This window comes from Cryptomeria japonica, chromosome 2 (genome assembly GCF_030272615.1).
Source record: "Cryptomeria japonica chromosome 2, Sugi_1.0, whole genome shotgun sequence".
NCBI lineage: Eukaryota > Viridiplantae > Streptophyta > Pinopsida > Cupressales > Cupressaceae > Cryptomeria > Cryptomeria japonica.
Genome location: NC_081406.1, coordinates 332,262,141 through 332,406,319, shown reverse-complemented (window position 1 = coordinate 332,406,319; position 144,179 = coordinate 332,262,141). Strand labels below are relative to the sequence as shown.

Here is a 144,179-nt window from a genome sequence, read left to right as displayed (position 1 = left end):
TTATGCAAATAAAAGGAATCTTACTAAAAACATCTCTCTAACAAAACAAACTTCTGAAAATCTCTATATATCAATGTCTGAGCTACAAATCTCTGAAATTCTCTTTAGGCAAGAGAAAAGTAAAGGCAAGAACTGAGGAAAACTGCTAACAAGCTTTCCTCTATATACAATAATAAGGCATGCAACCCTAAAAGAATGAACTGTACTCCTAAAAGGTGAACTCTAGTCTGAAATCCGAGCACAAGGAAAAAGCCTGAAAAGTAGGTGCCAAATCTGTATGAAAAGATGCAAAAATACTGCTAAAAAGCCCTCCAGTCAATATGCAACCCCAAAAGGCTCTCAAAATAGCCTCAATCTACTGATAACTGTCTCAAACTACCTCTGAAGTGTTGTTGAACTGACCCATTGTATGATGCATGTGTGTATAAGGGGAAACTAGACTAAATATTAAAGTTACTGAATAATGACTGGACTTTTAATATTTTACATATATGTAACTCACCCCTTATTTTTATATGATAAATATTATAAGTGATTTCATTGTACTATCACTTTAACATTTATTTGATTTTTCAGTTATGCACGGATGTATCAAAAAAACTTAAGTGCCACTCTTAAATTAATTATTTTATTTAAGTAAATAGAAGTTTCTAAATAAAGATTATAATAATCTTTATATTACCTTTTGTTTCACTTCTATTAATATGAATAAAATAATTAATTATTTATTATATTAATAATGGCATGTGAAGATATTTCTTTTTATTATTTTCCATTATTAATAAATTAAATATAATAATAATACAATAAAATCATGTACTTAGTAAAAACAAAGGGTTTTAAGCCCCCTACAGTCATCAAGACTTAGGACATGAAGTCCTAGTGGGAGTTTAAAACTTGACCACTATACAATTAAAAGCAGCTCTGAAATAAAACAAGCCCATAAAAATCTGGAGGATTTAGGGAATGCAGAGTAAAACGGGCGAAAAATCCTATAAACATCTTATTTTCACTTTGCATCTTTTAGTCTTCTCGAAGAAAACTCTTTGTCAACATGCGGCTAGGGTTTGAAACCGGATGCATGAGGATTTGAAGCTTTGATTTCTCAGCTTGTTACGAGATCTTCTATGAATGTCAAGGGTTGTGATGAATGATCTTCAATCACGGTATGAAGCTTCTCCTCCTTATGTCTCTATCGCCTTTCTACATGACATGCATTTTAGGGTTTTATCATATTGATGTTTTTAATTGCATGAAGAGCTCCATCTTTCAAAACCCTAATGAGTTTGCATCGTGTTGTTTTATAGTTTTTAGAGACACCATTTCTTATTCATAACTGTGGGTTGTATCATGTTGTTCTGATTAATTAAAAAATAGGTTTTCAGGAACCGAAACCTTTACAACATAGATAGAGAAAAAGAACTAAGAAGAATAGTGCTTTAAAGACCGCATACAAAAAGACTGGCCAAAAGACTAGTAGACAGAAAGAATAGCTTAACAACAAAAAACAACGAAGAAACAAAGAAGGCACTACACAGTAATTTTCTTCAGCAAATCCTCTGCCTTAATCACCAACTCGTCATAGGTGGCCCCAACAACTTTCAAGTCTTCTAGATCCTTGTTTAGTTTCTTTTCCTTCCTCTTGCCTCTAGTGCGGGTTCTGGGACCTTGAGCTTCCCCTGTTCGTTCAGCTTCCAGGTTTATGTCCTAGATTTCCTTTTCTTCATCCAGTTTGCTGATGAGGGTGTGGGTGTTGTTAGCTAAGATCTTTAGGATACTTAGGCTCTATTCAGCAATGTTCTTCAGACATTCCTCAATTTTACCAATTTTGGTAACGGTATCTGAGAGGGTTTTATCGCTAGTGTCAACAAGGCTCTTCCTTTCCAGCAAATCCTTCTCAATCTTCTCAAACCTAGGGTTAAAAGCATCTCTGATGTCTTCAGCTTTGGCAATGGTGTTTTTCAGGTCCTCAATATAGTCGGCCACAATGTTCCCTTCCCCAGTATTAATGGTTTCTAGAATCAAGACTCTGTTGCAGAGTTTTTTGTTTTCATCCTCAGCTTTCTTGTAGCCATTAATGAGTCACTCCATAGTTTCCATGAAACCATGCAAACCCTCAGGAGGAGGACCAGATGGGGGGGTAGCTTTTCCAAGGGTAACCCGTTCCTCTTTAGGGATGTGGAGGGCGGAAATTGTATCAGCAGCCCTAAGAGTCTCTTCCATGGTCTCCTTTTCCAGACTCCGATCAGCTTCCAGGGCCTTAGCTTGCTTGTCGGCTACCGGGTCCTTACCAGTCTCCTCTTTCTTCTTGTGCTTTTTCCTGGTCTGGGTATGGTCTTTTGTTTTCTTCTTCGGCAACCCTTTAGGGTTCTCCTTTTCAGAGTCATCCGAGTACTCCTCTTTCAAAGAGATGCTGATCAGGGGTCTGCTTTTTGGCTTTTTGCCCTTAGAGGAAGAGGGTCTTGTTTTACTGTATTTCCTCTTCTTCCCACTTTCATACTCCGAGACATCAGTGCTATCCTCTGTGTCAGTTGAAGAGTCACTGTCAGATTCCTCCTCCTCAGAAAAGGCAGAATCAAACATCTCTTCCTCAGAGTCCACGGAGGGCTGCATCCGAGCTATTTGGTTGGCTTTTAAATGGTCATAAATTAGGACCATTAGGCCTTGGTGCATAGTAAAATCACCCAGAGGATTCTCCTTATAGGCCTTGAGGGATGCATTAATCGAGCAAAGCAGGAAATAAGGGAAATTAACCTTATCATTGTGCCTAAAGTGGTTTAATAGAACAAAGTGATAACCATAAAATTTCGTAAACCTACCATCTAGAGTGATATAACGCATTAAAAGAAAGAGGATTTCCCTCCAGGGTTTGGCAAAAGCCCTGGGCGGGTAGTAGGTTTTGCTCAACTTTACCAGTCGGTTGTATCATGTTGTTGCTTATGAGTCTTAAAGGTTGTTTATTACCAGGTTTATTCTGGTACACCATGTCTTTATCTCTTCAGTCTTCCTGGACCGTACCATTGTATGCTCATTGCTGGGCTTTATGATGTTCTATTACTAGTGATACAAAAACTGTGACAATAATATGCTCTTTATTTGATTGTCATCACTAATACATTTGGACTAGATTTACAACTGAGGTTTCCGACGGAGAAGGTATATTGTGGCCAAATTTGATTTTTTTTTGAATTAATACCCGCATTCGTCGTAATTTCGACGGTAATTTACCATTTGGTTTCGATGAAGAAGGCATTAGCAATGAGAATTATTATTTTTTAAAGTGCTCGAGTTCGTCGTAATTCCGATGACAACGGCCATTACTTAAAAAAAGAAGAAGAGGGGAATTCATTTGTGCATTGCAATCCCGCGTAGGCGTCCGTGGTGACTTCAACCCCCAAGAACATCAAACCCGCGTCGAAGGCATTTGTGGCATTGCTTGCAATCACGCACAGGAGGTAGATTCAAATTGCCCTAGTTTTTAATTTTATGTTGCAAAAAATATACATGTGGTGGTTAATTGCCCTAGTTTAGTCTCGTAAAACCATAGAACTATGATTGAGGAGTGAGTGTTCAATTTTGTAGCAGCAATCCCTTTGTCCTGTATATGTGTGTGTTGATTGTTCACATGAGATCATATCTCTTTGCAACATCGTATCAAACAATTCACGAGCCTTGTCCATGTTTCCACATTTTGCATTCATGTCAAGCAAGGCATTTGCATGTACAACACCTAACAAAATTCATCTCTCTATTATGCTTTGATGGATTTCCATACTGTTAGTGAACAGATTTGTCTTCTGAAAACACCTGCACAAAATGACTCCTAAACACCCAAGGCTGAAAGACAAACTTGCAACACAGCAGTTGAGTCACTTGCCACAATTATATACAAGTGCTCTCTGCTTATTTTCCAAGGCGCAGCTACCTTCGAATGATTTGCAAAGAATCAAATAACTTGCTATGCCTTTAACCTGAAGACAAAGAAGGTAAACTAACATTCATCCATTAACATGAGATGACGGTGATTACAGATTTAATGAGTTTAAAGAAAACTAAATGAAAGGCACAAAGGCCATTTGTCTAATCTTCCAACTTCAAGGAAACAAAAGAAAGATTGACATTTCATTTTGGATATATGAGTAATTAAAATTCAAAGATTTTGACAAACACATACGCATTTCAAATGAACAGGACAACATCTGAAATGATTGGGACAACTCAAAGATCATCTCCAATCCAAGAAAACATACTTAAACTCAAAGATTTAACATAAGTTCTCTTATTTTTACAAATGCCAAAAACATGGCTCAAAGACCCTTCAATCCTGCAGACAATCTCCTCTTCCCCCTTGCCCTTGGCTACCATCCCTCTCTTCCTCTCGGTGAGACACTTTCAGTTACCAAAAACTAAATCCTGGCATATCATATGTTGACAGCTGGATATAAATAACTGTCTTCATTCCTTCAACACTTTCTTGGCTTCAATATAATATTTAATCATAATGTTTTAATCTGAAAACATTATAACTCAAAATACATAATATTTATGAATTAACTATGGGCTCCACCGTTACAAATATAAGTCGTGCTTAGTTAATATTTGAAAACAGTAAACTTGGTTGCTGTTGGTCACTTTGGACAGACCCGCGCTCAGTCCACCATATCTTTTGAAGGAGACATAATTCGGTTAATCTCTCTGGTGGAAACGTGAAAAACTTGTCTGTTCACAACATATCAAAAAATGAGAAACATCCAACGGTGGAATCAAAAGATATTCCCCCTGCAACATGATAGTTTTTCTATCACAAAAATCAGAACATGTTCTTTGTTCTACACTTGTATTCTGTCAAGTGTATCTTGCAGACCAGATTTAATTTCCACAATTCCTTTGGTGAGAATTTATAAAAATAGGTTTCATAAAATATATCCAAAATCCATCTTGATCCAATGATTGATGTGAGAGATATACCCCCTGCACAGAGACTGATTTTGCTATCTCAGAAAATTTGTATTTACAGGCTGCATTGAAGTTTATAAACATTCTTCGTGCTAATTCTTTCACAATCCTCTAGGAAAAATAATCAATTGCTGCCTAAGTAAATGGTGAATCAAATTCCTCTTCCAAACTTTTGTTGGTTGACCAAATTTGTCCACTGATTGCTTTGTCTCTCCATTTTGGTTGTGCATTGAACCTTTGAACTTCATTGAACATGTTGAACATCCTTGAACTGTTTGAACTTAATGAACCTGCTTGAACTAAATGAACTATTTGAACTTCCCTGAACTGTTTGAACTTCCCTAAACTGTTTGAATAGTATATGACATATCACTTGCACAACACTTAAGTGAACGTTAGCCCGAAAATGTCTTAGACACAACTTAGAACCTACGGTACCTAAATGAACACTACGAACTCTGTTCAAGATGGTTCAAGGGGTTCAAGAGGTTCAACAGACCATTGAACCTTAATGTTAAGGATCTAAAAAAATGATTTACAAGCAGATAAGGGATTGAACCAACGAATTTTTAACAAGACAAAGACTCAACTAAAATTTTTGCAAGGCGACTCACTCTTGTTATGAGGGACGAATGACAAGGTAACATTGGCTTTGACTGGGGAATGCATTTTGCGAAGAAGAATGCAAAGAACTTTGAATCTTTGGTTGAAAAGACAAGCACCTAGGACCATTGGGCAATAGAGTCACAAAGAGTGGAAGGGAAACTTCTTGCAATGTGGGTGGAGGGGAGCAGGGCTAAACTAACAAACTAAAACTGAAAACGAAGAAAGCCAAAACAGCAAACCACCCAGACAAGTGGCAGGCCCAAAGCTTGGGCATTATTTGAACTAATGTTACACACACCAAAGATATATACAATATGTACATAAGTAGGAAAAACTTCTACCACAATAACCGGAAGCAAGAACTTACACGAAGCCATTGACTGGCTGAGAGAAATAGGAGCCTTTACGGAGCAATTGACGATGCCTCTTCGGTGTAGTCCTTAAAAACTGCCATCTGACGACTCCATTAATGTTATAAATCATATTAGTAACAAGCAAAACTTTCTTGAATAACCATCCACCCCCAAAAAGCCATTCTTCATCATAAATTTCTGATTTTCCTTGGGCCTTTTGCATATCATTTCCCAAATGATTTTCAATTTCGGGCTGATTACAAATCTCAAAGTGCAAAGAATCATCCTTGTTCATCCTTTCAAAGAAACTAAAAGCCTCACACTGCTACATACTAGTTTGAAAATCTTTATTATCAGAACTACTTGAATCTAGATGACATCCCATGCCTATGGAGTTGAGAGATTCTACTTCTGGGCTGAAGAAAGGTTGTAACAAAACCTTTTCATTTGAATTCACGAGCTCTTCAGCACCATTTGCTCCTTCTTGCTTGCTGATGGGTTTTGCACAACGGATTTTCTCTTGATAAGGACAACACCATAGAAGGATTTTAGAAATCCTACTTCCCTTGCCAAGTCTTCTGTAACTTCTTTGATTGGGTTTTCTTTAAATGGTGGAATAAAGATAAAAATATCAGAGATATCTTCACTTCTTGCTGAAACCCAATATTTTAAAATTTCTAGATATCTTTGATATACCTCATGGTATTCATTTTCAATAGAGCCGCCAACCTCCATCCTCGGGGAGGTACCTTCAAATTTCTGAGAAAAGAAAACACTGAGACTGCGATTCCTTTCCCCAGCAGAGTCGCCAAAAATTTGTTAGTGAACAGATTTGTCTTCTCAAAACACCTGCACAAAATGACTCCTAAACACCCAAGGCTGAAAGACAAACTTGCAACACAACAGTTGAGTCACTTGCCACAATTATATACAAATGCTCTTTGCTTATTTTCCAAGGTGCAGCTACCTTCGAATGATTTGCAAAGAATCAAATAACTTGCTATGCCTTTAACCCGAAGACAAAGAAGGTAAACTAACATTCATCCATTAACATGAGATGAATGTGATTACAGATTTAATGAGTTTAAAGAAAACTAAATGAAAGGCACAAAGGCCATTTGTCTAATCTTCCAACTTCAAGGAAACAAAAGAAAGATTGACATTTCATTTTGAATATATGAGTAATTAAAATTCAAAGATTTTGACAAACACATACACATTTCAAATGAACAGGACAACATCTGAAATGATTGGGACAACTCAAAGACCATCTCCAATCCAAGAAAACATACTTAAACTCAAAGATTTAACATAAGTTCTCTTCTTTTTACAAATGCCAAAAACATGGCTCAAAGACCCTTCAATCCTGCAGACAATCTTCTCTTCCCCCTTGCCCTTGGCTACCATCCCTTTCTTCCTCTCAGTGAGACACTTTCAGTTACCAAAAACTGAATCCTGCCATATCATATGTTGACAGCTGGATATAAATAACTGTCTTCATTCCTTCAACACTTTCTTGGCTTCAATCTAATATTTAATCATAATGTTTTAATCTGAAAACATTATAACTCAAAATACATAATATTTATGAATTAACTATGGGCTCCACCGTTACAAATATAAGTCGTGCTTAGTTAATATTTGAAAATAGTAAACTTGGTTGTTGTTGGTCACTTTGGATAGACCCGCGCTCAGTCCACCATATCTTTTGAAGGAAACATAATTCAGTTAATCGCTCTTGTGGAAATGTGCACAACTTGTCTATGCACGACATATCAAACAATGAGAAAAATCCAATAGTGGAATAAAAAGATATGCCCCCTGCAACATGACGGTTTTTCTATCACAAAAATCAGAACATGTTCTTTGTTCTACACTTGTATTCTGTCAAGTGTATCTTGCAGACCAGATTGAATTTCCACAATTTCTTTGGTGAGAATTTATAAAAATAGGTTTCATAAAACATATCCAAAATCCAGCTTGATCCAATGATTGAAGTGAGAGATATACCCCCTGCACAGAGACTGATTTTGCTATCTCAGAAAATTTGTATTTACAGGCTGTATTGAAATCTATAAACATTCTTCGTGCTAATTCTTTCACAATCCTCTATGAAAAATAATAAATTGCTGCCTAAGTAAATGGTGAATCAAATTCCTCTTCCAAAATTTTGTTGGTTGACCAAATTTGTCCACTGATTGCTTTGTCTCTCCATTTTGGTTGTGCATTGAACCTTTGAACTTCATTGAACATGTTGAGCATCCCTGAACTATTTGAACTTAATGAACCTGCTTGAACTGGATGAACTGTTTGAACTTCCCTGAACTGTTTGAACAGTATATGACATATCACTTGCACAACACTTAAGTGAACGTTAGCCCGAAAATGTCTTAGACACAACTTAGAACCTGCGGTACCTAAATGAACACGACGAACTCTGTTCAAGATGGTTCAAGGGGTTCAAGAGGTTCAACAGACCATTGAACCTTAATGTTAAGGATCTAAAAAAATGATTTACAAGCGGATAAGGGATTGATCCAACGAATTTTTAACAAGACAAAGACTCAACTAAAATTTTTGTAAGGCGACTCACTCTTGTTATGAGGGACGAATGACAAGGTAACACATACCCTATTCCAAAGCTCCCATTTTTGCATAGGCAGGGAGCATGCTGGCAAAGGTTGTGGAATTTGGCTTTATGCCTTCCAATTTCATTTACTTGAAAGTGTCTAAAGCCTTTTTGACAAATCCATTTTGTGCATATCCAGCAATCATTGAAGTCCACGAGACAACATTTCTTTCAGGCATTCTATCAAACAGTTCACGTGTCTTGTCTATGCTTCCACATTTTGCATACATGTCTACCAGGGCAGTTGCAACTGCAACATCTGACAAAATTTCTCTATCCTTTATGCTTCGATGAATGTCCATACCCTGTTCCAAATCTCCCATTTTGGCACGGGCAGGGAGGATAGTAGCAATGGTCGTGGAATTTGGCTTTACACCTATCGATTGCATTTGCTTGAAAGTTTCTAAAGCCTTCTCAACAAATCCATTTTGTGCATATCCGGCAATCATTGCAGTCCAGGAAACCACATTTCTTTGAGGCAATCCGTCAAACAGTTCTGGTGCCTTGTCTATGCTTCCACATTTTGCATACATGCTAATAGAGTAGTTGCAACTACATCTGACAAAATTCCTCTATCTTTTATGCTTTGATGGATGTCCATACCTTGTTCCAAAGCTCCCATTTTGGCACAAGCTGGGAGTACGCTGACAAACGTAATGAAATAAATGCAATGATCAACTCCAAAGACATCAAACCACTACTAACAAAACCGAGAGTCTAAAATATGATAGGGAATAGTGTGAGTTGTCCTGAAATAAAATTTTATTTTCAATTTCAACTAAAACATAATTACTCAGCCATTTAATGTTATTAATAAGTGTTTAATTTATGAAAGAGATAAATGGTTGGCCACAAGTACATGAGTTACTAAATGCACACAAATAAGTGAATTTGATATTCAAAACTATCTACAATGAATTCAATTCTTGTCCATTAGTCATTTATGTTTGCAATAAGCATCTTTCTTAGTTTTTCTTAATCTTTATTCATAGTTATGTGCATATTTCACATTCTATAATTAGGATATCAATTGCTATGGCTGAACACTAGCATGATGTTTGTGTTGTGGTATAGATGCGTGGAAACATAATTATGAGATTGTTATATTATAGAGATCATAAATCTAGATATCGCATATTAGTTCTAGCTCTTCTTGGATTGAGTCTAAAGTTGGCATACAATCATAAAGCCATTATTAGCAGATCTATCCATTTCTAGTAAAGACAATTGAGAAAGTCATTTTTATATTGAGAGTTTCTTATCTGTTTACCTATTGATGATTATTAAGCCATAATATTTAGGTCTATTTATCTCTCTTGCAAAACCTCTGTAAGTGTCCTAGATTGTCCCTACTACTCACTCTTCAATGAAATAGTGGAGTTCTAAAGATTTGTTGGACAAGATGGTGTTGAACGTATCAACAAGGCAAGCATGGAAGGCATGTTCAAGCTTCCACTTGTACAACTTACAACAAATGATTTGTTGATAGAAGAAATTCTTGAAATAGGGATACAATCGAAAGACAAGTAAGTACATACAAACCTCCTCAGTTGAAAGTAAAATCTATGTATAAAAAGAGTACATTGAATCCCAATCCATAAACACAATAGAGATACTGATGGAGAATTAAGTGGATGTAGCATGTTGCACCAAAGTTGTTAGAGTATGCTAAGCTAGTACATAATGTTTCCTAAAGCCACATTAGTATTTTACCCAGATCATTATCTACCAAAACTAACTACAGTAATCCTTTTGAGGATTCATTTCATGGTGATAGATGTTCATTTAGTTCCACTTCTTGTTGGAGAAAAGAACAATTATTTCTTGAGGTAGATGAATATCCCATCAACAAAGGACAAGACCCTTTCTAGGATATAAAAATTTTTACTCCAACAAAAGATCATGGGGGTTTCACTAGAGATATTGAATAAGAGATAGACTTCTAGTGCTGCATTAAAAGCATTGGCATGTTCTTCATTTATTGATGTAAACTCTCTGTGACACCACCACAACCAACAAAGGTGTAAAAAGTTGTTTGCAATGCATGGATTTTTAGGATTGTCCTTTGAGAAAACAAAATTATAGTATGGAAGCAGGATCTACCAGCTCCTGAGGGAATCTTTATGAAAAATAATTGTAAAATATTTGGGCGAGCTTATATGCAAAAACTCATGCTTCCTGATGGGTTTATGTACATAAATAAGCACGAATTAAGTGGTAAAGGGGCTTTTGGAAACAAGAGGGACAAAGAGGTAGTGGAAGTGAAAACTTTTGGTGTTGTGTATGCTCCATCTCAGAATGGGAATGGTGAAGGTGTTGTAAGAGGAGCTGAGAAGGGTGTTGGAAGAAGTGGGGGTGTTTACATTCCCCCATTTAAGCTGGCTCAAATGATGAAAGATGTGGAAGACAAGAGCAGTGTGGAATACTAGCGCATGACATGGGATGTCCTTCAGAAGAGTATCAATGGGTTAGTAAAAAAGGTAAATGCATCTAACATCAAGAACATCATTTCAGAGTTGTTTGCAGAGAATCTCATTCATGGGAGGGGTCTATTTTGTAGGTCTTGTATGAAATCCCAAATGGCATCCCCTGGATTTACAGATGTTTTTGTTGTGTTGGTTGTTGTGGTAAATACACAATTTCCTGAAGTTGGCAATCTGCTTTTGCGAAGAATTATTTTGCAGCTTAAGAGGGCATACAAATGCAATGACAAGCACATGTTGATAGCAATAGCCAAATTCATAGCTCATTTAGTGAATCAACAAGTTGCACATGAGATCATTGCCTTGGAACTTCTCACCCTTTTACTAGAGAACCCCACAAATGACAGTGTAGAGGTTGCTATTGGGTTCGTGAAAGAATGTGGTTCTTTGTTGCAAGACCTTTCACCCAAAGGTCTCTATGGGATTTTTGAAAGATTTAGAGGTATTCTCCTTGAAGGGGGAAATTGACAAATGAGTACAGTTTTTAATTAAAGGCCTTTTTGCAATTCGCAAAGCTAAGTTCGAGGGTCATCTAGCTGTGCGTCCAGATCAGTTAACACATGAAGTTTTCCTAGAAGATGAACTTGATCAAGAAGCTGGTTTGGATGTTTTCAAGCCAGATCCTGATTTCTTAGAGCATGAGGCAACCTATGAAAAACTGAAGAAAGATATCCTTGGAGATGCTTCTTCAAATGAAGCAGAAGGGGAGAATGATTCAGGTGATGATTCAGATGATGATGATGATGATGATGAAGAGGAAGGTGAGGAAGCATTGAGAATACAAGATGAGACAGAGACAAACTTGGTCAATTTAAGACGTACAATTTATTTGACAATCATGTCAAGTGTTGATTTTGAGGAAGTTGGTCGTAAGCTACTAAAGATCAAGCTTGAACCTGGTCAAGAGAGAACATACCTTTGTTATTATGGTCTTCTTGGGCAAAGATTATGTATGATCAATAAAATTTATGAGGAATTTTTTGATGTGTGTTTTGTACAACAATATTCTATGATACACAGATTGGAAACAAATAAACTACGTAATGTTGAAAAGTTTTTTGCCCACTTACTTGGCACAGATGCTCTTCCATGGCATTGTCTTGCTTATATACATCTGACAGAGGAAGATACTACTTCCTCTTCCCATATTTTTATAAAGATTCTCTTGCAGGAGCTGGAAAATCAGCTTGGTATATTGTTTCTTAATGAAAGGTTGAACGATCCAACAGTGCAGGAGTCTTTTGATTCAATTTCCCCAAAGGACAATCCCAAAAATTCATGGTTTTCTATCAATTTCTTTACTTCTATTCGTGTTGGTGGTATCAATGAGAGTTTACGTGAGTATTTGAAGAATATGACATGGCTTGTAATGCAGCAACAAAAGTCTATTCCTGAGTCAGATGAATCTACCTCTAATGATGATTCTTCTAGTTCATCAGGTTCGTCAGATTCTGATACATCAGACTCAGATTCTGAGTGTGAAACTGACAGGGAGAGCAGTAAGGAGTCACCAAGAAAGAAAAATAATTCAAAGCATGACAATGAGTTTGAAAAAACAAGAAGAAAGAAAAGGGTGAGGGCATCTGACTCGGAGGATGGAAGTGACAGTGAAAAAATTAGAAGGAAAAAGAAAAGGAATTAAAAAATTTTCTAGTCAGTTATTCAAGGCTCCAGTAGACACCGTTTTCCTGGACTGTGACAAACAAAAGAATCACTCCCATGTGCTTTGGTTTTATAACAGATGATTATAAGATGCTACAATGTTATCTTATGTATTTTAATAGCCATGGGTTTTAGAGTTCTGTACTTGACAGGTAATGGATAAACAATGTTAGGAGGAGAAAATATTGAAGGCCAAGTGCAGATTGTGATAATACTAGATCAATGAATCCTGTTATTTATTGAGTATTTCTTGTTTTCCATGTTGTGTGATGTACCATAAGCAAACTACAAATCTAAATTCAATAAGATGCTTTGTTCAATGATGAAAATTTCTATTTGTTAGGCCCAATATGGAAAGCTAATGTACTGAGAGGGGAGGGGTGAATCAATACCTCAAAACCTTGCTTGAATAATAACTTTACTGTTATGCATAAATAGAATAGTGTTGTAACATAAAATAAAGTTAAAACAAATAGATAACAATCATACATGATTCACTCCATAACACATATATTTTGGTTACGTAGAAACTCTTGATTAGAGAGAAAAACTGCGATGGGGTTGGCACCCACAACTTCACTACTACAATAATAAAGAGTGCTCAATTAGAGCTACATATTAGCTATTTCTGATAGCTTACCCTATTAGGAGTAACAAGATCTGTTAGATCTACCTTGCTAAAGGATTTTACAACATTTAATCTAAATGTTGCACCTGGTTAGAGGCTTTACAATTTATAGACTTGATTAGAGTCTTTTACCGTGTTAAAGGTTTCTCTTACAACTTCATAATATTACAATAAAATCATTACAAATATCTGCAACTTTACATCTGAAATGTTATAGCAGATTCTATGTGCTCAGAATAGATTACCTTTCTTATAGCATACCTCAGTAACCCATATAGTAACTCGGTAAACCCTTCTGTTTATTTTGTTCTTCGATTGTTCTCTGAAAACCTTCTCGGTGACCTCTGTGTCTCTGTAACAGTCTTCTTACACTCATGCACACACCTTTAACTCATGCTATATAAATAGATCTCTTAAGACGGTGATCTAATTCATTGCTTCGATCTTACAAACACTATTCCTCAAATGAATAAATATACAAAATATTTCATTGGTTAGATTGATCTCAAAATCATACACAATCTTCTAGTGCAATTTCCAATGTGATAACAGTTAGATGTGCCTCGATCTTGTAACACATTTTCATATGCATGTCTAGGTTCAATGTATCTAACAACACGTTTCACTCGGTGTGTCATCTTTGCTACTCGATAGACATAAAAAGATACTCGGTAGACAGCTCAGTGTGTACTGCGTTCTGTGACTGCTTTCTTCTGTAACCGACTAGACTGTGCATATCGACTTCACTATGTATACCGACTGCATGATTCGGTAGTGTTAACTGACTAGAGTATATAGTATGTCTTTGAATATAAAAACTAATGGCAACTTGATAAGTAGTAACAATCTCCCCTTTTGACATTAGTTGAGATATTTGACAAAAACTACTTTCAGAGTCATAACTCAAAAATATATATACTTTGCAAAATGACTATACTTGATAGTATATACAATAGTCAATGAAATAGTATATTCAGATATACTCCCCTTATCATTATACTGTACATAACTCTGATTTTGCATGCTCGGTTATGTGCTTGTGTGCTTTGCTTACTGTCCTTGGATACTCTGCTCGGTATACTCCCCCTGTATACAATACTTCGAATACTATATCATTCTTAATACTGTATCAAAACTGTATCACTCCCCAAATATATCGTATCACACTCAAGACTATCATATTACTCCCCCTTTTTGACAAACATCAAAAACTTTAATTTCCATCCGGGGGCGGTAACTGGTCAAAAATGGATTTGTACTTTTTTCGGGCGTTGGTGAGAGCGACAGAGAGTGCATCCTTTACACTTTCCATTAAAGAATTTTGTGCTTGAATATCAGCCAATAGTGATATTAAGCCATCAAGAGTGCTTCCCTCTTGTGTAGTGGATAGGCGTGTGGCTCGGTTAATCTGTTCTTGGGTGGATGAAAGATGAGGAAGGAATAATGTCTGGAGTGTCATTATATCCATCCTAATCTTGTGTTCTTCATTTCTTAGTTCCAATTGTTGAGCCATGAGCTATTGAAGCTTGGTATAAAAATCCTGAACTGAATTGGGCTTTGGGGTAAACTTATTTGAGAGATCGGTGATCTCTTTCTCAATTGTATCAGTTTTATTCTTAATGTCTTTAATGAATATAGAAAATGTACAGAGTTTCTGAAATAAATAAAGAATGTGCTTGAGTTGAGGGGACAACTCAGCAATGAATTTGACAAGTTTGAGTTTGCCAATAGCTAGAGCTTTCTATACCTCTTCTATCATTTTTGCAGTAAGCTCCTTGTCTTTGAGCTTGCTCAAATACTCAGATGCATAACTCCGGATATTTTGATTTGATTAAGGAGTTCATCCAGTTGAATGTGGATGGCTACATTGGTTGACATTGTAGCTGTAGGTAGCATATCTGATAGCAGTGTCTTCACCTTCTGAAGTACTTTATTCTTCTTTTGTATGGCCATCTGTTTTTCTTGTTCGGCCTTTGCTTTGCATAGTTCACCGAAATCAATGAGTGCTTGCCCCTTTAATTTTGATATATCCACATTGGGCAACACTATCGGTTTAGATAAATCAACTTTGAAACTATTCTTTTTCACCTTCTTCTCTTTACCTTTGGTTGGTTGGACCAAGACAATAGCTTGAGAGGCTTGCTGACCCTCGATAGGTTGCTCGGTAGAGGCGACACTTTGGTCGGTTCCTGTAGCCACTGTGGTGTCTTTTGATGTCTCGGTACTGGGTGTCTCAGCTGCAACATTTTTAGTGCTCGAAGGTGCTTGAGAGGTCTTGTCTAGAGTAGTATCTTCCCTTGTTGTAGACTTGTGACCTTTAGTGCCTTGTGTTGTATTCTGAGGAGCTTCGGTAGAGACAGGTTGATTGATCAGTGGATAAGGCTGAACTTGTTCTAAAATGGATTCACTAGATACAAGTTTTGCATATGTAGTGCCTTCTATCATTTCCTGCTCTGGTTCCTCTGTATCCATGACATCTTCATCTATTTGAATAGTGTCAGCTGGGTCTTGTTCGGTAACATCAGGACCTTGTTCGGTGACATCAATGATTTCAACTATAGATTGTTCACCGGCATCTTTAGTTTTGAATATTTCCTGCCATTTTGCTTTTGTCTCATTTTCTACGTCAATATATAGCCCATTCATCAGTTTTAAGGCTCTCTGTTTGCCAAGAAATTTTGAATTGTAGGTTGTTAGATGTTCCTTTATTTCGGCTACTGACATATTAGGAAATAGATGGACTAGACTTCTTTCTCTGATTTGTTTCTTTGAGTCCATTGCATACTTCCACCTATTATCAATATGCAAGTAAAGTTCATTTAGAAGTGACTTTACTAGTTCCAATGGAGCTGTAATGCCCATACCCTAGTCGGACTTTTAAAACCCGTTTAACCTTGATTGACTTCCTATGCGGCATTCTTGAAAGGTAGATTAACCGATATGCAATGTGTAGTTTAGATAAAATAAATAAATTGTGCATACTTATTATTGTGCTTTTGCATCGATTCTCGTGTAAATGTAATTGTTTCCTAACCCTTGAGATAAATCTTGAGCTAACGCCTTCATTGAATATGAATATGTATTTGCATGCTTGTATGAATTCATGGGTGCAGGAGATTGCAAGTACAACACCGCTTAGGGCAAGGTTCATCTCCTTTGGAATTTGCAAGGTTGAGTATGCTCCTTCATCTTTTGAATTCGGATTTAGTGGTCATATAACTCTCGTCTTGCCTTAGCATGGTCAGGTGAGCATCGTGTGTGGATTCGTGGGGCTTTCTTTTCATTGGGATGCGTGTCGAGAGATTCGGAGGACTTCCTCGATTTGCGTGCCTTGCGTGAGGTAAGTGAGGTTTGTTATCCTAAGTATTAAATTCAAAATTATTGAGTAGGCGAACACAATAGTGATATAGGAATTTAAATAGGTAGCTTCTTTTATATGATTAATCATTAATTTAAGAGATTGCTTTAAATTGTTATTGTAGCGAGCTTAAGGTATTTAACTCGGGTTAGTGTGCTCATTTACGCATTTGTAACATTTATGCATTTGTAGTTGAGAAATTTGAATAAACAAGACTCTTGCATTAAATTAGTCATTTATTTAAAAAATGTCGCTTTATTATGTTATAGCGAGATTATTTAATAGTTAATTGTAAAATAACAAATTTATTGAGTTATGCGTTTTAGAAAGGAAAAATTTTAAAGTCATTTGGGAGATAGAATTAAATTACTCATTTCCGCATTTTGGAAGAAAAAAGGGGTAAATTATTATTATTAAACGAAATTATTTCTTTTTTACTTGTATAGTTGATATAGTATGAAAAGATTGATTTTTTTTGAAAACTAAATTAATCAAAATGCCTTACCCAGTCAATAGTTCCAAAATATAAATGTAGGCCTAAATCGATATTGAGAAATTAAAAATTTAAAAAGAAATAGAAGCATTATAATTTTAATAAGGAAAACAAATGAGATGTATTAAATAAGGTAAATGAATGACTTCCATTTTCATTTTCATTCATTTTATTTTAAAAATAAATGCCTAATTTCGAAATTGAAAATTAGGGCAAAATTAGGGTTCTCTTTTTAACCTAGTTTTGTAAGCATTTTGGGGGTTCTTGGCCTTTGGGGGTCTTCTTTTTGAAAAATAAGGTTCTTGCAAGGGAGATTGGGGGATTTTTGGAGAGGGATGGGGATTGAGAGTAGCTGATTTGGGAGCTCTTCTTCATCAAAAATCTCTTCCCGGAAAGCGTTTGGAGGTAGGAAATTTTAATCTACCCTTTTGTTTATTGTTATGCCCTCCATGAAATGCTGGAAAAATAGAAAGGAATGCTACCCATGAGTGTTTTTTTTTAGATTTAGTTTTCAGTTTGGTTGAAGGCTTGGTTGTTCTTGGTTTTAAGATTGGCCATGGTTTTTTTGGGGATATTTTGAGAAAGAGAAAATCTTCTCCATTCTTAGTTTAAACAATCTGGAAATTCATTTTATTACTGTAAAAATGGGGGTTTTTCTACATTTTCGTTTTTGGGTGTTTTGTTCATGTTTATTCAACAAAAAAAATATGGTACCCAGTTGGTTGTTATTATGAGAAATCTGGAAAACATGTGGGTGATGAATCCCTTTCAAAATGGGAGATTGGCTGGGATGTGAGTTTCTTTCAAAAAATAATAAACAAAACCAAGGAGGTTGCTGGAAATTGTTTTCTTTTTCCCTGTCTCTGGCTGGGTGGGTGCACAGAAGATTTGTTAATTTCTTTTTTAAAAAAACTGTGTTTTTTTGATTTGCTGTGACAAAATAAAATTTTTAAAATTTTTTTTTTAAAAAAAAGTGGTTTTTTGAATCCCCATGGTAGCTGCTACCAGCTGGTAGCAGCGCTACCAGAGGTAGCGAACTGCTACCAAATGGTAGCAGCGCTACCAAAGGTAGCGCTCTGCTACCATTTGGTTGCAGCGCTACCAATGGTAGCTGGGCTACCAGGGGGGAGGGCCCACGTGGGTGTCCGCGTGGGTACCCTCCCACTCTTTATTTTGTTTTTGTTTTTTTTAAAAAAAAAAAAGGGTTTATCATATTTTATTTTTAAATTATTTAGTTATTTTTATTTATTTTATATAATTGTTTTAAGAATAAATAAATGAATATATGCATATAAGGTATAAAAAAAATTTAAAAAAAATAGAGAAGAATCAGATTAACAAGAGAATTCAAAATTAGTAAAGGGATTTACATTCAGTTTTTTTGATATTATATAATTTTAAATTCAGTTTCTTATACTATTAATCTAGGATTATTAATTAATATATTTGGACCTTAGGGAATCAACATGAGTAAATCCATACTTGAATACAAGTTTTCTTTTAAATTTCATATTGGTTTCAGCATACTCAAGTTAACACTTATTTTTAACATGGACTAAATAGTCATGGTGGACTAATATGAATTTTTAAATAAAAGTTAAATTATCAAATCCGTAAACTTGATCGACATTAATGGTTAGACAGATATGGTAAACGAACATCTCTACCGGATAATTGCCTATGTAGGTTTAAATTTCTATAATAGAATTTGGTTACGAAATGGCAAGACTTGTTGTGATAGTGGTTGGTTATAAGTCGGTCAAGCCCCTAGTTAGGCTACCGACAAGCAAGAGAATCTAGGTTTGTTTGTTTTCTTTTGTTATGATTCAATTTGACCCGCTTTTAAAAGGGATCACTATGTAATAAACTAACGAGGTAGATGTTGACTAGTGTATGTGTTCGCCTAAAAGGCAAGATTGTAAAGACATGTAAATATGTAACCTTAACTATATTAAATGCCAAAGGGGTCTTGCAGTTGAGCAGACTCGGAGATGTAGCCCATCCGGGGTGAACTCCGAGATCATATCTGTGTTATGAGATGTTTATAGCGTGCTTTGTTTTATGTTTTAAATTATCATGAATGATTGTATTCTTGCATAAGTGTATGGTGAAAATTTAATGAATTCAAATTTAAGTGCATAACATTAATCATCTGGATAAGTGTAGTTATTTAAGTTCATAAAACATTGTGATTATGATTATGGCAAAATATCTAAGATATTGTAATTAAAGTTGTGGAAAGGAGTATTTTGATAGGGTTAATTAAACGTAGTAATAATGGAAAGAATCTTGCTAGGTTACATCAATGAATTAACTTGTTATTAAGCATGTAAATTGATCAAATGAGAAATGGGAAAACAAAGTTGAATTAATGTTATAAACCCTAAGTGAAATCTAAAGGATGAATCTCATATAGGCATTTACCTTCTTACCTTTGTAAATGAACTTCGCCATGTTAATTGTAATTCACTTTATCAGATGAATTTACTTAGTTGTTTACATTTTAATCCTAACAAATAATCTTTATCAGATTAATTTCACACAAGAGTGAACTCAGCTAGTATCTATATTTGTAACCTTAAATAAAGAATCCCTTATGGATGCTGAAATGGAACTAAAAAGGGAAGTTTTGGTATAGTTATTTAAATCTTAATCTTAATATATGTACCATCTCATATTAACTTCGTTTATAAAAAGAGATATGCAAAAAGATAATTGTATTTTAATCTTAATAGAAGAACGTCATTATGATCTTATTACTCTAACCTTGAAATGATAAATATTATCTTGCTAACTATATCTTAAAGTTAAAGGATGAACTCATGTGGCTCTAATACATTTTCAACGTAATGATTTTAGCCATCTAGTAGTATTATTAAAACTTCAAATGAATTTCCATGGCTACTCATATTTTACCTTTCATAAAAGAACTTCAATTCATTAGTTGGCTACGCATGAAATCAAATAAAGGGACCTCACTCTATTAATTGTAGATGATCCTTAAGGAACGAATTCTTCCTATTAACCATACCTTTTAATATTTAAAAAAAATATATATATCAAATGTGAGTGAATACTTTAAAATCAAATGATGGAATCCTCATTTTACTAATCGTAGCTTAACCCTAAATGAATGAATCTCATTAGGCATATTTTTAAACATTAAAGGATGAATATCAATTGTGAATGGATACCACAAACCCAAGGAATGAACCTCATTATATTAAACGCTGGGAACCTATTTGGAGGCCTCTTAATGTAATTATGAAATTAAGTGCATTGAACAAATAACCTATCAAAGGCCTCCAATCCACCCAAAGTAAATGAACGCTTCCTAAAGATATAAGGTGTTAATCCATTGAACACATATGTAATCAAGACCTATGCATTATCTCGTAATTATGATATCCTGTTTAATGGATCTAATGATGCAAGTTGAGTTAGGTGTAAGGTTATGTAATCGTGTTGGGAAACTCCTTAGGATCGTTTTAGCCTTCCGCTGTGTTATCTAGATAGAGATAACTTTGAGATAACTTCAATCTATCTTAATATTGTAACTTTTCATTAACGCTCTTAATTATTATTTTAAAAAAAAAAATTACACTCTAATTGAGTGTTTTTAACTTAAACCCTTAGGGGTTTCCTGGCGGGGCATTACAGGAGCTAACCGGAACTTTAGAAGTGTGCAGATGATAGCTTCTTCAATTTGTCTCTTCTCATCATTATTTCTAGTTTCATATTTGGCATATCTAAATGAACCAAATCCACCATATTCTTTCAGATTGGCACAAAAGTTTTCAACACTATGTATATTTACCTTCTTGCTCTTGACAATCTGGAATTTGTTGGCATCCTTAGATTCTGTATCACTAGACTCTTGCCAAAATGAGTCTCTGAGTAGATTTCTTGTATGTCTTTGTTACCTTGGGAGCAGTAACACTCTTTTGTTTCTTACTCGGTGATGCTGCAGATGCTCTTGTATTAGGTCTCTTTGTTGGAGGAGTCGGTAGGGCCTTTGAAGTGTCCTGTTTCTTTCTTTTTAACACTTTACCCTTAGGCAATTCGGTGCTCAGTGTTATAGCTGCTTCTTGAGCTTCTGATTCCTCTTCGGTGATGGCAAGAGTGCCTTTGACAAGTGTAGAGGAAGAATCTTCTTCGAATTTCTCCGTTAAAACCTTTATCATCTTTGTTGCTTTTCTTGTAGCTTTGGGTACTACAATGCTCATTTTCACTTTTCCCTTCACTTCTTCATAGGTTCCATACCTCAGCTTGGTAGCATTCCTTGGTAATGTAAGAAATGCATCAATTTGTTGTTGTGTGATGTCAAATTCAATCTCGTAACCCATAGGTGGCAAAGATTGAGTTCTTGGTTCCACAACATTCACATAACAGTAATCAGTGTCTACCTCAAAGCATATGTCATCTTTATATTTCTCCACGAGCTAGGGTGGAATTCGGTACCTGTTGTGCATTTTCTCTTGAAATTTACTAAAGTAATCATCCATTATATCATTGAAATTATCACCTAGCTTCTTGATGAAGTCATTAATCTGATGGGTGATTGGTCGATGTAGCTCCCAAACTACTTTACCGACTGATGGAAAGAATTTTTCAAAGTAGAAAAACATGCATACAAGAAGTGAGCCAAACTTTAGTGTATTTTCCAAGTTGTTCTTCTTTGGCTTCCTTATTGTGTTCAGATTCTCAAACACGTTCTTCAATAACACTTCACATAAGTCAACTTTCATTCCCTTTTTCACAATTTTATAAGCTAAGTCAACTGTTGCACAGGGTAGACTGTTTTCCCTTGCTGATTGGAAGAAACAATAACCAATTACTCTAATGGCAAACTTAAGTTCTGCATCAGTGACATTGTTCAATTTTAGTCCTCTGTAATCAGATTCTACTCCGGTTAAACTGATCAATTCCTTCTGTGATATCATCTTTTGAGCTCGTGCATGATCATAGATAGGATAACCGATGATCACATGAATGATTTCCTTGGTGATTTTAAATGGTTTCTCTTCTAGCCACATGAAATCATCATGAACTCTGCTCAGAACAAACTTGACCCATTGGGGTTTGAACACATGAGGATAGGTTAGGGCTTTAGTCAATCCTTTGATTTTGATGTGTTCATACTTTCTGTTTAATACACCATCAGTACATAGTTCATCATAGGTGTCTCTTATTTCAACATGACCGAGTTCTTCAACACGACATTTGGTGAAGAATCTCACATCTTCGACTAACAAGACTCGATCCGGGATGAGTGAAAAGGCGGTTTTGTCATCCGGTTCGAAGGCGACTTTAGGAGTCAAAGAGTATTTCAGTGAGGGCTTCTCTACATTTTTGACAACTATGGGATCTTGGATCTTGGGCGCCATTTAAGATTTCAGGTAAAAACTAGTAAAGAGTCCTTAGAGTTTCAGAATTTCAAACGTCAGACGCTTCACACTCAGCAGATAATGGCAACTTGATAAGATCAGTAAACTAGCTTAACAATGCGATGAGATTTGATGTAAATACCTTGGATTTGCTTTGAATGAGGTTTTGATTGCCTTGGAATCGCTCTGCTCCGCTCTTTCGAAAACTTGGTGAATGAAAATGACCGCGAAAATACTTTTAAGTACACAAAATACCTTATTGGGCTCCGTGCGGGTTAGGTTAAAAACATTAAATGCACTCAGTTCACCTTTAACCGATTTATTCTCCTTTTTTTTTTTTAACCGAGCAACCAAATTTCCTTCATTTACCAACTTGACAGGCTTCCTGTATACACCGACTTGATAGGTTTCCTGTAAAGTACTTTTGATAGAATTTCAAACTTACTAATGCATCTTAACTATGCAGATTTTGAATTTAGTACATAATAGTATAGGAACTGTTATGATTTTAACCTTCAGAAAATGTAGTCCCTTAATACCTTTACTGATTAATTTGGACTAGGTGCACCTAACTTGGTAGGTAAGGTGCTTTCTTCATTTGACACAATTTCCTTCTTTTTCCAAATCTTCTGTAATTTGCCTTTTATTTCTTCAGTGTCTCCTCTAGGTTGATCTTTGCAATCTCCAGCCAAATGTCCAACTTTGTGACAATGAAAACATGCCATACCAGGATTTCTCCATGATCTTCGGTTGATCATTCCAAACCTTATAAAATAGTTAGCACTAATATGTCCATATCTTCCACAACATTCACACCATATCCTTGTATTGTAATCCCATGGTACTGTTGCATATTGTCGGTAAGGATCTGTGTGAGTTCGGTAACCTTTAGTGTTTGCTCGGTGTGCAGACCACATGTAGTTCTTTTGCTTAAGCCAACACTTCTCAGTACTATGTCCATATCTATTGCAGTTTCTACAAAACCCTTTGTATTTTGCCTTCTGATAGTTGTTAACAGACTTTGTCCTACATTGGTTAAATGTGTGACCATATTTATTGCAATTGTAACAATAACCATTGGACTTAGTGATATTCAGTTGCTTACCTTTTCTAATTTGACACATGTTGGCAGTGTGACCTTGTTTTCCATAGTAGTAGCAAATAGGCTTCTTTCTTTTGATGTTATTCCTTTTTCCAGCTTGCTTTGGTGATTCTCCTCTCTTGGTGGTATGAATTCCTTTCTCGGTAGAGTCTTTTCCTTTGTAACTGAGTCCTGCATCTCTTTTGGGTCTTCTTGTATTCAATTGCTCATCCAACATCTTTGATGCTTCATAAATCTTCTTCAGTGTTTCTTTGGATTTCTTCTCTGATTCAACTTCATCAGTCAACCTTGATACTTCAAGTTTCAATGCTTGATTTTCATCATTCTTCATAATTGTTTCATGATGTGCATAACCTAGTTGATCTGTCATATTTTGTTGAATCCCAGTCAACCTTATGATTTCATCATTTTTATCAGATACTAAGACTTCAAGTTGTTGTTTCTCTCTTTCTAGATCTCTTGTTTTATCCTCAGCTATCCTTAATGCATCTAGATTTTCAGTCATTTGTGTGCTGAAATGTTGATGTTCTCTTTTCATTGCTTTTAGTTGATCAGCCAGTGCTTTGTTCTTTTCTTTCAATACTCCAATCATTTCTTCAGTCTCTTCAGATATACTATTCTCAGATGATGTCTCAATTTGCTCCACTAACTCTTGAGAGTCCTGCAAATCATTAGATAATCTTCTTCTTACTTTCAGAGATTTTTGCATTTGCCTTTGCATGTCTGCAATCACTTGATTAGCATGATCCATCTCTTCTTGCAGATACACAATCCTCCGAGATTGTTTGTAGCCTTCCATTGATAAGATCTTTCTCTTTAGGTAGTTAAACCCTTTTCCAAGATTCAAGCTCTGATACCAATTGTTACGCCCAATATGGAAAGCTAATGTACTGAGAGGGGAGGGGTGAATCAGTACCTCAAAACCTTGCTTGAATAATAACTTTACTATTATGCATAAAAATAATAGTGTTGTAACATAAAATAAAGTTAAAACAAATAGATAACAATCATACATGATTCACTCCATAACACATATATTTTTGTTATGCAAAAACTCTTGATTAGAGAGAAAAACTGTGGTGGGGATGGCACCCACAACTTCACTACTGCAATAATAAAGAGTGCTCGGTTAGAGCTACATATTAGCTATTTCTGATAGCTTACCCTGTTAGGAGTAACAAGATCTGTTAGATCTACCTTGCTAAAGGATTTTACAACATTTAATCTAAATGTTGCACCTGGTTAGAGGCTTTACAATTTATAGACTTGATTAGAGTCTTTTACCCTGTTAAAGGTTTCTCTTACAACTTCATAATATTACAATAAAATCATTACAAATATCTGCAACTTTACATCTAAAATGTTATAGCAGATTCTATGTGATCATAATATATTACCTTGCTTATAGCATACCTCGGTAACCCATACAGTAACTCGGTAAACCCTTCTGTTTACTTTGTTCTTCGACTGTTCTCTGAAAACCTTCTCGGTGACCTTTGTGTCTCTGTAACAGTCTTCTTACACTCATGCACACACCTTTAACTCATGCTGTATAAATAGATCTCTTAAGACGGTGATCTAATTCATTACTTTGATCTTACAAACACTATTCCTCGAATGCATAACTATACAAAATATTTCATTGGTTAGATTGATCTCAAAATCATACACAATCTTCTAGTGCAATTTCCAATGTGATAACGGTTAGATGTGCCTTGATCTTGTAACACGTTTTCATATGCATGTCCAAGTTCAATGTATCTGGCAACACGTTTCACTCGGTGTATATCAACTCGGTGTGTCATTGTTGCTGCTCAGTAGACATAAAAAGATACTCGGTAGATAGCTCGGTGTGTACTGCGTTGTGTGACTGCTTTCTTCTATAACCGACTAGACTGTGCATACCGACTTCTCTGTGTATACCAACTGCATGATTCAGTAGTGTTAACTGACTAGAGTATATAGTATGTCTTTGAATATAAAAACTAATGGCAACTTGATAAGTAGTAACACTATTTTCTTGCCTGTGAAGAAAGACCATGTCAGACAATATCAACGAACAACAAAATAAGGAGACAATTGCTAGATTGTGGTCTAACTTGAAAAGAAAAGGTGATGGAAAATGTTATTGTCTATGCAAAATTTGTAAAGGGTTAAAGACTAGAAGACTTCTAATCAAAACAACGAAGAAACATTGTAGGCTGCATGGTCACATTGAAGGTGGACATGATTATCATCCATTGGTAAGTTTTTCGTTATATCGTTTTGACAATTTATATACATAATAAATCACGTGATGATGAGATCATGATCACGACTTATTTATGTTTATCAATTTTACATAGGTCAAGCACCCTGGAGCACATGGTATGGATCAACACAACCCTAAGAATATGGTTTTCAAAGTGGATGAAGATGGAGGTGTGAATATCGAAGCTGGAGATAATGATCCCATGGAAGATGATGATCATGAGCCAGAAAACACAATTGAAGATGATGGTACAAATACATTGATCCATGACTCATTTAGTACTCGCACAACTGATCATGATGATGAAGATGACCTTGATGTTGTTCATGATGTCCCTCTACTTGAGAAGGCATCTGAGGCCCTTTACGAAGGCTTGCAGGCAACTCTTCTCGCTGTTGTATTGTTGTTGGTGAACTTGAAGGTTATGAATGGTTCAACATAACAATGTCACGTATGTTACCTTATGTCATATATGTCATAATAAACTATGAATCATGTTGTACCATTAATATTCTTTATTATAACAAATTATATTTTTTTGCTATAGATTGATAGGTGAGTTTTTGTTACCACCATCAAATATTCTACCTCGCATACCGAGAATTATCTATCATTATGAAAGATATTGGAATGGAGTATCAAGCAATAGATGCTTGTCCCAATGATCATATTATATATCACAAACAACATGAATTTCAAACTGAATTCCATGAATGTCATATCAGTAGATATCAAACAGATCAAATAACAAAAGGGTTCCTCGCAAGGTTCTTCGCTATATTCCCATTATTCCACGTATGCAACGATTATTCAAGTGCACTAGCTTGGCACAATTTATGGATTACCATGCACACAATAGAAGTTGAGATGACATTATTCAAATGCCTGCAGATGGTTCAACATTTATGGACATAGAGGAAAAGTGGCCACACTTTAAGGAAGAACCTTGTAATCTCAGGCTTTCATTGGCAGCAAACGGTGTCAATCCATTTGGAGAGATGAGATCTGTTTACTCAGTGTGGCCTATTTTTGTTATCAACAATAACATTCCCCCATGGATGTCAATAAAGAGGGAGCACGTAATGTTGGCAATGATTGTTCCAGGTATTTTATCATTTAAATATAGTCGTCTAAATTTAATTATAAACATTGCTGTAAAATGGTCATAATAATTATGTAATGTTTTTGTTCATTCGATTAGGTAAGTACCAAGTTAAATATATGAATGTATATATCGAGCCTCTTATAGACGAGTTGCTGGAGTTATGGAATGGTGTCACTATGTATGGAATCTCTAGACCAATAGGACAAAGACAATTTCAATTCCATGCGATGCTTCTATGGACAATACATGATGCCTCGGGGCTAACACATTTTTGTGGTATGTTATAGTGTTTAAGTTGTGCATGAACATTATAATTCAAAAAATTATCATATTTAATCCAATTATACATTATCTTGTAAGTCTTCAAACAAAGAGAAAATTTGCATGTCCTGTTTGTGGTCCAAGGATGAAATCTCGTCATTCAAAAAGTTTACGAAAGCAAGTGTTTGATGAGTATAGGGACTTTCTCCACAAAAATCATAAGTATCGAAATACTGAAAAACATCTTTTCAATGGGAAAGAAGAGAATACATCAAAGCCACGAACAATGGCACCTCACCTGTGGAAGTTGGAATATAATAGAATTAATCGTCAAGGTAATACCATTCCATCTATTGGTTTGTCATAAAACATATTTTCTATTTTGTTTTGTTTACTGATGATGTGATTGATGATCATGAAGGTCGTGAAGGCATAAATGACCACCTTCCTAAGGGACTAAAAATTTATCCCCGATAATTTAGTAGGTTTCCCTACTACGAGCAGTTACAAATTGTTCATTTGTTTGATAGTATGCATATTGGAAAGAATATAACATAGACAGTATGGAAAATATTGGATGGAAGGCATGATAAAGAAAAAATTGTCAAAATATGTAGTGACATTCAGGATTCCAATCATGCAATGATAAATGTCATTCAATCAAATAGCCATGGAGACCATATTAATATAAGTGAGCTTCCTTGGTTATTAACGGACCAGCAAAGCAATGCTATAAAAGAAGTCATACGAAAAATTTGATTTCCCACAGGATTTGCTGTGAACATAAACAATCTCATATCAAAGAAAAGTGAATTTGGGCCAGGGATGAAAACGCATGATTGGCATACCTTCATTAAGGTAAATCATGCTCTTGTGTTTTTAGTATGTATTTAAGTACTACGAGTACGTGTACTTTTCATTATGTTATAAAAAAATGAAAAGATAATTTTATAATTGTTGCAGTATGTTCTACCTCTATCTCTCCCAGACGACTTCGACAATAATGTCAAGCAAGTCATATATGATCTTGGAAAATACATGAGGTAAGTAGTGATATTTGTTTAGTTCGTTGTATAGATATTATATTTGTGATTTGTTTTACTTGTTATGTAATATATTTTTTTGCATCTTGAATACCTTGTAGGTGGTTGTCATGTAAAGAAATCCATAAAGATGATATTAAATATTGGAAGAGAAAAATTCCTCATTTAATGTGTGAAATGCAAAAGTGTCTACCTCCAGCTTTTTTCAATGCACAAGAACACTACCTCATACACCAAGTTGAGGAGATAGAATTGTGTGGACCTGTACATACTAGGTCAATGTGGATGGTTGAGAGGCACTTGAAATTTTTGAAGGCTTTGGTTCGACAAAGAGCACATCCTGAGGGTTCTATGGTGGAGGGATATATGGTATACCAAACTATGGTGTACATTTATGAATATCTTCCTAAGTTTGCAGCAAAGATCCACGTGGATCACATTTGGGATCCCAACACCATTAACAAATTTGAAGGGGGTACTTGACGGGGAAAGGTAGATTGAGGAAAGTGAGAGGTAATTATAAGATGTTATTTTAGTTAATTAATTCTTAATCTTCAAAATAAATCGATTGTAAGACATCTATTTATTTTTTGTACAGTTGGTCGAGAGTGGGATGCACTACATTTGTATATTGCAAACAATCTTGATTGGATGACGGTATGGATTGAACGTTGTCAACATTCTGGACGCACGTTAACATGGGAAGGTGTGGCTTCATTGGTTAAAGAAGCACATCGTAATGGAGATTCCAATGTTATGCAAAGGGAAATTGATTTAGCATATGGTTTAAGAGATAAACAGGTACGTATAAATTTATTAATCACCCATATGTTTTTCAACTCACAATGCAATAAATTTTACATGTTTGACATATCGCAGGTCAAACACCACAACGCTATGTGCTGCAATGGTCATAAATTTCATATAAAAAAGTTGGATGACATGAAGAAAACTTGTGATTCTGGCATCACTACAGTCTTTGAGGTGACAAATATTTCATCGAGAAATGACATACATCCTCAATAGTCTCAAAATCGATACTGTGGCATTTTGGATGATATACTTGAGTGTGACTTTAATTCCTTCAAATTAGTTTTGTTCATCGTCAAATGGTACAGGCTACGATTGAATAAAAATGATCCTAATAGAATTGTTATTGAACATGATAATGGTTTTATAATGCTAAATACAAGGTCATTTGAACCAGTTAGGGATGAGCCCTATATTCTTCCAAGCCAATGTGAGCAAGTATTTTACTCAGAGGTTCCACATAAACCAGGTTGGTCATTTGTTGTTAGACATGATCCAAGAGGAAGGCCGATAAAGTATAATGTGATGGAAGAAGAAGATACCGAAGAAGTAGAAGATGAAGTGGATGATGATCACGATCGGCATTTTCTCAATGGCAATGAAGAAGAAGAAGAAGAAGAAGAAGAAGAAGAAGAAGATGATGATGATGATGATGATGATGATGACGACAACGATGACGATGATGACGACGACGACGATGATGATGATGATGATGATGATGATGATGACGACGACAATGACGACGATGACAACGATGATGACGAGGATGATGATGATGATGATGATGATGATGATGATGATGATGATGATGATGATGTTGGCAATGATGACCTTGATGTTCATGATGATGAAGAATGAAATGTATGAGGTATGCGATTAGTATATTATCTATTTAATATTGACTTCTTGATAGAATTTTTTTTACATAATTAATTCATTATGTTTTGAATTATAATGCCATTACATAATAAATTCATGATGCACCTTTTAATATGGAGATGGAGATAGGGAGAGTGACTATTTATGTGACAATTTTTAAACTGTGTTTATTTATGGAAATTGGATTGTTTATTAGCTATGTGATGGATGTTGATTTAAAATACATATGTGATGGATCACATGTTTATGATGATGCATGTGACATTTTTTGAACTTTGTGTTTATTTATAGAATGTGTATTGTTTATTACCTATGTGATGGATGGTGATTTATGATACATATGTGATGGATTACATGTTTATGATGACACATGACATGTGATGCTAATTGTGATGCTCAATTACATATATGATGACACATCATGTGATGCTTCTGAGGCTTATGATACGTATGTATTTATTGTTTATCAACTTACAAATGTAGTAATGCTTATGATGCTCAATTGATGGTGTTGAGTTCGGGTATAGTCCCTGTGTGATGTTGTCACCCTTGGTGGGAACAGGTCATTGACTACAGACATCGTCAACCATTTAGTTGAGGATCCTGCATAGTCTACATAAAGTAAAGGTAAGGAATTAAAAAATTTACAATGATTTTGATGACACATCTTTTTATTATTTAATACTCTTTTTGTGTACAAAGCTCACGTTGTTCATGTTGTTCATGTTGTGTACTATGTAATTTTTAGCTAACATAAGATACTATTAGGATATATTTAATGTGTTATTCTTTAGGTGTTGTCAATGTTACTATGCAAATGCCGTCATTGCCTCATCATAGGTTACCCTCACCTGTATTGCTGACTGCAATGTCGGCAACATGTAGCATGCAGACATCCTCTAGTGCACATCATATTGGCCTGCCCACTGTTGTTTCTCTATCTTTTGTCATGTGTTTATTTCCCTTCAAGCGTTCTTTCTTGAATTCTAATGCCATTTTATAGTGGATTCATTTTTTGCAGGAGGAGATGCACATGAGGATGTGCCAGAGGTGACTATTGTTGATAACATACCATAATTTCTTGGATCTTCTCGTATTGCTAGTACAGGAACGTTGCAGGCCACATTGGTGGTGAGCGACGAAGAAATGATTCCCTTAAAGATACAAAAGGTTCCAGGTACTTTAAAATTATTATTATATATACTCTAATTGTAATTTACTTTATGATCACTCATTTTGGAATAATGATCCCATGAATTTTTTGCAGGCAATGATATTTTCTATAAACATCTTAGTGACATTGCATTGAAGATATTTGGGCCCACCATACATAAAAGGTGGTACATCATATGTGAAATAACCCTAATCCACTTTTGATTTCATATCATTGCTAGAATAGTTTTCCTTTGATCCATTTCTCGAAGTGTAATAAATGTAGCTTCAGTTTATTTCTGAATCTAACAGGTTTGTTTTTGCTTTAAAAGGTGGAATGACCAAGAAAAAAGGTTAAAAGATGAATTGACAAACCAAATGGTTGAGTGGTTTGGAAAAGACACCTTTGACAAAACCAGGCTCCTTGAAAAAGCTGGCACATATCTAAAGTATGTGAGGGACCAATACAGGACCCATTTGGAGAGGAACCTAAAGTACGAGCATCCCCCCATAATTCCAGAGAGGGAGTGGAAGGACCTGATTTTGGATGCCAAGGAGAAAATTGAAAGGAAAAAAGGAAATACACCACTAGATGCCAGAAGAAGGTACGGGATACTATTAAGAGTGTAATTATGTACTAATTAATTACTCTTTATATTAATTTAATCTAACATATTTCAAACTTTTTATAGACTGAGTGACACGTCAAAGGCAACCAAGGCAAGGCAAGAAAAGCACAGGCAACACAAACTCGGCTCTGGTGGTTACATGAAACTTGTTGCACGAATTGTAAGTATCTCATGTAAACAAAATATTGCATCAAAATATTAATAAATTGCAAACGTTTTTTTTATCAAACAATGCAAGAAAAATTCATGGTACCAAGCAAAAATGCAGGGCTCTGAATTCAATAGAGCGCACATAGAAGATGACAAGTGAATTGCCTACCAGCAAGGCTATTCAGCCGTGGTTGATCGGATATGAGAATTGAGTGGGCATACACAACATTCGAGTGCATCCATCACACAGGTAAATATGCTAAATGGAAGTTGTTTCAAATTGAATACTTTACCAATAATCTAATTGATGTTGAGTTCCAACATAAAGTGACTATATTTGTTTTAAATAAGCAAGCAATGATAACAATGTGCATGTCATTAGAATGTAGCCTGCTAATTGTGAAACACCACCTGCACATGAAGGTCCGGATGTGCATCCTAGTAGTGGAGGTATTCATTTGCTATTCAAAGTTATTTATTTAGCTATTAATACAATTAAACATCTTAATTTGTAATTAGAGTAGTAATTAATGTAACATTTTTTGTCAATATTTTAGAGCATGTAGTCGGTGGTGAGCAAGTGGAGCATGATCTGGGTACACAACATCAAGAACATGATGTTCCCCACTCAGGTAAAGAGGACCACTATTATTGCTTTAAACAAATATAATTGCAATTGGTGTTCAGCATTAATGTAACCTTTAGTATTTCAACTCCAGATGATCTAGAGGGTGTTCAACATGTTGAGGTTGAGGCTACACAAAATGATGTGGCCCCATCAGGTAAAGAGCACAACAATTATGTTCTCTAAATTAATGAAATACTGGTAACAATAATATTTTTTTTAAAAAATTTAACCCATTTCTTTGTTATTGCAGAGGACCCCCCTTCGCTTCAGTGTCCTTGTCCTCAGTATAGGACTAGGCATACATCGAGATCATGAGTAGTTGGTGGAACATCTGCAAAGGGGGGAAATGATGAAGAAACCGATGTTCCACTTAGTCTTTTCATAGCTTCAAAGTAAAAACAAAGAAAGCAATGATTGTAATCTAACTTATTTGATAATGACTAATTTTTATGTGTTAGTGAATGTAATTATGTGCTAATTAATGGTTATGGATGATATGTGTTAATTAATATTGATGAATGTTGTGTGTTAATTAATGTTAATCAATGTTATGTGTTAATGAACGTTATGTGATATTAATGAATGGATGCTATATTTTATTAATGGTAGAAAGAATGAATGAATGTTATAAGATGTTAACAGGGAATTTAGAGTGATGTTGGGGGGGGGGGGGGGGGGACCAAATGAGCTTCCAACTTCACGTGGTTGGCCCTGTTAAGTAGAGAATATTAAACTATTCTCGAAACCAAGCGAAGCTCAACAAGATAACACACTTTTTAATATTTCATTATGTTGCACAGTTAATCTTATTTAATAATGTATATTGAATCTTAATTGCAGGGTCCAACAAAGCCAACACGAATAACAACACCACAAGTTGCTGGGTATAATAAACTCCCATATTGTCTTGTCTATACACAAACAATATGAGTTGCTTCTAGTGTTGATATCCAAGGTAGGACTGCAAAAGTTATGAATATGCCTCATCCTTGTAAGTTTTTTTATTACTTGTAAGTAATGAGTATGCCTCATCCTTGTAAGTTTTTTTATTACTTGTAATTCATGAATATTGCTCTTTAGTTGATTAAAATTAAATGAAAATCTTTAATGAATACACAAAACTATATACATATGCAGGTGCACCATGGTTGAGATGGTCCAACTCCCTAGTCTCACTCTACGACTAAGCTCATGCTATATCTAAATCAAAGACATCTCAAATAAATCGTCGGTGGAAAGCTGCAAAATGCCATTTTCATACATAAGCAAGACATACACAATTGGGCACAATCACCAAGAGAACGGTAAAAAGTGTGTTTGAGATTGTCTCATGGATGCTTTTAAGGATTGTATCATGGATGCAAAAAATCTCTTCATTAATCCTTGACTCATGATTGCTATAATACTTCTTTAGACTTCTCATGTCATTTGTTGCACTTCTTCACTATTTTGGACTGAGTTTCAACTATGTATTTGCCTTGACTTATGACTGTACCTAGCTTTGTCCTATCTTTGTAAGCTTCCTCTTTGAATTGTGGTTGTAGCTTTGATAATACCTTTTTAATGTTGCACTATTTGTAAGGAGGACAACTCCTAATGCATGTTGCAAATTGTGTTCTAGTGACTGAGACTAACCTTTTTGTACTTGATGTTTTTGACTAGTTGTCATAACCTCTGACTTTGATGCTTGTGCCTTAATAGAACTAGATGTTTCTTGTATGCATACTTGGTCAGGGACTACATTATGATGCTATAGGGCTACAAACTAAGATTATTTATTGTATTGAGTTGCACATTTGACATGAGTTGCCCTATGACTGCTATGCCTCTTGAGGTTATAAGGTGTTGTTCTTGTCAAGTTTTGACAATGCTGCAACAATAATGTGTTATTTGTTGTTAAGGTTTGGAAAGACCTTTTAGAAACTTATACCCTGCTCTTTTTCACTCAGTAGACTTTATTACTGACATTTTATTTGGTACTAGGTATGACTGCATACTGGCTTTACTGTAGACTGCAATCTCTCTAGACTATATTTTCTGAGTGTTGTTGTATACTTGACCATCTATTTGGAAAACATAGCTTGAAATGTCCAAAACAATTAATGAATGACTGCACTATCACCAATCTATCTTGAAGATTTGACTACTCTTTAGATTATGATTATGATTGTCATGATATTTCATGAGATTGCTTTATCCCCATATGAAACCCTTTGTTCTTACAAATCAATGCTTTGAACTTGACCTCAACTTTATAGTGATCACTGTCTTTGTACAGTAAGCTTGCTACTTTCTCAACTTTTGATATATTGGAGGCTCCTAGGATGGTTTATATCTTATAGTCACAATACCTTGCTATAATTTGCATTTCAGATCACTGCTCAATGATCATATGATGTCTTTGTCTTTTGAATTTGACTCTCGAGATTTCTCTATTTCGTGACCTTTTGAATAATTTTGGGCCACTATTCATTACTTTTATTACCCTATATGTAAAAGACCTTGCTCACTGCTTCCCGTACTTGATCTTTATCTGGTTTGTGTCAATCCTACTATTGCACCTTTTCTATTTATTATTAAGATTTGTTTTGGGATTAGAAACTCTTGATGATTTCACTAAATGACTTTTGCATGACTGTACTTTCTAAGCTATCCTAGGGAACAAAAGAGACCTAGGGATTTGCTCACTTCAAGGAAAGAGAAAATCTAGCAAGACAATCAACCTTTTTAAATAATATGTGGAACCCTTATGGTGAGCAAGAAAGCATTGAAAAACTTATAGATGTTGTCATAACACAAAGCTGAAACTATATTATTTTTTATAGATAATCAGATTTCTCCTTTAACCCGACTTTTGCTTGAATCATTACTGTAGGCGTATCCAATGCATGATTTAAACAATAACATACTAAAAATTCTAAAATAGGGTTTTGAAAACCCTACCTCCAAATGTGGATATCTACTGTTATGACTATGACAATTTCTCTCCAGAAGCTTTGATGCTAACTTCTATCACGCCTAAACTCTGCATGTGGTTTGCATGGTGTTGGCATGAGGTGCTTTGTAAATGTCATGGATTCTCTTCATATTTTTATGAAACTCCTTCATCGAAGAGGTAAACCTCTCATTCAAACTTTGAAGTAACCCTTTGACTGTTGCATGTAGTCCTTTTTCTTATAAACCTTCCTCCTTACGGTGACGTGCTAGGACATAAATTGAAGGTGTAGCTTGTGGAACCTATTGAGCATCAAATCTGAATTAAGTAAAATATTTTGATTTGAGAGATTAAATCATAGAAGCCATCTATCTTTGGAAGAAATCATCATTTTCATTGATACCATAATAACCCATAAGTTATCGAACAAGTCTAATAGCATTCTATCGAAATATCCAAAATTCAAATAGTATCGATGAGACCCAACGATGTCTCATCAATATAAAAAGGGTATCAAAGGAAAGGTAACACCGATGAACTCTAAAAGGGACTCATCGAAAGCAATGATTCCACCGAAAGAGGATATCGAAGAAAGTAGAGACGGTTTTCATCGACGGGAAAAGGCTTCCAAGGAAATAATACCATTGATGCAACATGAAGGAAACCTACCGAAAGAAGCATTCTTATCAAAAGAATGATATCGATCAAATAGAAGGAAGCTACATCGATAAAAGATATCGATAACGATATGATTTTTGAGGAGGCTAAAAGGCATGTTACCAATATATGTGGTTTTACCGATGCAACTTTATCAAGGAAGATTACTAATGAGCTCATCGATGAAAGATGATAGTGGAAGCAAATCATCAAAAGAAAGATAGCCTCGATGAAACAATAGACCCATTCATCAAAGGAGTGTAGTGATGTCGATAGAAAAAGTGTTTCGATGGAAGGATAAAGGAAGTTACAGAAGCCCAAGGTTTCTTCGACATGAAACCCGATGGACATCAGATATATATCGATGAGGAAATAGGTTTTGAGGAGGCTAAAAGGCATGTTACCGATATTTGTGGTTTTACCGATGCAACTTTATCAAGGAAGATTACTAATGAGCTCATCGATGAAAAATGATAGTGGAAGCAAATCATCAAAAGAAAGATGGCCTCAATGAAACAATAGACCCATTCATCGAAGGAGTGTAGTGATGTCGATAGAAAAAGTGTTTTGATGGAAGGATAAAGGAAGTTACCGAAGCCCAAGGTTTCTTCGACATGAAACCCGATGGACATCAGATATATATCGATGAGGAAATAGGTTTCGAGGAGGCTAAAAGGCATGTCTCCGATATGCGTTGTTTCATCGATATAACTTTATTGGTGGAAGACGACAAGAGAGGATAAAGAAAGGCTTCGGTGAGACAATAGATCCATTCATCGATGGGGCATAGTGATATCGATGGAAGAGGTATTTTGGTGGAAAAGTATGGAAAAGAGTAAAGAGCGATTGGATTGGCTTAAAACTGAAACTATTCTAGGAGGTGATGCACCAAAATTGTGATGATAAAACTATCATGATTCACAAAAATCTATCAGAAATTCTTCTTACACAAAATAATTAACTTCCTTCTCGCATGAGCATTTCTCAGAAACGTGAAGTAATTAATAAATTTGTAAGGAAAGTTAATTTATCAACACAAATTTACTAAAAATTGCAATACAAACTAAGACCTGTGATTTTGAAAGAAGTAATGATGCGCACTAAGAAAACATAAGATTCAAGGTTTCAGATGAAACACAAAAATACTCCTATCAAATATATCATGAACAAACACAATTATCAAGGCAAATTTATGAAATTCTGCAAACAAAAGGAATCTTGCTGAAAACATTTCTCTTAAAAAAATTGCTGCAAATCTCTATATATCAATGTTTGAGCTACAAATCTCTGATATTCTCTTAAGGAAAGAGAAAAGAAAAGGCTAGAACTGAGGAAAAGATCTAACAAGATTTCCTCTATATGCAATAATAAGGCATGCAACCCTAAAAGAATGAACTACACTCCTAAAAGGTGAACTCTAGTCTGAGATCCGAGCATAAGGAAAAATTCTGAAAAGTAGGTGCCAAATCTATATGAAAAGATGCAACAATACTGCCAAAAATCCCTCCAATCAATATGCAACCCCAAAAGGCTCTCAAAATAGCCTCAATCTGCCGATAAGTGTCTCAAACTACCTCTGAATTGTTGTTGAACTGACCCACAGTCTGATGCATGTGTGTATAAGGGGAAAATAGACTAAATATTAAAGTTAGTCAATAATGGCTTAACTTTTAATCTTTACTACATATATGTAACTCATCCCTTATTTTTATATGATAAATATTATAAGTGATTTGATTATACTATCACTTTGATATTTATTTTATTTTTCAGTTGTGCATGGATGCATCAAAAAAACTTAAGTGCCACTCTTAAATTAATTATTTTATTTAAATAGAAGTTTCTCAATAAAGATTATAATAATCTTTATATTACCTTTTGCTTCACTTCTATTTATATGCTTAAAATAATTAATTATTTATTATATTAATAATGGAAAGTGCAAATATTTCTTTTTATTATTTGTCATTATTAATAAATTAAATATAATAATAATAATACAATAAAATCATGCACTTAGAAAAAACAAAGGGTTTTAAGCCCCCTACAACTGTAAAGACTTAGGACATGAAATCTTAGTGGGAGTTTAAAACATGACCACTATACAATTAAAAGCAGCTCTGAAATAAAACAAGCCCATAAAAATCCGGGGGATTTAGGGCATGCAGAGTAAAAAGGGGGAAAAACCCTATAAACATCTTATTTTCACTTTGCATCTTTTAGTCTTCTCGAAGAAAACCCTTTGTCAACATGCGGCGAGGGTTTGAAATTGGATGCATGAGGATTCAAAGCTTCAATTTTTCGGCTTGTTACAGGGACTTCCATGAATGTCAAGGGATGTGATGAATGATCTTCAACCACGGTATGGAGCTTCTCCTCCTTATGTCTTTGTCGCTTTTCTACTTCACGTGCATTTTAGGGTTTTATTGTATTCATTATTTTCATTGCATGAAGAGCTCTGTCTTTAAAAACCCTAATGAGCTTGCATTGTGTTGTTTTATAGTTTTAAAGACACTGTTTCTTATTCATAACTGTGGGTTGTAATGTTGTTGCTTATGAGTCTTACAGACTGTTTATTACCAGGTCTATTCTAGTACACTCTGTCTTTATCTCTTCATTGTTCCTGCACCGTACCATTGTATGCTCACTGCAAGGCTTTATGATGTTTTGTTACTAATGATACTGAAAATGTGACAATAATATGTTCTTTATTTGAATGTCGTTATTCTTTCAAATGATATAGTTGTTGTCTTTGAAACTTATATCAACAGTGATATTGATGTAGGAATTTATCAAGAAGGTATTTTATCTTTTGAATTAGTTGCCTCCACTACTCTGATACAGTCTTATCATTTTGCTTTCACTATACTTAGGTCTTGAATGCATCATTGGGGGCAATCTTTTTATATAATAATCAATAAAGTCATGTGCCCTCATGCTAAGTTTTAGTTGTATCAATATCACATCCTTGGTATTGTCACATGATCGATCAACATGAATCTATGGTATTGATTTATGATATATCTTATTCTATTCTAATTTCATCTTCATTTTTTTCACTGTCAAGCCCCATTTCTGAACTGCAACGTCCTATCTTATGAATGTGTATATTGTTCATTAGCTGTAAATGATATCACTGTCAATATCCTATTTGGTCTGCACTTGATTTCTTCATTCTTGCTCAATATTCTCTTTTTTTTTGGTTCTATCCTAGGTAATATAACTGTGATATGAACAACATTTATTTTTTCATTGCCCTTATCATTGTAATCCCTGATTCTCATGATACTCATCTATCTATTGGTTGTAACTACTAGCATTCCTTGCATCTGGGCTTGATCACGAATGCTCACCATAAAGACTTTGGAAATGTTGTCCCTATTATAGTTGTATTTCTAGAAGTACTCTGTGAATGATGTTACAGGTATGACTATTTTAATTTTCCAATGCATATGGCCTTTGAAACACAAGCTTATCCTTATGAAGCACTGTGTATTTATCTGAACAACAAATTCTGAGACTCCAATACTACTATAGTCACCTTTATGACAATCATTTGTTGATTTTTCTTTGAATGCTTTGTTCAATGTTTATCAATCATTCTTGCCTCTTATGTTTTCTGTCACTTGAGTAGGACTATCCTTGTACATTGTTGCCTTGTTCTATTTGACATGATGTTAGTTCTGAGTGGATATACTTGCCTTTTCTCATGTGATAACTTTAGTCACCTGTTGATCAGGAAACATAGTTTTATTCATTGTTGTATGTGTTGAGATTGGATGGAAGCTTTAAACTGTTATTGAATGCCAATATATGGGATTGTGGATGCACTTATGTTTCATGATTGGTAGTTGATTAATGACACCCTGCGAGTGACAACTAGTATGTTAAGCTCAACCCTTGTGGGAGCCCATTTTAAACCACATACTTGATACTTATGAGATGAAAACTTGTCTTATACCTGCACAATGAACAAACAAGTTAGAAAAACAAGAAGGTCATGAAGCTTTTGATGATTGGACACTTCTAATCTCTGATTCACTTTTTGTTATGTTCATATTCTTTCCATTTGTAGTTTTTTGTACATGTGTATGAGCAGATTAGTTAGAGAAACTGAGATCCTGAGCTCTAATACCTCTGGCATTCACCTCTTGCAGGCATTCCAGGAGCGCTAGGAGCATGAAGATACAAGATGCAGCTTGATCACATCAACAATTTGTCATTGAAATGCAATGATGGATCCCCTTTTCTCTTTTTTATGTTTATCCATTTGTATATCATTCTACTCATTGTACATTCTTAGTCATACCCACGACTTGTGTGGGTCCTTACACATTTATGTAAATGGAAAGTTTCTTTCATATGTAGTTTTAACTGTACATTATTGAAATACATTGCATTCTAAAAAGAATTCCTCATTTATATATTCAAATCTAGTAAATGATGAAGTATAAAGATTTGTTTTTTTGTGTACCTTTCTTTTATTTGATGTGTAAGGCCGATCATAGGCTTATCAAATTTTGATGATTCAAAATTTAGATAACAATAACATACCCCTTATGACCCAATAGTATGCACAACGTACACACTAGGATGCTATAAGGGGTCATATATGGTCCTAACTCCTTAGGAGCACATATGACCCCTTGTAACATCCTAGTTTATATACCATACCTCATATGACCCAATAGCATGCACAACGTACACACTAGGATGTTATAAGCGGTCATATGTGATGTTAAGGGGTGATACATGTGTATGAGCACATGCGTGACCCCTTAGGACCACATATGACTCCTTATAGCATCCTAATGTTTATAATGTACCCCTTAAGACCCAATTTGACCCCATAGGACCCAATAGTGTCCCAAGGGGTCACGCATGTGTTAGAACACATGCGTGACCCCTTAGAAGTGCATATGCCCCCTTATAACATTCTATCACATGTATAATGTACCCCTTATGACCCAATTTGACCTCATAGGACCCAATAGTATGCATAATGTACATGCTAGAATGCTATAAGGGGTTATAGGTGGTCCTAAGGGGTCACGCATGTTTTATAACACGTGTATGACTCCTTAGGACCATCTATGACCCCTTATAACATCTTAGTATGTATAATGTACCCCTTAGGCCCAATTTGGCCCCATAGGACCCAATAGTGTCCTAAGGGGTCATATGTGCTCCTAAGGGGTCACACGTGTTTTAACACGTGTGACCCCTTAGGACCACATATGACCCCTTATAGAATCCTAGTGTGTATAATGTACAACTTAGGACCCAATTTGACCCCTTAGGACCACCTATGACCCCTTATAGTATCATAATGTGGATAATGTAGCCCTTAGGACCCAATAGTGTAGGGTCCTAAGGGGTCATATGTGGTCCTAAGTGGTCACGCATGTGTTAGAACACATACGTGACCCCTTAAGACCACCTATGACCCCTTTTAACATCCTAGTGTGTATAATGTACCCCTTACAACCCAATTTGACCCCATAGGACCAAATAGTGTCCTAAAGGGTAATATGTGGTCCTAAAGGGTTACACATTTTTTCTAACACATGCGTAACCCCTTATAGAATTCTAGTGTGTATAATGTACCCCTTATGACCCAATATCACCCCATAGGACCCAATAGCATCCCAAGGGGTCATATGTGGTTCTAAGGGGTCATGCATGTGTTCTAACACATGCGTGACCCCTTAGGATTATCTATGACCCCTTATAGCATCCTAGTCTGTATAATATACTCCTTAGGACCCAATTTGACCCCATAGGACCCAATAGTATCCTAAGGGGTCATATGTGGTCCTAAGGGATCACACATGTGTGACCCCTTAGGACCACATATGACCCGTTATAGCATCCTAGTGTGTATAATGTACCCCATAGGACCCAATAGTATACATAATGTACACACTAGGATTCTATAAGGGGTCATATGTGGTCCTAAGGGGTCATGCATGTGTTCTAACACGTGTGACCCCTTAGGACCACATATGATCCCTTATAGAATCATAGTGTTAATAATGTACCCCTTAGGACCCAATTTGACCCCATAGGACCCAATAGTGTCATAAGGGCTCATATGTGGTCCTAAGGGGTCACGCATGTGTTCTAACACATACGTAACCCTTTAGGACCACATATGACCCCTTATAGCATCCTAGTGTGTATAATGTACCCCTTAGGACCCAGTTTGATCCCATAGGACCCAATAGTGTCTTAAGGGGTCATATTTGGTCCTAAGGGGTGCACATGTGTTATAACACGTGTGACCCCTTAGGACCACCTATGACCCCTTTTAGCATCCTGGTGTGTATAATGTACCCCTTAAGACCCAATTTGACCCCATAGAACCCAATAGTGTCCTAAGGGGTCACACATGCTTAAATATTTCTTTTTTATAATTTTAAATATATTTTTATATTCTTTTTAATGAACTTAAATATGTTTAAAATATTAAAAATACATGTATATGTATTTAAATTTCTTTTTATATCTTTATATGTTCATATTAACTTAAAATTATGAAAATGTATGTTTATGTAGTAAATTTATTTTTATATCTATTTATATATGATTAAAATGTTGAGAATGTATGCAAATTAGACATGTATATTTTTTGAAAAATTGCACTTTATTTTGTTCTACAATTTTTAGATTAGAAATTTTAAATTATGTTTAATTGTTGTTTATACTTTTAAGTACAATTTTTTTTAATATAAATTGTAATACATATGTACATACACTCACTTCCAAATATATCTATACATTTCCTATTATCAGCATGTCTGACCAGCCTAGTTCACATAACACTGGATCTGAGCCCAACGTTAATCCAGGAGGGAGTGAGCAGACATCACGTAGGTTTGCAAGAACTCTTGAGGATAGGCAACATCTTTATGATCAGACAACACAAACATTACAGCGTGCTCTAGATCTCTTGAACAACACATTAGTAAACACCCCTAACCGTATAAATAAGAAAGAAGAGCGATCATTAGAGATGAGTATGCCATATGATTGACGTAACTGACACTTATAATCCGTATGATGAGATTAATACTACTTTTTTCTATATTTCCCTTTCACGTAGTGTTCGTGGTATCGTAAAATGGGAAATGATCAATGATGTAAGGTTTCTACCGTTGATGTGAAGACCATGTTCCCTCTTTATCAGTCCATGGGTAGGGTGAAGGGTTATATGCCTACCAGGTGCACAGATGTACTAGTGACACCATTTATATATCCTAGATGGTTGGCCACTCATCATATGTGGCTTCAAAAGGATGAGTTGCCCCCTTTTTTTGTGCAAACAATTGTTTGCAGAGTTCCATATGGGGTACGATGTTGACTACACAAATTTTCCTGCACATGCTGGATAGGGGAGATGCACATTTTCAGATAAGTTTAGAAGACTTGATGCACCACAACCTGCTAATGAGCGGACATTGATTGGTCAAAACCTTTTGGTTATTCCAAAACTTTTGGAACTAGCACATGTAGCAGATAGTGCATCAGATGGCACTTGACAGTCTATTTTGTTTCCAGTATTTCTACCATAGCCACAAAGGTCGATGAGATGCCATCAGATCATGTGGGTAGATATTTGCTATGCTCTCATAATAGGATTCCTGCAGCTGATGATGCATTAGAGAGTTACGATCCCTATGTTCGAGCATACATACCATCGTCGATGGATGCTGCATGCATACATGAGATAGATCCTTTACGACAGATGAGCACATGTTTGTCCAGTGATCTCTTAGATGTTGATGCACGCTAAAAAAGGAGGCACATAAGACAAGTTCAAAATTTTAGCATGTTAGTGACAACAAAAATGAAACACAAACGAACTTATGAACCTAAACATGCATATCAAGAGAGATAAAAATTATACAACAAGAAGCATAAACAAATGAAAGAGGGAAAGACCCAAGATGCTCCCCAACATGCTCATAGTTTCTCCTCCCTTGTTTCTCTCCTCTCCAAGTTCCACATGAGTGTAGCCCTCATCTTTTTGCACTATCTATGGATGTCTTATGAAGATTGAAGATGATTATGAAAATGAGAACAAATGCCTATGCAAGTGTAAATAAGCTACTATGAGAAAGCACCTAATTAGTCTATGTGAATTTTAGCAAAATAACAATGTAAATGCTTCTAAATGCTCTCTCTAAAATGACTCTAAGTTTGATGCATAAAAAAATTCTTTTTTTTTTGAAGAAGGAATGGACTCTATTTATAGGAAAAATAGAGAAATGGATGGTCGATATTGAGTAATCTCAACAAGGGTTAGGATTGATGGGTTTGTGATCCATGTGATGACTTTCAACCCAATCCCATAATGACAAATGTCAACATGAGATGACTTGAGAGGAGAAGGAAGGAACATTAAATGCTTGAGATGACATGAAGGTTACCCTAGGAGGGTTTGGCTAGGCTTGAGTTAATGAATAAGGCTTTTATCCAATGAATAATGCCTTTATCCAATGGATAAACTCTTGTGCAAGAGTTAATGAGGATAACCATGGTCAAAGCAATAAATGCTTGAAGAGACACGTGAGTTAAATGGAGGTTGAGTTAGAGGGAAAGCCTCTAACCATGTGAGAAAGTTGAGCTTAACCATTAATGGTTATGTAAGAGCCGTAATGGTTATGTAAGAACCATAAATGGTTTGGAAGACTTTAGGGGTTAACTTGTTGAAGACATAAAACTTTTAATGCATTTCAAAGATTTTGAGGCTTTGAGAAGTGACTTCTCTTTGCTTAGGAATGTGACAATAATTAGGGAGGGGGATTAGGCTAATTTGGAATGGATTAGAAGAATCTAGAAGGGGTTTAGGAGGCAAGTGGGTTTGGTGGGTGTGAGAAAATAAGATTTTATTTAAAATAAAATTCATTTATTTCAACTAAAATTGTGCAACTTGCATTTGTAGGAGAATGCAAGTGGGATGGGGGATTTTTAAATATATATTGATTTATTTAAAGGGGAATTTGATTTTTGTTTTTAAATAAATGTTGATTTATTTAAATGAGAGGAATGAGGGAAATTAAATAAATTAGATTTATTTAATAACTAGGTTATAGATAGGGATTTTAATTTAAATAAATTTATATAATTTATTTAATTAAAATAGTAGAATGGGGGTTGAATGAATTAATTAAATGCGAATTTAATTAATAGAGGATTATTGGTGTATCAAATAAATATTAAATATTTATTTAATTTAGTGGAGAAATTTATGTGTCTATAGATGCATATCAGGTTATTGTTATGGAGCATGGGATTTCCCTAGAGGAGGCCTTAGCAATGTTAGACGTGTACTTGGTCGACCAGATTCTTGTAGCCATGGTGGTGAGCCTACAGATTCTTAGCATGTTGTTCTTGCACATCCTACTGCCCCTCCCCAACATACATCAGTTGGCCAGGATACACCTCCTCCTCCTATTCATACATCCATTGATCCCACACCACCTGGCATTGGAGTTTGAGGGTTTTACACTGGTCTACTTATGGAGTCAGACATTGAGGGCGATGTTGCAGTGAGCTCCTTGCATGATTGTGACATCAGCAGGATCAGACGAGCATTAGATGATGCAAATCAGGTATGAATTTGACAAATTAATTTTAATTTAAAAACTATCTCTACTTGATGGTAGATGTTTAATTTTTTAATTATTTAATTATAATTTGTGAACTATAGGGAATTTTATTAGGATCCATGTATGGATATTTACACACTGCCATTGACCCTGTTCATCAAGAGACATGGTTATATATAACTTTAAATTAATTGTTTGTTTTTAAGTTCTATTTAAAGGGATAGGCATTGATCTCAATTTCAAGTTATTTATATCTAACAAAAAATCAACATTGCGGTATGAGAACTATCACTTAGCTTGAGCTCTTCATCACATAAACGTTCTAGAGTCCTACATGCATGTGGTGGAGATGTTAGAGACCCTGAGGTATGTTTATCTAGAATGTGTGTATATGTATGTTCTTAATCTATGTTTCAAATTATATTAGATAAATTGTATGTATGAATGTTTCAAATTTGATTAGATAGATAAATATAACTTAAAAATTTACTAGTATGAGTTGATGTGTACTCTATTGCAGGCGCAGGAATTGGGACATGGTTCAGGACAGGGCCTCGACTGACCCATTGTTTATATATGTTCATGTGCACACATTTTCTAGACATTGTACTAGACATATTTTATATATATCTATATATATTTATTTTCTTATCTCAACATCTCCTGGATGTATATTTTAGAACATGATATGTACATGTATGTATGTGTTAGAGATCTAGACATTTCATACTACTTTGTGTTTATATATATCTTACATTTTTTAAAGTTAAATGATATATATGTATATATACATGCACGCACACACACACACACACACACACACACACACATATACATATGTATATATATACAGATATGTATATACATATCTATATAGATATGTATATACATATATATATATATATATACATACATGTATGTATGTATATGTGCATATATATATACATATAGATATGTATATATGTATAGATATGTATATACATATATATAGATACATATACATATACATATACATATCGATATATATATGTATATACATATACATATATATGTATATGTATATACATATATATATCGATATGTATATGTATATGTATATATACATATATATATCGATATGTATATGTTTATGTATATGTATGTATATACATATACATATGTATACATATGTATATATATATATATATATTGTGTATATATATTGTGTAAATATATATACATATATATATATTTACACAATATATATACACAATATATATAAATATATTATGTATATATATTGTGTAAATATATATATATATGTATATATATTTACACAATATATATACACAATATATATATATATACATATACATATGTATACATATGTATATGTATATACATACATATACATATGTATACATAATACATATGTAGTAATACGATGTTAGTCATTCATTTTTAGACTAATTGATGTTTATTTTTTGTGTTCTGGTACTTATTTAAGTTGTTAGCATTTTAAACATGTTTAACAATCATGAACTTATAATTATCAAATTACAAAAGTAAGTTGTAATTAATATACTTACGATGTAATTAAATATATTAATTTACATGAATTAAAAGCATGATGAATATACTTACTTGGTGTAATTAAATACATCAATTTTACATTAAGCATGATGAATATAATTAAGGTACATTATTAAATACATTAAAATTACATTGAAATAGATACAAGATCGTAAAAAATACATTAATTCATAGATGTTTAAATAAAAATAAATCTATAAATGTAAATATCCCCAACACAAATTTCCCCTTAAGATCCCGTAAGACAAAATATATAAATGAATCGATACATGTATACATACATATAAAGATGATTTAAATAGGTGATTCACACATGCACTATTCAATCTAGGTGTAACTATGAACATGCATTATGACCACGTTGCAAAAATCCCCTTAAGACCTGTAATGCCCCGCCAGGAACCCTAAAGGATAGCAACACAACAAGGCAACTAAAGGCGCAATAAATTTTTTTTTTTAAAGATTAAGGGAAATAATCATAACCTTGCTCAATAACTAACATAAGCGGAAGACTAACATTACATCCTAAAGGGTTACCAACGAAGATTACTTCAAAATAAAAACCACATCACAATATTAATCCAATCTTCCATTTAAATTGAGGAAAGCCAATAATGATTAAATAATTCATATTCATAAATTGATCTTCAAAAGAGAGGCTTACCGAATTACAACATACATACTTCCAAGGATTCATTTATACAAATAGGAAAGATAACTGAAACAATATACATCCCATGACTTAAATTACAATATTCCATAAAATTACATGGCTTCCATAGAACAATAAATTACAATTTTTACAAGTTGTTGATACAATGACCACACGGCCTCAAAGTACAAAATCAAGAATATAAGTGCTACATGAAGCACGAACCAAGATGCACCGGCGAAGCCAATCCTCGCGTGAAGGTAGGAAAAAGATATCCGATGGGAAGTGGCACTACCACCCGACCATGTGATCCCATAATGGAACCACCCCACCGTGCTAGGAGATAGCAGACGACCCTCAAGCAAGCAAGAAAAGAACAACAGAACACATGACTCTGTAGTACACAAGTGGCTCGACTCACAAAACACTAGCGACCCTAGAGAGAGAGTGTCATCACATGGCTTAACATGGTTACCCTAGGAAGGTCTCCATAGGTCCCGGCCCCCATCATGGGTTATCCTGGTAACCTCTCCCGAACCCTCGGCTCCATCTAAGCATCATGCGGACCCTACCATCCTTTTGTGAAGACAAGGTGGTAGGTTTGCCATTCCAGGCCTTCCCAAACACCTTGAGCCTATACAAGCACTCAACCGTGTACGGGGTGTATTATCTTAATTAAATTAATAACTACTCACCCCCTAAACAATTATTAGGTTATCACTTAATAGCTGACTTTCGAGGGGTTATCCTGCCATCCACTTTGGGTGCGGCCCCCGCCCAAAAGCCACTCTCTCTACTAGGTCACTAACTGGATAAGACTATCTATGAGAACTCTATGGTGGACTACAACCATAAATTATCCAGACATAACACAGGTGTAGGACTCACAGTCACAAACCCAGAGTTAACCATAAGGGACATATCACATAAAAGCCCACTTCCTCAAGGTTTGAACAACGACACCTGACCAAGGGCAAACATCGACAACATAATGACCATTTTAAACATAATGCGACGACATTAAAATGACTAGACTGCAATGATAAAAACACTACAAACAATCTTTCTTTGAGCAGTCAACATTTAAATCAAATTGAACAAATGTATACAAGCTATTATAAAATAATTCCAAAATAACATCTATTTGACGAATACAATCCTCATACAACTATTTTATAATACTTGGATAACAAACACCAATATTAAATTTAATCCGACTTTCCTTAATTCCAACATTACTACTAACCTCTAAATCATTTGATTTATTTTTCACGATACCAAGCAATTAATCCCCATTACTAAATCAAAAGAATTACTCATTAATCTTAACATCATCGTAAACTATATTTAACACATTATTATTATTTAATATTAAATAATAACATATTGTTATTATTGTTAAAATAACAATATATTATTGCTTAATACTAAAACAATTAACGCGTATAGAATTTATTAAAAACCTTTAACATAATATTGTTATTTAATATTAAATGATAACATATTATTATTTTTTATTAAAATAACAATATCTTATCATATAGTATTAAATATACCATAACACTAATCATCTTACTTACCACTAACTTAATAATTATCATTTTCGTTTTTTTTTTAAAACTAACAAAAAAAACATTAAAAATAAGCAATTTTAAACACCCCGTGGGCCCCCACGAACCCACAGGCAGCAAGCGCTGCCTTTCCCAAACTAGGAAATGCAGCGAGCTGCATTCCCAGCTTGGGGAAAGCAGCGCTGCTGCTACCCACGCTGGGGATGCAGCGAACACAGGAAAAAGGGAAGGGGGGGGGTGCGTGGCTGGGTCGAGCCCAGCTCCCCCGCCACCGCCCCCAATGCAATTTGGTTTTAAATATGACCAATTTAATTTTATTAAATTTAACAGTTAAAAACCTATTCAAATAAAAATGACAGAGGCTTAAAAAGAACAGAAACTCAAGACACAGACAGAGGTGAAAACCTCTGTCAAACACAATAAAAAAATTAATCTCCCAGCCATCGAATTTTATCAACATACAACAAACAAAATTAATTTAAAAGGAGTCACAATTTTACCAGCAATAACCAATCTTCTGAGACAAAACAGGGGCATTAATATTTCATTCAAATTAGCCCAGTTTGCTTTAAAAGTTTAATTAAATGGGAATAGACTAAATCCCCAAACCCCAATTGAATCTATTTGCTTCCAATCAAGCATGAACAAGGAATTTTAACTCATAACTATCATTTTTAAAACTGGAAATTTCTAGGGAGAGATATTTTATGAATGCTTGGCAAAATTTTGCCAGCATAACACTACCAAAACCCATCAAAATTCCTAATTACAAACAGCATGATAAACCAAGAAATTTCTTGCATAGCAAAGATGAAACAATATGAATTCAGTTAAGGAAACTACATGGGAAGAAATTAAGTTTAAATTTGATAACCAAATAGTAGAATTCTTCCTCCATAACCCATAACAAACAAACAATTCAAGATTTTAAACAATTAACAGCAAGTGGAAGGAAAGCAATGATTTTTTTGTTGCAATAAGCAAGGATTCAACCAACCTTTTGATTTCCAAGCAAGAATCCCAACTGGTTCACACCCAAATCCACCCTTCAAGCAAATTTTCCAAAATTTCTTTCTCCTCCTCCAAAATAAGCATAACCCCCAAAATCTCCTCCAAAATGGTTTAGTAAGAAAAATCTCTTAACCTAATTTTCTAGGTTGCCCAAAATTTCTATTAAAAAAAACATTAAAATTCCCATTGACTTTCTTTTCTTTTTCTATTTTTCCTTTTTCAAATTTCTCAAAACAATAAATGAAAAATTCCCTCTTTTTAAAAATTACATTTTCATAAGTAGCAATTCAATCAATTTTTCTACTAAATAGGAAAGCAATGAGTTAACTTAATTTGCATATATTTAAAAGCAATTAACTAATCTATTCCATTCCTTTCGTTGGATCTAAACACGATTTCTTTTCCAAATAAGCAACTAACAGTTAAAATTTAATAACTAATCAATTACGCTTGATTCAAAACATAAGGCATAATAAGGAATGAATCGCTCAAGTCAACAATAATGACAACTTAAACTTAAATGATTAACCGAACCACCAAGACACGCAAATCGAGGAAAAGTAAAAAGACTCGAAATTCAGACAAAAGGGATGAACGACCGACTGACGACACTCACAATAACAGACTGAGGTAAGGACTAGGGTCAAAAGCTATCTCCTCCACTCCCATCGGACATATAAGGCACGCTCAGACCTGTGAAGCCAGGTGGAGTCGATACCCCGTACCTACCCGGTACTTGTACCTGCAATATCCTGCATCACCGAAGCACACATACATGCATATAGATATAGAATACATGGCACGCACACCGATGAAGGAGAATCGCGACGTTCCCTGTCTCATCGAAACGAGTGAAGGAAAATCATCCCCTTGCATCCAATACAATAGCAAACACGCAACATATATATGACACATCACCTAGATAAATTAAGATGTCAGTACGAGCAATAATCCATGAAACACTAGAAATCACCAATACTGAAGTACTGAAAGTAACTCATGCATCCAATATCCAGATAAACATGATATAATATCAAATACGTCTGCAAAATGACGAGCAATCAAGTGCCAACTGAAAAGTAAACTGAAACACAAAATCAGTCTAATAAGTCCGATCAAAACGGGGTACTACAAGACCTCTTAAAACACCTCAAGACCCCTTAAGACAACATAATTAAATGAATCCATAAATGTGTAAATATAAATTAATCCATACACATAAATACACTTAAAAATTAAAATCCATACATAAATTTGAATCAATACAAATACATACACATAAAAATTCAAATTCATACATACATAAATATGATTTATAGGTGATTCACACATGCATAAATCACCTTAAGACCCCTTAAGACCACATATAAATGAATCCATACATGTAAATATAAATTTTAATCAATACACATACATAGACATAAAAATTCAAATCCATACATACATGTAAATAAAAATGAATCCATACATGTATACATACATAAAGATGATTTATAGGTGATTCATGCATGCACTATGTTCTAGGTGTAACTATGTACATGCACTATGACCCCATTGCATAAATCCCCTTAAGATCCCTTAAATGCCCTTAAGATCCTTTAAGACCACATATAAATGAATCTGTACATGTAAATATAAATGAATCTATACACATACATTGACATAAAGATTCAAATCCATACATACATACAAATTCAATGCCCCCACAAAATATATTCAAGTATAAAACAAGAATTCAATGCACAATTTTTTCTTTAACAATTTATACATCCATAAAACACATGCACTATGATCTAGGTGTAACTATGTACATGCACTATGACCCCATTGCATAAATCCCCTTAAGACCCCTTAAGAGGTCCCTTAAGACCACATATAAATGAATCCATACATGTATCTATATAAATGAATCTATACACATACATACACATAAAAATTCAAATCCATACATGCATATAAATTCAACATGCGTCCACAAAATTAAATGTCCATGTGCAATATATATATATATATATATATATATATATATATATATATATATATATATATATATATATCCACACTATCCAAACAAATGTGCATGTCTATATCTAGATAGATATATATGATCATTTCCTATAAAATATGAGTTCATTGAAGTACGACCTATCTAATATAAAAAGTTCAAACATGACAAGTTAACTTAAAGATCCTGGTACATATAATCTGGATTCTCCCTATCTTTTATAATCTCTAAGATTTTTTCATGATCTTAGATAGGCAACCTCCACTTTTGGTTGCCACATCCTCTTTTTGGAAATGTCTCTAAATGCAATCTTGTCGCTATTACTAAGTGGTTGTATTGTAGAACTTTTTGGCCTGGCATATAATCAATAAATGTTACACCATTTTTATCTCTCTTTATTTGTTGATAATAAGTGCCTTCAACAACAACTGAACTGATGTGATATTGTTGTCCATCACCATTGGTGACCAATTCTAATAACTTGTATTTTGGTGATGTGCATCTCAGTAGATAATAATCAATTCCTTCAGTATTGTCAGGATCAACAAACACCGCAAAAATATCACCTACATAGACCACATATATTTCAAACAAAATTAACATAAATTATTTGAACAATAAAATAAATAAGATTTTTTTTTTAGATGTAGATATTTTAAATAAATGCACGCACGCACTTGTAAAAATTAAATTAGAAACACTTTCATAATCAGCTGAATAGAGAGGATCATGAATATCAGTAATGTCACTATCTTCATAAGGAGGCATTGTGACTAACTGTTTCATTTCCCATTGTAAAACATATCCATCTCCAATGTTCTCACATTGAGTATTTGTGTTGTTTTCAATGCAATCAACACAAAAGCATGATTTTTCTCTTAGAAGAATAACAAAAGGATTGTTATTCCCATATTCATGACTTGATTTAAACTTCTAATACCCTTAATTGTTTGACAATTATAAGGATTTGATCGATCAATATCTGTTAAACAAATTTATGAATTTAGAAACACACATTTACATTTCTAGTTCAATACATAGTTTTAAAATAAATGTACATACTCAAACTCACAATTCAACAAAATTAATTTAATTTACTTCTCATTTATGTCATGTTGAATTTTAAAATAATTTTCAAACACAAGAATAAATACCTTTAACTTCCCCAAAATAACGCTTGTTGTATGTTGTATCACGACTAGCCAAATGACGTTTGCACCATTCAACATTTTCATTTGAATTTTGTATGGTGTTACCTGTACACAAGACAGATCTCTTTAGAAGAGTGGAATTCCCATATATATTTAAATTGCTTGATATAAAGATAAATTAAAAATTAAAGTAAATGAAGAGAATGTACCTCCAAGTTCATGTTGGCGAAGTGCGCGCTTCACACATGCACCTGCTCCATCATGCTCTCCTTTTTCATGTCCATTCTCAAAGAAGTTCCACAAAAACTTTATGCTACGTTGAGCATGTTGTAAGGATAGCCAGTTAAAAGCTTTTGCAGACTTAAATTGTCCTGACATGAATAGCTACATAGTTACATATATGTGTGTGTGTGTGTATGTGTGTGTGTGTGTGTGTACTGTGTTAAAATCAAAACAAATTTTAAAATTTAAAACACATATGAAAATTTAAAAACAATTTCAGAAGAACACTCACTGGCACATCCATCTGACCAAATCCAATGTTGTGACCAATTTATCCGTTCTCTAATATCTTCAAAAAACATTCCAAAACAATGTGCTACATAGCTCCTATCATGACACGTATCATCGTTGATATAGAAATGAACCTTCTTGATGATAATACGTTCATTTTCAATACTCTCTATACCATCCACCTGAAATTGTGCATGTCTATAGAAAACTTGTACACATATTACAACTTACTCGGAATGATAATGGGTAAGTGCACAAAGATGGTGGTCAAAAAGGGGGGTATAAGTGGAAACTTTTTTCTGAAATCAGGTGAACCTAAACTTGGAGGAAAAATTTGAAAGTCATTCACTCAAGATATGAAGATAATCAAAGAACAAATATTGTAGTACTCTGAATCTAGTTTCCAAACTACTAATTTTTTTCAAAATTGGATAAGATTAAGGGGGTCAAATCCATTGTGCACGAAAAACAAACCCTGATTTTTTCAGAAAAAAATAACATAGTGTCTGACATGTGCATCAAAAAAGTCATAGTTGGATTTTGTATTTTGAAAAATCCTTTGGTAGAAAGATAGTTAAGAGTGAGCACTAGAAGATGTGTATTTTTTTGTAATATTTTGTTAAGTATTTGTTTTCAATGATTTTTCCAATTGAGCACATCCTGAAAAATTAGGTACATGTTTGTGCGCGAAGCATAAGTTGTACTAAAAAAATAAAAAAATACAATTTTTTTCAAATTGTAAAGAATCAATCCAAGGGGTTGAGCTTAGTTGGTTAAAGCATCGAGTTCTCAATGTGGAGACCCAAGTTCAACTCCCATGAGGGACACCTTTGTGTAGAATTCTAAGTTGTGCGTCTTGGTCTTCCATTGGCTGTTTAAAGTGGATTTCTAAGTTGTGACCCTTGGTCTTCCAATTGTTGTTTCTAGTTTGGTGCTCGAAAGGAGCTAGTATTTGTAATAAGTTTGCTTGAAAGGAGCTGGTATTTGTAATAAGTTTGTAACGTGGACACTCGAATGAGCAAAAATGAGCTTTGTGATTCTATGATACTTAATACAAAATTGTAAAGAATCAAGTGCACTACAATAATATATAAAGTTTTTTAAATTTGGATAAGTATATCAAAAGTTATTAAAAAAATAGTGCACGCATGTCTATGAGAACTATGGAGACACTAGTAAAAGAAATTTAATAATAATATGTTATTGTTGTTTAAATTTTTAAAAAGTTACATGGTCAAAAAGCTTAGGAGATGGGTGAAAATATGGTGGCAATTTGAGAAAGATCCACTTGATGAAGTGTAAAATTGATGATGACAAAGTCAAGAAACCATTTTGATAAAATAAAACATGTCAAAAAGGAGGGAAATGGAGGGAAATCAAACTTCAAAACCGTAGCTTTGTCATCCAGGCCTATTTCCAAGCCTAAACAGTCAAAAGCGCGTACGGGGTACCTATGGTATAAAAAGTGCGTATGGGGTACCTCTGGTATAAAAAGTGCGTACAAGGTACTTATGGTGTAAGAAGTGTGTACACGCTATCTTAACTATAAAAAGCACGTATGCACTATTTTTACTATAAATAGTGTGTATGCGCTAAGTTTGTTTAAATTTTGGGACTGTGTATAATATGATATTGTATATATAATATGCATATACATATAATATATAATATAAAAATATATAATATATAATATTTATATATATATACATGTATATAATAATATAGAATATATTAAGTATATATATACACACATATGTGTGTATGTATTTGTATTGTCTCCCCCCCCCCTCTCTCTCTCTCTCCCTCTCCCTTCCTCCATACCCCATCTCTCTCTCTCTCTCTCTCTCTCTCTCTCTCTCTCTCTCTCTCTCTCTCTCTCTCTCTCTCTCTCTCTCTCTCTCTTCCTCTCCCTCCCTCCCTCCCCTCTCTCTTCCTCTCCATCTTGACAATATATCTTATTTTTGTTTGAATGTAGATGAGGTGATAAGAAGATTGACAAGGTGGTCGGTTTTTTTTTTTAAGAAGATAGGATATAAAGTAGAACGTTTGAAGAAGATGAAAGTATTGGTTTCTTTGGATCATGTGGATGTATCAGTTGGATAATATTTTTGGGTCGTATGGTGTACTAAGGGGTCATATTGTGTCTTATGACCCCTTAGGACTCCATATGACCCCTTAGGTGTCATTATGAGCCATATGGTGTCATAATGGGTCATATGGTGTTCTATGATACCTTGGGACATCATATGAACCCTTAGGACTCCATATAGTGTCGTATTTTGTCGTAAAGGGTCATATGGTGTTATATGACCCCTTAGGTGTCATTAGAGGTCATATTGTTTCTTAAGAGGCCATATGGTATCCTATGATCCTTTAGGACACCATATAACCCCTTTAAGACACCATACGACCCATAACGATACCATATGGTGTCCTAAGGGGTCATAGGATGCCATATGACACCTCATGACACCATACAACCCATAACAACACCTTATGGTGTCCTAAAGGGTCATATGGTGTTATATGACCCCTTATGACACTATTTGGTGTCATTATAGGTCATATGGTGTGCTAAGGGATCATATAGTGTCCTATGACCCCTTGGGACACCCTATGACCCCTTAGATGTTGTTAGGGGTCATATTGTGTTCTAAGGGTCATATGGTGTCTTATGACCCCTTAGGGCACCATATGGTGTCATTATGTGTCTATGGTGTCCTTTTACCCCTAGGACACCATATGGTATCGTTAGGGGTCATATCGTGTCCTAAGGGGTCATATGGTCTCCTACGACCCCTTAGGATACCATTTGACCCCTTAGGACTCCATATGGTGTTGTTATGGGTCGTATGGTGTCCTAAGAGGTCATGTAGTGTTCTATGACCCCTTAAGACACCATTTGGTGTCATTATGGGTCGTATGGTGTGGTAAGGGGTCATATGGTGTCCTATGACCCTTTAGGACTTCATATGACCTCTTATGTGTCGTTATGGGTCATATGGTGTCCTATGACCCCTTAGGACACATGCATGGATCCCTAGGATACCATATGATCCCTAAGAATACCATATGACCTCTAAGAATACCATATGACATGAAAAAACACAAAATGGTGTCCTGCAAGTTTAGGTTCTCTTAAGACCCCTTAGGACTCCATATGGTGTCGTTATGGGTCGTATGGTATCCTAAGAGGTCATATAGTGCTCTATAACCCCTTAGGACACCATTTGGTGTCATTATGGGTCGTATGGTGTGCTAAGGGGTCATATGGTGTCTTATGACCCCTTAAGACTACATGTGACCTCTTATGTTTCGATATGGGTCATATGGTGTCCTAAGGAGTCATACGGTGTCCTATGACCCCTTATGACACATGCATGGGTCCCCAGGATACCATATGACCCTAGAGAGAGAGAGAGGGGGAGGAGAGGGAGGGAATGGGAGAGAGATACACCTAAGAGAGGAGGAGAGTGAGATAGAGAGATAGAGACTGAGAGGGAGATACAAGAGATAAATGAGAGAAAAAGAGATGGAGAGAGAGAGAGATGGGGGGAGATAGAGATATATAAAGGGAAAGGGAGGGGAGAGAGAGGGAACTAGAGGGAGAGATAGAGATAGAGAGTGACATAGAGAAGGGGACCCAAAGAGAGAGAGAGAGAGAGAGAGAGAGAGAGAGAGAGAGAGAGAGAGAGAGAGAGAGACTTGATATAAGAGGAGAGAAAGAGAGAGAGAGAGAGACTTGATATAAGAGGAGAGAAAGAGAGAGAGATAAAGGTTAATAGCCAGAGACTTGATAGAGAGAAGGAGAGAGAATTGAGAGAAAGAGAAATGGAGCAAGAGGGGGGGAGAGAAAGAGAGTTAGAGGGAAAGAAATACTTGACAAAGAGAAAGGGAGGGGGAGGGAGAGGGAGAGAATGAGAGAGAGACACTGATGAGAGGGGTAGAGAGTGAGAGAAAGATAAATTTGAGAGAGGGAGAGAAAGAGAGGGATAGATGAAAGAGAGAAAGAGGGTGAGGGAGATGAGAAAGAGAAGGAGAGATACCCGAGAGAGGGAATAAAGTAGAGAGGGAGAGATACCTGAGATAGGGAAGAAAGTAGAGAGGGAGATTCCTAAGGGGTTAAGGAAGAGAGAGGGGGAATGTAGGGAAGAGACGAGAGAGATAATGTTGATATAAGCATGCTGATTATTGAAATTTGACTGTCTGAAATTTATAAAAATACTCAAAAAACTAGAATTTGCATTATAACTCTTAGAAATCTGGAAGCACTCTCAAACATCCTGACAATATACACATAAAATATAACTTAAACTTAAATATTATATTTTATGTATATATCCTACTGAAAAACCTAATAGAATGCTAAATGAATTGCATTTTATTGATAGGCAAACGCGTACGTGGTTTACAAACTAAAACCGCATACGAGGTTTTAGTTTTTAAACCACGTACGCGGTTAGTATACCTTCAACTGCGTACAGGGTTTTAGTTTTTAAACCGCATACGTGGTTAGTATACTTTAAACCTCGTACGCTTTTTATCTTTAGTTAGGCTTAGCAAAACGAGCCTAAACGCATATGGGGTTCTTTAAATTTGAAATACCACATGCACGTTTTGTTGTTTTTCATGTTTTTTTTGGGTGTGCCCACTTTTCTGACCACCATCTTTGTGCACGTACCCTAATATTGATGGTGAATTTTTGTATGAGGACTAAATGTATAGTTCTTAGAGAAATCTACAATTGAAAGAATACAACCTAGTGGAAAACAATTCTTTGACTCACGAAACTGTTTAGTTTGCCATCTTGCACCATGACAATTTTTGATATGATATATGATACTACAAAATTTAGTCTTAAACTCAATATAGTGTAAATCACTCTCTTTCAACACAATTTTTTTGGATTCAGCTCCTGACTTAGTTTGGTATGTCTCATATTCAAATCTCTTCCACATAATTTGCATTGTAATATCAATATTCTTAGTTTGCAACAAAAACTTAGTCAAATCTCCACAATCAATGCATGCACCTTTTATACACTATATTTTGAACTCATCTAAATCTTCTAATTTATCACATAAAATAGATTTCACAAATTGTGTTGTACTTGTAGGAATGACTAGATCTAGATTAATTGTTGCCATGACTTTTTTATATGATTGCAAGTGTAGATGAAATTCAGCATGATTTCGACAACAAGAAGTTTCACGTACTTTATTTATGCGTAAAAAGCAAGGACGCGATCTCTCAAACATCATTTGACAAATCTTCACATCTGAAAATTCTTGCTTGAATACTTGAAATAGTTCACTTTGTGTTGTATCTAGAAAATGTTTTGGATGTGAAATTTTTGTACCATCTTCATCTATCATCTGTATAGTGTCCCTTCTATTGGAAGAAACATGAGAGTGATTGGTTGGTACAATAATCAATGACCTAATTTTAACATCTTAAATTTTTTTGTCTTTTCGAGGAACCCTACAGATATTTACCCAATTGTTTTCAATGTTTTCATCTAACATATTTCTCTTCATAATATATCTTTGAATAGTTCTTCTAGATACCTGCATTAATTGAGAAATTGAATTGTCTTGTCAATACATTTCAATGCTTCTTGCAAATTTTCAATTATAGTATCTTTTACTGATTCATCACGTGAGCTTTTCTTATTATCAACACCCAACAACTCCAAAACAGGGGTCATTTCTCTTTTCCTAAATAACTTATCAAATAATTGTGCCCTTCCAATAATAGACTTATTTTCAAAATAATCATCCCACATTTTCTTACAATACAATTTTATTGTGCTTTTAGGTACCATATCTTCGGAAGGAATTTCATTGAAAAGACTATCTTCATCCATTTCCATTAAATTTTTCATACTTGAGAACAATTTTGAACTTGATGATGTACCAATTTGATCTTGTACCTGAGTTGTCATTTCTTGAACATTAATAGGTTGATCTTGAATATCAACAAATTGCTACTGACTATTTTTTGTACGACCTTTCATCTTATTGTCCCTTTTTTTATCATACAACCTTGATCTAGTCCTCTTATTCCCCATTGCACAAAATATTTAGATTCAATCTCAACTGAACACCTAAACACACAAACACATACATATCATATATAAGAAATAAATCATAGATCATAACAATTAAAAAATGTTTTTCAAGAAACAATTACATAAATGAATCCACAAATAAAAGGTAAATAACATTTCAATGCAATTTTTTCTTTAACAAATTATGCATCCAAAAAATAAGGTTTAATAAAATCTAAAAAATATTTAGTTTAATATAACATACTTGAAAACACCTTCTAATATTAGATATTTATTTAATTGAATTTTTTTTTTCAAATAACATACTTGAAAAAAGTAGAAGCCTTCAACCAAAATATTCAAAAAAAATGGAAATCTTTGTTGCTTTATATCAACAGTGTTTTTGATAAAGATAAACGGGTTTTACATGGACACAAAACCAAAAGTTTTACAACAGTCGACCATCAACCAAACATATATGAACCAACATCCAAACAAAGGAGCAACCTCGAGCAATCATCAAAACAAAGGAAACGCAGACAACAAACAAAAACAAAAGAAAAAGCTATCAATTAAGAGAGAGAACCAGATCCTTGTTCTTTTGGATGGAAATCCTATTGATTTCCTCCAGTTCCTCCATAATGAATCTGGAGGTACCCTTGTTGCTGCTCCTGCTTCTGGTTCTGGAACTAGGTCTAGGGTTTTGTTGTCTTTAGCAACCATCTCTTCCCCTCCAAGATCTTTCACTGGATCATTGTGGTAGGATCTATAATCAACAACCATGGCATTAATCTTTTCAATCCCCTCTATACTATTGTTCATGGCTTCTTTTCTTATGTCAACCAGGTTCTTGAGATTTTTCTTAATCTCAGCCATAGACTGCTCCACCTTTTCAATCCTTTGTTCGTGATTGCATTTCATCGCCTCAATGTCCTGGGAGAGTTTTTGGGTCATAATCATGACTTTCTCAGGTTTGCTGGGCGCAGGGGAAGCAGTGAAGATGTCAATAATCTCTTTAAACCCTTATTTGAGGGTATCAATTTTGTGCTCAACCCACTTCCAGCAGATCTCCTGGCTTTTGGTAGCTTCCATAACTAGATTGATCAGGTTACCAGTTCTCTGAATCCCACTGTTCTCTTCATCATCTATGGTCCCCTATTTTTCTTATTGGACATTGATAGAAATGTCCAATTTAATTCCCTGATCCGTAATCTTCGAGCTATAGTCTTTAGCCGCCAACTTTTTATTTTTAGAGAGGGGCGCAACCTTAAAGATCAACTTGCTAGTTGTTTTGTATTAGCTAGCCACCCATATGGGAGGATTCTTGCTGCTAAACATCCCAGGGGTGACCATCATCTCCCCTTCATCTGCAGGTTTGTATTCAGGGTCATCAAAAGGAACGCCACCTTCTTCCAAGTCCATTTTCGAGTCAAAGACATCCTGGATATCAATCTGAAGACCAGTTTGAGAAACAGGGGGCACAATTTCAAGGGATTTAGCATGCTCCATGATGAGGACAATAAGTTCCTCGTGGAGAACAGGGTTGTTAGGGTTCTCCAAATGTTTTTCCAGGCTATTTTAAAGGGAGGAGGCTAGATAGAAGGGGACAAAGATGATTTTACCATGCCTAAAATGGTTTAAATAGTGAAATGGTAGGAAAAAATGATGGCATCCTGCCATCGAGAGTAATATACCTCATTATATACTCGGCCATGTCAACCCATGGGGCCATGAGATCTTTTCTATTGTAGCCGTCATCGGCCATCTTGGAGAGTCTAGAGCGCTCCTTGTCTTTGTCAAAGAATCTCAACAAGTACTCCTCCTCGGTTTTCCTATCCCTATAAAATCTTCTGTCAGTCATAGCCAGACCAGTGACCGTCGCCACCAAAGTTTCATCAATTTGATAATCAGTGCCATAAGCCCTAAGACTCCCTTTTTTCAATCCGTTGACAAAGGCCTTCGTAAGCAGAGGAGAGGGGCTGTAAAGTTGGTTCAATTAGGGGACAAGACCCCCATTGATGACTTCATGCCACACATCTTTGTTCTTTTTCCATTTCTTGCAGGTAGAGGGCTCTTGTCTGTTCTTATCCCCTCCCATTATGCTCTTGGTCATCGAATAACAAAAAATGGGGCTCACCAAGGAAGGCACCGACCAGTTGCAGAAAATGGGCCACACCCACAAAAAATCCAAACAGTAGCAAAAATGCCACATAGTAAGGCAGGTAATCCAGTCGCCGAGGAGGTTTCTAGATTTTTGGTTAGGGAAATCCAAAAAGAGACATTTCCCCATCAACTCGGTCAAGTCATGATGAGAGAACATTGATTAACGCAGTAATCATCACGTGCCAGCTTGCATGGATGTTTGGTGAAAGCATCCCTGCTAATCCACTAGTTGATTGCCATGTATCCCACCCTAAGATTGGCGAGTAGATCTGTGGCCTTGTTGCCTTCCCAACATATGTGCGAGATTTTGAAATCTGCCAGCTCATTAATTATATTTCGACAATCCTTGATCAGGTTGGCAGTCGTCTAGGTAGGATCCATGCATCCACTTAGGCAATTAACAGTGTTTAGTGAGTCAGACTCCAGCCAGACTTTAGTAAAGCCTTCTCTTTTAGCCATGTGTAACCCAATGTGGGTGGTGTTGGCTTTCGTGTAGTGGTTGGACTGGGTGCCTAGGGGGGGCGCTACCACAAAAACCAGCAGACTAGAATGATTCCTAGGCACTCCCTTACACCCGGTTGGGCCAAGATTTCTTTTAGCCGCCCCATCCACATTGATTTTGATCTAGCTCATAGGGGGAGGATGTCATATAACATTTTGTCTACACTGCTTGGTTTTGTGAACAAGATTGACAATATTCCAATCAATTTGCCACTGATTGATAGTATACCAATCCACCAAGCGAGTAGGGATGGGAAAGTCAGTCTTTATGATGGGGTAGGAGTGGAGAAAGTACTCCTTGATAGCAATGCAAATTCTAGAAGCCACAATAGAAACAGGATTTTCCAAATCCCTGAAGACTTTGTAGTTTCTTTCTTTCCAGATGCCTCAGGCAATATGCAGAAGAGATAAATTCCAGAGAACTCCTAAGGCCTAGTTATCAGAGGGGCATTTCCATTCAAACCACATTCATTGGGTAGAATCAGGGAAGACCCAATCAATGTTCCAGATGTTAAGAAAGTGATTCCAGATATCCTTGGCATAGGCATAATGAAGCAGCAAATGGCAAGCATTTTCCTCCGCCTCTTTTCAAAGAAAGCATCTATTAGAGAGAGGAATACCTCTTCTGTAAAGATTATCAATGGTAGAGATCTTGCCCTGCATAAACAACCAGAAAAAAATGTTAATTTTAGGAATTAAGTGCTTGCTTTATATCAACAATGTTGCTTTTTTTTTTAAACAAAAGTGGCAAGCCACTGATACACACACACACACACACACACACACACACACACACACACACACACACACACATACATACATATATATATATATGTATGTATGCATGCATGCATGTATATGTATGTATGTATGTATGTATGTATGTATGTATATACTGTATATATATATATATATACTGTATATATATATATATATATATATATATATATATATATATATATATATATATATATATATATATATATATATATATATATATATATATATATAAGATAACTGATTCAAGAGCTCAATAGGGAAATAACCAGGAAGAAAACCCGACATCCTTGCTCAGATAAAATGAATACAGAGGAATCAAGGCTATAAGAAGGAACCCCCCAAGGATTCGAAGAGAAAGATAGAACCTGCCCATAGTACAAACCTCATAGAGACCAAAATTGAGAGTAGTGGGTCGGGAAAAATCCAAAAGAAACCTTAAAAAACTACCCCTACAACCGGTTATCATGAAAATTTGGAAAGCGGAATTTTGGTTGTCGGAATACTAGAGAGCTGCCACGACCGATTACTGATTGTGTTATACCGGAACTTTGATATTGGTATGTTGTCCTCTTAACCGGTTCATAAAAGAGCCTCCATTACCAGTACTGCCTGGCTGATTAACAAGATGTCTCCACTACCGATTCTGTTATACCGGTGGAAATAAATGAACAAACCAACATCGGTATTAAAAAGAAGCAGTCAAAATTTTTTGGGTCATATCGGTTACCAACAAATTTCCTTACACATCAAAAGGAGCATATTCTAAGCAGTAAAAAATAGAGCCAAAATCATTTTACTCGTCCATGGTTGCATCACCCTGGGTTTGATTTTCAGGGGCATCAAAGGCTGGAATATCTACCTCCCATCGCACCAGCACTGCATCTTCTTGAGGGCGATGAAGGACCTCCTAGATATTGACCTCCAATGTTGCTTTTATTCGCAAAAAAAATTGATGTAATTCAAAAATCAATTATATTAATTTGCAATCTTGATTTATTGATATTTAAAAACAAAAAAGTAAATCATTATTTATAAATGGGTTTTAAAAGGCGTGGTCACTGAAATGACCAGTCGCATCAGCCTCCAACGTTCCGGCCAGAAGTGTTCTGACCAAAAAATCCTAAGTGGCAAACACATCACCAAATTTGACAAATTTCTGAAACTTCAGACTCCTGCAACAAAATTCTACAAGTAAATTCAATTTATTAAAAAAACAAAAAAATACCGTTTTTGTAGAGATCAAAGTCAAGAATCTACTCATAATTTTTATGATGTTTTGATTAGAATTAACATATATTATTTTAAAAATACTACAAGTAGGTATTCTAATGTTCGGTAAGAGGCTGGTTCGAAAAACAATAAAAAATATTGAATCACCTCAAAAAAAATTGGAAAAAATATGGTTCACTAGAGGCGAGAGTCTTCTCCAAAAGGGCATTTTTTCTTATTTTTATTATAAAAAATCAAATAAACAAAATATGGTGGGAGATAAAAACTATCAAATTTAGGTATGTTCGACTTTAAAATGTTATAACTAGGAAAATATACATCAATTCTTTTTTTATTTTTATTTTTTTATGCACTATATATTTATGTCATCTATTAGGGATATCAAAATCAGATTAAAAAAAAAAAAAAGAAGAAGAAGAAGAAGAAGAAGAAGTTTATTTATATTTTGTTTTTTGGTGGGAACTAAACCCCCTGATTTTCAGCAATAAAAAAATTGACTTTAAAAATAAAAAACACATCAATCCTTGACAATTTAAAAATAAAATAAAATTAATAGACTCAAACTTCATCAAATTTTACACATTTCATCAGTTTACATCATATTCAAATTCAAAATACAAATGCCACTTTTATGTCATCGAAATTGAACAGGTATTATTGTGTTAACCTTTTCCTTTATAAAAGTGTGACACAGGTTTGTACTTTTACCCTATAACTTTTAATTCCTAATCTAGACTTGGGTGGTGCATCATCCTATCCTCTTTTTCAAAATAGATGTTATTCTTTCCTCTTTCTCTTTTTCAAAATAGATGTTATTCTTTCCTCTTTCTCTTTTTCAAAATAGATGTTATTCTTTCCTCTTTCTTTAGGAAAGAATTTACAATATAGAGCAGCAATACTTATTACAATTTCAAAACTACAAATTAACTCAAATTGTAAGTGTAGACACATAAAAATGACTTCTAAATTAAATAAATATTTTAATGTTTATTTAATTAAATACCCCTTTACATTTAATTAAATACCTTCCACACATTTAAATAAATCAATATTTATTTAAATTTATCAAATGCAAGTTGCAACCAATAATTGAAATAAATCAATTTTATTTTAATTAAATATTAAAAATCCTCCCACTTGCATTCTCCTACAAAATCCACTTGCATGCCTAAACCCCCTTCTAGATCCTTCTAATCAATTCCAATTTAGCTTAATCCCCCTCATAAAAATTTGCACATTCCTTAAGAAAAAGGCCACTTCTCAAAAACCTCCAAAGTCTTCAATAACCATTAAAGGCTTTATGTCTTCAAATAGTTCACCTCTAAAGTCTTCCAAACCATTAAAGGCTCTTACATAACCATTAATAGTTAATTCACCTTTTACCCTGGATTAGAGACTATCCTCTAAATTAACCATCATTTTTAATTCATGGTTCTTTTCAAGCATTCATTGCTTTGACCATGGTTATCCTTTTAACTCTTGCACATTCTTTTATCCTTTGGATAAAAGGATTATCCACTAACTCAACCCTAACAATACCCCCTAAGGTAACCACCATGTCTTCTCAGGCATTTAATGTCTCTTCTCTCTCCTCTCAAGTCATCTCATATTGACAATTGTCACCATTTCATTGGCAAAGATTGTAAACATGGATTGAAAATTATTCAATCCTAGCCCTTGTTAAGATTATTCAATCTTGACCATCCAATTGCCCATTTCTTCTATAAATGGGCCTCATTTCTCTCATTATCCATCATCACAAGTTTCATGCATCCAAGTTATAGTCTATCAAAGTCTTAAGTTTTGCCTCACTTTGTTGAAAATCATCATCTTAATCATTTAGAAGCATTGTTAGTATAGTATGTTATCATGTTATCATATATCATATTAGCCTAGTATATTATCATTACCATAGCATAATCCTCATTTTAATAAGTTTATCATATAGATCTTAGTTGCATATTGCATATAGATCATTTTTATCCAATATCACCCATTCTTGGAGTTGTCATTCCAAAGGTCAGTTTCTCAATTATCTGAGAGCAACCATTGACTTGAGGAATCCTATGAGATAGAGAAAAATGAGACTCTTTTGAAGGAGTAGTTTGTTTAACTAGTTTACTAAGTCTTTATATCTAACATTTCATTGGTATGTTAATTTCTCATGTTTCTGATTAATCAACTGACACCACTATTCTGGCATACATTTTTGGCTCTCACCATGGGGCCCATCCTCAAATTTCTAATTGTTTTGTACGTAGGTTAAAAACAATTTCTCAAAAGAATCCCATAATAGCGCATTTGCGAGTCATTTTAGCGCATATAACTTAGTTTCCAACACATTTTTCCTACTCTAGAGCACATCAAACAAATACACCAATGTGTAAGAATCCTATTCCAATGCATAATGATTTGATCTGTCTTTTAGCGCATTAGACCACCAGTATAACGCGTATGAGTTCCAGAGTAGTGCATTTTCTCTGAATATTAGCGTGTATATTCTATACTATAGCGCATAGGTGACAGATAGAGAAGAGTTTGTAAGACAAAAAAATGATGAAAAGTTTAGGTTTGTCAGCCCACAATCTTCATTAACTTTTTCAATAGGTTTGTGCAAAAAACTAATGCTGGTTGCAGGTCCAAGGGAGATAGATTAAGTTATTTTGGGATATGGAAAATTAATGAGTAGTTGTGGATTTACATGGAATATATGACTTCAATATGCGGTTGTCCTATGGTGTTGATTTCTATGTATTAGAGATATTACTGTATTGCGTTGACTTGTAAATGTGGAATATGATTATGTACTTATGTAGCTTGTACTATTAAGCATTAGGATGGAATGTAGAAAAAGAGACTATGTGCTTGTTCCATGTGCTCTTATGTATTTAGACTTGACGATGTAGAACTGTGCTCTTGAAATAAGATGATGTCTTATTATATGGTTCATGTTGTAGAAATTCTCATCGTGTTGGGAATGAGATCCTATGTTGAATTAGGGAATCGAAATGTTAGAATGTGTCTATTCTTGTAGCATCGTATGACTCTTGAATTTGTTTAGTAGCTTTGAATCCTATTTGGAAGTAGATAAGTGCTTGCTGTTATAATATTGCATATGAATATGGATAGTATTCTTGATGAGTTGTGCAATGATTGTGATAAAGGAAATAATCTAGTTCCATATGTAGGATAAGGTTAAATGCATTTGATTTATGAAGTGTTAAATGATTGATGAATAAAGAAGGGTATTAGGAACATTTGGTTGGTATTATAAAATGAACCTAAAGGGTATGAAATGTGGTAGAGTTATGCATATATGTTAATGATTTGTCATATTTGTATGGGAGTTAAATGATCAGTAGAATGATAGTGTAATATGATCTAGATGGATATGTGATGCGTTAAGTTTATGTCAAGTAGTGGCATAGAGATACCCTAGGAAATGGATATAATGTATGAGTTTGTATAGAGATATGTTAATGGTTAAATGATAACTCCACTTGTGTATTATGTTCTATGGTTATGTTCTTGTTGATTCATATATATTCTTGTAATTGTTAAAAGATGCATTGATGCATATTGGTTGTAATGTTGCGATAATAAATGTTAGAGATAGTGTAGTAGTGAGGGTTGACTTAAAAGGAATTTTTTTTTATCTCCATTTGTTAGTAGATTATGGTTTATTTCTCTAGGGTATTTTGGCGGGCATTACAAAGAGAAATTACATTGTTTAGAAGATTATGGATTTGAAGATCTGCATTTTGGGGGGCGTCCAACAACAATTTGGACATCATGGTTGTATCTGGGTGGCCATTTCCATAATTTTTGAGTATAAACTCGGCCATATTTGGTAAAGAAAAAAATTCGCCTATTTTGGTATATTGTATGGATTTTTAATATATATATATTTTTTGGGAATCTATTTTATTTTCTGCATTTTAATTTCTTCGTAGTTTTTTATCAAATTGTAAAAAGTTTTATTTTATTAAAAAAAATATATATATATTATTATTTTGGGGCGGGACCCCTGTCTCCGCCCCCCCGTACTCTGCAGTTTTTTTTCTTTTCAAGGGCCGGACCATACTTCCCCCAGCGCCATCCATCCTTTGGTTCTTTCGACATCTGTCACTCACTCCACACCATCCCTAATTTCTTGGCATGACAGTCATTGTTTTCCAGGCTTCTGTCGCTATTGTCGTCTCGACCACCTGAGCGCCGCCCACTTCCGATGACCGCTTTTCGACTTCCAATCATTCGGCTTCGTGCTCCTCCACGCGGACCGCCTATCCTATGCCACATGGTCTTCTCACATTTGGTTGTACATCTTACTCATCGCCTAGTTGGCACGTATTCATTGCGCCACATCGGATGAGAGGTACGCCCGGTCGGTACACATCATCTGCCACATCACTACACGGTGAGCATCGTACATACATGTGTGATAGTCCAATTTGGACACCTCATTGCAACACAAGCAGTACACATATGAAGATCGTACACCCAATTAGCACCACGCATCTGCCACATCATTCATACAGACATTTCAGTGACCAACACCAACACAGTCACCGCTGACATCATCTTTTGTACTGATGATGTCATCATACGTATGGTTAGAGAAGGGAGCAATGACAATCAAACAAACGTCAAATTTAAGCTCACAAAATGATGACGTCAACCTATGTCAACAGTATTTTGAAATTTTTTGGACCCGTTCTTGTTTGGCATTTTGATTTCGCAGTCTGACTTCAAGAGGTCATATCTTGCTCATTTTTGCTCCTTTTTGGGTGCAATTTTTTTTTATTTGGGCTAATTTTTCATTCTCTTCATAGTGATGGAGGAATTTTCTGATTTTGATGGACATTTTTTTTGCAATTTGCTGTGTTTGATGATTGTACCTATCTAATCCTCAATTTTGCAACTTCAAAGGCTTCGTTTGGGGTCATACAACCTCCTTTTCAAGTGCCGTTTTTATTGAAACTGCATAATTTTTCGTCTACTTTCATAATTTGCCATTAGTTTGTAGTGATTTTGAGTAGAAATTGTACTTTCAGTATTTGGTCTTTTTTGGCCTATTTGGTACTTGTATTTTGCTTGGATCTTAGTTTATATCACTTGCAGTATTTGTGGGAGTCTTTTATAGCCTATTTGAGGTAGTTGTGAAGTTGAAATCGGAAGTCCACCTTGCCTTATTTTGCAAGTGGCCCATTGTACACACACTAAGTATAAAGTGCCAAATCATCATTTTTTTTTAATTTTTATTTTTTGGGGGGGTTTTTTTGATTGAGTGATTTTGGGGGGTGTCTTGTGTGATTGTGCCTCTCTATCTTGTGTTTTTTAATTTTGGTGTTATGGGTTCTCCTAAATTTCCACTTTTAACTCCTCATAATTATGCTTCATGGAAGATTAAGGCACGGAGTAAACTAATGGAAAAAAGACTCATTCATTATGTAAATTGAACAATAAAAACACCACCTGATCCTAAGGATGATCCTAATGCTCAATTTGAATGGATTGCTAAAAAATCTATGGAACTTGAAACATCAAGAAAGTATGTATCATATGACCTTATTTTTCACATTGAGAAATGTACAACAATCAAAGAGGCTTCGGATATTTATGACAAATTGTTATTGGCATTGTGTAGTCATTGATGTCATCTAGTATAAGATGATACTAGTATAGGAGAGTTTGATGTCAACCAGAATAGAAGATGGACCGGTATGGGAGAAGTGTTGATGTGTTGTCATTGGTGACAACCAAGTGACCATCTTCATGAAGAAGGAAGAACCGACATGTACCGATATGATTGATGTGCAATAATGTGACCACTCTGAAAAAAGGGTTGTTGATATGGTGTTGCATACAACCAGGATGAAGAGATTACATGATGAGAATTGGTTATGCTGAATTAGTAGAATACTGTTTGGTTCACATCAACACCGGAGGAGAAGTAGAAGTATAAGCAAGCCACCAGATTTCTAGTGTAAGGATAACTAGTAGGTCTCCGACCAGATGAAGAAGTTTTCCTAGGCTAGGTGACAGGTTGACAAAGTATGTTCCCTCTATGTGTAGGATGACATATGTCATGTGCATGATGTATCCTCCCCTCAATAAAATCACTCTTGTATGGGCATAATGATACCCTGAGATAGGCAGGTGAGTGAATGCAAAGACCGATAGTACAAGTGGAAGATGAGGAAGCCTCCAAATCATGAGATCAAAAATACACATCAGATAAGCAAGGTGTGCTACTAGGACAGTGAAGGAAGTATGAGGAGTTGAGATGGTGTGTTTGTCATCTTGACAAACCAGGTGAGAGTAGAACCGACTTGATGGAGAAGAATGCTGGTGAGTTTGCAGGAATATACATGGGATACTAGGATAGTAAAGGAAGGTTGATGCAGAATAGTTGGAGTGTGATGACTTGGTGTCATCAATGTGTCTCACCGACAAGAAGGGAATTTTGTTGCCCATCGATAGACACATTTATTAGAATCTGCATTGGTGATAGTAGACATGTTATGTCAACCAGTGAAACATCAGAGAAGAGACAAGGAAGATAAGGTTCTCAGCTAATAAAGATGGAGTTCATTGAAGGTTGATGACATAGTTTCATCAAGAGTGGTTACCAGTATGAAAGCCCACCGGTAATATGGACAAGGTGCAGGTGCAGAAGACTCCTACCTAATGAGAATGTGCAAGTTTTGGATTGATATGTCTAAAGACCGGTTTGAGTGTTCCACCAAAAGTTCAGCATAGTGCAAACATGGTGAGGTAACCGGTAGAGTGTGAGACACCAAAAGATAGGTGAAGTGCAGACACAAGGGTTACACCAGCAGAGAGATGAAGTGCAGACACAAGGGTACACCGATAGATTAGAAAAGGTCATGATAAGAAGGACAACCGACAAGGTGGTTAGTTCCAATAGCGTTGGTGAACCAGTATGGGTGTATCGGTTATGGGTGTTGTCAGTGACCAAGATAAACCAATAGAGTAGTGTTATGAGGAGGATACCAACTGTGATGCCACATGGAGATGAGGTGGCAAATGTGTAGAGGATGATGATGTCTGGTGTCTAAGAGGTAGTTGTGATTGGTCCAACATTAATGGTGACTGTGAAGCTCAAGGTGGAGTTGTAGAGGTGTACATCTCGAGATCTAGGACAAATTGATTGTTTAGATTGGAGTTGGCGAAGGGAACAACTAAGCCATTTATGGCAATTGACTGAGGTGTACCGACAGACCGATTGCATATTTCCAAAGATGGAAGGCGCGATCAAGAAGGTGTGTTAATGGTGGAGGTGTATAGTTTATTGTCAAGGAGATCAGATCGAGCAAGATTTGATTGGATATGGTTTTCCTCGAGGATGATGAGGAAACCCTAATCGCCTAGATTTTGAATTATCTTTTGGCGGGAAAACCAGGCTATAAATATGCGGGAAAAAGACATTGTTAGTGTTGTTGCTAAAGAGAAGAATATTGTGTTACTACATCAGTGAAGTTATCATCAAGAAGACAGAGAAAAGATTGAGTGTGAGGGAGAACCAGGTTGAAGAGTTCAAACAATAGAAGTGCAGAACCGGTAGTATTCATACTACCAGAGCAGAAGAAAAACACTGCAGAGAAGGCATGCATAGAACCGATTGAGTATAGTACCAGTGGAGAGTAGCAGAGCAGCTGAAGGAAGTAAGAACTAGGTGAGAGAGACGTGAACTAGTAAGCAACATCAGTAAGAAGAAGAGAGTAGTGAGTGAAAGAGAAGATCCAACAAGATAGTGATTGAGTTGGTGAAGATTCACTTAGAGTGAGCACAAAAATGGTAAGGCAGAGGAGATACCTTACCGGCAGGGAATTTTGTATTGAGATGTTACAAGATGCACTTGTAACTAGATTACTACCTTTGTATTTTTTAGTATAAGATATTGTGATCACTAAGTTGCATCTTGGTGCAGGGGTTGTAGCTCCTTTGGGTTGCAGCCCATAAACAAGTTAGGGGTTGGTGCTCCCTTGGTTGGTTACCTAAATCAGGCATTGGTGCTCCTTGGGTTGGTGCCCTAAACATTGTAACAAAGTTTTATTGTGAGGCTGGATTGGAGCAGTAGTCTCAAGCAACATTGCTCATCGAGGTTTTTCCCTTGTTGGGTTTTCCTCGTACTTCCTTGTGTTATGTGATGTCCCCTTGTGTGAATACATTTGTGTTTAGTCTCCTCTCTAAACAGTAAGTCTACATATAGCTAGATGTGTTAATCGGTATGATCACATAAGATATTTAATGGGAAAAGTTTGAGAACCACCGATTCACCCCCCTCTCAGTGGTGCATTATGTCTAACAATTTGTATCAGAGCCTAGGTTCCCAGTTAGATGAGCTTTCTCTAGCTTGGGTAGATTCTGGCTTAAGGATACAATGGTTTGTTTAGTGTCAATCCCAACTCCAGTGCTTAATGGATCAAACTATGCCATTTGGAGTTGTAGAATGGAAGTCTACCTGTCCTCCCTAGGTTATGATGTCTGGATGGCAGTTTTTAATGGTCTCCCTAGGAATGTATGTCCTCTCACTAGCACCGAAGAAGAAAGAAGATGTATATGTAATGAAGAAGCCATGAAGGCCATATTCAGTGGGCTTACCAGTGATGTCTCCTTACAGGTGGACAGATGCAAAACAACAAAGAATCTATGGGTTAGACTAAAGAATCTTTATGGAAATGAGCCATGCACTGCTGAATTGGATTGTGGAAGCATGAAGGACAACATTGTAGACACATGTGGAAGTGTTGATAGCCGATCGGTCAGCTACTACAGTTTTGATGAAAAGGAAACTCATCTCTTCATGGCACAAGAGACAGAAAGTGATGTGCACACATCAGAGTGTGACAAGGTAGACAGATCCCACTAGCAAGATGTGTTTGGGAGTGATGATGCAGATGAAGTCGAAGTAGATCTTGAAAGTGAACTAGTTAGTGCACTAGATGAGCTGCAAAGTGTTAGAAAGGATTTTAAGAATTACAAAGATTCAGTTAATGATGAATGCAATCGGTTGATAATATGCCTTGAAGAATCAAATAAAAATATCTGTATATTGACATCTCAACTTGAAGAGGCAAAAGGATTGACTGGTGAGTGGAAATCAGTCTTTGATGACAAGGAGAGAATATGTGAGGATCTCTAGCTAGAAGTGGAAAAAAAGGACAAAGAGTGCCTAAAGCTAAAAGATGAAATGGAGAGCATCAGGAAAGACCTTGAGAAATGTCAAAATAAGCTCAAGATAAGGATCTTGTATGATGGCAGTACTAAGGCCTTGGACAAAATGTTAAGTAAACAAAAACATTCCAAGGATATTGGAGGATTAGGATGTGTTGTCGGTGAATGCTCTACAAGCAAGGAGACCTTCCACTAAGATATTCAATTTGTCTCCTCAAATGAAAATGGCAGCCAAACCTTCACAGTCAAAGATACTCCAAGAAAGAAGGTTGACCTGACTTCAACCAGTGAAAACATGAAGAGGAAAGCTGGTGCTGCATGGAGATACAATGTAGATCTGAAAGGAAAAGGAAGGATGAGGGAAGACAGTGTTACCGACAACATGAATAGGAAAAGACCTCCTATCGGTAGAAGACACAGAAATGTTGTTGCCACCAAGTCAAGACATGCATGGAAGAAGAAGAGAACAAATGGAAGATCTACAGAGAATGGACAACCCTGGATCCATTCCCAGAGAAGCAAAAATGCAGATGCCGAACCGGTAAGAACACCTCATGTTTGGCAAAATAAATTTGTAACTAATAGGCCTCTTTTCTTCGGTTATTGTTTTGGATGTAAATATTATGGCCATAGGGAAGAAGAGTGTAAAATGAGGTCTAGGAATAGACAGAGTGTGCTTCCTTGGTATAATAAATCAGATGGCTATAGATTTCATGCATATGAGCATAATGCATCTAGGGGAAGAAGCATGCACACCCTCTCTCCTGGTTTTGCAAATGTTGTCTATTATCACTGCAATAGACCTGGTCATAGAAGCTATGATTGCAGGAGAAAGAACTTGCAGTCCTATGGCAACCAGAGGATTAATCATGCTCAGAGTGAGAGTAGTTACAGGGGATATGAGCAACATAGACCTGCATGGAACGTGATGAGAAATGCTCCTGCACAATCAAGGAATTCAAGGAAACTAGTAACCAACCAAAATGACATGGTCAGAAAAGGAAGAGCAAACTGGTATGTTAGAAGGTTCCCCATCATGAGATTGACATGGATATTATATGTCACTATAGGACTATCTGCAGAGAAAAGACCAATGAGAAGAAGAAGGTCAATCCTGCTGCCAAGATTGCAGATGTGGAAAGGAAAGAAATCAAACAAACATGGAGGAATAAGCCAGAAGATAAGAGCATGGACTGGAATTGTGCATTCAATGTACAAGTGATATCTCCTATGGCTTAAAGGAGATGCGGGTTTTAGGAGAGTTACATATTGAGCAGATCATTCACCCCTTAGCTAAAAATGGACAAGGAGATGAACTCGCTGCTGTCAGTAAGAGGAAGAAAATATGATGGTAGTAGGTGTGTAGTTACCGCCTCGACCGGACATCAAAGATAGTTTACTACTACATGTGAAATGAATGGTAGCAGATGAAATTGGAACCGAGAAATAAAGGTAAAGAGGAAAGAGTCCCAGTAGAAACAAGAGACCGGTATGTGCAACATATTACTAGCATGGATGTTGTTTGGTGTAACAGATTATGTAAGTCAATGAGTTGAGGGATCGTTACAGTAACTCTTATAGCCTAGATGAATAAGGTTATGTTTCAGGCAATAATGAAAAGGACCTGAATGTCTCATGGTGGTCCGGTAGTTGATCTTATGAGCATACACCTTAATGGGTCAATAGGTGGCATTGTGGTCATTATGATGGATGTCACGGGTGTTGAGGTGAGTCCTGGTTTGGGATCTAGTAGATGAGAAATGAAGACTAGAGATATGAGGTTCAGGGAGAGTTTAGAGATATATCCTCAGACTGATATCAGATATACTGAACACAGAAGAAGATCAAGCAAGTGCTGAAATAAGGAGAGACACCCGTGTTTTCTATTAAGGGTTGTTTCATACCTGAGCTTTCTATCTCAAGTGTTGATGATTGAGATGATGTTATGCATAATTTTGAAAGGAGCTGATGCACCTGGTAATAAGGGAAGAAAGATTTCTATCAGTACTCGGTAGATACAAGGAGGAATGTTATCCTGATAGTGCCCTTTGCCATTGTTGTTAAAGGGGGAGAAAGTTATTGTAGTATACTAGATACTACATATATTGACATCAATGCCAAAGGGGGAGATTGTTGGCATTGTGTTGTCATTGATGTCAACTGGTATAAAATGATACTAGTATAGGAGAGTTTGATGTCAACCGGACTAGAAGATGGACCGGTATGGGAGAAGTGTTGATGTGTTGTTATTGGTGACAACTAGGTGACCATCTTCATGCAGAAGGAAGAACCGACATGTACCAGTATGATTGATGTGCACTAATGTGACCACTCTAAAAAAGGGTTGTTGATATGGTGTTTCGTAAAATTGGGACAAAGAGATTACATGATGAGCATTGGTTATACTGAATTAACAGAATACTATTTGGTTCATATCAACACCAAAGGAGAAGTAGAAGTATGAGCAGGCTGTTGGCATTTTTCAGATTGTTGGCATTTTATATATAGATTGCATTAATGATATGTTGTCATTGATGTCAATTGAACGAGTATAAGTATATTTATGATATTGTTGATGTTATTGTTATGATTAATTAGAAAAATAGGTTTTCAAGACCTGAAACCTTTAACAAAGGAGATTAAAATAAGACACCAAAAAGTCCAGTGCTTAAGAACCGCATACAAAATGAATGGCAAAAAAGCCAGCAAACCAAAAAGACAGCAAAGAAAAACAACAACAATGAAACAAGGAAGGCGCTACACAGCTATGATCTTCAACAGGTCCTCTGCCTTTTTCACCAGCTGGTCATAAGTGGCCCCAACAACTTTGAGATCTTCCAGGTCCTTATTAGGTTTCTTTTCTTTCTTTTTGCCTCTAGTACGGGTTCTGGGACCTTGAGCTTCCCCTATTCCTTCAATATCCAGTATTTCCTTTTCTTCATCCAGTTTGCTGATGAGAGTGTTAGTGTTGCTAGCAGAAACTTTTAGGATGCTTAAACTCTTTTCAGCAATGCTCTTCAGACACTCATCAATTTTGCCAACTTTACTAACAGTATCCGAGATGGTTTGGTCATTAGCGTCAGCAAGATTTTTCCTTTCCAACAAATCTTTCTATATTTTCTCAAACCTGGGGTTGAAGGCATCTCTTATGTTTTCAGCTTTATCAATGGTATTTTTTAGGTTCTCTATGTAATTAGCCATGGTCTTCCCTTCCCCAGTGTTGATGGTTTCAAAAATCAAAATTCTGTTGCAGAGTTTTTTGTTGTCGTCCACAACTTTCTTGTAACCAGTTATAAGCCACTCCATAGTGTCCATGAAACCTTGCATACCCTCTGGAGGAGGGTTAGGGGGGGGATCAGCCTTATCAAGGATATCTTGCTCCTTTTTTGGGGTGTCCCAAAAATTAGTTGCAACCCTAAGAACCTCGTCAATGGTCACCTTCTCCGGATTCTGTTCGGCTTCCAAAGTCCTTTCCTTCTTATAGACCTCCAGCTCTTTAACATTCTCCTCCTTTCGTTTGTGCTTATTTCTAGTCTGGGTGTGGACTTTTGTCTTCTTTTTCAGCAACCCTTGAGGGTTCTCCTCCTCTAAGTCTTTTGAGACCTCCTCCTCCGAGGAAAGGTTAATCTAAGGCATTCTACCTTTAGGCTTTTTACCCTTAGAGGAAGAAGGTCTTGTTTTGCCTTGTTTCCTCTTCTTTCCAGATTCATAATCCGAAACATCCATGCTCTCCTCAGAATCACTCGAGGGGTCACTGTTAGACTCCTCCAGTGAGAAGGCAGAGTCAAACCCCTCCTCCTCAGTCTCTACAGAGGGCTGTATACGGGCTATTTGATTGGCCTTGAGATGGTCATAAATAAAGACCATTAGGCCTTGATGCATGACAATATCCCCCATTGGGCTATCTTTGTAGGCCTTAATAGTGGCATTCATCGAGCAGAGCAGAAAATAAGGAAAATTAACCTTTTCATCGTGCCTAAAATGATTCAGCAGGATGAAATGGTAACCATAAACTTTTGTAAACCTACCATCTAATGTAATGTAGTGCATTAAAACAAAGATGACCTCCCGCCAGGGTTTGACAAAAGCCCTAGGAGGGTAGTAGGTTTTGCTCAGCTTTACCAGTCATTTTTTCTCTTTCTTGGTTTTCGGATATCTCTCAATAGCCTCCTTGCTGACTTTCCTATCTCTGTAGAAGTTGCAACCTTCTCTACTAAGGCCCGTGGCTTGGGAAATAAGATCTTCATCAATTTCAACCGTCTAGTCTTCCATTTTCAGCATACCCTTTCTCCAATTTTTGCAGAAAAACTGGTAACCATGCCATCCTGTCTGTGGAGTCTCTCCATGAATTTAAAAAAACCACCCTTCTGCAGAATGCTCCAGACCTCCTCCTTCTGTTTCCATTCTTTGCAGTTGCTAATAAGGTCTATAGTAGTATTGATGATGTTGTTGATCGACCATGAGGGCTTTGAGATCCCCTTAAGACATTTTATGATATTGTTTGAGTCCCCTTAAATCCATAAGTAGGGAAAATTCCATTTTTTAGCAAGAATAATACCTTGGAGAGCTGCCATTGCTTCAACTTTATGGTTTGTTTGGGTTCCAATAGGGACAACAACCATTTCCTTGCAATTTCCTTTGTCATCTCTGAGAATAGCTCCACAACCTGAAGGACCCATGTTACTTTTTGCAGCCCCGTCAAAATTAGCTTTGAACCAACCATAAGGGGGGGTTTTCCATCTAGCTTCAAGTCTTTTATTGTGATTGGGGTCAGAACTATCAGTGATCTTCAAATTCCATGCACTTAAGATATTTGAATCCAGAGGGTTGTTTGAGAAACAAGGACCCTCAATAATCCCAATATTTTTCACAATCGCCCAGTGAATTTTTTGGAACACAATATCCTCATTGAGGGAGACATCCCTAAAGATACGATTATTTCTTTCTTTCCATAGTCCCCATAGGATGTGAGGAAGAGATAGCTACCACAGAGATCTCAAAAAAGAGTTAGTCCAATATAAGTTCCAGGAAGAAAACAAATCACTGATAGTGTTAGGAAATACCCAATCAATGCAAAAACTTTTAAGAAATCTTTCCCAGACTGAAGTTGAGTAGGAACAGTGGATGGCAAGGTGGTCCATAGTCTCTTCCTCCTGAAGGCACATAGTGCATCTATTAGGGAGGGCAAATCCTCTACCCTTTAGGTTGTCTAGGGTTAGGATCTTATTTTGGAGGATGGTCGAGAAGAAAAAAATAATCTTAGGGGTAAGACCCTTAATTCAGGCTTTAGACCAGTAAGGAATACCAGAAGGGGTGGGGGAAAGGATACAATACATAGAGGAAACAGTTAAAGTAGCTTTAGGTTCATGTCTCCAAATTAGGGAGTCTTCCTCATTATTCAACCAGACTGAGGACAGATGGATCTTAAGCTTAGAAAGGCTAGGGTGAATGCTTTCAATATTCTGCCATTTGTTACCAGACCAATATTCAGAAACTAAGGAGCCAAAAGTTCTAATACAGGAGGGATCATGGAGGGCCCATTCATTGATTTCAGTGAAGGGTTTATCAAAAAGCCAGGAATCTTCCCAGAATTTAACTTTCCTACCATTTCCTACTTTCTAGATCACTCCTTTGGCTATACTTTCTTTACATTTAGATGCATGATTCCATATGTGGGATCCATTAATACTGAGATCCGAATTGATAAAAGAAGAAAGAGAGGAGGACAAAAGAGAGTATTTACTTCGCCAAATTTTACACAATTCAGTGTTTGAATGAAACAATCTCCAGACTTGTTTTTACAGGAGAGCTTCATTTAAGGTTCAAATTGTCCTCAGGCCCAGACCTCCTTTACTTTTCAATCTACAAACCTGGTCCCAAGCCACCAGAGACATTCTTTTCTTGTCCTCAACCCCAGACCATATGAATCTTCTTTGAATTTTCTCGATTGCGTCAGCATACTTAACTAGAATTCTGAAAAGACTTAGAGCATAAATCAGAATACTTTGAAGAGAAGCTTTTAAGTAATTGGATCTTTCCAGGTTGACTTAAAAGGGCTCCTTTCCAACCAGCTAGTTTTTTATGAAATTTGTCCACTAGAGAAATCCAAAAGGGATCAGGAGGTGCAGTGCCCATGGGGAGACCAAGATAGGTTGTAGGAAGATCAACAATCCTACAATCCAAGATTCTGTTGATTCTTTGTTGTCTTCTCTCAGGAGTATTGATGAAAAAAACTTCGCTTTTGACCTAGTTAATAAGCTACCGAGAAGCAGAGGGAAACTTACAAAGAGTACTCTTCAAGATTTTAGCTTCAGATATACTAGATTCCCCCATGATAATAGTATCATTGACAAACTGTTGGTGGGAATAGATAAGGTCAACAGAAGAAGGTTGGAGATCCTTAAAGGAGCCTTGCAAAACCATATTTTCCATAGTACTTCCAAAACATTCTGCCATAATTATGAAGAGGATGGGGGAAATAGGATCCCCTTGCCTTAGACCTCTAGAAGCTTTGAAGAAGGGTGAAGGTGAACCATTGACAAGAACAACAAAAGAGGCAGAGGTGATAAGTTGGCTGAGGAGGTCAATAACTCTAGAGGAGAAACCAAAAGATAAAAGAACCCTCTCAAGAAAAGGCCAGTCAACCCTGTCATAGGCTTTGGAGAGATCAAGCTTGAGGATGAGACCCTGCTTCTTTGCTCTAACAAGAGAATTAATTTTCTCATGGACAGTTATAATAGAGTCAAGAATTTGTCTTCCAGGGACAAAACCATTTTGCTGGTGATTAATTAAAGCAAGAAGGATAGACAAAATTCTAGAAGTAAAAACCTTGGAGATAATCTTATAAAAAGAATTGCAAAGACTGATAGGTCTAAATTTGTCCATTGAGTCAGCACCTTGGGTTTGCGGATGAGAGAAATAAAAGTACTATTGATTTCTTTCAAAAAATTTCTAGCCCCAAAAAATTCCTTGACCCCATTAGAGACATCTTTCCCAACAATATCCCAAAAATCTTGAAAAAAGAACACGGGGAAGCCATCTGGGCCAAGTGCTTTGTTACCATCAAAGAAAAAAATAGCATTTTGTAATTTCCAATTTCGAAGGAATGGAAGAGAGGGAGACGTTAATTTGATCATCAATGAGACAAGGGATGTTATGAAGAAAAGAAGATTGAGCTTCAACGTCCAATCTGTGATCCCTCTTGAGTAGTTCTGAGAAATACATTTTAGCTTCGTTCCTTAGTTCATCCTCCTTGACCAACTCCTTGTTATCCACCATTAGTTTGGTTACCCTATTAACAACTTTATGCTTGATCATCGATATATGAAAGAATCTTGTGTTCCTATCTCCTTCCTTAAGCCAAATGCATCTAGATCTCTGCTTCCAGAAGGTTTCCTCTTTAGCAATGATATCATGGTATTTTTTGAGAGTCTCATTTTCATTAGCAAAGGACACAGTACTGAAATCATCCTTGTGGATTTGAGCCTGTATTTTTTTAAGGTCTTCCTAGACTTTACCTTTGGCCTCAAAAATATTCCCAAAGATGGATTTATTCTAGATTCTTATGTTATCCTTTACACTTTTGAGCTTCTTAACAATTCTATACATAGCAGTTCCCTCAACTTGTATGCTCCACCATTTATGAATGTTACTTTTGATATCTGGGTGAAGGGTCCACATTTTTTCAAATCTGAAGGGGAAGTGTCTCCTTCTATTAATTGAGTCAGCAATGAAGGTGATAGGAAAGCGATCAGATCCAACCCGAATGTGGGCCGATAGTGAACAAAAATAATGACTATACCAATCATTAGAGATGAGAGTCCTATCAAGGCGAACTTGGATAAGATCATTACCATTTCTCCTGTTAGTCCAAGTGTAATTGCATCCCTATATTTCCAAATCATTGAGAGCCTGAGAATTAATTAAATCCATAAGGGCCAACCTACTTTCTAGCTTAGGGGGACTTCCTCCAAATTTTTCCTCCTCTCTCAAAGGAGTATTGAAGTCTCCCATAACCATCCAGCTAAGATTTCTGAAGCTGTCCCTGACTTGTATAAGTTTTTTCCAGAAGGAATTTATAGCCTTCAAAGTATTGAGAGCATAAATGTTAGTGAGAACCCATGAAGTACCATCTTTTAAATGCTCAAATTTGATACAAGAGAAATTATTGTCCTGAATAATAACATGTCCTTTGACAGTATTAAGGTTCCAGATGGTAGCTATGCCTCCAGAAGCACCTTCTGAACTGCCACCACTAACATTACCATTTTCGAAAAACTTCAAAGATTCAACTTTTTCTCTACTCATTTTGGTTTCTTGAATTAGAAAAATATCAGGTTTACTGTCCCTTATCATATTCCTAATGATGTCATGTTTATGGGGATTATTGAGTCCCCTTATATTCCAAGAGATAATCTTCATAGTTACTTACCAATTCCTAGCTCCTTAAGAGTCTAATGGGTCCCATCTGCAATGTTCTTATTGGCCTCCTTGTCTCTGACTTTATGGTTAGAGGGTTGACCTGGGGAAGAGGAGATATACCCAACATCAACTTGAGCTATTCTACTAGATTTCCTTAGGAGAGAAGTCGAGGGAGTAGTTCCTTTCTTATTCCTGTGTTTTGGTATTTTCCACTTAGCATCTATCTCAGGAGCCGCTTCCGGGTTGCTGAGGATTTTGGAGATTTCTTCTTCATTACCCCAGTTAGGGGTTTTGGAAGCATTTGAATCACTGTTAACTATTTTTGAGCTCTGGTCTGAGTCCGAAAGGTTCATACCCAAAATTGCACATTTTTGAGCTTCTTGAATTTCAAAACTTGGCATGAGCAGTGAAGAGTTAGTCTTTTCTTCTTGGGATTCAGGGATCTCCCCTTCCTGAGGTTGGTCATCTTTCTCTTGCAGTTCCTTTCCCTCATAAGTGTCAGCTAGTACTTCAGCTATATCACTTGAAGATCTAGTCTAATCTTTCAGATCCTCTATTTGAGTAGTAACCGGGGTGTTGACTTTGGTTGATTCATTTCTCAATACTTCTTGGGTTAAGGGGCTAGAAATAGAAGTTGAGGGCGCTTCCTTCTTCTCCCCCAAAGGATTGAAGCGATTAGAGTTATCTTCCTTATTCTCTGAGTTTTTAACTTGCCATACCATTTTTTTTGGAGCCCTTTGATTTTTAGTCTGGGGTTTAGACTGCTTGGCTTTTGCCTTCAGCTTGATTGGACAGGATTTTTCCCAATGATCTACTTTTTTACAATGGAAGCACGCAAAGGGAATATATTCATATTCAATATGTTGTTTCCATGTTCCCAACTTTGATACTAGATCTATTTGTTCTGGCATATCTACATCATGGGCTATCCCTACATAGAACCTAGCATGAGTGAGTCTCCTTTTAGAAGCTGTGAATGGGTCTATAGAGAGGAGTTCACCAAAGGAATTTGCAATTCTTGAGAAGATGGTTTCTGCCCAATATTCAAGAGGCAAACCTAGTAGCTTTTCCCAAACTGGAACTTATGCCAAGAGAGAGTCATTCATATTCAAGTTCGGATGCCATTTTCGAAGAACCAAAGCTGTCTTTCCTACCATCCAGGGGATCCCACAAAGAATCCTTAATTTATCTTCTTCACATGAAAAAGTAAAAGATAGAAGGCCTTTAGGTAAAGCCAAGATTTCAACATTACCCTTCAGGGCCCATTTTCATTTAACATAAACCCTAACAATTTCAATGTTAGGACATGAGCCCATAAATTTGCCTACCAAAGAATTTGACATACTATTTATATTATGATCCAGGACCAAATCAGGGATAGAGATAGCGAAATTTCCACCAGAAGGATCAGAAATATTCTTGACAGGAGGTAGGGAGGATTTACCAGATGGTCTAGTTCCAAAGAGGGAAGACCATTTTTTTGTTTCTTTTCCGCTCTCTAAGGAGTCATCACGTGGGATGGGCCTCCACTAGACCCTTCCCCCAGAAGCCGAGAGGAACTTGTTGTCTTCTTTGGCAAAGTACCACCTATCTGCAGTATGACAACAACCTCTGGAATGTCTGGAGGCTTATCCTTCTCTCCTATGGGACCAACAACAATATTGTTCTGGCCACTCCCACCATTGGAACCAGAGTTCCCTCCTTGTAGAGAATTTGAATTTTGAGTTCTCCCATTGCTGCTTCCTACTCCTCCTTGCACTCCCATTGCCAATCTTGTTCCTAGGTTGATGACTTGTGAACACCTAATGTTATTGTTATTGTTGGTGTAAATAATTATTCATCATGGATATTATTACACTTACTTAAGTTTACTTAGGATAATGCATTTCATAGTAGTTTGGATATGAGACACTTGGGTGTTTGTGCCACATTGGGATAGTGTGTGTAGGAGAAATTCCACCTCTTATGGTGTTGATCTTGTTATTACACTATCATATCCACTTATTGTGGAGTGATAATTCCACCTTCGGTGGGTGATCCACCTCATGTGGAATATTATATTATTTCCCACACCTATTTCCTACCTACCCTTGTTTCTTATTGAGCCACATGTCATGTTTGTGTGCTCATACATATCCCTAGCCTTGCCTATATAAGCAGGCTCATCTACATTGTATGCAACTATTTGAACTAGATAATCCAGTTGATTATTGATCATTTTCTATTAATGAGAATACAGTCTATTCTTATCCCATATTATGTCTCTATCTTGTACATTTCAATGACTTCTTGATCTTGGCAAAATCCAACATGGTATCAGAGCGATTGGAGTCTCATTGATTCGTCTTGGAGAGGCATTATTGCGACGTCAAGAGGTAGATCTGAGGAGCATCGTCATTTGGAGGCGTCCTAGACCAGATCCGACCTCGCCATTGCGTCCGGAAGGCCCTTTCCATGAATTTTGGTTATAAAGTTGGCCTATTTTGGTGAGGAAAAATTTTTTCCCCAATTTTGCTTATCGTACGGATTTTTCGAATATATATATATTTTTCAAAAAAAAAATTTCATTTTTTAGAAATTTGTTTTCAAAAATCAAAAATTCAAAAAAAAAATAAAAAAAATTGAAAAAATTCGAAAAATTGAAAAGCAAAAGTGAAAAATCAAAAAAAAAGGAAAAAAAAAAAAATCATTTTTTGGGGGGTCCGCAGACCCCCCCCCGTGCCGAAAGTACCTGCGCAGGTTGCAGGTCTTGCAGACGCCGTACTCTGCACTATCGTACCTGACGCCGCGCCGAAGCCACACGCCGACCGCCGTCTGCAGACTTGGTTCCGGCTTCCCCCGTCCGACGCCACCCGCTCCTGGCCGGCGTCGCTGCAGCGCTGCATCCTCCGTTCTCGCCGGTGCCTCCCCCGCATCCCGGCGCCCGAGCTACCTGCCGGTACTCCACGCTTGCTCCGCTCCCGGGCTCCTCGTCCGCCGCTGCGCCGTCACCAGGAACTCCCGCGTCCTCTCCTCCCCGACGGCAACTGCTCGGCTCCTAGCGCCTCCTCCACCAGCAGCTCCGCCCGTCCGCTCAGCCTCCGGGCACCGCCACGCGGACACAAACCGGCGAATACCGCGCCCGCCACGTGGCAGGCGGCCACTGGCCCGCGGGTACCCTCCGTACAGACACGTCGCATTTTCCGTACAGTGCCACGTCAAACACCGTACGCACAGTCAGCAGTACGGACAGCCACATCACCTGCACAGTCAGCAATTCCGTACAGTACGGAACGTACAGTCAGCTTGCCACACAGTCTGTCCGTACGGTACGGACGCCCAGTCAGCCAGGCAGCGAAGTTTTGGCGACGGTCATACGGCCGTCAAATTTAACCGAGTGAATTGCTGACGTCAGCACCACATCAGCAGGGTTTGGAAATTTTTTGACCCCCTCTCATTTGCATTTTTGATTTTGCAGTTCAACTTCAAATGGCCATAACTTGCTCATTTTTGCTCCTTTTTGGGTGCAATTTTTTTTGAAATGGGCTAGAATTTCATGCTCTCCGCAGTGGTGAAAGAATTTTTTGATTTTGATGCACGGATTTTTCAGAAAATGCAGTTTTTGGTGACTGTCCCTGAGTAATCCCTGTTTTTGCAACTTCAGAGGCTTCGTTTGGGGTCATCCGACCTCCTTTTTAGGTGCCGTTTTTTTTGAAAGTGCGTATTTTTTTGTCTACTTTCACATGATGCTATCAGATTGATGTCATTGTAAGTAGAAATTGTACTTTCAGATCTAGGCCATTTTTGGCTACTTTGGTACTTGTATATTTGCTTGAATCTCAGTTAGATTCATTGCACTATTGATTGAAGTCTCTTGTATCTCATTTGAGAAGTTGTAAAATTTGCATCAGAAGTCCACTTTGCCTTGTTTTGCAAGTGGCTCATTGTAATCGCACTAAGTATAAAGTGCCAAAATCATCACTTTTGGGGGGGTACTTTGATTGATTGAATTTGGGGGGTGTCTCTTGTGCTTTTGTGCTCTTGTGTTCTTTCCTTTTTGCTGCTATGAGTTCTTCTAAGTTTCCTCTCTTAACTCCACATAACTATGCTACTTGGAAAATTGATGCATGGAGTAAACTTATGGAAAAAGGACTCACTCATTACATTGATGGAACTATTGTTGCTCCAGCTGATCCTAAGGCTGATCCAGTTGGTCACTTAGATTGGCTCACTAAAAATATCATGGCAATTGGTACCTTAAGAAAGTATGTATCAAAGGATCTCATATTTCATATTGAGAAATGTACTCTAATCAAGGATGCTTGGCAAAAGTTTCAAGACTTGTATGGTCAAGTTGATGAGATTAGGGGATATCAAATTGATAGTGATCTCACCATGTTAGATCCCAAGAACTTTGATACTATACAAGATTATGTCACTAAGGCAAATGAGTTGAGGGCACAACTCAAAGATTGTGGCATTGATAAAAAGGATACTCAATTGATATTCAACTTGATAGGGAAGCTTCCACAAGAATATGCAGCATTTGTTTCTAGTTTCCAAACTCATAGGATGACAATGGGTTCAAGCTACAAAATGCCTACATTTGATGCTTTCAATGAAATGTTGATGATGGAACAAACTAAGTTGATAAGCATGGGCATTCTTAAGGCTTCTTCTAAGTCTCAAGCATTGGTGGCAAATCAAGGGAACAAAGGAAATCAAGGAAAGGACAACTCAAACAAGAAGAAATGGCAATCAAAGCCTAAGGATAAAGCATCATCTTCTCCACAACAAGGAGATTCATCTTCTTCCAAGAAAGATAATTCACCAAAGAGAGAGAGACCTACTTGTGCTTATTGTAAAAAGATTGGTCATGAGGAACATCGTTGCCATACTAAGAAGATTGATGAGCTCACACATATCATCAAAAAGCATAACATTGATTTGCCTAAAGTCTACAAGAAGGATGATTCATCAACTTCCACTTCCTCACATTCAAAAGGAAAAGGGCAAGCATTCATGGCTTCTACAAGTGGAAAAACTCACTCTTTTGGAACAAGAAAAGGACAAGCTCTATGTGCTACAACAAATCATACTTCAGAGAGATGGCTTCTAGATTCAGGGGCTTCTCATCATATGGCATCTTCACAGTCTATGTTCTCTACATTTGAGCCTTGCACCATGCCACAGATTTTGATGGGCAATCATACATACATGGATGTGATTGGGAAAGGATCTATTGACATTGGGGATAACTCCTTCAATGATGTGTTGTGTGTACCCCACTTGACAAACAATCTCCTTTCTATCTATCAAATCACACATGGCGCAACTAAGAAAGTTGTGGAGTTCACACCTGACTCAGTTTTTATTAGAGACATGGAGACTAGAGCAATCATTGCGACTGGGGTGGTTGATCATGCATCTCGGTTATACTCCTTTTCAGATTTTGTTGATGATGATGATTTCACATTTGATGATTCTACACATGATCACACTTATTGTGATGATTCAGATTTTGAGGAGAACTTTGGACACTTGAATTTGGGGATTCTCACATGTAACCCAGTTCTTGAGTCTTGTATTCCATCTTCTCATATTGATATCACATCACCTATTGTACCTGATGATTCAGATAGTGCGACAGTTTTGCCTACATGTGATTCAGTGCAGCAGGATATACATTGTCTTCCAGCTTCAGATTCATGGGATGATTACATGACAGATATTGCAGGTTTGTTTGTGGAATCCTACATTGCAGATTTGGGAGACATCATTGATGACATACATCTTCTCTTTGATGAAGATGATCCTTCTTCGATTGTTGCGAGGGCACACTCTGACCCTCTTGTTCATTCTCTACATGATCATTCTTTCGAGGTTGACATGATTGTGGATACTTATGTACAGCAGTTGGAGGAGGTCTCTTTATGCTTTGAGGAGACACATGAGTCTTTGGACATTGTTCTACATCCATCTTCACTAGATGTTGGAGTTCCTTTTTCAGCAGTATGGCACAGTTTACCATCTTTGGAAGGGGTATCTTTTAGCATCGACATGGGGACACTTGAGCAGTTTTCAGAGATTCCTTTCATCATGAGTTTTCTTCATACATCTTCCCTTCATGATTGGGGAGACTTTATGGATACACCTTTGGTTTTGTTTCTTCCTAAGGGGAGGAATGTTGTTCGACGTTCGTGGAGCAGTTTCTTCATACATCGAGCTTCTATCTTTGGTGCAGATTCTTCATTGAGGGATGATCACAGTTTGACTTCTCTTCTTCTCTCGTATGGGGGGGACCTTTTCCTCACATGGGGTTTTGTTCCTCACATACTTCTTTGAGAGTTCTCTTGTATAGCTTTCATCTCTCTTTTGGGGGAGGGTTTTTTCCCATTGGGTTTTTCTCTCTTTCCCCACTTTGTGAGAGATTTCATTGCATTGGTTTGTATGCATTTGCATTTGTGCATGGGTACCTAACATGGCCTCGTAGCCGGGACCCATCTTGCATTGCTTAGTTGCATTGTAGACTTAAGTGCATTCCCCTAAGTTGCACTTAAGGGGGGGTGTTGGTGTAAATAATTATTCATCATGGATATTATTACACTTACTTAAGTTTACTTAGGATAATGCATTTCATAGTAGTTTGGATATGAGACACTTGGGTGTTTGTGCCACATTGGGATAGTGTGTGTAGGAGAAATTCCACCTCTTATGGTGTTGATCTTGTTATTACACTATCATATCCACTTATTGTGGAGTGATAATTCCACCTTCGGTGGGTGATCCACCTCATGTGGAATATTATATTATTTCCCACACCTATTTCCTACCTACCCTTGTTTCTTATTGAGCCACATGTCATGTTTGTGTGCTCATACATATCCCTAGCCTTGCCTATATAAGCAGGCTCATCTACATTGTATGCAACTATTTGAACTAGATAATCCAGTTGATTATTGATCATTTTCTATTAATGAGAATACAGTCTATTCTTATCCCATATTATGTCTCTATCTTGTACATTTCAATGACTTCTTGATCTTGGCAAAATCCAACAGTTATTATTTCTTTTGTCTTGTAAATCAGTAAGAAGAGAGTAAGAAGAGATTTGTAAAATGTTGTAACTGATATGTAAAGTTCGTAAGTAAAACCGGTGAACCAGTATGAAGGGTTAAACATGTCTATGTAATGTAACCGATAAACCCTAACCTGTTGATAAACCCTAACCGATCAAGTTTGTTGGTTTATTACCTGTTGAGCAGAAATGATGGAGACACGTGTGACAATTGTATAAGGATAAGTTCAAATTGATTTAGCGCATTTGTTTGATTTCTTGGAAAGGAGCAAAGTGGATTGCATCTAATGTACAATGCGTGATGAGTTACAAAGTCCAATGGAGCAATGATCATGGAGCGGTTGAAATTTTATTGAAGAATGTGAAGAGATTGTTATGATTTCTAATGGTCAAGATTGTACCGACTTGTTTGTAATCTCGATGATGAGAATTCGGTTTTTGTTTGTGTTACCAACCTAATTGTTTGTGTATTTAAGGTCGATGAAGTTGTTTGTATAAGTGTTGGCAAATTTGACAAGATTGGTAGAAACTTGTACATGTGCAGTTGCCTAACCGGTGGATGGATCTGTACTTTGAGTAAAGACAAATTGACATTTAAGAAGGATCTGATCAAGCAAGTATAGTGTTATTCAAACAGATCAACAAAATTGTTGTTTTCTAACAATTACAACAGAAGTGAAATCCCCTAACCGGATAAGCTCTAACAAGCTTGGTTACTCATTAAATCTTCTAACAAGGTGGTCCATTAGCTTGGATTCTTAAATCCTCCGGTGAGGTTACTCCTAACAGGGTATTGTGATTTTTCATCAAGGCATATTTGTAAATCCCTTAACCGAATTAGTTCTTAATAGGACTTATTGTAAAGCTTTAACAGGCTTTGGCTCCTAACAGGGCAAACTTCAGAAGAGTTAAGATAGCTATCTTTGTGAGTCCCATCTCACAGTGGTTTTTAACTATTTGGGTTTTCCAAGTATAAACATTTGTGTCAAGTGGTGAATGCTTTTGTGGATGTGATGTTACATGTTGATTAGATTAATTTCCAATGAAGCATTGAAGGATGACTATGTTGAGTTAAGATTAAGCATTGTTGATTTACATAAAGGTTGAAGTTGTTTTATTGTTAAGTTGCTATAACAGTCAGACCGGTTAATGTTAAGTATTCTTATGATTATTGATTTTGATTGAGAAAAGTTTACTTTGTGAGATTTAATTTGAGTTTGGGAACTCTGTATCATTTTTTCAATATACTTATTCACCCCCCCTCTCAATATTCTACTGGATACTTATTCTTTCATCATACCATCACAGGCCACCAGATTGCTAGTGTAAGGATAAATAGCAAGTTTCCCACCAAATGAAGAAGATTTCCCAAGCTAGGTGATAGGTTGAATGACATATGTCATGTGGATGTTGTATCCTCCTCTCGATAAATTCACACTTGTACTAGCAGAATGATTCCCCAAGATAGGCAAGTGAGTGAATGCAGAGATCGGTAGTACAAGTGGAAGATGAGGAAGCCTCTAGAGCATGAGATCATAAATACACATCGGATAAGCAAGGTGTACTACCAGGACACTGAAGGAAGAATGAGGAGTTGAGATGGTGTGTTTGTCATCTTGACAAACTAGATGAGAGTAGAACCGGTTTGATGGAGAAGAATGCAGGTGAGTTTGCAGGAATATACATGGGATATCGGGATACTAAAGGAAGGTTGATGCAGAACAGTTGAAGTGTGATGACTTGGTGTCATCAATGTGTCTCATCGGGAAGAAGGACAGTTTGTTTCCTACCGACAGACACATTTACCAAAATTTGCATTGGTGATAGTTGACATGTTATGTCAAGCAGTGAAACATTAGAGAAGAGACAAGGAAGATAAGGTTCTCACCTGATAAAGATGAAGTTTGTTGAAGGTTGATGACATGGTTTCATCAAGAGTGGTTACCAGTATGAAAGCCCACTGGTAATATGGACAAGGTGCAGGTGCATAAGACTCGTACTTGATGAGAATGTGTGTGTTTTGGATTGACATGTCTGAAGACCGGTTTGAGTGTTCCACTGGAAGTTCAACATAGTGCAGACATGGTGAGGTAACTGGTAGAGTGTGATACCAACAGAGAGGTGAAGTGTAGACACAAGGGTTACACTGACATATTAGAAAAGGTCATGACAACGAGGATAACCGAAAAGGTGGTTAGTATCGGTAGGGTTGGTGAAACGGTATGGGCATACCGGTTATGTGTGGGGTTGATGATCAAGCTAAACCAATAGAGTAGTGTGATGAGGAGGATACCGATTGTGATGCCACGTGAAGCTGAGGTGGACAATGCGGAGAGGACGATGATGTCTAGTGTCAAAGAGGTAGTTGTGATCGGTCCAACATTAATGGTGATTGCGAAGCTCGAGGTGGAGTTGGAGAGGTGTGCGGCTTGAGATCCAAGATAGATTGATTGTGCAGATCGGAGTTGGCAAAGGGAACAACTGAGCCATTTATGGTGATTGACTGAGGTGTGCCGATAGACCGATTGCAGATTGCCAAAGATGGAAGGCACATTAATGGTAGAGGTGTATAGTTGATTATCAGGGAGATCAGATCGAGCAAGATCTGATTGGATTTGGTTTGCCTCAAGGATGAGGAGGAAACCCTAACCACCTAGATTTTGAATTAGCTTTTGGTGGGAAAACCAGGCTATAAATGTGCGGGCAAAAGACATTGTTAGTGTTGTTGCTAAAGAGAAGAATATTGTGTTTCTACATTAGTGAAGTTCTCATAAAGAAGACAGAGAAAAGATTGAGTGTGAGGGAGAACCAAGTTGAAGAGTTCAACCGATAGAAGTGCAGAACTGGTAGTATTCATACCGACAGAGCAGAAGAAAAACATTGTAGAGAAGGCAGGCATAGAACCCACTGAGTATAGTACCGATGGAGAACAACAAAGCAGCTAAATGAAGTAAAATTTTGGGTGAGAGAGAGGTGATCCGGTAAGAAGCAACAGTAAGAAGAAGAGAGTAGTGAGTGAGAGAGAAGATCCAACAAGATAGTGGCTGAGTTGGTGATGATTCAGTTAGAGTGAAAAGAGAACTGGTAATGCAGAGGAGATACCTTACCAATAGGGAAGTTTGTATTGACATGTTACAAGATGCACTTGTAACTAGATTACTACCTTTGTTTTTTTTAGTATAAGATATTGTGATCATTGAGTTGCATCTTGGTGCAGGGGTTGTAGCCCATAAACAAGTTAGGGGTTGGTTCTACTTGGGTTGGTTCCCTAAACATTGTAACCAAGTTTTTATTGTGAGGCTGGATTGGAGCAGTAGTCTCCAACAACATTGCTCATCGAGGTTTTTCCCATCTTGGGTTTTCCTCGTACTTCCTGGTGTTATGTGATGTCCCCTTGTGTGAATGCATTTGTTTTTAGTCTCCTCTTTGACTGGTAAGTCTGCATTCAACTAGATGTGTTAATCGGTATGCTCACATAGGATAGTTAATGGGAAAAGTTTGAGAACCACTGATTCACCCCCCTCTCAGTGGTGCATTGTGTCTATCAATTGTATGGTCAAGTTGATGAGATTAAGGGCTACAAGCTTGATAGTGAAATCACAACATTAGATCCCAAGGATTTTGATACAATCCAAGATTATTTTACAAAAGCAAATGAGCAAAGAGAAAAGCTAAAGGATTGTGGCATTGACAAAAATGATGCTTAATTGGTTTACAACTTGTTGGACAAGCTTCCATCAGAGTTTGCAGCCTTTGTATCTAGCTTTCACACCCATAGGTTAGCTCAAGGTTTCTCTTACACTTCTCCCTCATTTGACGCATTCACAAAGATGTTGATTCTTGAGCAATCTAAGATTACCAAGATGGGGATTCTCAAATCTTCAAAGTCACAAGCTTTGGTGGCTAATAAAGGGAATCAAAGAAATCAAGGAAAATACAAGAACCAAAAACAACCTAAGTCTAAACCACAAAAAGATGGAGCACAATCCTCCTCTCCACAATAAGGTGAATCTACATCCTCACCTAAGAGGAAATCTAAGGACAATTTTTTTTGTGCATATTGCAAGAAGTCAGGACATGATGAACAACATTGTTACAAGAAGGATATTGACGAATTGAAACATCTTCTTGAGAAGAACAAAATTAGTTTGCCTTATAGGATGTCTACTTTGTCTTCTTCCAAAGAAAAGGATAAAGGAAAGGATCACTCTTTTGGGACTTTGTGCTACTACAAGTCATCATTTAGGGAGATGGCTTCTAGATTCAGGGGCTTCTCATCATATGGCATCTTCACAGTCTATGTTCTCTTTATTTGAGCCTTGCACCACGCCACAGATTTTGATGGGCAATCATACATACATGGATGTGATTGGGAAAGGATCTATTATCGTTGGGGATAACTCCTTCAATGATGTGCTATGTGTATCCCACTTGACAAACAATCTTCTTTCCATCTATCAAATCACACATGGGGCAACAAGGAAAACTGTGGAGTTCACACCTGATTCAGTTATCATTAGAGACTTGGAGACTAGAGCTGTCATTGTGACTGACATTGTTGATCATGCATCTTGATTGTACTCCTTTTCACATTTTGCTCCTATTGATGAGGTTGTTTCTTCACATGATGATTCATATTTTGAGGATAACTTTGGGTATTTGAACTTGGGGATTCTCACATGTGACCTTGTTCTTGAGTCTTGCATTTCATCTCCTCCTATTGATATCACATCACCTATTGCACTCGATAATGTAGCTAGTGCGACAATTTTGTCTTCTTGTGATTTAGTGCAACAGGATACATCTTGTCTTCTGTCTTCAGTTTATTGGGATGACTACTTGATAGAGATTGCAGGTTTGTTTGTGGAGTTCTACATTGCAGATTTGGGAGACATCATTGATGACATTCATCTTCTCTTTAATGAAGATGATCCTTCTTTGATTGTTGCAAGGGAACACTCTGACCCTCTTCTGCATTCTCTACACGATCCTTCTTTCGAGGTTGACATGATTATGGATACTTTTGTACAAAAGTTGGAGGGGGTCTCTTTATCCTTCAAGGAGACATGTGAGTCTTTAGATATTGTTCTACATTCATCTCCACTAGATCTTGGAGTGCCTTTTTCAGCAGTGTGGAGCAGTTCACCACCTTTGGAGGGGGTAACTTTCAGCATCGACACGGGGACAGTTGAGTAGTTTTCAGAGACTTCATCTTTCATGTGTTTTTTTCCTAGATCTTCCCTTCATGATTGAGGAGACTTCAGGGATACACCTTTGGTTTTGTTTCTTCCTAAGGGGAGGAACATTGTTTTATATTCCTAGAGCAGTTTCTTCATTCAGCTTCGAGCTTCTACCATTGGTACAGATTCTACATTCAGGGGGGCTCCTTGGTCTCTCTTCTTCTCTCATATAGAGGGAGACTTTTGATAGTTCTGATACTAATTGTTAAGTACAGATGCCAAGCTAACAAGATGAGAGGGGGAGGGTGAATCATACAAACTTAATCTTCAATATATTCAACAGATTCAACCTCGGTAGCTTTAACAGATATATGTAACCAAAACTGTAAAACATGCAAACTCATAAATAGATAACATCACAACACATTCAACACCAGATTTAACGTGGACACCCAAATAGGGAAAAACCACTATAGGATTTTGGACCCACTAAGAAATATACTCTTCTAGAGTATGCTCGGTTATAAGCAAATCATGTTAAAGATTACAAACACATTGCTAGATGTGACTAGGTTAAGGGATTTCCCTTAGATTTGTTAAGATCTTCACTTTGTTAGAAGTGACCTTGTTAAAGGGTTTCAAACACTCAATTAGAATGTCACCTTGCTAGAGGATTTACAAATAAGACTGTTAAGTCTACTCGGTTAAGAGATTTTCTGTCACTTACAAATAAACAACAGTAATGAGTATTTCTGCAACTTTGCATCTAAAATGCTAAAGAAGATTCTTATTTGTTCAATACAATCTAGTCATAGGACTTATCTTGTCCCTCTGCTGGGCTCCTTACTCTGTTATCCAAACAAGTCTTCAAGCTTCTATGCTCGGTAATCACTATCTAGCATCCCCGTGCTTACACTTGCCCGCATGCATTGTTTATCAACGGTTCCTTATTTATAAACAATTTGCTAACCGCTTAATCTCTTTGATCACATTTCTCATGATCAATCATATCAATCAGATCTTCAATCTTGACCAAGTTCAATGTATCTTTCGATCGGAAAATGTTTTACCTTGCCTTGGAACTTGCATACATTTCTTGGAACTTGTGCTAGGGTATTGCGGTTCAATCTGAGCTGTAGATCTTCCCGCCGATCTTCCATTGCCATAGATCCTTAACAAACTTTATACACATTGTATCAATCATTTAATCATAACCAGCTCATCAGCTTCCATCATTAAATAATGCATGTATGCATCCAATGCTTTCTGTTATTACTCGGTTGCAACTCGGTAAATACTAAACTTCACTCGATAGACATTCCGCCTTCATTAACCGATAACGACAACCTTAGGGTTTATCGACTAGGTTCCTTAGGATTTACCGACTAGATTCCTTGCTTGGTAACATAGTATAATATTAACCTTACAAACAATAGCATATGTAGGATATCAAAACAATCTAAACAACATGATCTCATCATTGTCTAACTCAGTAATAGTTGCCCATTGAATAACTTATTCCTCCCCTTATTCATCTCATTCTTTCTGTGACTTTTACCGACATCTTAATTCTCTTCAAAACATACTTCTTAAGATATGGCAACATCATACTAAATCTGAAAATCAATTTCTTGACATCAATGACAAAATAATATTGTGAAGATAGTAAACAGTCTTAATCAGTTGTATCCATAACAACAACCTTCTCAATATCCTAATTGAAATGCCAACAATCTCTTATTGTCTGTTATAATGCCAACAACTTTTTCCTCACATGGGGTTTTGTCTTTCACATACTTCTTTGAGAGTTACTTTGTACATACTTTTCATCTCTCTTTTGGGGGAGGGTTTTTTCCCATTGGGTTTTTCTCTCTTTTCCCACTTTATGAGAGATTGCATTTGCATTTGTACATGGGTACCTACATGGTCTTGTAACCGGGACCCATCTTCCATTACTTAGTTGCATTGTAGACTTAAGAGCATTCCCCTAAGTTGCACTTAAGGGGGAGTGTTGGTGTAATTATTTATCCATGTTGGATATAATTACACTTTAATTAAGTTTACTTAGGTACATGCATATCATAGTAGTTTGCATATGAAGCACCTAGGGAGATGTGATACATTGAGAGTGTGTATGTAGGAGAAACTCTACCTTTTATGGTGTGATCTTGTTATTACTTTATCGTATCTGTTATCACTGTTTAAAATTGGGTTTTTCTTTTCCCATGATTGGCTATGGTATGTTGAAATTTTCGAGTAGGGTGTAATTCCAAGTGCTTCAGCTTTGTTCTAGACCTTAAGGGTTTAAGGGTTTTTTATTTTAGATCCTATCTTATTTGTTTTAAACCCTCTGGTTTCTAATCTGTCGTTACTTTATTCACTTAAGTTATGGGTCGTGGGGTCGTAGGAAGTGCCCCCCCTTGTTATTTGCCTAGGCAGTTACGTTGATCAATTGAAAATTTTTATGCCTTGTATGTTTTTCTTCTAAAGTTGTCAGGCCCAGTAACTAGTGCACATCTCACGGATGGATCCACGGCTCGCGCTATTTCGCTAGGCGAAGTTGCGAAAACCACATGGCATGCCATGTAGATGGTCCAGATGGTTGTTGACAGCGAGTAAAATGGTGGCACATGGCATAGGTCACAACAATCAGTGGGTCAGGACTAAAGGCTGAAAGGCGGGCCCCGGAGGTGAGTCAAGTCGCAGGTGGAGATGACCTGGCAGGTACAGCTATTAACAATTTATTGAAGCCCTGTAGTTTCTTATTGACAAATAAGAAGGCAACAAATCAACACCGTAGGTGACTAGATGCCAGGTGTTCACGATGAGTCAGCAGGCTCACCCCTCCTGAGAGCCTTTTCAGAGGATTAAATGCCGATCAACTTCAGAGATGATCCGACGGCCCGCGCTATTTCGCAAGGGTAAAGTGCTCACTCCTCATGCCCACGAAATAGCGAGAGTAAACGAGAACCGTCCACGTGTCATGATGATGACCTGGATGATAGAGTTGTTGAGACGAAAGTGGGGCTCCATGGTTTTCTTTTGGCGAATGACAGAGTGACAAATCAGTGCCGAATGTGACAAGGCACCAGGTGTTCACGATGAGTCAGCGAGCCCACCCCTCCTGAGAGCCTTTTCAGAGGATTAAATGCCGATCAACTTCAAAGATGATCCGATGGCCCACGCTATTTCGCAAGGGTAAAGTTCTCACTCCTTATGCCCGCTAAATAGCGAGAGTAAACGAGAACCGTCCACGTGTCATGATGATGACCTGGATGATAGAGCTGTTGAGACGAAAGTGGGGCCCCGTGGTTTTCTTTTGGCGAATGACAGAGCAACAAATCAGCACTGAATGTGACAAGGCACCAGGTGTTCACGATGAGTCAGCGGGCCCACCCCTCCTGAGAGCCTTTTTAGAGGATTAAATGCCGATCAACTTCAGAGATGATCCGACGGCTGGTGCTATTTCGCAAGGGTAAAGTTCTCACTCCTTATGCCCACGAAATAGCAAGAGTAAATGAGAACCGTCCACGTGTCATGATGACACGTGGTCTAAGAAGAAAGTGTGGGCCTGCCAAGGTGGAAACGTTGGTATAAAAGGAAAGACACACGGCCAGTATTAAGTGGAATGCAAAGGGAATTTCAAGGCCAATGATTCGACGCCACGTGGTATTATGCAGCCAATAAAAAAGCGGGACCCAGAAAAAGGCCAAATCCGTCAGTTAATCTAACGCTCGATCAAGTTTCTTTTGATCAAACGGTTGGCGCTATTTCGCAGGACTAAGCTGTCCGATAATTATGCTTCGCGAAGTTGCGAAAGAGCAAAATGGAACACTTGCAGGAATGTTATGACCCGTTGGAGCGAAAAATACGAATTCTCGTATGAATTCAATTTCAAAGGGACGACCGGAGCATGCAGAATCAATGTTACAGTTAAGGCCCTGAGTACAAATATTTGATTTCCTAACTACCAAGTGAAGATATCTTTTAAAAGATTTTGCAGAAGAGCAGACGCAGAGTTATCTTCTTCAGATACAGAGCAAGACAGTTCAGTTGCAGAGAAAATTCCTTCAAGCAAATATCAGGTTCTCTCATATTTTTGTAGCAATTCTTGTGTGATGTTCTAAGTAAATTCTTTTGTTGCAGGATTGTTTAAGAGTGATATTCATTTTCTTGCATTTTCAAAATGGCTCCTAAAAGGGAATTTTCTGGCAAGGTTAACTATTTAGAAAGAAGTGTATGTGATGATTTTTAAGAACAGTTGACGTTATCAACCAATCAGGCATCAAAGGCCAAAGAGTTAGTGCCCAGGGCTCTCTGTTTGAAGATAGGAGAAGGATTGTATGACAAAGGTAATTGGCTGAGAGACCCACAGGTTGGACTGTCCGGATTGGGGTTGTTTAAAGTTGGATTTGGAATGAGAAATTCTCCTGCTCCTCAAAATAGTATCTGGGAACTAGATGTTGGGAAATTAGTAGTCCCAGGGGTATTCATGGATACAGACCTGCTAACCCAAATGGCATTAAATTATGATCCAGTCACAAGATGCATCCGAGATGTAAATGGGAAAACCCTTGTGGAAATTAACGCTGAAGAATTTAGGAGAGCATTTGGACTTAATGAGTTCACAAACTTCCTGGAACCTATAAATTTCACATCATTAGCCCAAATTTCTGGTGCACAGAGGAGTCATCTCAGGAATGGGCCTCTCAAGGAACTTTTTGTGAAAATAGGAGGGTTAGAAGTTGTAGGACCTAACACGCAAGAGCCTTTCTCATTAAGTATGTTTACCCTGAGGGCTAAGGGAATGTACTGGGCACTTTGTCAAGTTCTAGGAGAAGATGCTGAAGCAAATATGCTGAATCATTACTTGCTAATGATTGTCAAGATTTTGAATCCTTCTCTTGCTATCACATTTGATTATGCCTCTTTCATTGCCGATGCTATCCATGGAGGGTTGATAGGAATAAAGAATGGAAAGGTGGACAGACCTTTCGGATGGTACTCACTCTTAATGCACCTTTTTCTCTTCAAAGGTGGTGATTATTTTGCCAGTGGACTAGACCTGGTTAAGGAGAAGGAAGGAGAAAAAATGCCAGTACAATTATGGAGTACTGTGTTGTCATGGGACAGAGAGGATGCTAGTTTCTTAAAGTTTGATAAATATTTTGCATCCAAAATAAGGACTCTCCTCTGCTTTGATAACCCAAGAGTCCCCAAGGTTCTTTTGGAATTTATAAGGCCAAAAGAATTCACAGAGAACATCAAAATTGTTCATAACTGGGGTGACATCTATTTATATCCAGTCTCCACAGTTTTCAGAGTTTTTGGTTTCAGGGGTACTCCATTTTTGTTACCTTACCAGGTCCCTCTCAAAGTGGGAATAGCGGAGATCCTTAGGCAAATTGGTGGCCTACAAGAGGCAGAGTTAACAGGCAGAGGTAAAGGGACTATTTTCCCTGCAGCTACCATAGCCCACCAATTCGTAATAACAAAGGGAGGCTGGAATTGCTTTGAGGATTTCCTCAAACCTTATCATTTATCCACTGCAGTGTCCAGGTGTGCTGATCCAGAGGATTTCTTCAACGGTGTTTTTAGGAAAAAGGTAGCATGCAGAGGTAGGCCTCATCAATTCCAATTTCCTGAAGACCTAATCAGGAATGAATTTGATCTAGATGAGCAGGAACTAAGGAAAGAAAAGTGGGTGGATTATAAGAAAGCCTTGGATTTTGTGCATCAGTTTGATGCTAGCTATGACCCATTGTTTAGCTTCTTCCGACTAGAAGAGAAAATAAAGTTTTTGATTGTTTGCTTTGAGGATGTGATGCAAACACTGAAGGAGAAGAGGGAAGCTGTGATTAAGAATAACCCTGAAAAAGCCAGAATGATCCTAAGCAGGTCAGCTTCCAGCAAAGCAATTCCTCCTGGTGATTACACACTGCACAAGAAATCAGGTTACAGTATGCTAGTGCCTACAACAAGGGAACCCTCTACATCCAAAGGAAAGAGGAAAATACAAGATGTCATTGATATCCCAGACATCCCAAAGAAGCAAAGGGTGGGGAAGGAAGTGCAATCAGATACACCTTTGTATTCCCCATCCCAATTCCCTATCCATATAGAAGATGAACAAGCGGCAGCTGAATACCTTTTGCAATTGGGTAGTTTAGGGGAAATTGCATACACCTATGATGAAGTGGAGGAAGGGATGCCAGAAGAACCCATTGATGCTGAAATGGACATCACCTCTACTGAACTTAAAGGCCAGGAGTGGGATCCTGAGATTAAAAAGGCAAGTAGTGCCTTTCTAGCTGATGACAATTTTGTCACATCGGAAGCATTTGTGCAATTCATTTGGAAACAGCATATAGATAGATATAATGCTAGATGTGGGACAAGAAAGGCTGAGGAGCCCAATAAAGATCCAGCCTCAGTGGAAGAAGAAATAAAACAAGAGATGATGGAATAATTCAAAACCATCACCCCTGAGCAGGGAAGAGATATGGTAGCACAAGCTGGAGTGCTTATCTTACCAGAGTGGGACATTGCAGATGCCCTTGTGTTAGATGCAGTAAGAAAAGAGACTAAACCCATGGAAGGGGTAACTTTCAATAAAGATAATGCTGCACTAGTCATGTGGTCTCTCAAAAGAAATGAGAGCAAGAAAGGCAAAGATACCCCAGGGTCAAGTTACCTTGGTGGAATGATGGTAAAGAGAGTGCAAAGTACAGGGATAGTAGAAGCTGCTAGCACTGTGCTAGAAACTGCAAAATTCAGTGTTGCAGTGGCAGAGAAGGAAGCCAAAGAAAAAGAGGCCCTCCAAATTAAGTTGGAAACAGTTTTAAAGGCCTATAACAGTGCCAAGGAGGAGGTAAGAGGTAAAGATAGCATCATTGCTAAATTGCAGAGCCAGTTGATGGGACAATACCAACAAGGTGAGTCTTCAACACTGATGATTTCCTCTTCTCCTGCAAGACCTCCACCTACTAGTCCCATCATTGAACTTACACCATCTCCAGCACCCTCTAGTTCTCAAATGATTGAGATTACTCCCTAGGAACTAGAAAACCTGAAACAGGCTCAAGCCTTATATGCAGGGAAGTATGAGGAGAAAGTAAGGGCCACAATCTCCAGTTTTGCAGATACAATAAATGCCTCATTGCTTTACAACAATGTGGGAAAAATTATGGAGATGTGGAATGAGCTGAGGAGAGATAAGGCCATTTTGACACCCATTTTTGACAGATGGAGACCTAGGGAGCAGGATCTAGAGTTCATGTGTGTATCCCGTGATGAAGCAAGAGCTAATCCTATTATCAAATCCACTTCTGATGTCACTAAAGTCTTAATGCAATTGGCAACAGAGGTGGATAATGTGGATAGAAGGGTTAAATTGCTTAAGAAGGAATACATTGATCAAGTTTGTGAGTTGCTCCCAGGAATTTTTGCTAATCCGGATCAGTTAAAAGACAAGCAGATATGGCTTAAGGAGATAGAAGCCAAATTGTCAGCAAGAATCAAAGGAATCATTGATCTTGATGATACTTCTTTCTTTGTCGTGACAATACAAGAGATAGAAAAAATTAAGTCACATTATGGTTTTCTTAATTCAGAAGTCAACAAACTGAGGAATTCTTGGAAAAGGTTGACTAAAAATAAAGATGATGTGATTAATTTTTCATGGCCGACAGAAGAGATATATAGTGAGTGGGCAACTAAATATGCCACCCAGGATCCGAAACAGTTGGAGAGCACCCCTGAAAAGACAGAAGAGGTTGCAACAGAATAACAGGTTGAAGTAACTGCAGAGGCTGAAAAGTGCTTGTAACTGCTTTTGCGAAAAGCTTGTAACTTCTTTATTTTGTAACAAACTCTCCTCAAAAGGTCCGAAGCTTTGTGCATCCATGGGGTTATAAATGGATACCAGGACTAGAGGAAGAGAGATCACAAAATTTTGTAAGAAAACGCTGCAGAAATTTATCTAACCTTTTCTAAGTCTAATGGAGAATCAAAATTTATTGTAATGTTTCTTGAACTGAATATCAATATACAGGCCATCAGTTTTGAGTAAAGCTTTGTGTTGTCTTCAAGTTTGTTTACAAATTTATTTACTGTATTCATTCTAAATAATCCAGGGTCGTTTTGTTTGAAATGGAATTGCAAAGCAATTTTAGTATAAGTATTTGTTAGCTTTTCTCTTTAGGAGAGAAATTTAATACGCGGGATCACTCATACCAGTAAATTCTTTGGGAGGAACTTTGAATTTTGAGGACCATAGCTTAGTTTGGAATGCTTGAATTCTTGTATGTGTCAGGCATATATAAGGATTAATGAAACCAAGCCGACGGGAAGTATAAAGATGTATTGTTTAAGGAGTTTTATTTGAATTTAGAGGACTCTGTGACCTTGGATAAGGCACTGGTATTAATTGAAGTTGTTTATTGCATGCTTTGTTGATCGAAATGCTGAATTCAAGTACAATTTCCATCCTTTGTTTTCAGTTGATTTCAAGGTGAATAAATCCACTGGTTTTCTGGACTGGTTTGCTGTGGGTTTATGTTTGAAAGTGTGAATTTAATTCACAAAGGTATACCCACCTGGGCTCCGAGGAAGTCCGAAGTGTAGAAGGTCTATCCAAACCTTGTCATATTTTGTCTTGAGAATTTCTTTATCTCCGATGTCTCTTCTGCACCAAGATTGAATCATATTATTCTAGGGATATTAAAGGGAATCAGATTTTGAAGACAACAATATCCACTCATTGTGAAGTGATAATTCCACCTGCGGTGGGTGATCCACCTCATGTGGAATATTTTACTATTTCTCCTACCTACCCTTGCATCTCATTGAGCCACATGTCATCATTGTGTGCTCTCTTGTCTCTTAGCCTTGCCTTTATAAGCAAGCTTATCTACACTATATGTAATTTTTCTTGATGATCCAGTTGATTAGTATTTTCTCTTGATAGAATACAGTTTATTCCTATCATCTATTTTGTCTCTCTATTTTGTACTTTTCATTGAGCTCTTGATCTTGGCAAAATCTCACAAAATGGAACCAAGATGACCCAAAATGTATAATAATAATTACCTCTATTGTTAATTACAGCCAGCCACCATGGACCTAAAATGACCCAAGATGTATACCAATAATCCGTCTATTGCTAGGTAATCGAAGGCAAATACTACTCACAACAACAAAGAAGACATCTCAATGATCAACAACAAATGTATTCAATGTAATCAATTTCTTAAGTTAATTGATTTTTTATCCTACAATATATTATTTAGAATATAATTTACTATTGGCCTAACTATAACACCTCTTTTTAGTGCATACATTAATTTGAAAAAAATCAAAAATCAAATATAAAGATTTAACATTACAAGTCCCCTCCACACAAAATGGCATGTGTACAGTTTCCAAAAATTATAAAATACAACAGATTTTCAGAAATTAAATTTTCATGTTTGCATTTCCGTTGTTGTTAAATCACAAAAAAAAATGTTTTATTTTTACAAATTTGAGTTTTTTTTTTTTTTTTTTGTGAAGTACCATTTTATGCAGAGATTAGCATGTGCCATTCTCCATCGCCATGGAAACGCGCATGCCATGAGGTCCCTCTACCATCAGAATTAACTATGTTGTCCTCTAACTTCATTATACAACTTGATTATCTCTCATAATGAATTTAAATCCGTATCCAAACCCTGCTTCAAAAAATAAATGCAATATTAGGTAGGTACGCCTACCAACCAAAACAAATCTAATGAGGACACTAGAGAGTACTTCCAAGTCCAATTTAGATTTTGGAAAAAGATTTTAGTGTATCCAATTTAATGTCCATTAATTGAGATATTTACAATGAAGTGGAGGGCATTAGGTAGACGCGCATTGGAATTTAAAACACTTAATGAAGGATCTATCATTATATATTGGTAAGGAATTCAAAGAACCAAAAATAATCCTAGTGCATAAGAATGTATAAATATATTGTAAAAGAGAATTGAAATTCATCTATGAGGAGTTCAATAGTCAAGTGCAGCTAGGCTTATCCGAAATTGTAAAAGCACCACATTGAAGAGTTTTCTTCTCATCTTTTAATATTTTATTATATAATTATTCAGATCAATATTCAATGACTCATGCCCAACCATAGAATGAGCTCACCATAGAATGAGCTTTGCTTGAGAGAGGTGAGACTGACCAATAAAAGATTGAATGTCAATATCATTAGATCTTAATTGTTTGTGGACACCATAAAATAGTGGTTTGAGATTGATATTCAATAACTTGTGTATATAGTAATTTGGAATTTATCAAAGCAATAGACAATAAACTAGCTCAATCACAAAAACCAGATTGCAATGATAAGAAAATCCTAAAAACATTCAATAGAGATATGAAGACAAGATAATCAAACCAAATGCAAACCATTATAAACGTGAATATCTCCTCCATAATTCTCCATTGTCCTTCTTTCTCCTTCAAATTACTTTGTTTGTGGATCTCACCTACAAATGCAAAAGCATAGTATGAAAGCAAGATTGACAAGATGAAATGGCAACATAAGGATACTAGAAGTGTGATTGATTCTCTGAAAATGTGGTTCGATCCCTTGATTGAAGAAAATCATTCAATTTATAGACAAATTGGAGAGATGACCAGATTAGCATGAAGAGATTTGAAAGGAAATTTCAAATCAAGGATGACAAATATGACAAATTATGACAAAATTGACACTTTCTATGCAAGATTGATTGATTGACAAATTATGACAAATTGACATGCAAGATTGATTGATTGACAAATTATGAAACAAAATTGAAATGCCATTCCCATGAAATTAGGGCAAATATTAGAAAAATTGAAGAAAATAGGAGAAATAGAAAATTAGGAATTAGGAGCAATTAATAAATAAGGTTAGAAATGATGAATTGGAAATTAGGAAATTAGAAATTGATGAAATTAGAAAATTAGGTGAATTAATTAATAATTTTTCATTCATTAATTAATTCACAAAAAGAGGGGGAATTAATTAGCCAATTAAATAAATATTTAATTGTGACAAGAAGACTTAGGATAAATAAATAAATTATTTAACCTAGAGGGAAAATGACAATCAAGATTAAATGAATAAATCATAAAATCCTAGAAATAAGAAGACAAGGAATTAGGTCAAGACAACAAGAAATTAATGTCGATTCGATCATGATTTTGATTGACAAAGGACCAATGCTGATAAACGATTAAAATTGGCTGACAAATTGACCAAGATTGATAAAGAGACCAAATTGATAGGCGCCAATTGACGAGGAACAATGACTGATTGATCCAAATTGACACGATTGAAAAGGACAGCGATCGATGACAAATCGATCGCAAAATTGATGAGATTGACAAGAGGACAAGGATTGATGACAAATCGACCGCAAAATGACAAGATTAACAAGAGGACAAGGATCAATGATGAATCGATCGCAAGATGACAAGATTGACAAGAGGACAAAATCCTAATTCTATCATCGATTAGGATTGACGATGTCCAAAATGATGATAAATGAGCACGCACCATGATGTGATAGGATAAGATCTACCAAAATCATGACTGAAGATTGTTATCGACAAGACCTAATTTGAAAGTGAGAAAAATGAAGAATGCAGAAGAAAGACTCGATGCTCGCAAATGATAAAGACCAAGTGCGCAACATAGAAGAAATGTTAATGCGACGCAAGAACCCTAAAATAAGGCAATGTGCAAATGTTAAAGTATGACTCCACAAGCGTTGACCATTTTTAGATGTCTACATTTTGCCCCTCTTTGAGACAAAGCGATTTTAAGCGTTGTTTCAAAGAACAATAAAGAAAATGCCCCAAACAATGACAATGACATATGCATGCCCCCTCGAGGAATTGGCCGGAAACATCCAGAAAAGAGGCCAATTGATCGATAAGAATGATAGAAAATGATAGGATCAAACAGATTGCCAAGACTGACGGAAGAAATGTTAGTGAGAAGAAATTAGACAGAGGACAGTTAGAGATGAAGGAAAACTTGCTTTTACAAATGCACATAAGTAGGTGAGAACCTTTATTTATTATAGCAAAGCGGATGCAGAGCATCATGGCATTGAAGGCCAGAGCTGGAACGCAACCCCTTTTGCAAAAGATAGACACATCGCACACAAGGAATGAGTGAATCATCCTAGGGTGCATACATCAAGGGTCGAGGTATGTGCGGCGTTCACAAAGCGAACGTACTTATCACAAACACCCAATGATATAGTTGCCCCAGTTTGTAACAAACATTCGACAAACAATAAACACAACAAAAAAAGGAAAGAGATCATAAACCATCCTGGTCACTCTAAATCACTTAGTGACATCCTTGAGCAACATAGGAACATGATCGAAGCCAAAGATAAATTAGTAAAAAGATAAGACGCACAAATTCGACCAAGTCAAACAAATAGTCTGATCATCATTGTCAAAAGTGGAAAATAGGAATGATCATGCTGTCTGATTTCAGGGAATGTGGTACCCCGTCTAAGACAAGACACAGTCTGGTTTTGAGTATACCACACCCTGTATAAGACCCATGATAATAGTGACAAGGACAAATGATATTGATGTTGATTGATTGATATGACAATTTTAATCAGTTTGAATGCCTGGTTTGATTTGAAAAGTTCATCTGTGAATGCATGAGTTGTAGGAAATCGCAGTGTGTGATTGATTGCCATTGGATGTATGCTCAGCGATCTGTCTATGCATAGAGGGGATATTTTTGTTTTGTTTTTCAGGACTTTATTTGACTTTTTAGAGATTTTTTCAGGACATTATTTAATTTTTAGAGATTTTTTCAAGACATTATTTGATTTTTAGGGATTTTTTTTCGGGACATTGTTTGATTTTTTTTGGATTTTTTTTTTCAGGACATTATTTGATTTTTAGGGATTTTGCCCCAGTGTCTAGCAAGGCAAGGAATATGACAGGTGAATAAATAGGCTTTTTGAAATGTTGGTGGATAGAGGGAAGACAAAGGCCTTTTATCATGGAGACAATGGGATGCAATTTTCAAGGGCTATTGCGTGATGGGACAAGAGACTGGATATGACAATGTAAAGCAGTGACATGGCATGAGGGACATGTCAAGAGGATTTTGAAACCATGTTTAAATTTTGTGTCCTTATGTCAGATCAAGATCAAGGAATGAAAAAGAGTGTATGGATAGTGATAAGATATGGATAGGATAAGCAAGACCAAGAATGGATAAGGGACATGGACTGAAGGTCGGGGTAGGATACAAGATAGTGGCAGAAAGTTGCAATAAGCTAGGGAATATGGATGAAAAGTTATAATAAGAAAATGGATAAATACCAAAAGCTATGATGGACTAAAAGCTACAAACAAGATGCATGATGCTCATGATGATCCTCAGCCTTGTCAAGATCAAAGGTGGAAAGGGAAAATGGACATGAGGGATGATAGGACAAGGAAGGGTAATAGGACATGAAGGAGTATGACATGGTATGATAGGATAATGAAACAATGAAGGACAAAAGGATATGATGGATAAAACCTGTCCCCAAGTACGGTATGCAAGAAGTTCATAGATTACGCATGACACCTGTTTGCCAGGTTTTCATCACAGTACTTGCCCAAGGCACCTGTTTGCCAGGTTTTCACGAGTGGACGAATTATTTTTGCTTTACTTTTTTTTCCTTTTGTCTTTTTTTTTTTTCACTTTGTTTTTATTTTTATTTTTTTGCATTTTGACATTTTCAATAGAAGATGGACACATGATAGGGGATGGAAGAAGGACTCAAACATCTTTTTGTTTGGATAGTAGCCTTGAAAAAAAAATGGACCATGAACTTTAAAAGTATGCTCAAAGACGTTGGTAGGATAAGGACATGGAAAAAGAGATGAACTAAGGAAAGGATTTATGTAAAGGATTGGATCAAAGGGATCGAAGGATGAAAAATATGCATTGGATAATGGATAGGGTATTGGAAGAACTATGCTTGAGTGGATAGAAATGTTGGCAAGATTGACATTGGCACACACCTTGAGGGGTGATGAACTGATGGAGGAAAAATGTATTTTGGATATTGAGATTTTGACGGAGGAAAGGCTATGGATTTTGGGACATAAGGGCCCAAAACGGATGAAGAAGGTGGTGGAGGAATAGACTTGGAAGGTTTGGATGGAGGAATAGCAATTTTAGATGCCAATTTTGATGTTTCTTTAGGCTTTTGTGCTTCAAGGAGCCGCTTAGGGATCCACATGGTTTTTGATTTTTCATGCTTTTGTGGTTCCTTGGAGTGCATTGCTTGCACAAGGGATTTAGGAACCCATATATATTTTGACTTTGATTTATTTTGCTCAGTGGGCCTTTGTGACCTTTTGGATTTTTCCTTTTCTTTATAGATCATATTGTTCTTTGTTTTGACATGTCAATTATATTGGACATGTTGATCCTTGAATACATGTGGATTGCTAGACTGATGACTTTTATACTTGGCATCCAAATTGCTTGGAGGGGGAAAGGAATGCATGGATGGATATGAATGAAATGGACTTATTTTGGATTGATGAAATTTACTCAAGGATGTGTGCCTTTGCTGACCTTGCATAAAGGACGAAGGGATATAAGGACCTAAGATGGATGGAAAGTATGATGGGGAAGGTGTATGTTTTGATTTTGATGGAGGGATACCAACGTCTTGAGAGTGAGTTGTGTAGACATGACCCTTAAGATCTTCTTTGATATGGAGGGGTTCTTTCTCATGAAGGTCTACCCCTTTGCCTTTATGAATATCTTGAATTTTAGGATACTCTTTTCTTTGGGAAGAAGATGCGAGTCCATTATGAGGTGGATATTATATGAGAGAAATAATGAGATCTTGAAGTGGATCAGATTGGACCAAAGAGGAAGAACCCATTGTTAATGTCAGGGGTTCATGAACATCTTGCATTGACATGTTCGAATCATGAGGGGGATTAGGATCATGAGGGGGACTAGGATTGTGTAGTGGACATGGTTCAATGACAGGCTCTTCAAGAGATGGAATGGGAGAAATAATGGGATCATCAAAAGAAAAGTGATCTTGGAGTGTATATGGAGCATTAAGACAAGGAGATGGAGGAACAAAAGGATCTTGTAGAGGATTTAAAGGAATAATTTGATCTTGACAAGGAGGAAGATCATTGGAATCCTCTTTAAAGGTGCTTTGCTCTTGACTTTTATTGGGATCATCAGAAAGGATGGAAAGGATATCTGGAATGTCAATGGGATTTGAAAGGACATTGTTTTCATGAAATGGAAGGGGATCATTTGGGATTGGATGGACTGGGATATCTTGATCTTGCTCAAGGAATGGAGTGTCAATAGGACTTTGGATAAGATGGACAAGAATAGGGGAATAATTGTATGTGTCTGGGAACATGGGGTCCTGGTCAACAATTGGATGGGATGATAAGGTTTCAGGATCTTGATCTTGATCTTTTTTAAGACACGTTTCTTCATGCTCTAAATTATCCTCTTGACATGGGGTTGGACTTTGGATATGCATGGGGGATTCTGACAAGGAATCAATGTTTTGGCATAAGGGAAATGCACTTTGAACATTTGTGATGGATTCTGGCAAGGAATCAATGCTTGAACATGAGGAAGAGGGACTTTGAATGGGGTCCTCTAAAATAGGTAATGGCAATAAAGTGCATGGTGGCATTGGGTCTTGTATTTCTGAAACATGACAAGGATGTGCATCATGAATTGGATTATCTTGGCAATCAATTATGGATAGCCCTTGGATAATTTCATCCTTGGGTGTATTATTTGATGAGGACAATATGGAAGGTTCTTGTGAAACTTCTAAAGGTGTAGGGATAGATGCTACTGGAGAATCAATTTGTTTGTGGGGGGATGAGGCATTGCTAGACATAAGTGTATTATTTTGATCTTCCTCAAAGAACTCACTTGGTAATTTCCTTAAGATCCTTGCAATAAAGCCACCTTTCTTTCAAGGTTTTGACATGGCTGTATTTGGAATTTGAACTTGTTTGGCAAGAATTTGGTCTTGGTTTGATGTCGTGTTTTGATTTCGAACTAGATGTTGATCAAATTGGCTTGACATGTTCAAAATTTGGCTTGGTGCATGTTGCAACCTTTGTTTGTGAATTTGTGATTGTAGTTGTTGACATTGATATGTTGATTGAACTTGTTGATATTCCACCATTGGTTGAACTATTTGTTGACATTGTATAGTTGGTTGGACATATTGTTGAAATTGGACCATTGGTTGTGTTGGTTGTATATGTTGGACCATTGGTTGTGTCTGTTGGAAATGTTGAACAATTGGTTGTGATGGTTGAAAATCTGATTGATAGTAGACACCTTCTTGTTCTTGTTGTGAAGGCACATAATGTTGTTGTCTCTTTTATTGAAATTGTTTCATCATCTCTATTTGTGAGAGGAGAGCTGGTATGTCTGATCATTCGATAAGAGATCTTACATCAATTGGCTCAATCTTTGGATTTTGACCTGGAAATTTTTGAAACATTTTGGACATTTGTGATCTATTCTTCTCAATGTTTTTCACTTTTTGTTCCAAAATCTCCTTTTCTTGAGCTAGTTTCTCCTCTAGTTTTTGTATTTGGAGACTTGTTTCATCATAAAAGTTTGACCGATATTGCCTTGTTGTTGGGTTGGATATAATTGTGATTGCCTTGGATTAAAATTCGATTGCATTGTCGGTTGATACGTCAAACTTTGTTGCATCATTGGTGCTTGGAACCTTGTTTCAATAGACATGTCACTATGCAATGTTTTTGGGATTTTTGATTTTAAAAGGATGATGTATGATATAGCACTAAATGCAACCTAAATAGATGAAAATGCAATCTATGGCAAGAATGCAACCTATGTTTTTGTTGTTTTTCAAGATTTGGACAAACTTTTTCGAATGCAAACCTAAAGACTCAACCTTGGGAAGTTGGAATGAAGCCAAGACCTTAAAGGACAAAGGACCAAATGACAATAGGACAAATTGACAATGTCTCACCTATATGCTTGGATACTAAGCTAGGTTTGACAAAAATGATATTAATGAAAAGACAAAAATTTAGACAAGATCAAGACTTCCTAACAACAACTTAGGGTATCATCCAAAGTGTTTGATTTTTTAAGTTTGACAAACCCAATTTTTGAGACCAAATGCAAGAAGGCAATGATTATGACAATGACTTAGGATATGACAATGAAATGCAAACTTAATGAAATAATTTTAAACCTAAGTGCAAAATGAGGACGCTTGCAATGAAAAGGACTAAAATGAAGGGAGGTGACAATATTCCCTAGGACCTAAGTTGGACTATGCAAAACCTAGCCTAAAGTGACATGAATGTTGAGACAAAGTTTTTTATTTCAATGTGTTTGAAAGCCATGCTTTGAACTTTGTTGGATGAATGTTCTCTTTTTAAAACCTTGTTTGGACAATGTTTGGACTTGTTTGACAAATGATGTTTTGTGACAATTGTATAATCCAACTTTTGACAATCACAAAAGACAAGATGTTTGGACTTAGACCCAAGACAATCATGCTCATTCACAACAAATCCTATGGCTGGAAAGGGCAATATCTGTTGAATCCTCTAACCATAAAATACAATACTTAGCCGGATAGCTAGACGCTTGGTAGCACTAGCTCCCCCTTACAGTGCACTCACTTCTTGGGCATACCAAGCTTCGAGTTCAAGGGGCATCACTTCCCAAGAACTTGCTATCTCTAACTAAGGAGTACATGAGAGGTGTCTTCGGCATGCACGTATCACAACGCCTGAGCCAACAGATAGAAGGATTTTGGCCTCTAAACAAGAGATTCTAGTAAGGGCATCCATTTGGGTGGGTATTGATCCGGCAAATAAATCGTCGCAATATCATTCCAACACCCGTTGTCTACAAATTTCGTTGCATCCACAATTATTTAGAGTGGTTTGGAAGAGCTTGGATTTATCCCGTCACCACTTAGGGTCATTCCCTCTCACCAATGCCTGTGCGAAGTGCCAGACAAATCGAGAGGTAGGCCCAATTCTAAGGGTTAAAACATGCAATCAAACTAAAAGCAAACAAAGCATGCATGGTGTTCATTAACCTTTAAGAAATTAAATGTGCAACTACTTTAAAAATCACATGCAAGATGTTTTTTAATAAAAGTCTTTGACCGCGTCCTGCATAACATTTGTTAGTAGTTTCATTTTCAGTCTTCATCACATGTAATGCCAAGGTGCTGCACAGAGAATCAGTACCAAAGAAAAACCAAAATATAAGAACAGAATGAAGACAAAATAATTTGCAAGTAAAAACACTGGTTTCACCTCTGTTTCTGGCCTTACATAGGTGCAAAATGTCTCAACATAGGCGCAGAGTGCCTTGACACAGGCGCAAAATGCCTTGACATAGGCACAAATCTCTTTGACACAGGCACAGATCTCCTTAACATAGGCACAAATCCCTCCTACATAGGCGCAGAAGTGTCCAGAAAGCCTTGAGTTGCCCTGTTTCTTGGGTTTTCACCTGCAAATCAGCTCAAAAGCACTCAAAAACATGGTTAAGGGGTTAGTTCATGTCAGGTTCACCATTTAATGTATATAGGAATTTGGAATTCATCAAAGCAATAGACATTAAACTAGCTCAATCACAAAAACCAGATTGCAATGATAAGAAAATCCTAAAAAACATTCAATAGAGATATGAAGACAAGATAATCAAACCAAATGCAAACCATTATAAACGCGAATATCTCCTCCATAATTCTCCATTGTCCTTCTTTCTCCTTCAAATTACTTTGTTTGTGGATCTCACCTACAAATGCAAAAGCATAGTATGAAAGCAAGATTGACAAGATGAAATGGCAGTGTAAGGATACTAGAAGCGTGATTGATTCTCTGAAAATGTGGTTCGATCCCTTGATTGAAGAAAATCATCCAATTTATAGACAAATTGGAGAGATGACCAGATTAGCATGAAGAGATTTGAAAGGAAATTTCAAATCAAGGATGACAAATATGACAAATTATGACAAAATTGACACTTTCTATGCAAGATTGATTGATTGACAAATTATGACAAATTGACATGCAAGATTGATTGATTGACAAATTATGACAAATTAACAAAATTGAAATGCCATTCCCATGAAATTAGGGGAAATATTAGAAAAATTGAAGAAAATAGGAGAAATAGAAAATTAGGAATTAGGAGCAATTAATAAATAAGGTTAGAAATGATGAATTGGAAATTAGGAAATTAGAAATTGATGAAATTAGAAAATTAGGTGAATTAATTAATAATTTTTCATTCATTAATTAATTCACATAAAGAGGGGGAATTAATTAGCTAATTAAATAAATATTTAATTGTGACAAGAAGACTTAGGATAAATAAATAAATTATTTAACCTAGAGGGAAAATGACAATCAAGATTAAATGAATAAATCAAAAAATCCTAGAAATAAGAGGACAAGGAATTAGGTCAAGACAACAAGCAATTAATGTCGAATTGATCATGATTTTGATTGACAAAGGACCAATGCTGATAAACGATTAAAATTGGTTGACAAATTGACCAAGATTGATAAAGAGACCAAATTGATAGGTGCCAATTGACGAGGAACAATGACTAATTGATCCAAATTGACATGATTGAAAAGGACAACGATCGATGACAAATCGATCGCAAAATTGATGAAATTGACAAGAGGACAAGGATCGATGACAAATCGATCGCAAAATGACAAGATTAACAAGAGGACAAGGATCGATGACGAATCGATCGGAAGATGACAAGATTGACAAGAGGACAAAATCCTAATTCTATCATCGATTAGGATTGACGATGTCCAAAATGATGATAAATGAGCACGCACCATGATGTGACAGGATAAGATCTACCAAAATCATGACTGAAGATTGTTATTGACAAGACCTAATTCGAAAGCAAGAAAAATGAAGAATGCATAAGAAAGACTCGATGCTCACAAATGATAAAGACCAAGTGCACAACATAGAAGAAATGTTAATGCGACGCAAGAACCCTAAAATAAGGCAATGCGCAAATGTTAAAGTATGACTCCACAAGCGTTGACCATTTTTAGATGTCTACAACTTGTGCTCAACCATAGAATGAGCTTGCTTGAGAGAGGTGGCATTGACCAATGAAAGATTGAATGACAATATCATTAGATCTTAATTGTTTTGAGGCCACCATAAAATAGTGGTTTGAGATCAATATTCAATTACTCATGCTCAACCATAGAATGAGCTTTGCTTGAGAGAGTTGAGATTGATCAATGAAAGGTGGAATGATAATATCATTAAATCTTTAATTGTTGAGGCCACCATAAAATAGTGGTTTGAGATCAATATTCAACGACTCATGCTCAACCATAGAATGAGCTCTGCTTGAAAGAGACAAGACTGACAAATGATCATTAGATCTGAATTGTTCGAGGGCACCTTAAAATAGTGGTTTTTCATTTGTTTGTGATTTTCCACATAACCAACTTTCTCCATACACTATCTCAAGGATAGAGGTAATTCTCAAAGTCCTAATGTTGTGTGTGGGCTTTGAAGAAGAGAATGCTAACTACTTAGGATTTTGACTTAAAGAGGCAATTTGGTAATGTAATTATGTAGCCAAAATTAGAAACCCCATGAATTAGAGATGACATGTTTATATTTGTTAATTGACGGAGACTTTTTTATTTGTACATAGGAAAAAATGAAGTAGTGAAATATGGTATAATATATTCATTCAATGTCTATTGTGATTATAAATAATATTTAGATTAAAAATATTAAAATAATATAAAAAATCATCTATTTTTAATTATAATATCATAATGTTATTATATTTGATAACACAAACATAAGTATTTATGGTTAAATATTTGCTTTAATCTAATTATATGATTAGGTTGTGATTAGACTTACAATCTTGAGAAATAATATGACTTAGAAAAAATATGCTCATTTAATGTCTACTAAATATTTGTTTTCATTTAAAAATATAATCATGCAAACAATCTTGTAAAAATAATAAAAGATTTAGTTAAATTTTGCTCAAATGGTAGTTATTAAATCAAAATCTATGTTTCATAAATGTTTAAAATCATAGAAAAGCAATCTAACATATTTTTCGTACAAATGAATTTTACAACTTGAATTCAATGGGTTGCCTAAATCACAGTATAAGTTTCATATATATGTTTAAAATCATAGCCAGGCAATCTAACATATCTTCACAAATATATTTTACAATTGAGTTCAATGGGTCGAGATGATCTAACATTGACTAAACATAGAGATAGTAGGCTTATTTATATTATTTTATATATCTAGTAATTTATGATAATATAAACATGATAGGCATTACATCTTTCCCCTAAATAAGTGCTCCATCTTAGCACATATACCAACATGACTCGTAATCAAAATGAGAAAAAGGATGATGCATCTCAATTAATTTTCTAATTAGTACTCTCCTCGGTCTAGATTACTTTTTTATACATTTGCAAATGACAATAATATAATAAATTCTAAGGACGCCACTATTCCAAATTGTGAATATACAATGAAAGACAATAAAAAATTGACTTAAACTATAGGTTATACTTTTTAACAAGGACACATGAAATATGTCATGGATATAACTCAAACCTAAAGATAATATTGACTACTATAATACAAAATTAATCTTTTCAATCACACCAAAACAATCTATGGGTATGTGCACAAAGATGGCAGTTAGAAAAGTGGACACCACCCAAAAAAAACATGGAAAAACAAGTAGCGCGTACACGGTTCTAAAATTTGAAATGATCGCGTACACGCTTAGGTTTGTTGTTCCCAAGCCTAGAGAAGGTAGTGTATACGCGCTTCTTTAAAGGAAAGTAGCGCTACCTCTAGGAAAATGAGTGCGTACGCGCTAATAATCCCAAAAGAACCGCGAACGCGGTGCCTGTCAAAATTTAAAAAAAACAAAAAACTAGGTCTTATTTTCTCGTGAATAGCGCGTCTTTAATTTATTTTTTCTTCATTTTCTCTCCTAAACCGCGAACAGGGTGGTAGATTTATCCTCCAGACACTATGGATCAAGGTTAGTTTTTGTTTATTTTTGTCTTTCTTTCCTGTTTTTTCAATTTATTTTATATTTTGAATTTAATTTCATTAATTTTGATTAGGTTTTTTCATTTTTTGTTTCAAAAACCAGATTATTTTAATCCACAACAAGAACAATCAAATGCACCTCCTGAAAACCCACAAGATACACCCCCAATTCCTCCTTTTGACCGCATACCTAAAACATGAGAGCAATTAATTAATCAGTTAGGACAAAATACGTCTAAATTCAATAGATTGATTGTTAAATTGAAAATATCCGAACTTGAGCATCATCAATCCCTCGCCACTAGCCTAGAAACATTAGCTAGTGGTGCCATAACTATTTCCACACAAATTACCAAACGGGGAAGCTTTAGGGATAGGTGTCGTCAATTCTATGCCGATGGGCTATCATATGAGGGAACAACAAACAAAAATATTAGTAAAAAATAAACATGTGCCTTTTTCGTTGATCCCAAAACTAGTCAGTCATTACCTCTTAATGCAAAGAGGTTTCTCATACATTGGTGTACCAATGTGCAGATGAAGAATCTTTTTTGGCAGAGGTGGTGGATGGTCTTTGATGATCCACCTTGTAATAATTATGAGGTGCCCTTATATTTTTTGAGAAAAATATATTGTGAGTTTGTGCTCAATGTGCACCCAAACTATTTTGACATGAGAGTTTCATGGTAGAGGTGGTGGCTCTACCCAAGATAGACCTAGATCCCGTAGGTGATTACCCATGGAGAGTTGCCGCCCCCTAGCACCTAAACCCAAGGTGCATTAGGCTATCCCAGTAGAGCTGAAAGAGTCGATGGAGCTACAGACTCTTCAGGCGGCTACTGGTGCCATCATCTAACATGGGACGTCGTTAGCACACCATATTGTATTGGATGATGAGACATTAGTTTCTCTAGGTGGCGACAGAGAGCCCATCTAGCATATGTGTGTCAGTTGCTCGGGGATAGATGATACAGCCGGTGCAGATGGATCCTCATCTCATCTGTGCATGATTTGCGGGAGTAGATGTCAGGCGCGCATGGATGAGGATTTCGCGCTGATAGATGAGTTGATGGACATGGTGTTTTCCCATGAGCGACAGACACAAATGTGTTGATTTGAATTCATAGCATTTTATTTATCAATCACTTAAAAATTGTAATTACATAAATGAATTTTCATTTATACATTGATTTAAATTGAAACAAATAATTTGCATTTCAGGATGCAACAGCGGTATCCCATACTCCCCCAGTTACTACAACTGCAACTTTGATGCCTGAGGTATAAATTTTGTAACATGTTAAAATAGAATAGTACACTTTGAATTTTAAAAAATACAAGATATACTATCTTTAATGCTTGGTCCAATTTTTGGTTTGTAGGTGTTGATAGGGGACCAAATGTCCCAGATTGATGACATCACACTCTCAATGATTGATCTTGGCCTACAAGGCTATACGGTATCATATTTTGTACAACCCTTTTTATGTATCATTTTGATGGAATATGCGAGTCATTTCATTTTAGATTTTTAAAATTATGTTTAATTTATTATCTGTACTAATATCTCATGTTAATTTTGTTTTTTTAGGGTATCCCCTCCACGTCTAGGGCTCATCCTAAAAAAAATAATTCCTCGAAGACACCAAAACGTGAGAAGAAGGTAATTGAACACATTTTTAGTTGTACAATTGTTTGAAAATATTGAAATCAAGTATTAGTTGGGGTTTGTAGATTGATTAGTGTTTTTTGTCTATTTTACATGTACAATGACCATTGAGCTATGTGGATTTGTTGAATGCACCTGATTCACCCATGGATTAAGAGAGGGAGGAGGTATGTATCTCTACTTTATTTTCTTGATTTCATGATTATATGCACGCGTACATGTGAACTTGTGATATATTATAATCTTATAAATTTTTCATACTGGAAATGTCCATACCTATTTCATCAATGGCGAACCCTCCTCTGTGCACTGGAGAAGCATCTCAGGGTCCGGTACACTTTTGTTTGATATGTAAAATTAATTGTATTTAATCTTTGAACATTTTTTGTATAGGTAATAGTGACAGTTTCTCCATCGATGGTGAACCATCCTCAATCCATTGGAGAAGCATCTTAGGCATAGGTATGTCATTGTTCTCTATATTATAGCTTTTAAGTGTTTTTGATATATTTATGTTAGTACATTGTATTAAATGTACATTTAATCTACAATAGACCCCTTCGCGGTATGACCATAACGTGGATCTATTTAAGTATGTCTTCAAGAAAACTCCTTAGAGTGACAAGGAGAGAAGAGCGAATACATTAGCTCCTACATCAGCCGATGAAGTAATCTACATTTCAATTGCAAAGGAATTATAGTAAAATGCATAGTTATGTTGTTAATTGTGAACTATTTTCTACAAAATAATTCTAACTTGGCTTTTGAATTGTGGTTTTGCAGCCATCTATAAAGCCGCATACTGCATCGAAGAGGCTTGATTTTGATGATCCACCACAAGTTTAAGATCATATAGTGTTAGTTTTGGTCATAGAATGACCAATACATATAGATATATTCTACATTTTTATTGTATATCAATTTGGACATGACATATGCCACATTTTTGTAATACTTGTATTGATTTGGCAGACACGCCTTTTTTTATACATATAAATGTTGATATTCAATCCAATAAATGTGTACTGAGTTCATTATTTTGTATTCGTTGTATTTTGTGGTTGTCATTTTATAAATTTAATTGATCATTTCCCTATGTAATCAACAATATGAATATAAACAACAAAAATATATGATATAAAACATTGCAATCGTGGAATATGATTTGATAAAAATTTTAAAATGTTGAATTAACCCTACAAAAATCCTTGTATTTAGTTCATTATTGTGTATTCGTTGTATTTGGTGGCTACCCTTTTATAAATTTAAATGAATATTCACATATGTAATCAACAATATGAATATAAACAACAAAAATTGACAATATGAATATAAACAACAATATGTGTTTGGTGCAAAAGCACCCTCATGCTTGCAATGGTTAAATTTTGTTTGTTGTGTGCACAAACCAACATCGCGAGTGCGTCTAGGGGGGTAGGTTTACGCTAGACATCCCCCTATCGTGTATCCCAAAGTACCGGAATGTCAAGATTCATACCATACCGGTGTGATCTCTCAAGTGCCTTGAGTCCAAAAAATTGTCAAAATTTGATGGATTGTTTCTTTAAATCCAGGACACATATGGTCGATATATTTGAACCCCTTGGGTCACGTGAGGCTCCTCTACAATGGCCTATTTTGATTTTTGACGACTCGGAGCCATTTTCAATTGGTAGCATTTTTCGCATGCTGCAAAAACTGTCAGTTGCATGCAATGCAAAGTTGCAAGATTGGCTAGAATTGATTCGGTTTGTCGTGTGCACAAACTGATGTCACGAGAGCATCTGGGTGGGAAGGTTTATGCTAGGCATGCTCCTGTCATGTATCCCAAAGTGTCAAAACGTCAAGAGTCATACTATACCAGGGCGATCTCTCAAGTGCCATGAGTCCAAAAAATTATCAAAATTTGATGGACTATTTCTTCAAATCCAAGACACATATGGTCAATTTTTTTGAACCCATGGGGTCACGTGAGGCTCCTCTACAATGGCCTATCTTGGTTTTTGACGAATCAGAGCCATTTTCAATTGTTAGCATTTTTTCGCCTACTGCAAAAACTGTCAATTGCATGCAATGCAAAGTTGCAAGATTGGCTAGAATTGATTCGGTTCATCGTGTGCACAAACCGACATCATGAGTACATCTAGGTGGGAAGGTTTATGCTAGGCATGCCCCTATCATGTATCCCAAAGCATCGGAACATCGAGAGTCATACCATACTAGGGCAATCTCTCAACTGCCATGAGTCCAAAAAATTGTCAAAATTTGATAGACCGTTTCTTCCAATTTAGGATACATATGGTCAATTCGTTTGAACTCGTGGGGTTGCGTGAGGCTCCTCTACAATGACCTATCTTGATTTTTGATGACTCAAAGCCATTTTCAATTGGTAGCATTTTTCGCTTGCTGTAAAAACCATCAGTTGCATGCAATGCAAAGTTGCAAGATTGACTAGAATTGATTTGGTTCGTCGTGTGCACAAACTGATGTCGCGAGCGCATCCAAGTGGGAAGGTTTATGCTATGCATACCCCTATCATACATCCCAAAGTGCTGGAATGTTGAGAGTCATACCGTACCAGTGTGATCTCTCAAGTGCCCTAAGTCAAAAAAATTGTCAAAATTTGATAGACTGTTTCTTCAAATCCAGGACACATATGGTTGATCTGTTTGAACCTATGGGTTCATGTGAGGTTACTCTACAATGGAATATCTTGGTTTTGATGACTCGAAGCCATTTTCAATTGGTAGCATTTTTTTCGCTTGCTGCAAAAACCATTAGTTGCATGCAATGCAAAGTTGCAGGATTGACTAGAATTGATTCACTTCATTGTGTGCACAATCCGACGTCACGAGCATGTCCAAGTGGGTAGTTTTATGCTATGCATGCTCCTCTCATACATCCCAAAGCCCCAGAATGTCAAGAGTCATACCGTACCGGGGCGATCTATCAAGTGCCCTGAGTCCAAAAAATTGTCAAAATTTGATGGATTGTTTCTTCAAATCTAAGACACATATGGTTGATCCATTTGAACCTGTGGGGTCGTGTGAGGCTCCTTTGCAATTTCCTATCTCGGTTTTTGACGACTCGGAGTCATTTTCAATTGGTAACATTTTTTCGCCTGCTGCAAAAACTATCAGTTGCATGCAATGCAAAGTTGCAGGATTGACTATAATTGATTCACTTCATTGTGTGTACAATCCGACGTCACGAGCACATCCAGGTGGGTATTTTTACACTATGCATTCTCCTCTTGTGCATCCCAAAGTGCAAGAACGTCAAGAGTCATACCGTACCGGGGGAATCTATCAAGTGCCCTGAGTCCAAAAAATTATCAAAATTTGATGGACTATTTCTTCAAATCTAGGACACATATGGTTGATCCGTTTGAACCTGTGGGGTCACGTGAGGCTCCTCTACAATTTCCTATCTCAGTTTTTGACGACTCGGAGTCATTTTCAATTGGTAGCATTTTTTTGCCTGCAGCAAAAACTGTCAGTTGCATGCAATGCAAAGTTGCAGGATTAACTAGAATTGATTTGGTTCGTTGTGTGCACAAACCGATGTCACGAGTGTGTCTAGGTGGATATTTTTACGCTAGGAATGCCCCTATCATGCATCCCAAAGTGCTAGAACGTCGAGAGCCATACCCTATCGACGCAATGTAGAAGTTGCTTGACAACTTTTTTGACCATTTTTTTAACAACAATGACATTTTTTGCTCAAATTGTATTTAGTGTCAATCTATGACCCCTATGACCCGATAATGACTCATATAATTTTCCATGATTATACAAGAATCAATAATGCTCATGATTGACCAGGGACACATCACATATACTCAAAACATAGTCACAAAACAAAGTCACAAAACATTGACACACAAAATAGTCACAAAACATTGTCACATATTATTAAAAAATTTGCCTCTAAATATGGTCAAATAAGCTCTTGGCTATTTGATTATACAAAAAATGTCTTACAAATCATTTCATGTGCTTTTATACAAAATTTGACATTATAATATGTGCGATTCAGCTCATTGCCATTTTAATATATAAAATTTGGCATGTACATATGTACAAATCAACTCATTGCCATTTAAATATACAAAAGTATGCCCCTAAACATGTAAAAATCAGCTCATGGGCATTTATATATACAAAAAATGAATATAGAACAATTCATCGACGATTTATACAAAATTCTCAAAATCATTCTACTCTGAACTGTAGAATCAATCAAGTGAGCCTTCAAGATCGACTCTAACCAGTATTGTGTCAAGTATTGCCTCGTGGTTAGATTCACGAACTTTCCATAAAATCTTGTTATGAGGTCTACCACGATACTTCATCAAATGAATATTTGTTGCAACAACAAGGTTAGAGAAATGAAGAATATGTCTATGTGTTTCAAAGTCCTCGAACAACCAAACATTAGAATTCTTGATAGGGTATCTCTGAAGCCATGTTCCTGTCACGACAACAGATCCTATTGGGTACTCAATACCCTCTCTATCAATGATTGTGGTTGTTAATTTTCTTTTTGGCTCAACACAATGACATAAATAGTAATCTATTCCTTCTTCATTGTTCTCTTCTGCAACAACTGCATACACATGACCTGCATTTTATAAAGTGTTAATTAATACCAAAAATAAAGTATACTTGCAAAAAAATTAACTCAAAAAATTACCTGAATCTACTAGGTTGGATACATGGTCGAAATCCACTGATGTCTCCTTCTGGCTCAATTGTAGTGCTTTAGGAATTTGATATGAATCAATGGGAACCAATGGTCTACAAGACCATTTGTCAACCCACTCTTGTGATTCACATTCTTCCCATAAACAATACATGCATGAAGAGAAAAAACATACCATCCGTCTCGTATAAATTACTAGTGAACTTGAACATGAACTCATAAATGAGTGCATGTCACTCGATCCTACAACTATACAACAATCTAGATAGTTTTCTATGTTAGATTCAGTGATCAACCAAAAATATTTATGAACCATTGACGTACCTGAATTACCTGGACCCATCGTAGATTTACACCATCACACAATTGTTTCTGCATCTATCAACTCAACACTACCTTCATACTTCAATTTTTCTCTAGCTAAGGCTCTTTTCACACATGCTCCTGCACCATCATGCTCTCCCTTACCATGTCCAGCCTCAGTGAAATTCCAAAAATGTTGTACACCACTTTTCATATGCATCCTTGTCAACCAATAAAAAATCCTTGCATTCTTGAATTGTGTGGTGCAATTATCTGACCATATTAAGTGTCGGTTGTATCCTATGTTCCTTTCCCTTAAACTATCATAGAAAAATTTAAAGCATCCTTGCACTGACTTCGATGAATGAGTATGATCATCACTTATGTAGAAGTGATACTCTCTTACAACCTTTCTATCCTCCTCTGTGCTATCATCTGCATGCATCAATGCTATGTATACAAAAATAGAAACTTGTGTAGAGTGATAATACATAGATTGCACTTCATTTTGAGGTTGTAGTGTATAATTTTTAACAAAATCAATGATAGAGACAATGGTGCCAAGAGAAAATTTGTCCTTACATAACTTGAATTTCTCATCTAACCATCGAGCTCTATGTGTATGCATTATGTACTTATAAACTAGTTTCTCTTGAAACATTATCATAAATTCAGCTACACATATATTATTTTTCACTAGCTCACATCTCTTCAAATCTTTTCCATCTTTAACTCCATATGTGATTGTCTTGTATTTTCCAAAAGAAACTAGTTTCGTACCAATTCCATGTGTTCTCTCCAAATGTACGCATCTTGGTAAACGTTGCAAACCACCATATAGAGCACAAGAACCTTCCAAACAAGCAATCTCATAATAAATGCAACCATCATGTCTATTACATAGCACACTTGAAATAAATTCTCTTATCAACTTAGGAGGTGCTTGTATATTGCATTCCTGCAAAACATCGTTACTGTGCAAAGTAGAACAAATATGACGAAAAATATCATAGTACATGAAAAATTCAATATGCATCCTACAACAACACGTGGTGCGTACATGATTAATCTTAATATAAAAAGGTTTTGCCATTTCAAAAAATCTTTGAGAAATTCTTATTTGAGGAAACTTTTGAAGGAATCTTTCATAAAATTTAGTTTGAGTCATATCAAAATAGTGTTTTGCATGTGGCTCATGATTTGTAGACTCAATTCGCCTTCTAACAACATCTCTTTGGTTGGGCGAAACTCTTGTGTTGTCATGCCAAATTTTTTTAATTAATGTTCTTAGTGCATCAACAACAACCTTGTCTTTGTGTGGTAGTCTACCCAAGAATGCCCAAAGAGAATTATTGTTAGGTTCTTCTATTTTTTCCCTCCTCTTTAATGCTTTACTTAATGTTGTTCTACTAATGTTTAATGACTTACTTGTTTTGCTTATCAAATGATCTTTTTTTATTTTCTTGCTCATTATGGTTGATGTAATGAAACATCAAGTAGAATTAGAATATTTAGTACATGATTTTGAACCAATAGCTTGATATGCATCAAATAGATTTCTCACAATAGTTCTTTCACTCTTACTTTCAGATGATCTTAGGCCTAGAATTTTCATTGTCTCTCTAAAATTCAAAATTTTAATCATTTGAACAATTAATTGACATCTTGCGGTTTGATTTAAGTTTTCGAAATAGTTTTGCCATATTCTTTTAACCATTCTCCTACAAGTTCATTCATTCATTTTATTGGGCATTGGCTTCAATATATTCTCATCAATGTCAATTAGATACTTTGGTTTCCTACAAATGATTCTAGGAGGTGTTAGCATCGGTGCATTATGTACATTCAATTAATCAAATAGAGAAGGTGTATGTTCATCATTTAACTGATTATTCAATGTGGTATCTTCTTCAATTGCATTAGGTTCATACAGTAAATCAAATATATCTTCTTCAATTGCATTAGGTGCATTATGTTCATTTGGTAAATCGAATTGAGATGTTGAGGATGACATACCTTCTTCTCCCATTGTTCTTATGTCACATAATTTCTTCATACGCTGCATTTGTCTTTCCTTTTCAACCTCTCGTTGTTCCATCGTTCCTCTCTTGTTCTTTCCCATGGTTGATATCGGTTGTCCTAAATAGAATCATATTACATATATATGTAAACAAAAGTTCATAAATAAAAAAATAACCATAAATATGCATCTTACCACTATTTTTTGGAATCAAACTATTGAACAATCACAATAATATTGACAAAACTAATGAGAACAACAATTCAATCATTTGAAATCATGCAAAAACAAAAAATTCACTTACTTCTATGTATAAAATAGTGATAGAAGTGCAGACATAGTTCTAGTGGGGCCTTCAACGACCTCATAAACTTCTTTTGAGTCCATTGAGGCTCTTGCGCAACTAAAATTATATCAATGTATTGCGTATGTGCTACATTAATAATTGTGTGCGCGCTGTTAGTCCATAAAATGTTGGCAAGCCCAATGATTTTTTTTTTCCCATTCTGTACTAAGAAGTAGTGCGTACACGCTCCTAAGCCTAAAACATGTTATTGCAGGGTAGCGAATAATGGGCTCAGTACCGCATACGTGCTTACAAGTAATAAGTACCGCGTAAGCACTCCTATGCCTTAAAAAAGTTATGGCAGGGCAGTGAACTAATAGGTTCAGTATCCTGTATGCACTATTGGTAGTAGAAAAAATATGAATCAAATGGGAGGGAGGGAGAGAGAGAGAGAGGGAGAGGGGGGAGAGTAGGGGGGAGGGAGAGAGGAGGGGGGCAGAAGGGAAGGAGGGAGAGAGGGAGAGCAGGAGGGGGGGAGGGAGAGGAGAGGGGGGAGGGAGGGAGAGGAGGAGAGAGAGAGAGAGGGAAGGAGGGAGAGGGAGAGAGAAAGGAGGGGAGGAGGGAGATGAAGAGAAAGAGAGAAGGAGGGAGAGGGAGAGAGAGAGAGAGAGAGAGAGAGAGAGAGAGAGAGAGAGAGAGGGTAGGGAAGGTAGAGGGAGGGAGAGAGGGAGAGAAGAGGGGGGAGGGAGGGAGAGAAGAAGGGGTATGGAGGAAGGGAGAGAGAGAGAGAGAGAGAGAGAGAGAGAGAGAGAGAGAGAGAGAGGGGGTAGGGAAGGTAGAGGGAGGGAGAGAGGGAGAGAAGAGGGGGGAGGGAGGGAGAGAAGAAGGGGTATGGAGAGAGAGAGAGAGAGAGAGAGAGAGAGAGAGAGAGAGAGAGAGAGAGAGAGAGTACGGGGGAGTGAGAGAGGAGGGAAGGAGGGAGAGGGAGAGAGTTAGGGGGAGGGAGGGAGAGAGAGAGGGAGAGAGATCAAATCCAAGACACAATATGACCCTTAAAACACAATATGATCCCTAACAACATCTAAGAGGTCATAGGGTGTCCTAAGGGGTCATATGACACTATATTATCTCTTAACACACCATAGGACCTAGAACGACACCAAATAGTGCCGTAAGGGATCATAGAGCACCATATGACCTTTTAGAACACCATATGGTGTTGTTATGGGTCATTGGTGTCCCGAGGGGTCATATGGCATCCTATGACCCCTTCGGACACCATATGGTGTTGTTATGGGTCGTATGGTGTCTTAAGGGGTCATATGGTGTCCTAAGGGGTCACAGGACACCATATGACCTCTTAGGAAACAATATGACCTCTAATGACACCTAAGGGGTCATATGGTGGGCTACTAAAATGATATATTAAATTTAAAGTTATGAATAGAACATCATACAATAGAACATCGGTAGTTTAGTTTTGATATATCTAAGTTAGACCATTGTCAGCATAAGAGAGACTCCAAGTGAACAAACAATGAGGCTTCGCTAAAAATTAAGTGTAAGAGCTTGACCTAACCCTAAGAGTACTGCCTAAGTTCTAAAACATATGATGCTATTAAACTGGCAAGGTTATAGGATTGATCTCGATTGTGACTATAGGAGTTACACACTTGATTTATTTCATAGGTATGTACCGTTCCAAGCCTTTTGACAAGTGATGATCATCATATACTACCACTGCCATGCATACAAAAAACTTTAATTTCTTTAGGTGACAGGGTTTGTGTAACAACATGGGAACTCTCTCATACCCACCACTATCATTCTCCAGGACATCATCTCTGTTACTCTCCCTCTTTCTCTTCCTACCGGTTGTTTCCTTCTAAAAAACATATTACAGGTACTCTGACTCATCATGTTGCTTTGTTGACATTATTTTCCACATCTGCGCTGCTCATTAAAAACACATTCAAGAAGAATATTGTTGTAGGTTTCTTTGTTTGTCATGGTATTGCACCCGTGGTTCAATTTCAAACCCTATTCCTCCTATTCAATATACACACACAAATCCATCAGTCAATTTTCTTAGGAGAGCATACATGATAAAAATCAAAGAGGAAGTTGTAGACAAGAAATAAATTCACTTACTTCTATAGAAGTAAAGACACAGTTGCAGTGGGGTATGGAGGGAGGGAGGGAGGGAGAGAAGAAGAGAAAGAGGAATGGAGTATGGAGGAAGGGAGAAGGGGAGAGAGCGAGAGAGAGAGGGATTGGGTATGGAGGAAGGGAGAAGGGGAGAGAGGGAGGGAGAGAGAGGGATGGGGTATGGAGGAAGGGAGAAGGAGAGAGAGGGAGAGAGGGAGAGAGAGAGAGGGGGGAGAGAGAGAGAGAGGCACCTTGTATGTGTTTGAGAGGGGGAGACAATACACTTATATGTGTATATATATACTTAATATATTAAATATTATTGTATACATATATATATAAATATTATATATTATATGTATATACACATATTATATATACAATTTCATATTATACACACCCAAAATTTAAACAATAGCGCATACGTGTTGTTTATAGTAAAAAGAGTGCGTACGTGCTGTTTATACTAAAAAGAGAGCGTATGCTCTATTTATAGTAAAAAGAGAGCGTACGCGCTATTTATAGTAAAAATAGTGTGTACGCGCTTCTTACACTAGTGATTACCATTTGTACTGTCTCAATGTGTACCTGTGTATCTACCAATTTCTGTGTTGGTTTCTCTGTATTATCTATTGCCAGTATCTCTGTCTCTATCGGTTTCACTATGTCAGCATCTACATTACCAGTATTTGTTATATTGTCCAAAGGTTGCTCTGTGTGTACAATTTGCTAAGTTTGCTCTGCTTGTATTCCAACCTCAATATTTTCTGTCGATTGCTCAATGTTTTCAATGTTAGCAATATTATTTTTCACCTCAATGCTATCCTTGTCCACTACAATGTTTACTTCCTGAGTATCAATGTTCATGGTAAATAAAATTTCTGACTCAGGGTTAGTATCCTCATGTGTTGTGTCAATATCTTTAGTAGCCGGTATCTCATCAGTGTTTACCGGTGAAGTAACCAAAGGTGGTGGTAGGTTGTCAGTTACTTTTATGTTTGGTAATCCACCAAATTTACCTTTTCCTTTGTCTCTGTGCTTTTGATAAACCTTGAAAGTTTTCTTTGGTTTGTTCAGCTCTTCCATTTTTTCCTTCTCTACAAAGAAGATATCCCACTTGTCTGCTATTTCCTCTGCAATTTCATTGACTCTACCAGCCATTAGGCTCACATACCTATGCCCACTTGCAAAAACTGATGTGTTAGCTTCACTAATAAGTTCATCAATCTCCTCTACAGAGTTAATCGGATGTACCGCTAGAAGTTTTTCAATATTGAGTTTCTTATCTAGCTCCATAACTGTAATCCTCTTTGCATCTAACCTTCTGTATAATTCATTAGGCAAATCATCTACAACTTCTATTAACACTTTCTTGTAAATATCAAGATGTAGAATAATGTTGTTCTCAACACTTTCCTTTTTTGCATTAGTGAATGTATTATACAGTTTGCTAACATTTGATAGATTGTCGTCATAAGTGATTTCACTCAATAAGTTATTCAGAGGTGGTATAACCTTTTGTTGTTTCTTCTTCTTTGGTGTCAACTTCTTTGCAGGTGGTCTCACTGCTTGTTGCTTCTGTCTTGTTGTTCTTGTTTTCTTGGGTGGAGGAGAGGGTATCAGTGAAGGTTTTCTCTTCCTATCAATTATTTTAAACTCTGCAAGTATTTTACTTTCAGATGATGTACCAACTAGTGAGATATGTGTCTCCGGTTGTAATCCTTCTAGGTCACTTTCCTTTATACCAGTAAGGTTCATGACATTTTCTTTTATTTCCTTTACTTGTTTAGATGCACTCCTTATGTACTTTTCTCTTCTCTTCCTTTGTTTCAATGTCTGTACATCACTTTCAATTGTTTCTGCATTACCAAAAAACTTTTCTTATGGTTCTCTAGGGGCCTCTAATAAGGCTTTAGCATAAGTTTCAATGATATTTACATCTGCATCATACCCCATTTCAGTTACCCATACAGTTCTAGGAAGAACTGACTCCATCCATATTTCATCCTTTTTTATTACAAAACATATTTCCCTGTTGTATTTATCCACTACACTCTGTGGTAGTCTATCCCTTGTTTTCATTTTTTCTTTGAAGGTTTTGAAGTACTTTGTTATATTGTTTTCCTTGTCAATGCCCATACCGATGAAGATTTCTAGCAATTGTTTGTCTAATAGTATATCATAACCAAAATATTTCTTTCCAATACTAGAAACTTCTTTTGTGAAATATAACATAAGACATACCAAAACATTGCCAAAACGAAATGTTCCTTTCTTATCTCTTTTTATCTTTTTCAGGTTGTCTATTAATTCATCTTTTAGCCACTCACATACATCTATTTTTGCATCATTATTGACCATATCATAAGCACTTTTAATGCAAAGACTGGAAACTGAGTTAAGTCAGTTTGCATGTGTGGTATTATAACCTAGGATCATGCTTATGAATCTGACATTTTCATCTTTGACATCATTTACTCTTAGGGACCTGCTATCATATGTTGCTCCTGTTAATGTCATGACAGTGTTATTAGGAACCTTCTTAGTCTTATCTGGCATGATACTGGTGGAGGGTAAACTTTTCACTGCCCTAATTGATTCCTTGGTGATTTTCCAAACTGAATCTAGCCAAAGAAATTCTCCATGAACTCTGCTAAGGACAATACTTACTACCTCCTTAGGAAAATCAAGGATGTCCAAGATTTCCACAAAACGTATAGTTTCAATTACCTTGTGCTCGGGTTTCATATTTCCATTTTCATCACAGATAATAGTTTTAAACATCTTCAATATTTCCTCAAAACCTAATTCCTCAACATTGCAATGAATATAGATTCTAGGGTCTTCAGCATAAGAAACACCTTTTGGAATTTTAGAAAAAGCACCTATGGAGTCATCTTGTTTTGCTATCTCAAGAATGATCTTAAAAATGGGCCTAGGGCGCTTCACAAATTCCACAACAATAGGGTTTGCAATAAATTCCGGAGCAGAGGAGGAAGCCATTGAAAAATACCTTAAGCTTCCTGATAATGGTTGAGTGCTTGAGAGAAATCTTTTCACTTCTTCACCTTGGATGCCTTCACTTGGATTTTCGTGCTCTCTGAAAGTTTGAATGCTCGGTGAATTGAAAAAGAGGGATAACTGATGCTTTATAATGTCTTTTCTTCCAACCACCGCATTAAATTCTCCCTGGTTAAGTGAAACTTAACACATCTGTCGGTAGAGAAGAAATCTATCTTCTCACCATCTACCAAGGGTAATTTGCATGATGTTCAACTTGCTGCAATACCCCCAAAGGGTTACTTCTCAGTTGGATGAAGAATCTCCTGCCGGGGTAAGTGCACCAAGATGGTGAACAAAAAGGGGGGTATAAGTGGCCACCTTTTTTTTTTTTTTGAAAACAGGTAAACCTGAACTTCAAAGAGCTATTTGAAGGTCATGCACTCAAAACTAGGAGTTGAAAAAATAATAAGAATTGTAGTACTTTGAATCTAGTTTCTAAACTACTAATTTTTTTAAAAATTGGATAATATTAAGAGGGTCAAACCTTTCATGCATGAAAAAATTGTTCCTGATTTTTTCAGAAAAATATATCATAGCTATTTTCGTGCGCTGCACAAAATATATAGTTAGATTTAGTATTTTGCAAAACCCTTTGGTAGGAATGATAGGTAAGAGTGATATCTAGAAGTTGTGTATTTTTTTGTAATTTTTCATCGAGTATTTTATTGTTTATGATTTTTGGAAGTGACCGCATCCTCAAAATTTGGTACCTGTTCGTGCACTGGGCATAACTTGCATCAAAATAATAAAAAATACAATTTTTTAAAAAAAAAAGGTGTATAGAATCTAGTGTAGAATAATAATATATAATTTATCTTGAATTTGGTCAAGTATATCAAAAGTTATTAAAAAAATGGTAGACATATGTCTGTGAGGACTGTTAGAGCACTGATAAAGAAAAAATTAAAGTTTACTATGTTAATGTTGTCCAAAAATTAAAAAAAATTAGATGGTCAGAAAACTAAGAAGATGTGTGAGATTATGGTGGTAATTTTAGAGATACCCACTTCATCATTTGTAAACCTGATGACGATGAAGTCAAGAAATCATGGTGGAGGATGAAAAAATGTGTAAAGGAACAAAAAAGAGGGGAAAATGGGCTTGCAAGCCTTAGGGTCGTTTTCCAACCCTCTTACCAAGGCAAAACCCGCATGGGTTATGAAGAACCAAAAGTACTATTCACAGTTCTTCATAACCCGTATGGGTTTATGAAGAACCAAAAGTTACTATTCGCAGTTCTTCATAACCCGTATGGGTTATGAAGAACTAGAAACATTTTTTTGGTTTCACAAAACCCATATGGGTTATGAAGACACAATAATGTATGCTTGTAAACTTAGCATTTACTACACATGTTTTAGACATACCTAGATAATATGTGTTTATGTATGTATATATGCATATTTATAGTTATATATACATATATTTATATAGATATATGTATATGTGTTTGTATACATGCATGCACCTCTTCTTTTCCTCTCTCTCTCTCGTCTTACTTCCCCCATCATTGTCTTTGTCTATTCTTAGCCCTAATTATCTTCCTTGAGTTCTATCTCATCTCTCTCCCCTCCACACTTCTCTATTTTTTTATTCGTCTCACTCCTTTTTCTCCTTCTTTTTCTCTCTCTACCTCATGTCTCTCACCCTCTCCTCCTCTCTCTCTCTCTCTCTCACACACACACACAGCACTTATCCTATCCTATTCTCACCCTCTCCCCCTTCTCTCTCTTCCCTCCCCCCCTCCCTCTCCCCTCTCGCCCGCGCTCTCCTCCCCCTTTCGTTATCTTAAATCTCTCTCTCTCTCCCTCTCTCTCCCTCTCCCCTCTCTTTTATCCTATTCTCCCCCATCTCTGCCCTCCCTCTCCCTTCCTCTCTTCCCTCTCCCCCTCTCCTTTTCCCCAATCTCCCTCTCTCTCCCTCTCCTCCCTCTTCTTCTTCCCTAATCTCCCTCTCTCCCTCCCGCTCTCCTTCTCATCCCTCTCCTTTTCCCAATCTCCCTCTATCTCCCTCTCTCTCTCCCCCTCTCCTTTTCCCAATCTCCCTCCTCTCTCTCCCCTCCCTCCCTCTCTCCCTCTCTCCCTCTCCCCCTGCCCTTCCTCTCCCCATCTCCTTTTCCCAATCTCCCTCTCTCTCCCTCTCCCACTCTCCTTTTCCCCAATCTCCCTCTCTCCCTCCCCCTCTCCTTCTCTCCCTCTCTCCTCTCCTTTTCCCAATCTCCTCTCTTCTCCCCCTCCTCTCTCTCTCCCTCCCCCTCTCCTTCTCTCCTTCTCTCCCTCTCCCCCTCTCCCTCCCCCTCTCCTTTTCCAATCTTGCTCTCTCCTCTCTCTCTCTCCTCCCCCTCTCCTTCTCTCCCTCTCTCCCTCTCTCCCTCTCCCCCTCTCTCCTTTTCCCAATCTCACTCTCTCTCCCTCTCCCCCTCTCCTTTCCCAATCTCCCTCTCTCCCTCCCCCTCTCCTCTCTCTCCTCTCATCTCCCTCTCTCCTCTCCCCCTCTCCTTTCCAAACTCACTCTCTCTCCCTCTCTCCCCTCTCCCTCTCTTCCCCAATCTCCCTCTCTCCCCCCCCTCTCCTTCTCTCCTCTCTCCCTCTCTCCCTCTCCCCCTCTCCTTTTCCCAATCTCCCTCTCTCTCCCTCTCCCCCTCTCCTTTCCCCAATCTCCCTCTCTCCTCCCCCTCTCCTTCTCTCCCTCTCTCCCTCTCTCTCCCTCTCCCCCTCTCCTTTTCCCAATCTCCCTCTCTCTCCCTCTCCCTCCCCCTCTCCTTTTCCCAATCTATCTATCTCCCTCTCCCTCTCTCCTCCCCCTCTCCTTTCTCTCCCTCTCTCTCCCTCACCCTCTCCCCCTCTCAATCTCCCTCTCTCTCCCTCTCCTCTCCCTCCCTCTCCTTTCCCCAATCTCCCTTTTCCCAATCTCTCTCTCTCTCCCTCCTCCCCCTCTCCTTCCTTTCCCCAATCTCCCACTCTCCCTCCCCCTCTCCTCTCCCTCTCTCTCCCTCTCCCCCTCTCCTTTTCCCAATCTCCCTCTCTCTCTCCCTCTCCCCCTCTCCTTTCCCCAATCTCCCTCTCTCCCTCCCCCTCTCCTTCTCTCCCCTCTCTCCCTTTCCTTTTCCCATCTCCCTCTCTCCCTCTCCCTCTCCCTTCCTCTCTCCCTCCCCCCTCTCTCTTCTCTCCCTCCCTCTCCCTCCCTCTCTTCATCTCCCCTTCTCCTTTTCCCCATCTCGTTTCTCTCCCTCTCCCTCTCCCTCCCCCTCTCCTTTTCCTAATCTATCTATCTCCCTCTCCCTCTCTCCCTCCCCCCTCTCCTTATTTCCCTCTCTCCTTCTCCCTCTCCCCCTCTCAATCTCCCTCTCTCTCCCTCTTCCTCCCTCTCCTTTCCCCAATCTCCCTTTTCCCAATCTCCCTCTCTCTCCCTCTCCCCCTCTCCTTTCCCCAATCTCCCTCTCTCCCTCCCCCTCTCCCTCTCTCCCTCTCTCCCTCTCTCCCTCTCTCCCTCTCCTTTTCCCAATCTCCCTCTCTCTCCCTCTCCCCCTCTCCTTTTCCCAATCTCACTTTCTCTCCCTCTCCCCCTCTCCTTTCCCCAATCTCTCCTTTTCCCAATCTCCCTCTCTCTCCCTCTCCCTCCCCCTCTCCTTTTCCCAATCTATCTATCTCCCTCTCCCTCTCTCCCTCCCCCTCTCCTTCTCTCCCTCTCTCCCTCTCCCTCTCCCCCTCTCAATCTCCCTCTCTCTCCCTCTCCCTCCCTCTCCTTTCCCCAATCTCCCTTATCCCAATCTCCCTCTCCCTCACTCTCCCCCTCTCCTTTCCCCAATCTCCCTCTCTCCCTCCACCTCTCCTTCTCTCCCTCTCTCCCTCTCCCCCCCCCCTCTCCATTTCCCAATCTCCCTCTCTCTCCCTCTCCCCCTCTCCTTTCCCCAATCTCCCTCTCTCCCTCCCCCTCCTTCTCTCCCTCTCTCCCTCTCTCCCTCTCCCCCTCTCCTTTTCCCAATCTCCCTCTCTCTCCCTCTCCCCCTCTCCTTTTACCAATCTCGCTTTCTCTCCCTCTCCCCCTCTCCTTTCCCCAATCTCTCCTTTTCCCTCTCTCTCTCTCTCTCTCTCTCTCTCTCTCTCTCTCTCTCTCTCTCTCTCTCTCTCTCTCTCTCTCTCCCTCTCCCTCTCCCTCTCCTTTTCCCAATCTCCCTCTCTCCCTTTCCCTCTACCTTCCTCTCTCCCTCCCCCTCTCCTTCTCTCCCTCCCTCTCCCTCCCTCTCCCTCCCTCTCTTCATCTCCCCCTTTCGTTTTCCCAATCTCGCTTTCTCTCCCTCTCCCCCTCTCCTTTCCCCAATCTCTCCTTTTCCCAATCTCCCTCTCTCTCCCTCTCCCTCCCCCTCTCCTTTTCCCAATCTATCTATCTCCCTCTCCCTCTCTCCCTCCCCCTCTCCTTCTCTCCCTCTCTCCCTCTCCCTCTCCCCCTCTCCCTCTCCCTCTCTCTCCCTCTCCCTCACTCTCCTTTCCCCAATCTCCCTTTTCCAAATCTCCCTCTCTTTCCCTCTCTCCCTCTCCCCCTCTCCTTTTCCCAATCTCCCTCTCTCTCCCTCTCACCCTCTCCTTTCCCCAATCTTCCTCTCTCCCTCCCCTCTCCTTCTCTCCCTCTCTCCCTCTCCTTTTCCCAATCTCCCTCTCTCCCTCTCCCTCTCCCTTCCTCTCTCCCTCCACCTCTCCTTCTCTCCCTCCCTCTCCCTCCCTCTCCCTCCCTCTCCTTTCCCCAATCTCCCTCTCCCCCTCCCCCTCTCCTTCTGTCCCTCTCTCCCTCTCCGTCTCCCTTCCTCTCTCCCTATCCCCCTCTCCTTTTCCTAGTTCTACATAGCCCGTACGGGTAGAACTAAGGCCAAAACTTCTAGTTCTACATAACCCGTACGGGTTATGAGACATTGTGAACATTGACATATAGGTTTCCATAACCCATACGGGTTATGGGAAATTTGTTATATATTTTAGTCCCAACAGCCTAAAAAATAGTATTGCAAGTTGTTTGAAGGCCCCACTACTTTTGCACATGATTTTTTGGGACAGTAACAGTTAGGTTTTCATATTCTTTTGTCACTTTTGCTTTGGAATGATTGATTTTTAAGTTATTTTATAATTGTTACTTAAGATAATAACAAAATCATGATCATTTGTTGTTTTTTTGCTTTGATTATGATTTATTTTTCTTGTATTTGGTTTTTTTTTAAGTTATTTTATTATTGTTACTTTAGATTATAACAAAATGATGATCATTTCTTGTTTTTTTGCTATTTGATTGTGGATTGTCATCATGATGTTATGTGTAGGACAATGGGAAAGAATAAGAGAGGAACAAATGAACAAAGAGAGGCAGCAAAGGAAAGACAAAGGGAGCGTATGAAGAGATTACATGAAGGTACATCATCTAATGCACCTAATGAAAGTGACAACCATTCAACAATTGAAATTGATATGATTAATGCACCAAATCAAAATGATCACCATACACCAATTCAAATACATATGAGGAATGCACCTAATGAATGCAATGAACATACACCATTTGAAAATGATTCGGTGGATGCACATGTTAATGAAATTGAAGAAGACATACCATTTGAATTTGATGTGATCAATGCACATAATGCACCTAATGAAAATGAAGAGCATGCACCGATCTTAACACCTCTTAGAATAATTCGTAGAAAACCAAAGTTCCTAATATATATTGATGAAAATATTGTGAAGCCAATGCATGATAAGATTTCTGAAAGAACTTGTAGAAGAATGGTTACAAGAATTTGGAATAACTATTTTGAAAACTTAAATCAAAGTGGAAGATGACAATTAGTTGTTGAAATGATAAAAAATCTGAAATTTAGAGAGACAATAAAAATTTTGGGGTTAAGAACATCCGAAAATAATAGTGAAAGAACCATTATGAGAAATCTTTTTGATGCATACCAAGCCATCGGTTCAAAATCATGCACTAAAGATGCTAATGTTACTCGTCGTGTCCTCACATCAACCATAATGGGAAAGGAAATGAAAAAATCTCTTTTAATAAGCAAAACAAGCAAGTCATTAAGGATAAGTGGAACCACATTACACTATGCCTTAGAGAGGCGAGGGAAAATTGAGGATCCTAACAATAATTCTCTTTGGGCATTCTCCGGTAGACTCCCACGCAAGGACAAGGTTGTTGTTGATGCACTAAGAACATTAATTGAGAGATTTTGGCATGACAACACAAGGGTTTCACCCAACCAAAGAGATGTTGTTAGAAGGTGAATTGGAATTAGTAATCGTGAGCCACATCCAAAACACTATTTAGATACAACTCAAACACAATTTTATGAAAGGTTTCTTCAAATCTTTCCTCAGATTAAAATTAGTTAAAGATTTTTTGAGATGACAAAACCATTTTATGTTAAGATTAGTCATGCACGTACTACATGTTGTTGTAGGGTCCATGTTGAATTTTCCTTGCATTATGATATTTATCGCTATATCTGTTGTACTTTGCACACTAACAATGTTTTGCAAGAATGTGGTCTACAAGCACCTCCTAAGTCACTAAGAGAATTTATTTCAAGTGTACTATGTAGACAAGATGATGGGTGCATTTATTATAAGATGATGTGTTTGAGAGGTATTTGTCCTACATGTGGTGGTTTGCAACAGTTGCATAGATGCCTACATCTAGATAGCACACATGAAACTAGTAAGGAACTGGTTTCTATTGGAAAATATAAGTCAATAACATATGGTGTTAAAGATGGAAAAGAATTAAAGAGGTGTGAGTTAGTGAAAAGGGATATATGCGTAGCTGATTTTATGAAGATGTTTCAAGAGAAACTAGTATATGAGTATGTAGGTCACACACATAGAGCTAGATGGTTAGATGAGCAATTCAATTTGTGTAAGGACACTTTCCCCCTCGGCACTATTGTCTCTATCATTGATTTTGCTAAGAATTATACACTAAAGCCGTAAAATGAAGTACAATCTATGTATTACCACTCTACACAAGTTACAATTTTTATACACATAGCATTCATGCATGTACATGATAGCACCGAGGACGACAGAAAGGTTATAAGAGAATATCACTTCTATATCAGCGATGATCGTACACATTCCTCAGAGTTCGTGCAAGGATGCTTTACAGTCTTCTATGATAGTTTAAGGGAAAGACATATAAGATACAACCAACACTTAATATGGTCGGATAATTGCACCACACAATTCAAGAATGCAAGGATGTTGTACTGCTTGACTAGTTTGCATGTGACAAGTGGTGTGCAACATTTTTGGAATTTCATTGAGGTAGGGCATGGAAAGGGAGAGCATGATGGTGCAGGAGCATGTGTGAAAAGAGCTCTTACTAGAGAGGAATTGAAGTACGAAGGTGGTGCAATGTTAATAGATGCAAAAATAATTGTGCAATGGTGTAGCTCTATGATGGGACCAGGTAATGCAAATAAGTCTATGGTTTCTAGATATTTTTGGTTAATAAGTGAATCTAACATTGAAAACTATCTAGATTGTTGTACACTTACTAGATAAAGTGACATGCATTCATTTAGAAGTTCAAATGTAACATCACTAGTTATTTATACTAGACATATTGCATGCTTTTGCTCTTCGTGTATGCATTTTTTGTGGGATGAATGTGAATCAAAAGAGTGGGTTGACCAATGGTCTTGTAGACCTTTGCAAACCCTAGATACATATCAACTTCCTAGAGCACTACAAATGAACCGGGTTGAAGCATCAGTGGATTTTGACCATGTATCAGACATAGTTGAACCTGGTAACTTAGGTTGCAATGTGCTACAATTTTAAGCTTAATTTATTAGTATTAACTTATGTTGATTTTGGTATTAACTTATATCCTTCTATTAAATGCAGGTTATGTATATGCAGTTATTGCGGATGAGAACAACGAAGAAGGAACATATTACTTTTTGTGTCGTTGTATTGCGGCCAAAAAGAAATTGACTTCTACAGTGGTTGATGGAGAGGGTATTGAGTACCCAATAGGATCCGTTGTTGTGACAGGGACATGGCTTAGAAGGTACCACGTTGTTGTGTCGAGTTGTATTGAGACCTCTTAAACTCATTTATTTAGCAGTTGTTGTATTAATTTTGACATTATTCTTCTATAAAATGCAGGTACCCTATCAAAAATTCTAATGCCTGGTTGTTTGAGGACTTTGAGACACATAGACATATTCTTCATTACTCAAACCTTCTTGTTGCAACAAATATTCATCTGATTAAATATCATGGTAGACCTCTTAACAAGGATTTGTGGAAAGTTCATGAATTAGACCATGAGGCAATACTTGAGACACTAATGGTTAGAGCTGATCCAGAAGGTTCACTTGATTGATTTTGGGCCATCTAGAAGAATAATTCTACAATATGGTAGAATAATTTTGACAATTTTGTATATATCTTTTGCGAAATGTTGTAACTTCATTTTTTTGGATGTGCTCTACATGCATATGAGCTGTAATATGCATATGAGCTGTAATATGCATATGAGCTATAATATGCATATGTAGATGCCAAATTTTGTATATAAAAATATCAATGAGTTGTAATGTGCATATCTAGATGCTAAATTTTGTATAAAAAAACAACAATGAGTTGTAAAGTGCATATCTAGATGCTAAGTTTTGTATAAAAAAACAACAACGAGATGTAATTTGCGTATTTAGATGCAAAATTTTGTAAATATAAATAGTAATGAGCTTGATAGTTTATATAAGATAGCAAATTTTATATATGAAAGTGTCCATGGGCTGATTTGCAAATTTTCAATATGAATATGCAATTTTTTTTTCCAAGTGTTTTGGGAAAGTTTTGAGTTATTATTGAATTACCCGATTTGAAGGGCTAGTACGAATAGTCTGAATCCAAGATAGGATTTTGGTAGGAAGCAACAACATGACCCCATACATTCAAACGGATCTTCCATAAGTGTCACGGTCTCCGAGTTACGCTATGTCAAAGTTTGACCATTTTTCCGCTTTGAGCGCTCAAGGGAAAACGTCGCTACGAGGTGGCTCGTAATGATCGGACATCTTGGGGAGAGAGACAAGGGCACACCTAGTGTAAACTCAGCCACCCGGATGTGCTCACGTTGACTGTTCATTCCTACGACAAGCAGAATGAAAGATGCACTATTATGCCACCTCTCACTGACAACTTTTGACGGTTTTTGATGCAACAGAAAAAATCTCACCATAAGAAAATGGAATTGAGTTGCCTGAAACCAAGATAGGATTTTGGTGGGAAGCAACAACATGACCCCATAGGTTCAAACAGATCATCCATAAGTGCCACGGTCTTCGAGTTACGCTACGTCAAAGTTTGACCCTTTTTTTCGATTTGAGCGCTCAAGGGAAAACGTTGCTACGAGGTGGCTCGTAACGATCAGACATCTTGGGGAGTGAGACAAGGGCACACATAGCATAAAACCGGCCACCCGGACTTGCTCATGCTGATGGTTCATTCCCACGACAAACATAACGAAAGATGCACTATTTTGCCACCTCTCGCTGAAAGCTTTTGACAGTTTTTGATGCAACAGAAAAAATATCACCATAAGAAAACGGAATCGAGTTGCCTGAAAACGAGATAGGATTTTGTAGGAAGTGATAAAAAAACCCCATAGGTTCAAAAGGATCATCTATAAGTGCCACGGTCTCCAAGTTACGCTACATCAAAGTTTGACTATTTTTTCCGCTTTGAGCACTCAAGGGAAAACGTCGCTACGAGGTGGATCGTAATGATCAGATGCCTTGGGGAGAGAGACAAGGGCACACCTAGCGTAAACCCGGCCACCTGGATGTGTTCACGCTGATGGTTCGTTCCCACGACAAGCAGAACGAAAGATGCACTATTTTTCCACCTCTCACTGACAGCTTTTGATGGTTTTTGATGCAACAGAAAAAATCTCACCATAAGAAAATGGAATCGAGTTGCTCAAAACCGAGATAGGATTTTGTAGGCAGCAATAACATGACCCCATAGGTTCAAATGGATCATCCATAAGTGCCATGATCTCCGAGTTACGCTACGTCAAAGTTTGACCATTTTTTCCACTTTGAGCGCTCAAGGGAAAACGTCGCTACGAGGCGGCTCGTAACGATCAGACGCCTTGGGGAGCAAGACAAGGGCACACCTTGCATAAACCCAGCCACCCAGATGTGCTCGCGCTGACGGTTCATTCCCATGACAAGCAGAACGAAAGATGCACTATTTTGCCACCTCCCACTAACAGCTTTTGACGGTTTTTGATGCAACAGAAAAAATCTCACCATAAGAAAATGGAATCGAGTTGCCCAAAACTAAGATAGGATTTTATAGGAAGAAATAACTCAACCCCATAGGTTCAAAAAGATCATCCATAAGTGCCACGGTCTCTGAGTTACGCTATGTCAAAGTTTGACCATTTTTTCCGCTTTGGGCGCTCAAGGGAAAATGTCACTACGAGGTGGCTCGTAACGATCGAACGCCTTGGGGAGAAATACAAGGGTACACCTAGCATAAAACTGGCCACTCGGATGCACTCACACTGACGGTTCGTTCCCATGACAAGTAGAATGAAAGATGCACTATTTTGCCACCTCTCACTGATAGCTTTTGACGGTTTTTGATGCAACAGAAAAAAAATTACCATAAGAAAATGGAATTGAGTTGCCCAAAACCGAGATAGGATTTTGTAGGTAGAAATAACATGACCCTATAGGTTCAAATGGATCGTCCATAAGTGCCACGGTCTCCAAGTTACGCTACGTCAAAGTTTGACCATTTTTTCCACTTTGAGCGCTCAAGGGAAAATGTTGCTACGAGGTGGCTCGTAACGATCAGATGCCTTGGGGAGCAAGACAAGGGCACACCTACCATAAAAATGACCACTCGAATGTGCTTGCATTGATTGTTTGTTCCCACGACAAGCAAAATGAAAGATGCACTATTTTGCCACCTCTCCCTGACAGCTTTTGACGGTTTTTGATGCAACAAAAAAAATCTCACCATAAGAAAACGGAATCAAGTTGCCCGAATCCGAGATAGGATTTTGTAGGAAGCGAAAACATGACCCCATAGGTTCAAACGAATCATCCATAAGTGCCACCTAGATGCGCTCGCACTGACGTTTTGTTCAACTCTTCTTTTATAGGTGATGAAATGATGAACTTCACTCCATAAGCATGAAAAGATGAACTTAAGCATGAAATGTCTTAATTGGTTCTTGAAATGATGAACTTCACTCCATAAGCATTATTTTATGAAATAATAAATTCACTCCAGTCTCTTCATGCACGAAGGACTCAAAGCAAATTCACTCAATCAAAATACAGAATATCAACATTACCAATATCAGTACTTGGGTATACACAATATGAGCAATAGATAGTTTAAAAGTATACGTCATATGAGTTACAAGTAATGAACAAATTGGATCACATTTCAAGACATATACACAGCTAACAAATTTGATCACATTTCAATAGCAAATAACTAAGTTTCAGGAATATCATGTTTCATATATATCAATGAACAAATTGGATCGAATATCAAGTTTCATATATATCAAAATGAACAATAATCATGTAAATATATCAAAAAATGGCATAGATGCCAAATCAATAATAGTTACAAAAATGTGGCATGTGCCATGTCTGTCAAAGTTGATATATACATATACAAATGTCGAATATATAAAAAATTGGCCCTTCAATGACCACAACTATAACTATATGTCTCTATCCATATCTATGACTGTGGCAGATCATCAAAATCGAGCCTCTTCAAAGCAGTACGTGGCTGCAAAAGGACAATTCAAATGTCTAATCAGATATGTTCTCTCAATATAACATCAAAATAACTAAATACTGAACTCTAAATTGTTTGAAGTTGAAATGTTGATTACCTCATCTTTGTCTTCTACAATTCGGTGAGGCTGAGGATCCGTGGGATGTCCTGCAGGAGGCTGTAACTAGTAAAACAACATTAATACATGTTAATGACATATATGTCAAATAACACATAATAACTAAAAATGAATAGACTAAAAAACTAAAGCATATCGGAGCCTCAAATGGATGTGTTGTGGTCATAGAAGGCAAATTCACAGATGAATCAGTTACGACCATTTCCTATATCCATGGTAAGTGATCCAAAAGGAGTTAACTAGATGGTTTCAACTCCGTTGTGCACTTAGTGAAAAGGAGTTGATCTAAGACAGACATACCTTTTGCCTTGGTCGTGTTGGATCCCATAATATACATGTAGGATTTCTACTGAAATGGAATGGTAGAATAACAATAGGAAGTTTGCAAGGGGCCTGTAATAGTTTAAAGACAATCATACAAGTTAATAACCCAAAGTTGTTGACAAACTAGATAAACCAAATATTTTTAACATATGTAGAAAAAATGCACACTGAAGCCTCGTATAGTTCTCCTGTAACCTTAGAAGGCCTTGTCGAATTTGATGCAGCTATTACCATTTCCTGTATGAAAAATGATAACATATGATATAGACATAAAAGGATTTAGTTATTTTGAACAAGCAAGAATGTAATCCAAAGTGAATATGAAGATATCACCTCTTCCCTCTGCTGAACCTCATCAACATCAGGTGCATTCATTAATTCCATAAACCCGATATGTTTCTGTATATAGAACAAATAAATTAAGTGCATTTATCAATATCTACATATACATGTTTAATCATAATACATTTCAACAATTGAATTTAAATTGTAGTGAATTACCTTCTGTCATTTGGGTGTCCGAGAGGATATCTTTTTCTGCCTTGGAGTGCTAGAGGATGGCTTTCTCACACAAGATGTCCTTGAGGCAGGTGGGGTAAACTAATGGAAAAAAATTAACATAAGGGAAAAGAGCATGTATTTAATATATCACATAAAGTAAAAAATATATAAATCGAAATGGTACCGCATAGCTATCTTGGCCAAACT

At 36.8% G+C, this 144,179-nt stretch overlaps 1 long non-coding RNA gene across 1 annotated transcript; it reads left to right on the top strand.

Annotated features, from left to right (window-relative positions):
- The first annotated feature begins 38,371 nt into the window (after window positions 1–38,371).
- On the top strand, window positions 38,372–40,520 carry LOC131065208 (uncharacterized). Its single transcript, XR_009111383.2, has 2 exons — window positions 38,372–38,519; window positions 40,315–40,520. It is a non-coding gene; the product is annotated as an uncharacterized LOC131065208 (long non-coding RNA).
- The last annotated feature ends 103,659 nt before the right edge of the window (window positions 40,521–144,179 follow it).